Below are 144,179 nucleotides of genomic sequence, written 5' to 3'. Positions count from 1 at the left end.
TCACGGCCCCCTTTCAGCACACTGAACAGCTGTTTATGTGCTATGGAGAGAGAGTGGCCGGAAAAGCCCTTTCTTAGAAGCACCCAGTTGTCTTTGTGAGTGCATCTCCCAAGCTTACAGGCAGGTGGGTAATAACCCCTCCACTGTGGTCCAAGCACATTCCACACATGGTGTGGCAGCATCTACAGCCTTGTTCTGTGGGGTGAGTGTTGAAGACATATGCACAGAAGTGCCTTTTCCATTCCTTAGGTTCTATCTCTTGGACATGACGGGCTCCTTTTTAAGGTCTGTGCTCGTAAATGTGACTCAGGACTTGTGAGAAGTGTGGTGTGAGTGTCAGATGTGGTACACCTGACCCCCCTGGGCAATTATATGCCTGCATTCTCCCATGAGCCTGGGTGAGATAGGACAAAAGTTACAATATTGTAACCCTAGCTCTATAAGCACAGGCTGAGCACTCTACCTATGGACCCTGCAGCTCGTATGCTGTCTGCTGACATGGTTTCGGATAGTGAGCAGCAGTGAGATGCTGCTTTAATAGTGTGTGAGACACACATAATCGGTAGGCGCGTCCTGACTGGCGGGCTATGTACATGCAAATTCCAATGGGCGATTGTGTGCGTGTGGTTGGAGGAAAGTATTACCCATAGAGCCCAGTATAAGGCAGAGCCTGTCTGAGATAGAACTATGGTTACAATATCGTAACCTTTGTTTTTTTACTTCAGTGATTTGACAGCGTTACCTTATTAGCACGTTGGCATAGTGATGATGCCATATTTTCATTATTCTTGCTGGGTTTCTCCTAAATTATCTGGTGATCTACAGGCTGGCCTCAAAGCTCATTGTCACATAATTCATAACAACACCAGGAATTATGATTCCAAGTGTATGTCTCTCTAATATCATGCACTGGGGAAATTATGAATTTTTATTACAACCATAGTCATATATTTGATTAGGTCATAAACATTACTTCTTTGTGCTTCTAGGTCTAAAAATGATGAACTTCCATTGGAGGGGTATTAATCACACTATTAAAAAACTGTTATAAATATTACAGAACAACAATCTAGACTAATGACATAGAGTAATGTATATATTCTGTAATGAATCTTAATGTTTTCAGTGTTCTTTTAAATCTAAATGTTAGTCTAAGGATATTTGTCAGAATACAAATCCTAGCAATATTTCAGAGTTATATCAAACAGAACAAAGCTAGGTCTGAATTATTCACTTTCTTGTCAAAGAAAAGGAAAATGGTCAACTGATTAACACCTTAACAAACCAAGAAAAGTTAAAAATGTACACACTGCTGTTTTGGGGGAAGCTAAATTATATCAAATCTCAAAAGACAATATATGTAAATTCTACTGTATTTATTATCGCCACACACTACATTCACTCTTTCCCATAATTCACCTAAACACATGGAATGACTAATACACTTCCACGTGAGAGAGTCTGGAATATGAATTAAAGATTTCCACCAAATCACTCCATAGAGATCTATTCAATCTCTCATTACATTTGATTCAAAGAGGCCAGATAATACCTCAATATGCATGGGTTTCCTATACTTAAAGATAGCCATCCATGTGAATCCTGCCCATACTTGACAAGCCCCAGAGATATAAGAAAATGGAAGGTGGTCTGAGGGGGACACTGAGAGAGAGAGAGAGAGACAGAGAGGGAGAGAGAGAGATGAATAGCATAGAAAAACACAGCAAAAGCACAAAAAAGCAAGAGCAGATGAGGAAAAACAGAAAAACAGCACATGAGAGGGAGAGATCTACAGATAAGTAGCAGACAGGGAGAAAAAGAGAAAGAGGGAAAGAGAGAGCACCACACACATGACAGATATACTTGGATGAAGAGCTTCTAGCCAAATCTATCATGATGAATCTCTCCTTTGCACCAGGAGGCCTCCACTTCTTTAAGGTCTACAGACTTGGATGGCTATCATTTTAAAGGTCTAAATATCTTACTCGCAAAACGTGTGTAAAAATGGGAATAGGATTTTTCCAGGTTTTGATGATGAGGATGGTATATCAGAGAATTTGATACATTGCCGGACTTTATTGAATTTGCAGGGTGTGGGGTGATTTTGAAAGTCTACTGTCAGAATTTATTACATCCATGGTTAATACTCCATTTGTATGTGTAATGTTATATCTTCAGATTTTGACTGAATATTTGTTTGGAAAAATTATGAATGGTTTCCATGTTGCTTATTCCCCTAAATGTCTTCATATAAATCTCTCGGTAGGAAATGGTTACTTCAGCTATGACCAATGACTTTCTAGTTTTCCAAATAATAATAATGACTCTTGTTTGGTGCTCTGCAAACACAGTCCTGATACAGAATAATTGAGAGAGGGGATGGAACTAGATGATAAAAATAAGATGTGCTCTAATGATGAAATTCCAATCTATGTCTAACACTATCCTCCCAAGAAAAAACATCACAATCAGATGTATCAGCAAGTGCCCCAAAAATGACATGTTATATGGCTTAGGAGGTAGAGCGGGTTGTCCACTAATCAGAAGATCGGCGGTTCAATTCCCGGCTCCTCCAGTCCGCATGTCAATGTGTCCTTGGGCAAGATGCTTAACCCCAAATTGCTCCTGATGGCTGTGCCATCAGTGTGTGAATGTGTGTGAATAATTAGATTGCCTCTGATGGGCAGGTTGGGACCTTGTATGTTAGCCCCTGTACCCATTCAGCATGTGAATGGGTAAATGTGATTTGTAGTGTAAAAAGGGCTTTGAGTGGTCAGAAGACTAGAAAGGTGTTATACAAGTACAGTCCATTTACCATATGGGGCACTATGTTTGTGTTCAAGTGACAAAACCTACAGGGAAAGCAAAGGAGGAAATCAGGTGACGTTACTATAGAGCGACTACATAGGGACGATGTTGAAGTGGATGGACGGTCAACAAAATGTTGGACTTCAATATGTCAGACCGCTGTTTGTTTCCTGTTTCCAACTGTGAGTCATTATTGACCAGAATCATCCCTTAATCATGTGGTTATTATCATAACCATGACAACAACGGTCCTGTAAACTCAAGGAACTATTCATTTTAACCCAAACCACAATATTTCCCTAGCCTTAAAAAAGTATCCATTTTAATCTAGACTGTGATCTTCCCCTAAACCTAACCATGTGGCTTTTGTGTAAACCTAACCAAATCGTACAACCTTTGGAAGGGACAGACAAAGGATGTTGTCCTGCCCATAGGGGCGTCAAATAAGAAAACGCTTTCATATGTTGTTCTGTATTACATGGACAAACAACATATTTTGTTGTTTAAGTTGGAAGACTTGTTGCTAGTTGTTCAGTTAGTTGTAACCATGCCATGGATAAGCAAGTTACCCTGAGTGTGTTCTGAGTGTGTGCAAATATGTAAATCTCAAAAGATTTGCATTACAATAGACAACATGAATTAGAGGAACACACTGGAGATTGCGCAATGCATGCTATTATTGCCCAACAGGACTTTGTTACCATTTATAATTGATTAAAAAAACAATATCCCCATGAATGTAGATGCATTTTAGATAATTATATGTAATGTTTTTTGTTTGTTTGCAGTAACATGACAGAAATAGAAACAGGAATACAGTGCTGCCTTGACAGTTTTTGAACCCTTTAGAATTTTCTCTATTTCTGCATAAATATGACCTAAAACGTGATCAGAGTCCTAAAACTAAATAAAGGGAACCCAGTTAAACAAATGAGACAAAAACATTACTCATCCATTCATTTAGTGAAGAAATTTATCCAATCTTACATATTTGTGTGAGGCAAAAGTATGTGAACCTTGCCTTCAGTAACAGGTGTGACCCCCTTTTCTCAGCAATAACTTCAACCAAATGTTTCCAGTAACTGTTTATCAGCCCTGCGCATTGGCTTGGAGGAATTTTAGCCCATTCCTCTTTACAGAACAGTCTCAACTCAGGGGTCTTAGTGGGCTTCTTTGCATGAACTGCCCACTTCAGGTCCTTCCACAGCATTTCTATAGGATTAAGGTCAGGACATTTACTCGGCCATTCCAAAACTTTCCTCTGCTCAAACCATTCTTTGGTAGAGCGACCTTGTGTTTAAGGTTGTTGTCTTACTGCATGACCTACTGTTGAGCTTGAGTTCACAGACAGATACCTTGACATTTTCCTGTAGAATTTGCTGGTACAACTCAGAAGTCATAGCTCCATCAATGATTGCAAACCGTCCTCATCCAGAGGCAGCAAAGCAAGCCCAAACCATGCCACCGCCATGTTTCATAGATGGGATAAGGTTCTTATGCTGGAATGCAGTGTTTGCTCATCGCCAAACATAATGCTTCTCATTCAAGCCGAAGTTTGATTTTGGTCTCTCCATCCACAGAACATTTTTCCAATCGCCTTGTGGCTTATCCACGTGGTCTGGAGCAAACTGTAGACAGACAGACTGTTCTTTTCGGAGAGAAGTAGCTTTCTTCTTGCAACTCAGCTGTGCACACCATTGATGTTCAATGTTCTCCTAATGGTGAACTGATGAACATTGACTGTAACCACTGCAAGAGAGTCCTTTAGTTTCCTAGACGTTACCCCGGGGTCCCTAGTGACCTCCCAGACTATTACATGCTTTGCTCTTGGTGTGATCTTTGTCGTTCAACCACTCCTGGGGAGGGTAACAATGGTGTTGGATGTCTTCAATTTGTACACGATCTGCCTTACAGTTGACTAGTGGAGTCCAAGCTCTTTAGAAATGGTTTTGTATCCCTTTCCAGCCTGGCAATATCAGCAACTCTTCTTCTAAGGTCCTCAGAAATCTCCTTCGTTCAAGTCATGACACACTTACACAAACCTGTGTTGTGAAGCTCAGACTTGGATAGTGAAGACCCAGATTTCTTTTCTTTAAATGAGGCAGACCCTCCTAGACTCACACTTGATTGTCATCCCATTGATTGAAACACCTGACTCTAATTTCCCCTTCAAATGTAACACTGGATCATTTTCCTCAATAAATAAAAGAAAAAGTATAAAGTTTTTGTCTCATTTGTTTAATTGATGTCTCTTTATCTAATTTTAGGACTTGCATGGAAATCTGATCATGTTTAGGTCATATTAATGAAGAAATAGAGTAAATTCTAAAGTGTTCACAAACCTTCAAGCAGCACTGTAGGTCAAAACCCAGTATATGGCTGGACCCTTTATGGTCAATGTGTGAAATTGTGGCCAGTTACAGGGATAGTCAGTGGTAGTGTCTATAATGTGAATTTCTGGCTATTATATGTTCATCTACAAGTTTCTGTAGTGGTTCCAGTAATATTGCCTGGTAAAATGCACTGAAGTAGCATATCACATATGGATAAGGTACATTTGAGTAAAAAAAGAAAAGGTTATAAATGCAGTTGCAAGAACAATATTTTCCACTCATATCTTGGGATGTTTGAAAGAGAACTTATTTTAATTATAATTATAACTATTCTAATTACCTATCTGTTAACTCCCCACTCTGCAAATGTCTTTCATTTTTCACTCTGTATTGAATGTTTTGTCGGAGTGATAGTTATTTTGGGTGCTTTAACTGTGTGCTCTCCCTCATGCCTCTATGCGCCTTTTTTCTGCCTCTTTCCCAGTCAATGATCATGGAGGCTGCAGTGGAAACTGAAAATGAAAGTTTTGACAGCATTTTGGGTGACAATTCAGGAGGCTCATCCCTGCCCAGTTACCGCAGTTAGAGTCAAATCAAGCGCACCTTCAGAGCAGCTGCCCCACACTAAACTGATATAACAGCCTACATGAGTCAAATATTTTACCTGCAAGACTCACGTTTTAATGCTGTTGTTCATCGTTTGTGATGTAAAAACAGAAAAGAGAAATAAGAGAAATAAAAAGCTTGCATCCTGGTAGTAATTCAGTTATAAATATCCAAACACACTGCAGAGTGTCTCTTCTGCCGCCTGCTCACAGCGCTGTCAGCCAAAGAGTTGATCACACTGGACGGTAGAGGAGATGATAGAGACCCTTGTACCTGTCTGTTTAAATAGGAGTTTAGTTGACTTTGCACTGAAGCTGAGAGCGTCAGAGCTTGGAGCAGGAAACACAGTCACTCTGTGCTGCTGCTGTCCTACACTTCCATCATCTCACGCCAATTAATTTTGAAAGAGCAACGGCCAATGAGAAAACTCCAACACTCGGCTGGCTGACCAATGGTGTAACTTCATCACTCACTAAGGGACTCACTCACTCACTCATGGACAACCACGGTTATAGGGCTGGTCTGTGGCGGGTCCAGCCAAAAAAAGCTGATAGAGAAGCTTACCTAATGAAATATATAAAGATATAAAACTGTGATCTACAGTTCTGGGAAGTTCAAGTATCAGGTCGTAAGTTTTTCTTATATATTCATTTCATTTCATTTTCACATTTTATCTTTCATATTATGTCCCCATTTATGGGGATTATATCAGAAGTCATTCTTCAAACAGAATCAAGTTCAAACTATCCTAAAGTTTTGGCTTTTAGTAAGACATTGTATCCCTGACCTCTGACTTTTATGTAGAGGGGGATTTTGGGGCATAGGTATGTAAAAATAACAACAACAATCAATAAAAGATCATATTACAAACATGCTGACATTTATGTATCTGCAGTTACGTGTATACAGGTGTGTATATAAAATTTTGTATGTGCATGTGTGTGTGTGTGTGTGATTGAGGGAGAGTTAGAGAGAAACAGGGAGACTGTGTGACTCGGTAAAAGCCTGGGAATTGTGGTATTTGTCAAGTTATTTTGGGCTATCACAGTATTAGGTACTTTGCAATCAGGTTCTTACATATACTTACATGCACACACACACACACGCACACACACATCTGTTATGGTGTTGAGGCCAAATGCCATTATTTCAAGATTCAAGCAGTTCTGGACCACAAGAGGCAAGTGTTGGATAGCCATACACTTTAAGCCAGTGACTCTCTCTCTTCCTCTGTCACACACACACACACACACATACACACACACACACACATGCACACATGCATATATACCCCCTCTCTTCATCTCCTCACCTTGCCCCCAAAACACCCTGAAACAAAATTTATTCATTCATTTATTCATTCATCCAATCATTTTGGCCTCTTCACTATTTGAGAGGAGGTGAATAGGCCCATTGTGCTGCAACCTGTGTACCTCAACCCCTCAAGCACTCTGGCCAATTTTTGCTCCCATGCTGTCCCCTTAAGAGGAGAGAGCTGAAATGAAAAGCCTTGTCCTTCTTTCTCCCTCCTACTCTCCTTCCCCCCCTGCCATCATCCTCCTATCCTCTTCTCCTCTCCAAAAACCCATAATGGGGAACTGGAGGCTGTCTATCTATTTTTCTGCCAAAAGAGGAGAGAGAGAAAGAGAGAGTAAGTGAGAGAGAGAGAGACCAACAGTGAGCTCATCATCCTTGATTAGGCCTGTCACCACCAGGTAGGAGGCAGCAATTAGCCTTGGCCAGGCCTGTTCCACTGAGACACACACATGCACACATGCCCACACATGCTCCTTCGCACACACATGCATAATTACGCAGACACAACAGACACTCATTCAGACACACACCCATACACTTGGGAGACTGACTGAATGAGTGCGGCATCTGTTAGAGAGTGATTTGGCTGGTGAAGTGAAAGAAAGGATGGATGAATGTGTGGCGAGGAAGAGAGGAGCAGTGGCACATTGGCAGGGACGGATGAAGAGCAGGAAGAGAAGTCATGGTGAAGGACGGAAGAGGGAAAAGGGAGGGAGGAAAAGTTTTTTTTAAAAAAGGTAGGAGACAGGGGAGAGGACAGGTGCGAGAGGGCTGGAGAAGAGGAAGGAGAAAAGAAAGTAAGGATGCAAGGATGTGTGATAAGTGCTCAAACAGGTAGAGGAATGGAGTTAAAGGAGGAGGAAGAGGTCATGGAAGCAATGGGGAAAGGAAGGGCGAGGAGGAATCAAGAAGTGAGTGGGATTAAAAAGATGAGCATGGCTGCTTGAACTGATAGTTCAAGAGGGAAGTGAGGGATGAGGAGGTGGAGAAGGAATATGCTGGCAGTAATGCTGGTAAAAGAAGAAAGGGGAGATGTAGTGCAGGGGTGCCGGATTCATTTCAGAAGTACAGAGGCCAAAAAATGTGCATTTGTATGTGTAGCGGTAGATAGACCACAGACCCTCACTAAACTTTTGTGGAGTAACTATAGCTTGCTTGAACCACAGGCTAGCAGTACAATTTCAAACACAAAGCAGCCAACTAGTCCTTGTGGGATTAGGTACAAGCTTTTTTGTTCAATTACCCAAAACTATGAGTTTACAGGACAGTAACACTTCTGCAGCTGACTAACAGCAAGCAGGCAATAGGAATGTTAATGTTGTCCTTGTGTTGTTAGCAGTCATGCCCATAATCAATATTTAACAAAGAAACAGTAAATTAAAAAAAAAATACTTTCCTACTGCTTCACCTTCGGAAATGATCAACATGTCATGCTGTTGTGAAAATGTCATTCATAGCCTACAATAGCGTAAATAAACTTTGGGAGCACCTTGATTGCCTTAACTCAAAAAGAAAATGCTTTGGACCTATCAGTTAAATGCAATATCATGAATTAACCAATTCACGTGAACTTTCAAAACATGTTTTGACTGGCTGGCTTCCTGCGCGTGCTGAATAGGTTTCGCCTATGAGCGTAAGCATCTTTTTACCGTAAGTGTTGCAATATAGGGGCATTTGTGGGGATACAGTGAATTGTGACTTAAAAAGAATGTGGGAGGAGGGTAAAGGGGGGGCCAGTGGCCCAGTGGACCCCCTACTTCCGGCGTCCTTGATGTAGGGGAGGACAGATGGAGTGAGGAAAGGGAAAGGAAAGCAGGCATGGAGAAAAAGACAGGAGGAGATGAGAGGTGGGGAGAGAGGAGAAGGAAGAGAGGGTGCTGAGATGGACGGGGGAGAGGAGATTGGCTGTTTGGTTTTGATAGCATGTGCCAAATCGATTGTGGCTGACTAATCCAGTTAGTTATGGCAGAGGCATGCAGAAGAGGCGCTTATGGGGGTGTTAGGTTATGGTGTGTGTGTGTGTGTGTGTGTGTGAGATGGTTGGTCTGTCTTGTGATTGTGTCTGGTGTGTGTTTCTTGCCCTGTGTTTCTGCATGTGTTTGCATGTGTGTCTGTGTGAAGCATGTCCAAAGCTGACATGAGGCATAGCTACTGCCATGCTGTGAGACTTCACTCTTGGAGAAAAAAAAAAAAAAACAACACAGCACAAACACACACTAGTCAATACTCAATCATTCATGCACAGGACTCAAACATTAAGCTAAATTAAAACCGCATTCACTACTGTACAACTAAGAAAAGATTATTATGATATCAGCCAGAAAGACTAACTCTAATATGCTGTCTAGAATCTTTTGGCTCGCTATTGTATTAATTAGATTCTTTTAAGTACAAATTTTGAAGCACACACAGATGAGGACAGATGGAATCTGCTGGCAAATATAGCCAGTAGCAAAGGGTTTTCTTCATTCTTCAGCTGAAACTGGAGCTGTTCATATTTTCAGTTTCTTTACCAGCCAACTCCATAGTCTACATCCAAGAAATATAGCACAGAATAAAAATGTCCTTTTGTCATATTCCATTTAAAGACATTGTCAAAAAATTATGGCTATAGCCACAGTCATAACAGCAGCAGTGCTATAGGGTGCTTAGCATCCTCTGGCCCCTTAGCCTGCTCTTTACAATGAGCCACTTATGTAGAAAAGGAACGCTGGCATGTTAAATCACTTCATCTATAATTGCCTGCATTTACTTCTCCTTAGAGGGCCAAACATAAGAAATTCTCCCAGGCCCAATAAATGCTGCTGCTGACCGTATTTCTGATTAGGGGCTGGGGGCGGAGGAGAGGGTTTGACGCTCATTTTTCACAAACAATTTTTCCATTTTTCTTCACAGGCAGACAGTTGGCATTAGATTAGGGCAGGCCTAACAGAAGCAGGGCCGCTAGCAAATTGTGCGGCTTGAAGGGCAAATGCCCCTCTGAATTTATCAACTTATGGCTCCAGTGAGCTGCGAGGGATAGTGATGACCTTAAGATACCCTCCTAAGGATGCCTTTTACCGTCACTCCATGCTACACGCAGAGGCTCTTTACAAGGCCATAGGCTAGTAGTCTGAATGAGCACAGTGGGTTTTTTTCAAAGTTTAATTTTTAATAAATCTGTAAGTAAATTGGCTATACATACTACACAAAGCTGTGGTTGTTTTACGTGTTTTTCTCATGACTGTACCACTAAACTGTACAGAGCAGAATCTATTTGCTCAGCTAGCTATGGATGTTTTAGGCTTTCTATGAATATATAATTCATTTACCATTACATACAACAGGGCCATATGGTTTGTTGCATACTGCACTAGAACTTCAACTTACTATGGTCAATATGTACGTTACATTTATAATATAAGTACAGCTAAGATGACTCCAAGTATGCCATAATGTAGCTGTGATGGTATTAATGTAAATATTGAAGAGTTATTCAAATCTGTTCTCAGTTATGGCAATATTGGCAACAAATACACTCTGGCTGGAAAAAAATCAACTGTTTGGCTCAGTCATCATTAGCCCCTTTATATTAAGTAATGATGCTCTTTATAAGAAGGTCTATAAGAGATTGAATCTGATAAAGTTGGGATGCAAGTATGCCAGAGTCTAGCGTGTGTACTTACTACATGCACAGTTGTGTAAGTGTACGTGTGTAAAGCAGAAGTGTATTTTCCCCAAACTCTATCACTCACCTTCTGTGACAACTTCATACAAAGAACTGTTCTTTCTTCGGGGTTATAATTCAACTGGATGGACAGATACGGTGGAAACACACGCATGTCAAAGCTGTTCCAAAATATACTTTACTGTATTCCTGTCTTCTCTACTCTAAGGACTTATTGTATGGTTGAATGAATGCAGTTAAATGAATACATTTTGCTTTAAAAACACTCAGTATATTATACATCTGACATGTGGTCATGAAAATGGACAGAAACCCACATATACACACACAAATATGCAGGCAGAGGATCATTAAGGTAAGTGGGGAAAATGTTTCCTGTAATTCTGTGTAGCTTAAATACAGGTTGAGCTAAATGCACCTGAATGCTTAACATACTGCAACTGACACACTCCAGTTCATACTCACACAGTAAAGGAAATCTTTAGTACTGTCTGATTATGTGTCCTATTTACCTCATGTTGGTCTTTGGTGGCTAAAGAAATAAATGCTTCTGCATTAATGGTGGAAATTTAGAGAAGATTTTGTGTCATGTTATCTACTTTGCTGACTAGCTTGCTGGCACATTTGGAACAAATCCCCCCTGCATGACCTCAACATCACAGTCCGCACATTAACATCTAAAGAACACTGTGACTGATAATGGCATTATGAGAATAATACATGAATTACCATGGACATATTACATGGGTATGATTTAATACTCTTGCAGAGTCATTTATTCTTACTGTAATTATCATGCAATCTAGATAATCAAAACGCCCGTTAGTAGTTTGGAGTGAAAGGTCACCCTTACTAATGCTTACTAAATGAAAAATGAGGTGCTGCAATGTATGCTAATGTCGTAAACAGCATCAGCCAGCCACCAGTGCGAGACACTGACCATGGCCTAGTTCATATGATTTACTCATATTTTACCTGTAGAACAAGGCTGTAGAGTGAAAGCTGACTCTTAAACACAATGAAAATGTTCTCAGACAATGTTACATATGACTGAAAAAAGATATGGGAGCCATCTGGTTGACATTATGAATAATATTCTATATGGTCTGAATGCAATCCAGGCACAACATCTTGGCAAACAGTGTAAAGGGATGGGCAGGAAGCATGGAAAGTAATGAAGATTTAAGGCCATATGGTTTACCTCAACATAACATACTTAATTTTAATAGTGTACTGGCTAGGGAGAAAATACACCATTACTGAGGAAACTGTCTCAGTCTTTCTGTTTTGTTCATGTGTTTATACTATTTAGTTTATACTACTAAATGACTATTTGACAATTACTTTACTTCTCATTGAGAATGATGTAAATTGCTTGCTCCCACATTATGGTTTTCTCAGAGGTGTACATTTGTGTAAATGTTTACAGCCTGATATTAGCATTCTAGTGCAACTTTATTAAATTCTAAAAAAAAAAAAAAAGTGTTGCACATATTAAATAGCAGGTGTTGTTGATTAACGTGCAATGTTTTATCATTTATTCCTAAAATCTGATACTTTGTGTCAATAAAAAACTAAATTAAACCAATAAACTGTAGTCACAAGTTAATATACCAACAAAAAGATATGAGTCAGAAATAGCCTTATACTTTGATTTACTGATTTCAACTATTACTTTGAAACTTGTGCAGTAATTTTCATTTCTAATCAGTCTTTTTCAGTCACTTTAATTTATATTACATTGGATGCTGCAGTCAGGTGCTAGAACTTAAGTGGCAATCCTTTGCACCAACATGTAATGGAATCTGAATTTTGATAGTAATGATATTCTTACGAATCAACTTAACCATTCATGTATGCAAACAATTCATAAAACACACCACAAACTCGTTCTTTAAAGGTGTGTTCAGTTTGATCCATGAGATCTTTTGTTGCCTGTGGCAGGTGGTATTATTTTAGTATTTGATAAATGGAAAGCTGCCACACATTTGAAAGTGCAAAATGCAGTCATGCATGGTGGGACTCTCACTTCATATAGGACATAGAGACTAATGGAATTTGCCTCAAACACTTTCTGAGCCAAATCAATAGAATCCCTACTTTCAATATAGAGTTTGCATGATGCCTTTTAAATTGAAACAGCTTTACTTAAGTCAGAGCCATCAATCACAGGGTTTGGACATTTTATAATCTGGAGATATTTTGATATGACTATATAGCTTTGGTTTGTATGTGATTGTCTGTGTGCATGTGTGTGAATAAAGATATTCCCAAGCATATAATAGTTCCATGCCTTTCATAGTTTTATCTTTCATGATCTGCACAGAGAGATCCCAATGTTGCTGGATTTAAGGCTATTATAACTGCCTTTCCCAAATGTTGACATCATAGGATCAGTCCTTCAGTCAAATGTTTAAATATTGGAATTTATATGGTCAGAAAATTTGAGCCTTTAATTTTGTTTGTTGTCAAATGTATATGACATGATTAAAGATTTTAAGGCATTTATCCTTTATTGGATGGTTAATAGTAGATAGTATTATGAAATATTGGGAGAGAGAGATAGAGAGTTGACACACTCTGGTCAAATGTCAGCTTGTCTCTTTCAATGAGAAGAAGCTGTGGCTCTACTCTGAGCTCCCCCTGAATATAAGAGCTCCTTACCATATCCTGAAAAGATGAGCGTACTCAGGTGGCTTAGTTTTGGCTGCTTTGTAATTGGCAATGAGAGCACTGACTGTAGAATTACTGTTTAGAGTCCAGAGGTGGAGTGTTTCCTAGGACCCCGCAACACGCATTAGCATTGGAGTGACCTTCTCACATTGGACAAACTCCAAAAGTGAGTGCTCAGCCGGGGCCTTGAGAGTATGCTCACCACCTGCTTATTGCTTCTCACCCTGAACAACTTCAGAAAGAGAGTGAGTCCAACCTCTACTAAGGAGCCCTACTACAGTGTACTTTAAAGTCAGTACCATTCAACCTTTCTCAAAGGTCTCGGCTCATTACTCCATAGATGTTACCGGAAGCTTTTAAACCTCTGATCTTGAGCCACTGCCCATTTGAAAAGCATGTAAGCATCTGAACATAGGGATGATTTGCTTCTCCCCCCCTCTCTCTCTCTCTCTATTTTTACAAAAGACACAAAGTGGATAAACATATAAAGAACATTACACATATAAAAAAGAAAACAGCACCCAACAGAGATAAATTTAACTGCATAATGTGAGTTGATGTAGATACATGCGAATGCTAGCAGAAGTCATCAGAATCATTTAGTATTATTTTTTGTGCCACATGCCTTAACCTAACCAAAGACAATACACAGAAAACAGTTGGTTAAACATCATGCTGAGCTGTCGCAATTCATAACACAGTTGTATGCATTTCATGGGACAACAAATGTTGATAAGTTTTGACTGGAAAATAATGAATAATACAAATTAAATAAAGTAATGTAGCGGGGATAATCTGAAGGTTTTTTAAATTAATTAATATACATGGTTAGGGGGATAAAAAAGAAAAACAGAAGCTGAGCAATTGTAGTCTAAATCACAGATCACAGAGTGTTTGTGTAATAATGACACATGTCTGGTCCAATTTTTGTTCTTAAATGTATTAAGTCACATCAGAGCCACCTCGATGTAATAAAGAAAACTATGATCTTTCAGAAATCAATGCAATTACTGTAATCAACAAAATCAAGCTATGGCCATGGACCTCTGGGAACTGAGTGAGCCAAATATATGAGTTCCAACTACATGATTACCTTTGCTTTTGCTGTTCAAGCTGTTATGGCTGCATTAAATTATGAACTCTCTTTCATAACCTCAGGTATTGCAGAGCTTAGCAAAGCCACGGCTGATTCAATTCACCACATATAAAAACCTGAGACAGGGGCCTGTAATCAATGGATAATTTCCACGTTACATGTCCTGTGGACTTCGGTGGTGTCAAATGCAATCAAAAGTGTCAAAACCTGTAAAACTTCCTCCCAGCTCATGTGTATGTGTGAGCATATGTGTGTACAGAGGGTGAGTGTGTGCACACTTTATCTTGCCACTCAATATTCGCACTATCGCTCACTGCTCTTTGAACAACAAATGGAACCAACCACTGTGGTGTGAATCCAATTTTCAACACCCGGTAGGTGTCATTGTGTGCCTTATGTCAATCACTGCTTTGCATATCCCATTTGCATCATTATAATTAAAACGTAATTTTCACTTATACTAATCATACTTAATGTCAGAAATCAGAATGTTTCGTCAGTGCAAGATATTGTCACCTTTCGCAAGCATACTACAACTGAACCAGATCCTTTTCCAACATCATCAGACCTCTATATGAGCTTAATAGTATATACCAAGGATTTGATTGATGAGTTTGTATCTTTAACATTAGCTTATACCAACTATACACATTTAATTCACCCAACACATCAGTCAGTCTAAACAGTTTCCTGTAATGCAATGACCAATCCTGATACTAGACATAGGGAATGCCATATCACAGCTAGTTACAAAGTGTATCTAAACCACTAAGAGAAATGATTAAATTTCTCTTCTTTCTGTTTTTTTTCTTTCTTTTTTTTTCTTTTTTGTGCTTGCTAATGGCATTACATCTCTTTGTTATGCCTCGCTGGTGCAGACAGCAGTCCCTCAGTAATTAAGTACAAATGCTAGAGAGAGAAAGAGAGCGAGAGAGGGAGAGAAAGAGAAAGAGGCAGGCTCAGCTGGTTCCCTGAACATGAAAACAGGTCTAATTAACAGCGTTGACTTCACACATGAGATTGACTCAAAGGGGAGTGAATTGCAGGCAATTACTCATACAGCAGAATATCATTTATAGACAATTCATTTAGAAACTTCTGCCAATTTATTTCTTTTAAGTGCCAAACTGATTCTAGACAAAGCAAAGTATAAATGTCTTACATTTTATAAAATGTTGCAGGTATAATATTTACATTTATATTAGTGATATTTCTTCTCAACACATGTCGAGATCAGGACATATCTTGACATGATTAGCTCTCAGACCTGAGTAATTTCTCAAATGATGTTCGATTTAGAGTGCAGATTATGTAAAATGTGTTAAAAATTTAACGTGTTTTATGAATGGACACTGGTGAAAAAAGGACAGGACATAATCCACATTCTCCCCTCATTTACCCTCTCTCATACATGTGCCTGATGTTGTTAGGACAAAGGAACACATCTATTCACCTAAAATATAGGCCAATCATCGTCCCTTATTTCAGCTTTGTATAAAGTTGTTCCAATTTCACAAAGGGGAAGTTACCTAGTATGTGGATAGTGCTTTGTCATCAGGTTTGTCTGACAAGAGATGGAAAAAAACCCTCCACCGTCCTTTCCCCTGCTTCTTTTCTTTTCACAGTGAGGCGTGATAAATGGCTAGTCAGCGTCCCACCAGAGAATAATATAACTCCAGCCTTTGCTGTCTGTCCATGCCTCCTGCCTCTCCCTCTGCCAGTATTTTCCATTTTTCTTTCTTTTTTTTTTTTTTTTTACTCACCGTCCCTCTCAAATACTCCCCACATCAACACACACACACACACACATGCACACACCTCCCACCTTTTCCCACCCATCTTAACCCTATCTCTCTCTTCTGTCTGGAACACTCCCCTCTCTCTCATACATCCCCTTTCCTCTCTCTCTCCATCATCTCTCCTCACCCTGCACCGCCCCACACACCCTCCTCCCCCACAGAATAGAGAGAGAAGCCAACATTATTCTAGCAGAGGAGCAGGTGAGGGTTAAAAGGCGACCGCGGCCTAGTCTTCCAGGAATTAAAGGGAAAGAGCTCGGGGAAGCAGGGGATAAAGACGGGGCCTGTTTAAAATTCTGACACCTCTCCGCTATAAAGTAGGATTTCTGAGCCACTTGGGGCACAGGGAGGAGGAAAAGAGACTTAAGCAGATGCGGAGGGTAAATGCAGGGCTTTGTTATTTCTGACAAGCCCACAGAATGGAAATGTCATTAACTGACTGTAAATATTCAAACTCCATCTCTCTCGCTCTCACTTTCTGATGGAGGTTTTTACAATGTTGTTTTGTCTTCAGGCATATGCATAGATGATCCGCGTTGTGCACAGAGAGGAAATTCTCTGAGACTTATATCAATAATTCAGGCGTATAGGTAGAAAAAAAAAGAAACACGTACATTAAGCCTCCCCACATAGAATTATTCATTTCCATGCATTTTGCAAGTTTGAGCCTTTAAGAATTACAAAACTTTGAAATGGGAACAATGTCTTGCATAGTATAGAAGGTGCCATTTATGAAAATGGTAGGTTTTATGTGTGTAGGCAGCTGCATTGAATTATGCTGAAACTATTTCACAAGAATTTCATTTAATCTGAGTGCATATGCAGCCCTCTTTAACTTAAAGACTAGTAAGAGTTAAACTTTTTTCTCCCTAAATTTATAGTGTGGCCTTTGACTGACTATATTTCAATGTGATTTACCAGATTAAATAAGTGCAGCACACACAGGTAGATCTAAACCCTGACTGTAGTCACAAGGTATTTTCACAGAATTAAAACAATCTGGGGACTATATAGTCTCATGTAGAAATGTATTTTTGCTCATCTATCTTTTCATAATCATGTACTATACAGAGAAATATGGCAGAGAAACTAGATAACCTCAAAGATAGATGTAAAGAAAGACAGGGAGACAGGGAGGAGTAAAGATAGAATGAAAGAAAGACGGTCTCATAGGGAGTTAAAGTAGTGAGACTCACAAATCCAACACTGAGAGAGAGATTTAGAGTACAGTGTATGGACAAACTAGGCACAAAAGAGACAACCCAAGCAGATGACAACATTTTCAGCCAACATCTTCAAGGACAAATGGAATAGTGCTGGCAGCCACAGAGCACCTGAGGGCAGCCAGCAGAATCGGTTGCTCTACCACCAACAACATATATTTGTCATTTAGCCCCTGGCAATTCAGTTCCCCCGAGACATTTGGAATGCCTCATCAAATGATGCCGATGTTCCCTTTCGCTGGTTTTGTGTTGTGTGCCCAAAAGCTGCAAGGCACATTCATCTTTGGAATAACCCAATCCCTTTCTTTCTTCCACCCCTTGTGGGTATGTTGAGAGGCCTGCTGATGTGGGTTATTTGTCCCCTCATGCTGAACACATGGAGTAAGTGTGTTTGGGTTGTTGCAGTATCCATTTGTGTGTTGCCTGCTAATGTTTTTAAGATTTACACAACTTTGCAACCATAGACTCACACATTATATTACTGTATCAAATGGATAATAGGTAATAACATTATGGTGAAACACTAATATGTTATTATGAAGAAATAAAGGTGAAAATAAGATACTACCTGTAACAAATGTGCACAATAAACAACAATTTGCACAGTGCAAATTGGGATATAGGGTAGCTTTCCTGTGCTATTTTGGTGCAGCAATATTTTGTCAAGCCAAGTTAGGACTAATCAGAAAAAAACAAGGGTTAATATAATTCTCTATCTATAACAGACAGACACGCAATTGTAATGGAATAGACACACTCATTATCCATGCGTTTAAAGTCAGAGATATCCATTCTACACTCCGCAGTTCTGTGCAGGCAGCTCGTTATGAAGAATGGAAAGGTACTGAACATCAATAGCATGCATGACTTCTTTTATGAGCCTTGCACACAGTTAAATTGGTGACATTTGGCCTTTAATGGGCTGGCTGAAAACTCATATCCCTTCTAACTACTGAATGAGGACTTCTAATGAACACCCAACCAGCTAAGAGAGTTAGTGGCCAGTACTCACTGAACTGAGAAACCAGGAAAGGCAATTATCAAGGTTCCCAAACAGCACTGATTGTGTATTGCTACTCAGAGCAATGTTTTTAACATTGGCTTTAGAACCCCAGTTTTACTGCAGCAGCAGTGCAGCAGTTTTCATTACTAAACAAATGCTATTACACTCTTTCACTCTTTCTGTTGTAAACCGGTAAAGTAAAAGGGAAACTTACACACACACAGTGAATTCCCAATTTAGGTGTATCATGCAGGCAGTTTTGAGTCCTTAAGAAACCAGACCTCTTGAACAGCTCGTTCATGATGATCTGAAAGGCCACACAGCATCAACTCACTGACCCAGGCAGCAGTAAACTTGCTAAGGGAGAACATATACCACATACTTTATACTTCAGCATCACTTTTCATGCCTTCATTTTTAGCACGGGACCGTGCTATTGATCTACGAGCAAGGTGATTGGACGTTGCGATTAATAACCTCAGATGAAAGAAGTATTCCTCTGAGGTCCATTCCCTGAAATGCTACTAGATTACCTTCCACCTTCCACCAGAGCTTTATCATCAGTGTGAGTGATACAGGGGCAGGAGGACCGAACGAATGACAGTCCCAGAGTCACCAGAGAGCTGTGTAAGTGTAGAGGTAAGGTACTTTTTGTAAAGAGTGGGGTCTCCATCTCTCTCTTTCTGTCATTTATTCATTCTCTCATTCTCCCTCTTCCTCCTCTCCCTGTCCCGCATCCTCTCTTTACTCACCCCTCCCATTTCTCCAGCTCAAGTCCTCAATTATTTTCAGACTGCCAGGCATGGCACTGTGGGGGCACAGGGGACCATTTGGACTTAGTACATTAAAGAATTCATGATTTGAAACCACCACAGCCCACCCTGACGACTCTATGATATGACTTTTCAGTGCCTGAAGCTCCTTCCTCCGTTCCCCTTTTTCCAGCAGACTGGCTTTCATTCCCCCTGACGACTGACATTGATCTATCCTTGAGTCTTTTAGCTCCAGGACTTCCATACCTTAAACTTCTGACTCCTGACCATTAAAAGAAACAGAGCAGCCGATATTTATGAATCTGTCTGTAATGATTTCCTTGTCCGTTTCTTGTGTTGCCATCTGTAAATTGGCCTGTTGGTATCAGGCACATATAGCGACAGACATGACAGCAGACTGCTGAAAAAGAGACAAAATGTCTCAGTGTAACACATGAAATCAATCTACAAAGAAAGTGAGGGTGTTGTTAAAGAGGAAAAAAACGACACAACACCAAGTAGTTTTGGACTATATATATATATATATGTATATATAAAATTAATACAAAATGTGTCAAAAGTCACCTTTTTTTTAAAAAAAAAAAATTCTTTTTCTTTTTATTCCCATTGGATTTTGACATGATGTAAATGTCTAAATGTTTGAATGGCCCAATATCATATATGTTGTTTCAATGGGCTTTACAGACCCAAACAGCAACAGATCCCCAAAGCAAGCTTTCTGAGAAGATGAGGAAAAATATATCAAAAACCCCTAAACACTTAAGGAAAAATGTGAGTAAAATGGGACCTTATCAGACCTCCAGAATTGGAACAAGAACCACCAGCATGAGAGTAGTTACAAAAAAATCCTATACTGATATAATGAATCCAGAGCAATTCACTGTGTTGATGTGGTTCTTGGGTCATTAAGAAAACACAAAATAAACAAACAAAAATGCAAAAAAAAAAAAAAAAAAAAAATGCAGATTAAGAGATGAGATGATCCTCCAAGCTATTAAGCAGGTGACAAATTAAAGAAAAAAACAACATAAAGTGTCTCAGTAAGGTATTTGGCCACCATGTGCCACCAGAACAGCTTCAGTGCACCTTGGCATTGATTCTACAAGTCTCTGAACTCTTCTGGAGGGATGAACACCATTCTTCCAAAAGTTATTCCCTCATTTGGTGTTTTGATGATGGTTGTGGAGAGCGCTGTCTAACACGTCAGTCCAAAATATCCCATAAGTGTTCAGTGACTGCGAAGGCCATAGCATATGATTCACATCATTTTCATATTCATCAAACCATTCAGTGGACCCTTGTACCCTATGAATTGGGGCATTGTCATCCTGGAAGAGACCCCTCCCATCAAGATAGAAATATTTCATCATAGGATGAAGGTGATCACTCAGAACAACTTTGTATTGATTTGCAGTGAGCCTTCCCTCTAAGGGGACAAGTGGACCCAAACCATGCCAGCAAAATGCCCCCCACAGCATCATACAGCCACCAGATCCCCTCACTGTAGGGGGTCAAGCATTCAGACCTGTACCGGTTTTTCCTTTAATTTGTCACCCATCTGTATATCTATTAGCAAAATTATGGCTGATTACTGCCTTCACACATAAAGACACTTTGGAATCTGACAGACTTTATCTGATAGAACTGTTAAACACACAGATGTGTTTAACACTTCAGTGTGTTAAATGCAACACGATATGCCGAGACACCACATCCTTTCCTGGCTGCACCTGTTTCCTCTTCACAGGAGAGGATGACATCACCAGTTTTCTACATCACAAGTGCAGAGTTTCCTTTCATGGGAGAATGAAGACATTGCAGACATGTACTGTTACTACTCCACTGACTTCATTCATAAATTTCCATCAGCCACAAGGGCAAGTCTCCCCCCACCCCTCCACCACCCCAAAAAACAAAAACATTAAACCAATACCAATGAACTACTTATGTTTGTAATTTAATTGGTCTATGCCATGGAAAGCAAAGCATAAAATCACACATGCATCCTGATGTGTGTTTTCAGCTTTTCAAATGACATTTTCAATTGTTGATTTATTGCTCAATCAGTAAATAAAAGTTTGACAGAAAGAACTATACTAACAGTCTATGAGTCTATAATGTAACATAATTACCTTAAATCAAAAATTCTGTTTTCCAGATTTAGTTAATTGCTTAGGCATTTCAAGATGTTTTCATGATCATACTGCCAACAGCACATAAATGCCAGAACAGAAAAAGCATAAGCTTTTAGGCAGTCAGTTATTCAGCCTCTACCTTTTCATTCAAGCCCTATTGTGCATCTAATCTTGAATGCTTTTTTTGTCTGAGGCATTCTGTATTTCTGTACAGTGCTTGCTGTTTGGAATATAATGGGAGCATACTGCCATCTTCTGGCCAAAGCGGGTACTTTCTTTTTCATGGATAGAAATTGGCCTGTGTCTTGTGTGTTGGCCTGTGAGACATCTGGTTGTAGACACATAATGTTGCCCAATCCCTGGAGACTCAGTCTTTCCTTTGCTCTTCTAATGTCCAACCTGGTGTTACTATTTACTTCTGTGACTGTCTGGAAGAGTGAGAAAGAAACAGAGCTTGAGAGGAGCCAAGAGAAAGAGACCATCTCTACAGTGCCATGCTGTAGTCAAGATACTGAATACCCTAACATGTGTTTCCAGAATGCAGGGACATTCTTCCACTCCTTGGCTACAACCCGTGATGCAAAACAAGCCCTCCTCACTGTGGGCGGCGTGCTACTCTCAGTGTGAGTTCCCTAATGGCCATAATGGAGGACAAGACCATTTATTATTACTGGGGGGTGAGGTATGTATACGGCTACAATTAAGGAGAAAAACATCCTGGTGCTTGTAAAGGGCAGTAATGTGACTCTGGGAGTGATGGATGCTAAGGGAATGAGTCTCGCAGGCCAGGGGGAGTATCTTATTATCTGAGGCAGGTGGGGGATCCGTCATTGAGGTAAATTAGAGAAGGTAAAGAGAAGGAATGAGAGTGTGAGAAGGAAAGGAGGAAATGGAGTGAGATGTGAGAAAGAGGAAAGATGGGTATCTTAAAATTGGAGAGAAGGAAGACAAGAAGAAGGAATTGAAGAGATGTGAGGATAAGACAAGACAAGGCAAGACACATCTTGTCAATTGCATACAGACAGTAAATAAGGTGGGTGGAGGGAAACTTATTTTTACTTATAAAATAGTAGTTATTAAATATAATGGTAAATCCACGACAATTTGTCATTAACGCACTGCTTTCCAAATTGCATTTACTTTACTCCACTGGGAATTACATCATTGGGTAAAATTACTGTAGATCATTTCACGCTGCCACCAACGACTTCCCTTTGTTGCCATGGAAGTTGTCATGTTTATATGTGTGTATGTGATGGTGAGTTAGAGTGTTATTTATGCATTTACATACACGCCCATGTATATTTGTGCCACTGCACAGCTATCCAACCGAATTATTAAATTATTACAGTCATTATTGTTTGCGTGTGTGCACAGGTGTGTGCATGTAGACATGTACAGTTTTGTTATTGTAATCATGTTTGTATATGCATGCATATTTTACTCTGCAGCTATCCGGTGAAATTATTGTATCATTGCAGGATCCACAGTCATTAATGTGTGCCTTGAAACACATTCCTGTATGCATGTACGTAACAGGCCTGTATACCCTTTTTAATAAGTAGCTATCTGTTTGAATTACTAGCATCCAGCAGCATCTATAGTCACTATTTTACCCCCGAGACTCAGTCAGACAGACAGTATGGGTGGTCAGTAGCAAGCAAATCTCAATTACAGTGACATGTGACAGTGAACTGAATAAATTATCATTATGCCTGAAGGAGTACTGCCAAATGTACTACTGACTGTTTGTATGTGTGTCTATGTAAAGGTTTGTGTACGTGTGTGTGTGTGTGTGTCGATACACGTGTGTCCCCCTTTTGGGATGAACAACCATATGTGTGAATTCATTCTGTGAGGGCAGCAAATGCCAATGAGCTGCCTAATAGCACCATTAGGCTCTGACAAATGAAAACACTAATTTACTCCAAAATGGAGATTCATAAGTTTCAGTGCAGTTGCTTTCTTAACCATCACTCCTGGGTCAATCTTATGATTATGTATGGCTGTGAAATTTTGAACTGCTATTGATTCAAACGGGACATTCATGTCCATGGATCGCTGTTATTCAGATTGTACAAAAGGTGAAATTGTGGAATGTAATGTGGGCTGATTTCATTATCATTGGTGATTGGTAATGTCCAGCTCTGATACAGAATAAAGTCTGCTCAGATCAGGCAATCAGGGAAGGTTAACTTCACACTGACTTAGACTTTCAAATACCAATATTTTATTAAGCCATGATGGAGGTGATCTAATTGACCTAAAGTCTTAGTGACATAAAGGCTAACATTATGAAGATGGGCACAGTGATTCAGAAGACTTACCCTTTGTACCAACAAGTGCTAATTTATCATGCATCCACCAGTGAGTTACTCCTAAATTCATTAAATAATGTCTTTAAAAGATGAAGGACTGATTACTATGATCTAAATGTGTCATCTAAATGTGTAATAATGTGTTATTTCATTGCAAACAGTCATATATTTTGTAAATAATGTAACTGTACATTACTGAAATAAGTAGTGCATAGAGTAAACCATATAACATTAAAAAAGAAGCAAAAGAAGCAAAAGTAACTGGTATTTTACACATGCATGAAAGCTAGGGGAGTAAGAAATATCCCATTTAAACCATAACCATACTGATATGCTGTGTAGACACCATGCAACATTTTTCCATCTCATCCTTATCTGGATAATCCAAAATTCCAAAAATTGGAATAAAATGTCACGGTCCTCTATCTCATGTACATACCCGTGACATTTCTTGAGCATGGAGTACTTTGTTTATCCCTGTGTCTATGTGTGTTGTACATGTGACTATGGATATACATGTGTGTCTTTAAGTGTCTTATTATATCTTATCTACTATACGTTTGTTGTATACATGTTTTTGGGCCTATATATATATATATATATATATATGTGTGTGTGTGTGTGTGTGTGTGTGTGTGTGTGTGTGTGTGTGCTGGTGGACTTCATAAATTCACTTATTGCCAGATGTCCTTGATTTGCAGTGTCAGTAGTGTGTGTTGACAGACAAACCAGTTAAATGCACAAATAGATAATGCCCAGCCTCATGGTGGATGCAATATGATAAGAAATTTATTGTCATACGAATGTGCTTTCATTGATATCACCATCTGCCAAAAGCAGAGAGGAAGAGCACAAGAGAAAGTAAGATACAACAGCACAAGAAATATAAAGACAGACACAAAGACAATTAGTCATATAATGAGACAGAATGAGCATGGGTGAGAATAAAAACCCATTGAGCTATACAGGAAGAAAGAATGACAAAGACAGTCAGACGGCAGGAGCAAGAGATAGAAAGAGGCAGATGGGGGACAGTAAGTCAAAGTTAAGTAACCATCGTCTGCTTCTTTATCTCACCCAGATATGCTAATCCAGTGAGACTCTGCTGATATGAGTTTAACAGCCTGGATGGTGTGTGTGTGTGTGTGTGTGTGTGTGTGTGTGTGTGTGTGTGCTTGAAAGTGAGAAAAAGACCCAGTTCTCCATTTTCATCATGTTTCCAGTTATACCAGCTCTGCTTACCCAGTACCAAATGATACAGTTATAATCTCATTGCATTGGAAACGTGTATAAATTACCTCTAAGGCACTTGGCGATGGAACATGTGTTTGTGTGTGAGGAAGGGCATAAAAGTGTGTTCAATATACTATGTAGTGTAAGGAATTAATTTGTGTGTTCTTGCGTGAATATTCATCTCACATCATCTCATAATCAGATGCAAGGCGACAATTGGTAAATATTAAAATTTAACACTAAATGCAAGGTTATTTTGAGTTTCTTTTTTTCTTTTTTTAATGTAATCAAGAGAAAGATGTTGTTTCCATAGGAATTAGCTTGTCCCCTAGGAAAAAAAATGACTACAGGTGCAAAGCTTTGTTCTTAAGGTTGGCAATGACGTCAGCACTCTCTACATGTATTTGTGGATTAAAATGCAAAACAGTATAGGCCTACTTAACCAATCAAGGAATCAATTTTACTATTCTTACTAACAGGAAGTAATGTCAGTTTCAAAATCCAAATTTCAAAGTCCAAATCTCTTTTACCATCACATCATAACTGCCTTAAGGTCCAGAGAGTTCTTTGGAAAACAGGATGAGAAGCAGGTAAAAAGATGACTAAAATCAACATTTTGAGTATGAAGTTTGTCTTATAGGCAAGTTTTCTATGTCAATGAACAACATACTGACATTTCTACCTTTTTTGGCCTTAGACATCCCTCAGTGATTTGAAGCCAGAGACTCAAATTGTTCACTTTATTAACATTAAACATTAATTAACCAAAATCAGAATCTTCCCCTAACCTTAACCAAAGTGCTTTTGCTCCCTAAACACACATGAAGGACTCAGGATGTGAACCCTGAGCTTTGAATGCCCATGATCCAACAACCACCACTGTATGACTTCTGTGTGGTAGCCTGTGTGGTACATTTCCCTGAAAATGTATTTGAGAAAACAAATGCCTAGTATATAAACATAATTTCTAAGAGACAGGGTGGCTATAGAGAATGGGCTGTGGGCTCACTGAAAACTTGACAGGTTTATCCTCCTGGGAGCATGAATGCTCTCAGAAAATTAGCAGTCTTCTCAATTGTGCAGTGCACTGTGTGAAAAGTAAACCTCCAGGGCCCATGAATATGATCTATAGATTACATGACAATATTTTTCATAGGTACCAATAGAACAATATAATTATACAGAATTATATGACATAGTTACCTAAAAAACTGTTAGATCACAATACTCTTGCAGCCCTCACCCTCTTATATTATCTATCTGTGTCTCTTTCTGTCATTCTTTTTTAGACTAGTTGACTCAGTTAATGTTGCCCAAGTGTGGAAAACATATACTGTAAGCTTGTTCAGCATATTGTTTGCCATTGTCTATGTACAGTATGACAATACTGTTTTTTGAATGTGCCTTAAAAAAGGTTTTCTGAATATTATATAAAACAGGTTTTAAGCCAAATGTTACATACGGTATAATATTTGGAAAAATTGCCTTAAAGGATTCCAGAGTTTTGTGTGACAACCCGTAAAGACTGTAATTTTGTATCACATGGCCGTGAGTTTATCTTTCATTCTTGTGGCAAATCAATTGGACATGCATCGCGCTATCTCTGAGACTTGACCTAGTAACACATTCAGATTAAAATCTAACTGGTAGTTTCCATGTAAGGACATGTCTAGACCATGGAACACTGTCAATGCTGTGTTCATGTATGTGTAGTGTGACCGATCAGTGACTGCCACATTGGCAAGTCTGATTCAAATAAACCTTGTTTCATTTTCAGCGACACATATTCAATGGGTCTCTGGCACGCCACGGTTAGATGTATCCAATCACTGCGCTCCCCTAACGACTGGAGTAATATATAACAAAGTATAAACCCATGTATATGCCCACATGCTGTGAAATCCATGATACATCTGCAAGCACAGACATGCATCCAGACCTATGCATGTTCACTCACATGCACAGGTGGAGACAGACAGACACACACACACACACACACACACACACACACACACAGCCCTTTGCTGGTAAAATGACTATTTCAGGCCCCGATGGCTAAAGTGAATAAAGCTCCATTAACTCTATCTCTCTCTCCTTCTCTCAACATTTTTCTCCATTTTTTCTCTCTCCTTCCATGTTTATACCCTTTCTCAGCTCTTTCTTTTCTCCTCTCCCTCTTTTCTTCCTTGCCCCCGCCTTCAATCCATCTAACCCTCCTTCTCAGCCCTCTCTCTAATATCTCCCCTGCAGCCATTTTTGGGACTCTACAGGGAGGGAAGCAATCTTAGATTTATTTTACCTCCAATTTCCAATTTGAGAGACCCCTGCTGCTGGAGGCGAATCTTCAGAAGGCCTGATGTGAGTCGTCCTGTTAAATTAAAGTCTGTAAAAAATGGCAAATATGGCTCACCATGTTTCTAAATGGAGTAACAAGACCAGAACAGCATCCATGCTCTGTACACAGAGTAGTATTCATCACTTACCATCATGGTTTCTAGGGATACAATTTAGGGTCCGTTACTGTTGAGTTCCCATATGACATGAGTGGTAGCGTGACTCAAAGTGGCTCAAATCCAAGGTGAGAGTGAAATGGGCCCAGAGCTAAAAAGTCATGAACAACCCTGACTGGAATTGCCACCATAGTAACTGAATGACCCTCATGTGACAAGTAAATCCCTTAAAGAATTAGGAATGTTAAGAGAGACTATGAGATTTGTAGTCTACTCTTTGTGCAATGTTAGATGTTTGCTTAATGCCTCTTTCTTTTATTTTTGTAACATTATGTGTTCAGGACATAAACTGTATATCTTCTGTCACTGCCAAAAACACAGACATTCAACAGTTACAGTGGGTGTTATTCACAATACGATGAAAGCTCTCTTGTTCTTTGTGTCATTGCTAATCTGACCCCCTGCAAAATAAAACCCCATCTATTCCCAAAATGTCCTTTGATACTCCATTACCAGTGAAAAGAATACAGTCCGCCTTGTAGTCTCCATATGTCCATTCTCAAATCCTCACACAAAAGAGTCACACACTTTCTTTTTTGCTCTTGATCTCGCAGAAACACAAACTGTCTCCCCCTCTCAAAAACACACATTCTCTCCTCCACTCAGTCCCATATACACACTGTACCCTTGCATTCACACTCACACAGCACACAGTCCTCTATTCCCAGTATAAAGCCTGGAGACAGGTGTTGGATTAGCTTTCTGGAAGAAAAGAGCTCAGCTCCTTTGATAGGAGTTGAGCTGGCCTGGAGAGCAGGGAGGCAGGTGCACCACGAGAAGAGAGGAGGGGAATGAGGCATGTGTGTGTGTGTGTGTGTGTATGTGTGTGTGTCAGAGGATGCAGCCCAGTCATCCCGTCTATTGAGAGGAAAAGAGGGGCTCTTGGCAGCGCTGGCTTCTGTAATTGGAGAGCTTGGCGCGGCCAGAAGTGAAGCGTGGTTGGCTGTTGCCACGTGGTGACAGTTGCTTGCCAGTCGGCCTGTCTATCCACATGTATACACACACTTTTATGCACACAGACACACACAAATACATACTCAAATACATGTTTAAACTTTTGAGTGTCGTCCATTGATTAACATTTGTTCTAATCCATTCCTAATTCTCATCACAGCAATTTTATTATAACCTAAACTGTGAATCTCAGTCTCATCTTGGAACTTAAAAATATGTATTTTAATCATGAATGCTAAAAACACAAAATTGTTTCTGGATATTTCAGCAGCACAAGAAAGTAAATACTTACATTACAGACTCTCATGCTACACAAAAACACACAAGCTGCCAGCCTGTAACCACGGTAACAGAGAGTGAGCAAAGGAGGCCTCTTCCAGATGCTTTTGTTCTTAAGGACATCCCTTGGAGACTGTCTGCCATATCATCATGGGACTCTCTCTCTCTTTCTCTCTCTCTCTCTCTCTCTCTCTCTCACACACACACACACAGACACATAGAGAGGGAGAAAGAGAGACAGGGAGAGAAAGAGAGGGAGAGACATGCACTCCTAATCCTCCAATTTGATGCTTTTTCATTTAAATGACCAATTACAGAGACACAGGGAGAAAGAGAAGGGATGGGAACCAAAGTAGAGGGGGTTGAGGAGGAGTGTAAACTGAACGGCAGATGGAACTACAGAATACAAAAAGAGCAGTAGATTTGAGAGGTACTACAGTGTGTATCATGTTAAAATCCAGCTGATCCCAACTTTGTCCAACCAACTGTGAGGCAGGTGTAATGTTGCAAGTACAATAGTTTGTCCCATTCAGGTTCAAGTTACGTGAGGAACTAGCTCAATAAAAACTTTATTTTTTGTACATGGGTGTGGGAACTGGATGTTAACATGGAAATGCACTTATATACTGTAAATATGCCAATGTGAAGCTTACTGTATCTGAATGTGCAGCACATGTGCAGCCACAAACTGCCAGAATCACTGCCCTACCTATTTTCAAGATTACAGTAATTTGGCAAACATTTATTTTTTTGGCAATGCTCACCTACAGTAAATGGCTTGTAAAACACAATAGGAAGTGGTGTGTGTCTGAGTCTGTGGGGTGTGATCCAGCATGATTAATTGCTGTTAAGTGTGTCTCTCATAAGCGATGTTGTGCCTGGAGAGCAAAGCAGAGACTATTACAGCTCAGAACCATACATCAACCCCGATAGACCAGTGACTGATGACCACTCAGCGCAAATGTTTGAAATTATACAATTAAAATATGGGGGTAGCTGAGGATCACTGTAGGAACACCAGGCTATAGCCTCAGTGTGTGTGTATGTGTGGTGCCTGTAGATAGAAAGTTGTCACAAAGCTTAAACAAATTACTTGCCATTATTTATGTACATATGTGATTATGTTTAATACAAGTGCACTGACATATATTTCAAACAGGAAGTTTTACTTTCTTCCGGGCTTCCCATTAAAGGAAATCACAAGTAAGTAGTTTACTAGGGCCTTCCATAATATAACATTATGTCACAGAAGTATATTTAACATAACCTGTATTTCCCTTACACCCACACGTGTGTTATGTCTGCACAGTCTTTTACATTTTGGTTATGTGTCCTGAAATGATCCCAAAATATTCTAAGAGGATTCATGTATTGTTCCTTTCTGCCTAGGTTTTCTTAACCTGGTTATTTAATTATATTTTCCACTTGAGCTCCTGTTTTCATAAAAGAAAATCTATACTAATATAAAACTGGCCCTTGACAATTTTATAGCACACAGATTAAAGTTTAATTTGTATTGGAAACCCAAGTGCTGTCTAATGCTGTTATACATTAATAATAAAGAAAAACATTATAAAATTAAATTATATCAGCATTTCCCTACCCCTACCCCAGAATATTTACATGACTCATCTGTCTAGAAATCCCAAATTGTGGCTTTACGATTTTAACTTGATTTTCTGTATCCCCCCTGAAGCTTCTCAGTTTGTTAATAAATAATTTAAGGAAACATAAGCACTATGTTCTCATAACTAGATTTGATGAAGGCCAAGTAAAACAGATAGCCTTTGGTCACAGTCTTATTATATGGGTATCATTAGTGATGGGGGAGCATACAGTATGCTAGGATTACGATAGAATTTGCATAACAGTTATCTGTATGGTTTTTTCATGTAACTTAGAAGAGAATTGAGCTCTCATTTACTTAAAAGACTGAATTAATTATTGAGAAATTAGAGCACTGGTCCCAGATTCTTCAAGTATGACTGGAAGATGTTGAATAATTTCGCTCTCTGGTATGATGTCTCCATTATTCTAATACAAGGTACATGAGAATGATAAAGATTAATATACACTGTTTAATTTCACTAAAGCTGACCTCTTATGTCATTTTTCTAAATTACACAATAAAGGTTTTATTCAGATGCTTCTTCACATATACAAATACTCTTTCAGACTGTACAATTTTTGCCACAGTTTAATGTCTGCACAGCTATAACTTTGACAGCTTTGTCCCAAAGAGAAAGATCACTTCCATTGGATCGACACATTTCTGCCCCCTCAAGTCAATGGTTTATGAAATACAGCATGGCCCAAGTGGAAAGTCTGAGCTTCCAGCTCTGGTATGGCAGGATGACAGAGGAATCAATAAGATGAAGAATGGACAACAACACCAAGGCTAGGCTTCTTGAGATGGATAGATCGGGTGTCCCTCCCTCTCATCTATCATAAAATACAAGAGAGGGCTATTGCAAGACAGCCAAAATCATGTGTACTTGATTGGGAGTACAGATTCTGATAAACCCTTTGGATGCAGTTAAGCCACAACAAACCATTACCATTTACTGAGAAATCTTGAAGTTGTAGTATACATTCAGTCTAAGATGCCCAGTTTGTAATTACAGTATTACCCTCCTGCCTTTATTCTCGATATTATGTAAAGAGAATAAATAAATCACTTACATTTTTCAGCTTCAGTATTTTCTAATTTAGATTTTATACCATACACCTCTTGCACAGAATGTGTTCTATTTCTGCACTCAGTTGATTGTTATGAAAGCTGCACCGACATAAGATACAATACACAGTACAATAAGCCACATTTCCTAGATCAAACATTTGTGACAAATATGGGGTAACACATAATTAAAACGGCATGCTCATGTGGCTAAACTAATTCCTTGCAGCATTTATTCACTGTTGATGCAGAACTCGTGGTGTCCAGTAGATGTCAGCCTTGTTAGCAGGAAGTTATTCTGTAACTCCAGTGCTGGTGTTTACAATGGCACATGAACAGCAATTTATGTGCTGGGCTGAGTTTCTTCAGTGATTTATCAGTTAATCTCATTTATTGCAACATCACTGCCACCATAATATTGTGCCTACTGGATCCATTATCAGAGAACATATAATCAAATTTGTCCAATATTCTGTAGTCTTCATGACACAAAGATCCCACTCATCGCCCATTGTCTCCTGGCTAATGGCTATCTTTTGTAATTTTGTGGATGATTTTTTTCATTTTTTTCAAAATATGCATTTATGTTACCAGTGCTAAGTACTTGACTAGGCTTGTCTATTTGTTGCTAAACTTTCTCTCCATAAAATTACTCAAGAGTGGTTGTAAATATACCAGATAATTATATGGACAATTAAGATGCACACATAAGTAAATTAACCTTTCTCAAACATGACAATAGGTCACTCAGATTGTGTTAAAAAATAATAATTGTTCAATGTGAATATCTATAAACCTGCACAGACACACAGAGACTCTAAACTCTAGCGAACACATGCATACTGTTCTGTTCTTTTATGAATATTTGAAACAACTTGAAGGTGGCAAAAAATACGATGGTTTCAATACTATACACATGTTATTTCATACCACAATCTACCCCCAGTTACTTGAGTCTGTGTAGTATTGTTAGATCATGGGTTGAAATACAAGGGAATCAACATCCAATCTATAATGCTTACAAATGTCAAACATTGTTTACTGTTTGATTGTTTCCATCCACATTTAAGTCTCATGACTACATCTCATAAAGTGTACTATGGTGGAAGATGCTGTATGGGTGCACAGGATGTCAGGAACAGATTCAGCCCTCATTCTCAGTGGGTGTTTGATGTATTTTTGTGTTTTTGATGGACAGAATCTCAGGGAGAGGGGCTTGGGAATATTGTTTGACTTACTTTTATTGACTTGATGTCAATAAAATCAAGGATATTGTTTTCAGTCAGTCATGAGTCACAGGTCTGACTGAAAGCATAAGCATGAGGTAAAACAAATTACACGCTTAAAGGAAACATACACATACTTAATCCAAAAAGTAGACTGCAGACTAAATAAAAAAAGAAACTTAATGATTGTTTGACAGAATAATGATGACAAATATATGTGCTGTGCTTTCTGTAATGATTTCTAATGCTGTACTTTTGGATTAAAACAAGGCATACTCTCATGGTCTAGTAAAAGAACCATGGACAAGAGATCTTAAACCAGGCATTTTTAAAATAAATAAATAAGTTTGGTCATAGTAAAACTTGTGTTCGTTATACTCATGTTTATTCCAATTAGTAATGCCTTTCTTATCAGCTCTTGGCATACAACTGTACAGAAGAGATGTCTCATGTCGCAATGTAGCAGCAGTGTTGCTGTTTATGTAGGTCACAATGTCCTGCCAGGCAGTCAGGTAACATTGCCCTACATGGCAGTTAAGTCCTCTAGTCTCTGTCCAAATGTCCTGCCAACCAGGCAAATAAGTCCTACATGACACAAATATTAGCAGATAACTTTTTGAGATAATAGATTTTACCAAGTTAGCTAGATGCCTACTGTGGTTGAATTTTACCACTTTATGTATGAATGATTTGAATGTACTAAACTGCATTTCGCATTAATTGTGTTGCATGTGGGATTAGCATCTTAACAGCCTGTGAGCCCAACACATTCGCATAGCAGAGATACACACGTTGTGTAAGTGTAGCATGCCATTAGTATAAATGTCCTATTGTTTCTTTGCTCTATGACTAATAATCTCTCCCGATCCCCCCCATCCCATCTCTCTTTTTCTCTCTAATGAGCTGTGGTCTGTTATCACTCATTACAGGAAGCCTGATTATCCGACTGGCATTCTGCACACGCTCACAGAGAACTTCCTGAAGGTGACCTTTTCACGTCGCCATAGAAACCGCCTCGCTCTGCTCTGAGATGTTCAGCTTGTCCACAGAGTGAGAGAGTAGGAGAGAGAGAGAGAAAAAGAGAGAGCGATAACAACATTTTCCTCCAAACAAAAGTGTATTAGTATACTGCAATGTGATAATGCACAAGTCATTTTTGGAGGTGGCAATACAGATTATTTTGTTAACCAATAACACATAGATTTGAACTCCTCTGATATAAAACATAGGGCATTCTAGCTTCCATGTCTTATACTTTATTGCATCTAATTCATCTTAAAAATAGGACTGTAAAGATCCATTAGTTTCTCTGGCCAGAAGGCACGCCTCACAAACACTGTCACTACTGTTCGAGCTAATTTAAACACATGTCCGTAATCTAAAGTATATATGCTTCTAGGAGTACCGTACAACTTAGATTTAAGTGTGACCAGTGGTTCAATAATACAAAAGAAATATTTCTTCTAATTAGACCTGTCTAGAACATTCATTTCACTATGAAGTATCTTCTTCTTCTTCTTCTTCTTCTTTAAATACTCTCAAGTCCTTTGTGAAACCTGTTTTTTACAGTACGAGTGTATGTGGTGTGTGTGCACTGTTTTGTGTGATTGAACACAAGAATGCATGTGTCTGCAATTGTTAGTTAAGTGAATGCCGTGAAAAGTCTTCTAAGGTGTCTAAAAATACACCACAAAACCACTCAAGAAACAATAACACACAAGAGCTTTGAAAGATGCAAAAAGGCCCTTGTGTCAGAGGCTCACAGTGACTTAACAGTGCAGAATGAAAGAATGATTGGAAAACATGTCATATTATCACTGATGTGACTTCAGCCAAACAATATACTGTTTGTTTGTTTATAGTTGTTTTGTACCTATTCCTATTCATGATTATATGGATCTATGCATAATGACAACATACTTCAGGTAAAAGGCAGGGACACACTTTGAATGGGTCCCCAGTCCTTCGCATATCATCATCTGTATGTGGTTCATAGACAGTAAAATATACAAAAACACATAAACACATACCACTCCGGTAAATGAAAGTAAGATGCGTGGTCATTGCTGAAACACTCACCAATGGTATTAGTCTAACTCTATTATAACACAATGGTCTTGACATACTCAGTGCCATGCAAAGGCCAGAGCTACCAATTGTTATACAGAATACAGTAAAATATAGTTATCCAACAGTAAATTCAATGTCCCACATAACATCATTTGTTGTTTACAAATCTTTTTCATTCAATCTGGAGTGTATGATAAACAATTTTACAGAGCAACACAACCTGGTGATCTAACACAGCTAAATAAAGTTGGATATAATTTCTTAATTTTGATCAAGTAAATGACACCTGTCCTCATGCAGGCAGAATGAAATACTCAGTTGAAGCATAAAGCAACACAACTCCTCCTTTGAGACATAACAGCGTCTCGTCTTCTTAGAAATATCCTCAAGATTATCTTCAAGGCGACAGCTGCTCCGACTTTCTCTGCCCTCTACTGCCTCTAGTTCAGCTAATACTTTGTGCATACCAACCTCTTCTGATATCCCTACTAACACAGATATGCCACTCCACACCTGTTGTCACTCTTGAGTTTCTCACCTCAGCTCTTCATCTGACCTAGTCACTTGTCAGCCCAGTTGCTCCTTCTTTGCAATCAGCCTCAGTATATTTGTAGGACTGTTATCAGTGAGTTTCTGCCAAAATTTCCACATTGCCACAGTGGTCCTGCCTATATTCGGTTCTGCCAGACTTTGGTTTGCCAAGAGTGACAAACTGTTGACTGAAATACTGCCTTTTGATCAAGTGAAGACTGTTTTTGCTGGACCTGCTCAGCCCCCTGTGTCTGTGATAAAGTGTTACAAATATTTTTCTGTCTCTAAAAAGCCACTGTAGATTAATAAATGTTGACTGATGTTGTCCAAAGGTGCGAGTGGGAATGCCTCATTTTAGAGAGGCAATCCCAGCTAGAAATGTTTTGTTCTAAAAACGTTCTGAGAATGTTACATGTAATGTTCTAATAATGTTTTCATCCTAAAAAAGCATTCTAAAAATGTATATGAAAACACTGTTAGAACATTATGCCCAAATGTTCTTTGAAAACATTTTCTGAATGTTGCAGTGAGAATGTTCTTCCTTTGTTATCATGTAAAATCGTGGGAATGTTTTATAAAAGACCATTCTATAATATGTTACCTTAACAACGTCCTCAAAACATCCTCAGAAGGGCAGTTAAAATGTTAAATCATTTAGCCTTATAGGAACATTATTTGAAATGATAAACATCCTTAAAACGCTCTTTGAACATTACATTAAAACATTTTCTTTAAAACATTATTAGAACTTGTAGGTAGTGTTAGCCAATGTTGTGTGAACATTCCCTTCTAGCTGGGATAATGTTGCAAATAATAATTAATCATTGCCTTTTTTATTTAACTGAAATTAAATTGCAAAAACCAGATACAAAATAAGCCAACATTTCCCAAAAGATAATGTCAAACAATTGTGGAACTGATCTGCTTACAGTGAATTCATGTGTGGCCCTCTATTGCACAGTATAGTGAAGTTAGTTCCAGTCTTTAGATCTAGCTTGTCCTTAAATGGGTTTTTGTTCAGAGGGACCCTTTTCTGATAATCTGAAATAATACCGGGGTTCACAATATACCACTTCACAATTTCAAACTAATCAAATCTTAGAAGAACTAACTTTGTTAACATGTGGTGATGAAATTGTTAAAAAAAAAAATTCTACTCTTTATTTCACTACAGTAGAGCACACAAGGATGTTACCTGGAAGCTATGAAGGTCAGACAGCTGACAGTGCTTAAAAGTGAAAAAGTAAAAGGTTTCTCTCATTTAGAGGTACTGACTCAGAATGAAAGAATGACGAAGGCAACTTTGAGCAGCAGTCTCATTCTCATTATTTATTGAATGGGGATTTCGTATTTGAGTCGTGATGTTGCTCTTCTCATTAGGTCATACCTTCCTCAGGAGAAGCACTGAGGCGGCGTCTAACACTTCCTTCAACGTTGTACGTCACTGACAATGCTAAAAATAGACTGTACTGGAATGTGACTGGAATTCTGTGTGTGTGTGGTCGCATTAGTGTGTACCTGTTGTGGATTTGGATGAATGACTCAGATGCCTTCCCTCCACCCTCACTTTGTTTCTCCTCTGGCTTTGTTCACTGTAGGTCTTCATTTGTGAATCTGTTGCTGCATTACATCCCACTGAGCCAGGCTTTATGTGCAATTTATTTTGAGCTACTAACTGCGTCATTTAAGGTTTAAGTTCTACGCATGTCTGGTATTTGCATCAGTGAGTTAAAATGGTACAATCAGAGTCAACACTGATACTTGATGTAATAGCTCTAAAAGTGTCACAATGTGACATAACAACATAAAATATCACTTCAAAGAGGTAACGACATTCAGGGGACTATGGTGATATTCACAGGGACCTCTATAGGGGCAACATCCAAGAAGTGTAAGCACATTTCAGCATAAAGAATCTGTAAATAATGTGATCGAGTCTTACACATTATGTAGGCTTGTACCTGTCCATGGACTTATTTCCATTGACACTGTCATTGTCAGGTCCCATGAGAAACAATAAATGTTTTTGCTCTCTGTTACTATGGAAACATGTCAACATATCTATTTATCTATGTGTTCATTCAGTCAGGCATTAATTCATTCATCCATTATCCATCTATGTCGTCATGACTGTTTAATCTTGAATGAACGTCTTTCTGTTCAGCTAGTGCTTCCAACCATTCTGTCTGGTTATTTATATTCGTCATTGAATCATATATTATCATGGATGTGACGCCTGCGCAGTAGACAGCGTGCGAATCTGAATCATCGATAGAAAAAAAGAGAAAGTGAGGCAGAGATGGGGTGGGGGTGGGGGTGGGGACACGACAGAGAGAGAGGGGGGGGGGGGGGGGGGGGGGGGCAGAGAGAGAGAGAGAGCGAGAGAAGGGTGACTGTAGAGTGATGGGACCCGGCTGAGGGAACAGCAGCGAGTGATCACTCTCCGAGCTGGTAATGACAGGTAAATTGCGATTTTAATGCTTTTCAAGAATATTTGTGACGTTACGGCAGCTGCCTTTCATTGTTGCCATTGCAAATAATTACCGGGAATCCATATTTCCTGCATAGATTCTTTCAGCGGCATCATCTGTGCGCACAATTTCATCTTGCACATCTGGAAGTCGCTTCCATGTGGGAAAAATGGTCGAACAAAACGTTTGCACTAAACTTTGTGTTGTACCTTTATCTAATTACCTAATTGTCGTTGATTTCAATATTTATGTATAATTGTTTCGGCGTTGGTATCCAAATCAAATGTAATGAAACTTCCATATGCTTGTGGTCTACCTGCTAATTACATTTCCACAAAGATTACATTTTTTTTTCACGTCAGTCGCCCGGATTTAGTCAAAACGCTTTTATGCAAAGTCCATCATTCTAAGTTTAATTGAAAAGCGTGTTGTGTGTCTATTTACGTCTCATGGGGGGTTGGGAGGACGAATGGATGAGGTCTGTTCTCAGACTGGCGTCACATCTTACGTCTGTGTGTTTTCCTGCTGTGCTGAGAGCTGGATGGTAATAATGGCGTTCAGCACCATGGCCAGCTCCCGGTTAAACGGTTGATAGGATGTATTGTTTAGCAGGGTTGATAAACAGTTTGGGCATTTTTATCTTGATTTTGATGATTTTATTTATTTATTTATTTATTTTCAAAACCTAGGTCGATTTAAGATGTAGGTCGAGATGTTTTCTTTTAGTTTGTTTGATTTGGATGGTTTGGTGTTATTGTAGCTACAGCTGCTTTTATGTGATGTGGATGAGGAAAAACGTCACAATACGACAGGATACACCTGGTTAAGAAAGGATATACGTTACAAGAGTTATACTGTATATCCGTGAACTGTTAACCTAATCTGGACTTAACATTTGTAATACCACAGTTCGTTTGGGAAGTATTGCTTTAAGTAAGTCACAGTTTATACACTCCAATTCAAGTTATTCCAGGAATTGTCGAAAATGACTTGCAGTGAAATGTTTATGTTTAGTTGAATATCTGTTTCTTTATGATTGGATGTTGTCCTGGTCAACATAAGGTCAAGCGCACTAATTAGCCTAATTATTTGAGCATGACACCACTTTGATGTTGTTTCAAACGTATTATAATGTAAAATATGACAATAAAAAATACACAGCATTTAGAAATTTCATGTATCATTATATATGTTTCCAACTCAAGATTAGAGTTTGGGTGGAAAGAAATCAGATCTGCTCTTTAGACTCTCGTTATCTGCCAAGTTATAGAGACAGTTAATAATAAACAAACTCTCATATATCCATATTTTATTATTTGGCTGGATGATGAATATTTAAACTTTCTTGAATATATGCATATATGGGTACAGAGAGGCTTTCACAGCATCTGAGCAGTGCCAGATGTTCATGAGAGTCTTTAGCAAGTACAAATTAAGCAGTAATGTGATTAATATGAGGTAGCAGGGAACAGTGTGCCTCATGTTAATGGATCATTTCACTCATCATATCCGTATTATGTAATCTGGTTGAGACCCTGGCATATCCCATAGTACACCTTGTGAATCCATGTTTAGTAATTTACAGAAACGAGGCAGATAATATAATTTTCATCCCCTATATACACATTTTCATTTTCCACACATTTACAAGGATTTGCATTTCCAACCACATCTCAGGAGGAGGACTGTGAGATGAGGTTGAAAGCTCCAGAAATAGCTAGAAAGCTGACCTCATGTTAGGATTTGTTTTTGTCAGACTAATGTTTTGAAGGTCAAACATGAAATATGTTGCTCAAACTATAAGGAAGTTCAGATAATAAGGAGACAAGTGCGGTGGGACAGAATAACAACATGTTAGCTGGGTACCCCACCCACTTTTCTGAAACTTCTACATTTGACTAAAAAACTGATAACATTTGATCAAACTAATGAAAACAGGAAAATCCTTTATAGGATCGTTAGATATTTTTACATATAAATTTGTCAGCTGCCAGCAACAAGCAAAAATAAGGCAATTGCCAGTGATTTTCTTTGTACAACTTAATTAATATTAGAGCCTAAAAAGTCATGCCTTCCTGATTAGATCAACCAAATGTGCTACAAGATTGAAGCCTAGAAGATAGAAATCAATATTTTAAAGTATATTATTTGGTTTTGGCTTTTAGAAATAAAGGATATAATGATGTACTTAAAATTGTCCTATATATGTGTTTTCTCTCTTACTATGACCTACTAGAGGGGTTTAACCAGCACTACTTTTGTAGATCTAGCTGATTTACTTACTTGTCCTGATAAAACAGAAAGATCATTAAGCTGCTGGTTATTTCAAATTTTAATCTATTGAAGTCACTTCAATTACACCTATTGCCTATTAGGTTAAGACAGTTTTGGCTTCTATTTTCCATGTGTATCGTCAGAGCATGATCTTTTGACAATTGGTTTCATTACAATGCTGCACTTGAACAATAACATGTTGTAAATGAAGGTGTTACTGTTCCCACTTGTGTTCCTCAGTCTAATTCAGTTGCAGTGCAACAGAAACCAGAGACAGCAGTTGAGATGTATTGCTAGCTGACAAGAACTTGAAACATTGTTATGTGTTTGTATAGAGGCACTGAGCTATGAAATGATTCGCAAACAGATTCTGGAGGAATTACAAGTGTGAGTAACATAATATTTCTCAGAGCAGATGTTCTTTTCTTTTCATGATCATTTTTTCAGGATGCAAGAGTTACTGCTATAGCAAAAAATGAAGAAAGGTTGGAAGGTATAATACACAGTACTGTACATGATGAAAATGATGTATATTATGATAATGAGCTTTATGTGAAACATTTTAGTTCTGTAAAAACACATGGGTTTGTGTAAATGAGTTTCTACTGCACATAACTGATCCATTAAGAAACACTTTATTTTTTACAGAAACTAACACATTAAAACTAGATGTCACATAGAATATCATGAACATTATGAGATATATTTCTTTATTTGTAAAAAAAAATATAATACAAATAATTGTTATTTTTGTTGGTCAGTGAGGTTCAAGCTTCCTAAATCCTATATCCTATATTAATTTATATCTTCCATGAAAGCTTACATACAACATAATGCAAAATATATTACTTTACTTGCTCAAATAAGTTGCAAAAAAAAAAAAGGTTGTTGATGTTGTGACTTTTGTATGAAAAACAATATAAAGAGAAAAGCACACTAATTCTGTGCATGTCAGCACTCTGTATTCAGCTGACACAATATTAAATCTAAAGAGGACGGCTGATATAATATTTCATGGCTTATTTCATAACAGCAGAGCAGGAGAATGCATCATTAATCTCAATGTACTGAGGCACCCATGCCTTCAGTACATTGTTACATAACTTTCTGGCTGTGTGTGTGAGGGTACAGTACATGTTTGTGTGTATGAATGTTTAAATGTATGTATGTATGTGTATGTACATGTATATGCATGGGTACAAGCTGGAGAGAGTTTGTCTGCAAACTCTGTGGGTGGTTTCTTAATGCAAGTGTGCAGTCAGGCGTTCATGCGTGTATGTGTGTGTGTGTGTGTGTGTCCTCAAGCAGGTAGATAGATGTGAAGGATGACTTCTTGCTCAGAGATTTGTGGGTCGGAGTATGGTGAGCAAGCCAGCAGGAACTACCAGCAGTATGGAGTCCGCTCCTACCTACACCAGGTACAGCACAGACACAAACACACATACTGTATTACACCCATACATGAGAGAGAGGTAAGTCGGTGTTCTGGAAATATCAACGATTCTCTCCTATCACAAAGTGATAGGAGATAATTGATTCTGAATTTAAATGATTGAGTCTCATATCACAATCACAACTGTTTCTTTTTGAAAGATCTCTTGTGGGTTTCATTTTCCATGTTTGAATTGTTAAAAATATCTTCTTTATCTGTTATCCAGTTTTATGAGGAGTGCACAGCTTCTATCTGGGAACGTGATGAAGATTTTCAGATTCAGAGATCGCCTAGCAGGTGGAGCTCTTTACTCTGGAAGGTGAGGTTAACCTTCAGCTTGCTCAGACCTGCTGCTATTTGGATAGTCATTCTGCAAGTGCTAGTGAAAAAACTGCAAGCAATATAATCTGCAATTAAAACATGACTTGGGTTTCTTTTTTCACTTCAGGTCTGTCTCGCGTTTGGAACCCTGATTTTGTTTGCGGGCCTCATTGTCGTCATGGTGGGTTATGCCACTCCAGCCAGGATCGAAGCATTTGGCGAAGATGATCTACTTTTTGTTGACAGGTATAGGGACAATACAGTATATGAATGGAAGGGAATTGATGTCATCAACAGCTATATCATGGATTGAAAATTAACTGTTGTAATCTGAACTATATTTGCATTTATGTCAAATCACAACACTGCTTCCAAGACATGCCAATAAGAGAGAGCACAGTGTCTTAGTGGAACACACATGCAGTAGGTTTTTTATGCTGTAGGTGTAGATTGTACATCCTGACCCAATACTCTTATTTGCTATTTAGTTTATACCTTGTACTATTTGAAAATTACATTGTGAAACGTCTTTTGAGTTTTCAGGTTCACACATATTGATTGAGCAAATTATGATCTTACACTTCTAATTAAGGCTATAAAGCAACTGTCCTCTTCTTCGACAGCCACGCTGTCAGTTTCAACCGTGCTCTGGATGTTTGTAAGCTGACTGGTGCTGTGCTGTTCTGTGTGGGAGGCACCTCCATGGCCGTGGGTCTCCTGCTGTCTGCCTTTGCTAAAAGCTACTCCAAAGAGGAACTGTATCTGCAGCAGAAGTTTAAGGAGAGGTTGGCAGATCTGCATGCAACAGTTGGTAAAGTTTCATTCCGTTCCTCCTGATACATTATGGAATGAATGTTGAAAGTAAATTTTGCCAAAGACTGAGGGTTATTTTTGTTACTTTGAATGCTGTTCACTGTTCTGTATGAACTGAAATACTGCTTTTATCACAGGTACCCCCATAATGAGAGCACCAACCCCTGGAGAGGGAAAGGTGCCAGTCACGCTTTCCAAAGTCCAGAATATCCAGCCAGCGACCACAAAGTCGGAGACCTGACATCAGTCCAATTGAAAGGGGATAAAGTGAAGAAGTGTGTGTGTTGATTGGTGGGTGTGCAGAATGTGAGTGAGTGCGCCAATCAATGTGTGCATTTTCTCTTTTGAAAGGTCAGCTTACATGACTGATAGTATTGGTTCCTCATCTTGCTGTGCTTGCTGTGTTTGACATTAAAGCTTGACTTCAGGGTTATATAGATGAAGAGCTTATATAGCTGGACAAAGTTTAAGGCTTTTGTTTGAACATCAGTTGTATGAGATTCATGGTAATCTGACAAAGCACATGCCGGTCTTGAGCCCTACCCAGAAAACAAACCATGGAACAAATCAATAGAACACAGCCGCTGAACAACATCAATGTCGTTTTTTTTGTAAAAATTTTGTAAAAGAGGAGAGTGTTACTGCTGGAGGATGTAGACGTAGCAGCAGATGCACTGTTTTTTGGCGGTATTGGTGATTAGCCCCTATTCCCAGCAATGATCAAAAGAAGCACTGAACACAAACACCATTATCTCTGCCCAGTCTCTAAAAGGACATCAGAGGATGAGTGTTTCTATGAACAGAATACTGTATGTCAATGTGTGCATGTATGCAGCTCAACTGTATGCATCCCAATACTGACAGTGAAAGCTGTCAATCACAACTGCACAATATACAGTATGTACATGTGCTTTAGCTGATGAATGCTTCTTGTAAATATTGTTTACATGCAAAAACAAGCCAAGAGAACTCTCAGCTGATACTCTGCAAGAAGTTTGCACATTATCAGAAAAGATTAGACCAAACACAGATTAGAAGAGACCTTAAGGGTAGATTTCACAGTGACATTTTCTCCTGTCTTATTATGCCTCTCTGACCTTGTCTCCTTCAATAAATATTCAGACAGGATCGATAAATGAAACCAGACAGACTAATGAAAGGCAGAACATGCATAATAGCATAGTCTGTGAGGCATATTACTTTCTAGATACAACAAATAAGGCATTCATCATGCCTTCTATATTTGAAAATTATTATTTTTTGCTTTCCTGAACACTTCATTACCCATGCTCTTCCCCTATTTGTCTCCCTCTCTCCTTGTGACAAATGCAAGCATGTACACATAGGCACACATCTATCTATCAAAGCATGCTTTTTTACCATTCTGAATCAAAATCCTGTCAAGTTGAGCAGGTGCTACTTGTGAAAGGCAAACTAGCACAAAGCTGCATCAAGAGAGACCGACAACATGACAGATATGTTACATAATAGGAGGACGAAGACAACACATTCAGCTCTCCCGTAAAACCACATCAGCGCTCATTGTTTTCACTCATTGTTTCCAGAGATGCTTCAGATACAATAACTGCCTTCCTGCACTCAAGAGTATAAAGTATGTAATACTGTCGAAATTTTTTTTACTGGTTGCATATTCACTTACATTCCATACCTGAAACAGAAGTTACATCAAGATTTTCATTTGATTTATTTTACAGTATATAAGCTTGGCATTCACACTTACCTGTAACTTACAAGCACAATAAGCTGTCAATGGCCATGTTTGGTTCCTTTTCTTAAAACCTTTTTGACTACATGAATATGTCTTTTAAATATAGTGACCATGCTGCTTATAAATTGTTACCATGTTATATTGTTAATCTTTTGAATTCATTGCACATAGAATAACATATTTTTGTGCTGTACTTTGTTAAATCAATGTTACAGTGGTCTCTGTCTAAGTGCCATTAAGCAACATGCCTCCTACTGTGCATCACTGCTGCAGGTCCTTCCAAACAACTTCTCTTCAAATCCATATATCAACAATGCATTATATTTACTGTTTAGAAACGAACTGCTATACTGGCTACTGTACATATGCTTATGCAAGTTGACCTTTTAATACCATCCCCACAACCTCCACTCTCCTCTTTATCTTTTTCATTTACTCTGTGATGTCATTTTAACATATCTGGTCTCAGAAAAAACACAAACACATAGCTATAAATAAGAAGAACAACATACTAATAATAAAGACCATTGTAAGAACTTAACCACTTGGAAGCTGCAAACCTACAGTACCTGGAAGATGTTCAACAAGTTGTTATATACAAACCCTCCAGTGTGGTCAGAACGTTATTCGGTGATCAATAAATGTGACTTGTAGTTCCATGCTGTGAATTGTGAGTTTATTTTTATCTTTTAATTGGCCAAAGTTGAGTTTTTTCTTATGATCTCAAATCTACATTTTTCTGCTCTTACTCTGACCATCAAGAGTGTGTGTGTGTGTGTGTGTATGTGTATATATATATATATATATATATATATATATATATATATATATATATATATATACACACACACACACACACATATATACACACACATATATATACCGGCCACTTCATTAGGTACAGATGTGCAATCTAACGCAATCCAAAACAACAGCTCTGTCATAAATTCCACATTTACAAAGCTTTTCACACTGTTTAATATAATGCACTCCAGCCACCTCCACCCACTATGACCTCAATAATAAACATAAAGTAGAATTATCACCTTTCTGACGATGTCAAGAGAAAGTGAAAATGTATAAACTTTGTAAATGTAGAATTTATGGCAGAGCTGTTGTGTTGGGTTGCATTAGATTGCCCAGGTGTTCCTAATAGAGTGGCTGGTGAGAGTATGTCTATTTTTCAAAAAAACACAATAAAACTGAAATATCTGCAGCTCAAAATGTGTGAAAATTGTATTTGTATTAGTATCTGTGATGGCAGAACAATTACAAATTAACAAAACTTTTTTTTTTTTCTTTCTGTTCAATATATTTTAAATGTAAAGGACATTTTTCTGTTTTTAAACATAAACTGTCTCCCTCTTACTTCATGTATAAAAATAGAGGAAGAGTAATTAGGGTTATATTTTCATTCATAAAAGACACCAAACCGTCAATGGTATTCCAACATAAGCCTTCATTACACTGCGTAGAAGCTCTTACTGTAATCAATCAGGGTAGTCATTTAGGTATGGGAAGCACAGAAGGGTGTCTGTGCTATTCAGGACCTTATTAACACACACCCACATGCACACACCCACACACCCACACAGAACAGGTCCACTGGAGGAGATAAGACAGAATTGATGGTAACTCCAGAAATAGCACCTTGAGGATCATCACCTCAACCAGTCAGGCCGTATGACTCATACACACACTCGGCCCTACCCCCTCTGCCTTTCTCTGTGTCTCCTGCTCTTTGGCTCTCTCTTCCTACTTCACCCTCTCTCTCACCCATGTTCTCCCTCCCTCTTGGGATGGTGACTCACACACACACATTGACTGCATGAATCCCAATTTGAGCAGCTGCAAGGATGAGAGGGCGGTGAGGCCATCATAAACACTGGATTTGATCACAGTTCATGCTACAGTTTCCTGCTTGTGGGTGGCAGTTTATAGTGGCTTTATGCAACCTTGTTTCATGGGAAATGAAGCAAAACTACAAAACAAAAATGAAAAGACTGTTGTTACAAGAGTGTCAGCCACAAAGTTCAAAGACTCTTGCTAATCTTTTAATCTCGGTTCCTTGAATACAGATGGACAACCCAAATATGTTATGGTTAGTAGAATTAATATTGCATGAATTGGTGGTGTACAGTAAGAGCCTAATTTCATGGTGAAGTTGTAAATCTCCCTAGTACATCCATCTTCTGTAGTAGGCTAGTTATTCAGTGGTCTTGAAAAAAGAATTTCAAAAATAGGATTTCATTATCAAATTAAAGCTGCAAGCAGCGTTGGTTGGGACCTCGCACTCTGGCCTGTCGGGATCAGATCATTTTGCTTTTTAAAAATGAGGGATATTTCTTACAAGTGTGGTGTGCTTTTATTTTGAAAGTTTGACTGACAGAATTTTCTGCAGGGTGAGACATGTCTGTCTTGCTCACACCTGTGTCATCAAAGTCATGCAAGTTTTGGGCCCATTCACTTGAATTTCAATTAGTATTAATTCAATTAATTCAATTAGTATAGTTAGTAATTGAAAACTCTTGATGAGTTTGTGTGTAAAACAAATTAATTTCCTAATTTTCATCAAGTCTATTTTTAGAAAAGTAAAGTTTAGTCAAAGTTTGTTTGAAATGTGTACTGTCAGGTGTGCAGAGACAGTAAGTAACTGCAGCTGGACACAGAAAAATACTCATATATTTGAATGAAGAGTGTGAGCAAACCCACACCTTTTTGAACATTTACTGCTTCAACATAGTTTTAGATACAGACTTCATTTGAACTTTAAATGAGTCACAAGACTTTGACCCACAAATCTTGAATTTACATGTTTTTTCTATCTTTTATTGTTTTTGAGATATTAGAGTGTGAGTTATAAAGTCTTTTCTTGCTCCTCCTGTGTATTGGGGAGTGTTTCACAGCACTGAGGGAGTGACATGACGAGGAGCAGATGGAGAGGAGTACTCTTCTTGTGAAATCTCATCATAAATTAGTTACTCAATGTTATCAATTTGTTGTGGTGAGAAACTGAACACTGAATACAAATAGAAGCTTTGTTTACAAAAAAAAATCCACATGGAACCTTTAATTCATTTACTCAGACATCATCGTTTATGTGAGCTGGTTTCTGATTGGTGGCGGCATGGGGTGGGAGGGGTCAGTTGACTTTTTTTACAAGTTTTGTTGCGTTAATAACATTTTAGTGACTATTATTCACATTGTAATTAGCACCAAATTCATATTCATTCATCGGCACTGCTGCTTCACTAGCTGGATACTGTTTCTCTCTGCAATCACAGGCAGTAATGGGGGTGGGAGGGCAAAGCCATCTAAATGAAATCTACACACTACATTATTCATGCTAAACAGTTTACCATATTTTTTAGGCTGACACTAATCTGTCTGACATACATGCAGTTAGGGGTGCAACTAATCACACAACTCACGGTTCGGATCGTATCACGGATCGGATCATTTTATGGATCAGCCAAAAAAACAAAAAAAAAAGGGGGGGAGGGCCAAATAAAACTTAGTTTTCCATATATTCTGTAAAACACTTACAGCAAGGAACTTTTGCCCATGGTCTTAAATGAAAACAACAGTCAAGATGTCTAATGTTTAAATAAAATCTTAAAATATATAAAATACTCAATGCTCAATTGTTAAATTAAATTGCAATATGAGGCATGATGCCTTCCTCTTTTAAACATTGTAGTGAATGAAACAACATTCTGTGTCCACCTCATCAAAACTTGATAACATACAAACATGAACACACGTCTTGTCCTGCAGCTTGTTGAATGAGCCACCAAACAAACATTCACTGGGGAAAAGTGCACCGCTAACGTTGTTAGCAGCTATGTAGCTAATTAGCTGCTCAGCTGTAGCACATTAAACAGCGTGTGAACGTACCTGCTGATGTCACTGCGGACCCTTCAGATGCTGGTTTGGTTGTTGCTCCTCAAAATCTCTGTTGGCGACATGCTGTCTGTCCATGACTTGTACTAACAGCAGTTTGTTTACGTTGTCTTAAATGAGACGTGCCTGCCGAACCGTGGGGGGCGATCCATGTGGATCATGAATCAACTACCATGCGTTACACCATGCAATGCAAATACTGTAGTATATATTGTCAAGCTGATCTAATAATGAGGTCTCGAAGACAGAAATTATTGCACTCACTTTTGCATTATGATGACCACTTACTGAGTTTTTTTGTTTTTAATATCCCTCCAACACTGACAGCAGCCTTTAACTGTCAACTAGGTAAATTATTCAGGGGTCTGTATCACAAAGCAAGTTCAACTTAAAGGTGTTTGATAAATCAGCTGGTTTAATGATCATTAGTCAGTAATTTAAATAATGTCAACATCAATGTAACTTTGCTCCAAAGATTTCAATCTTTTCAAATCTGACATCTGTTTTTTAACCTGATATCTTTTATTTTTTCATCCAACTTGTATTTTTTAATCCATCTTTTATTTTTTAATCCATCTTTCTTTTTTAAATCTGATATCTGCTGTCAGGTCACATGACCTCCTCCAAGGTTGAGCTCATGATGTCATCAGTTCTGGATGTCATCAGACATGTGATCTCATTTCATCTCACATCTGCACACAAGTATCGTGTTACAGATTCACAGTCTGTCAAAGACCAAAGAACGAAGAACGTAGACCATCCTTCACGCACAACCACCGTCTACCACTACAGTCTACGACAGACATCTTACTGTTTACTACCTCTGAACATTGTCTGTTAAAACCATGAACAGAGGAGATAACCCAAGACGTCAGGGCAGATTTGCTGATGCCCCAGTCTTATTTTGAAAGGCTAATTGCGGACTTCCTATTGGATTTAGGTCAGGGGTGTCAGTGTATGATTTGTAGGTCTTGATGAGATGAATAATTGAGTTTTGGTTTGATCTCTCTACAACATTCCCATGGGCCGTGGCGGCCATTTTAGTTACATAGGTGGCACTAGAGAGCACATTTTGGCACTTTAGGAATTAATTTTTACATTTTATCAAATTTTTCACCAGACATTATGTGCATGCCAAATTTGGTGAGTTTTTGAGCATGTTTAAGGGGTCATATTTAGGTGTGATAACCTGTAATAATAATGAAAGAAAGAAACAAACAAATACATGAAAAACAATAGGGTCCTCGCCCTAATTACTCGCCCTTTTGGGCTTGGTCCCTAATTACTATGTACACAACCTCAGGCCAGGCATTAACAAGTACTAGTTTATGGAAAAACTGGTTGAGATGAATAAAGATAATTTCTTCTGACTGACAGAATAATGATGACATGGTCACTGTGCTGTGATGTTGTTTCTAACATTTACTTGCCTTTTACTTCATGGATCAGCTGGCCCAGCAACATGAACACCATCACTGGTGGTGTTTGAGCTCGAATTGAAGCTGTTTGATATGTTTAGTGTTTGTTTGGGCCCTATAGCTACTGGGGTCTTTACCTATCTAGCTTTTAAAGGTCTCATTCATTTTTAGCCAATATTAACAAATGTAGTATTTATATATAGCTGGAAGAATTAAAGAACTGTACTTAATTACTTTTTCCACTTTATGCTACTTTATACTTTTACTCATCTACATTTCAAAGATGAATATTGAGCTTTTTATTCCACTATATGCTGTATATTTGACATGTTTATGTAGTTGTATTACGTAGCTTGCGGATTAAGATGTTATATAAATGATATGTTGTATGAGCAAAAAACAGATTCACTGTTATACACCAAATTTATAATATATAATAAAGTACTTTTAAATTTGATACTTAGGGTACATTATGCTGATATTGCTTTTACAGTGCTGTATTATTATTACTTTTTACAATGGTCTGAATACATCTTTTACCACAGTATAACAACTGTGATGGGTTAGTAATTTTACTTTAAATGCACCATTCTTTTTTTTTCTAAGACTCATCCAAAATGAAAGCAAAAACACTAAATTACAATAACTGAGTTGTAGTGAATGTACAAACTTTTGAAATAAGACAGCCTGGTTGCCAGAATAAAACATTGGCATTGTATGTTTCTGCAAACGCAAACTACAGAAATATTGAATATCTACGTCTCAACCATAGACTGTAAAACATATGGACGTAGTTACCATGATGTCACCCACTGCTTTGCAAATTGCCGTTTTGAAGCCTCGAGTGCATAGATGCATAAAGAGATCATCGATGCTCGAGTGTAGCAATTTGACCATCCTCATCTTGGATTTGGCCGTTGCCATGTTTGATTTTTGGAGCCAGAAGTGATCATATTTTGACGAGAAGGTAGAGCTGACCATAGCACTAGCTGCAGGCTTGGTTAGCACAGTGCATTTACAATCCATAGTCAACAGCGATCATGCTAATGCTAATGCTAATTTTCGCCGGCAAAAAACAGGCCTAAAACCGTTGGCTCACCGGAAAAATTGATCATCCGACTCATTGATGGGTCTTTTATTAAAACCAAACGCTGAACAAGACTTTTTTTAGGTGATCACAAAGTTCAATTAACTTTAGTGAACTGAAAACACACTGTGAAATACCAGCAGCTATGCCTATACCCAATAGTTACGTTACATAAGCAACAACGTCGCCGTGGTAGCGCCTTGTCAATCACAACGTAGCCACGCCCTAAAGCATATGCCGCTTTATCGTCAAATTTAAATTACATGGGACCATAATTTACAAAATGAACATCATGCTGTATTGAAGAAGACTTGAAACTGGCAATTGAGATCATAAACTCATTAGGGAATAGTTTACTGAGGTAATAAATCAAGAGAGAAGTAGGGTCATTTTCTCATAGATTTCCATACAATCGGACTTTTTGCATCCAGTGGAGTCGCCCCCTGATGGCCATTAGATAGAATGCAGGTTTTTTGGCACTTCCGCGTTGGCTTCATTTTTCAGCCCCGGAGATTGCCACTTGGTTTCAACACATGTAATACGTAGCATATTAACATTTCAACAAAACGTGTCATATCAACATTTCTACAAAACATAGCTATTAACATTTCAACAATAAGTGTCATATCAACATGTCAACAAAACATATCATCTCAGCATTTCTACAAAACATAGCATATCAAAATTTCAACAAAACGTATCATCTCAACATTTGTACAAAACATATCAACATTTCCAAAATATGTATCATCTCAATATTTCTAGAGTGACGTAGGTCAGATGCGATCTGTATGAGCTGACTTTCCTATTAGGAGGAAGAGGAGTTGGTGGATGGTTAGTAAGTTTCTTGGTGGCAAGTTGGAAATCAACAGAGCACGGTTGGAGATCACCTTGAAACCAATTCCCACTTCCCGTTTCAACTGACAAAAGCAAATTTTTTAGCGAGACGTCAGGACATTTGCAGCAGTTTTTCTGGTGAGAAAACCGGGTGTTTTTAGTGAGACATCGGCCGTATTTTATTTTTTATTTTATTTTAACCCAAACTATGATCTTTCCCTAACCCTAACCAAGTGGTCTTTGTGCCTAAACCTAACCAGACCTTAACCACAGCGTTGTCACACCATAAAACATCATGAAATGTTAATATGCTACGTTTGTAGAAATGTTGATATGATACGTATTACATGTGTTGAAACGTATACACTAAAGATTTCTGTGGTTTACAGAAATGTTCAATGTCAACGTTTTGTTCTGGTGATTGGATTGAATAAGAAGTACTTACCAAAGAGGCATTCAGCATTTCCCATAGCAGCAGTGACTGCAGCAAACATAGTTACCTTTCATCATTTCACATAGATTGCCCAGTTTGACAAACAGTATCTATAGCCTATTAATTTATTATATGTTTCCACTGCGTCAAAAAGTTATCTCTACCACCTTTTAAGTATCATTTTTATTTGTATTATTTTTGATAAATTTGATTATATTATTTTTATCACAGAGTCACAAGGATAAAGAGAAGAACAAAAAAAGATTGTTTCACACATACATTGAAAATGCCTAACTGTAATTTTCTTTCTTTTGGTGATGGTACACTACAGATATAAATTAACAAGACAAGTCTACAGCCATACTAGCGGCTCTGTGAGGTACATGATCACAATGATGAGAAGGTATAATATTTGTAATGATGACCATGAATAATAATAATTGATAAACAAATATATTGGAAAAATTAAAAGTCTGACCTGATGATGGCGCAAGAAGAAGAGTAAGGGGATCATCAGAGCTAAAAGGATGCACATTCATCTTGTAGATGAATCATTAGGAATCATCCTCCAAATATTGTGGATATCTTCACAAAAATGAATGGAAATCCATCCAGTACTTGATGAGATATTTCACTAAAAGCCCAAAATGTCAACTTGCTTGTGGTGCTAAAGTAAAAGTCAGGGGATCACCAAAGTCATCAGGATTCATCCTCTGGGGAATTTGGATATATGTATACAATATCATGGCAATCAATCTAGTAGTTGTTGAGATATTTCAGTCTGGACCAAAGATGAGGACCAACCAACAGACGAACTGACAGACTGACATTGCCATCCCTAGAGCCATGCTGCAAGCATGGCTAAAAATAGACATAATGACTAAAAAGCTTCACAAAGACTTTCAATCTATATTCATTATCATATGATTTAGTTGAACATGTAGACATATATGCTGAGAGTATTCAAGCTTATTGTACTTAAACAGTTGTGATATCTTATTGTTAATTAGCATCACACTTGCTGTCAGAAATATCCAAAAAAATACCATACATACAAAAAACCATTAAAAACAAATATCTAGCAGAATCATACCCATTTAAAGATAAAGATATATTTTTTTAAACAGTTGATGTTTGATTGAAACTTTGTCATTTTCCCAGCATCACTCATTACAGTCAACATTTCTGAAACACTAGAGCAGCCCATGAAGTTAGAGTATATCTTAATCAAATATTAAAATAAGATTATATTATTATAGCTTTTGTCTGTTTCAGACAGGATTGTCATATGAATAATGTTAAAAATAAATAGCATTTTGAATATATACAATACATACAATATTTCTTCCTTGTTTTGTTTCACATCATTCAGCAGTTGGCCATTCAAAGCTTCAATTACTTGAATTTGAGATTATTTGATGCTATTTTCAGTGCAGAATCTACAAGCCCATCTAGTAAAATAGACCTGCTTGCTTTGCTTTCAATGAATTTGTGTTACCACCTTCATTATTTTTAAATTGCACTGTAAAGTATTGCTTACTATTTTCACCACTGCTCTTTTTTTCCCTAATCCTTCACTTTCCTGCTTTTATCTTGATTCTCACTATCATTATCCTCCCCTTTCTTTCCATTTGCTGTGGCATCTTTGCGACTGGCTGAGTTTTTCTCTTCCACCTCCTGCTCTGCTTCACTTTCCACCTGATCATCTTCACTACTGACCTCTCCATTCACCTGTCTCTCCTCCTCTCCTGACTCTTTGGTAGCATCCTCTTTTGTTTTGCTCACATTAGCTTCCTGGTTACTGTTTCTACTGCTACTTCTGCCATTATTGTTCTCTTTTGTCTCATTATCTGACTGAGTCTTCACTGCATCATTGCTATTTTCCTTCTCTTTCTGTTCCTCTCCTCTGTCTACATCATTAACTGGGTCTTTGCTGCTTTCTCCCTCCTTTCCACTGTCTTCATCTTGTGTCCCTTTTTCTACTGTTTTGTCTTGCTCATCCTTTTCACCTTCAGAAGATGAATGGTTTCCATCCTCTGTCTCTTTTCTGTCCTGAGTCTTATCATTGTTGCTATTGCTGGAGCCCTGCTCCTCCTCCTTCTCCTCAAGTCCTGCTGTTGCCTCTCCCTCTTTTTCATTATTTGTTTCTACATTTTCCTTCTTCTCTTCTCCCTCTTTTTCATTTTTTGTCTCTACATTTTCCTTCTTCTCTTCTCCCTCTTTTTCATTATTTGTCTCTACATTTTCCTTTTTCTCTTCTCCCTCTTTTTCGTTATTTGTCTCTACATTTTCCTTCTTCTCTTCTCCCTCTTTTTCATTATTTGTCTCTACATTTTCCTTCTTTTCTTCTCCATCTATTTGACCACTTGTCTCCTCATTTCCCTTCTTCTCTTCTTCTATTTGACTACTTGTCTCCTCATTTTCCTTTGGCTCTTGTTTGCTAGCTGAAGTCTCCTCTTCAGTGGTATTTTCAGCATAAGTCTCCTCTTTCTCCTCTGCCTTTTCACCATTCTCCTCTGAGGCTTTTGTATCAACGGCTGCAGGTTTCTGTAATGCAATAATACCACAGAAACAATTTGTATCTCTAAATATTTGAACAGGCATACAGTATAATTGGATTGTTTACAATAATCCTCCTTATGACCTCCACTTTCCTGAGTAAGTGACAGCATTGTTTAGTCCTGAGCACTTACAAATCAAGTGGAGTAAAAGCTTTACATATTTTTTTCAAGACCCTTTTATATTGCATGTCAATCAATATTCAACAAGTAGTGGAGAAACAACAGATATTTGAGTGCTCTAACAACTCATAGTATTTCAAACAATAGGTAATTATGGTAATGAGGGTATTCATTGAGTACATAATTTATAGCAGATATGAATCAAACTAATTCACATCCACATGAGTGATATCAACATAAATTCTACATCTGAAAGCAGTAGAAATACAAGTTTTGACTCATTACAGTGATTTGAAAAAAGAGTCTGGGTATATTTTCTGGGTACCATGAGTGAAAGATTTACATGTGACAAAGACCCTCAACATCACACCAAAAACCGTGCCTGTTGTGTGTCCTGATGACCTATCAGAATATATACCTACAGTACATATTTTTACAAAGATGTCTTTGCTTGCAATAGTCTATTGTATGTATGTTCATACCTCTTCAGTTGGCTCGTCTTGAGAGGATTTGCCCTCAGCGTTTCTGTCATCAGCCTTTGATTCCAGTTCATCTGGAAACAGATTAAAAACAGTTTTTTTAAGCACACTGATCATAGAAAATAATTTAAATGAGAGAAATGTGAGGAAATCATTTAAGAGAAAGGTGGCTGTTTCTTTCGGGTAAAAAACTGATTGATTCAAAGCATGTTTCAGTGTGATGATGACATATAGGAATGCTTGTGTTTCATCTTGATGTGTGATATTGTATCCTGAACGGGCTTGTTATATAACATAAAGGTGACTGATAAGTGTCATTCTGGCATAAATGCTTACGTATTGACTGTTTTCTATCTCACACAGGCTTAAGCTGACTTGACTTGTCCTGGGCAAATGACACAAAATTGTGACAGAAAGATAATGAAAGTAGTCACTTGTAGGTTCAAAGACATGAATAATGTGTCACATTGCGTTAGAAGAGGGTCATCTAAACTTACACTGAACAAAGCAGATACAAATACATTGAATATTACAGCACAATGTCAGAAAACTAAAAACAATGCTGGTTAATACAGATTAATATAATGCCCCACCCCCTTTATGTGCTGACTATTTTTTAAGACCCTAAAACCTGAATTCCTCAGTCAAAGCCCATTACATCAGAAATCTATAAACTGTGACAAAATTCCATAAAATCTGTCCCATAAATAAGTGCACTTTTATTTTTCCTCCAGTAAGTGACTTGTTGAAATTATACAGCTTTTATTTAGCAGCTGTTTTCAGGCTTGGACAAACATGGCACAAGAGTGGCACCTGGTGGTAAAGAGGAAAAACACATCCAACAATATTTCATGCAAGTAAACAACTTCTCTAGACAATGGAAATGTGCCAGAGAGCCAGTAAACATTTTACAGGCTCATAGGGAAAAGAGAACAGCAGGGAAGCTGAGGGTTGTGAGCAGATTCAAAATAAAAAATGTCATACAGGAACACTGTCATTGTCATCATTATTGCCACCAATGCCTTAATCATGCTGATCCCCACAGGAATATTCAGGTGGAGACAGTGAGCTTTCTCTGTTTCCGGCTCCTGACTTCCTTGTTCAATTTTCACTGTACAAGTTGAGTAATGGAAAAAGCTGACGCTTTGGCGCATTGAATTGCATTGGATGTCTTAGGACAATAAAATTAGGAAATACCCTGAAAAATGGGATTTTTCATTATCCAGTGTGAACAACTGCAGATGAATCATACTTCATGCAAAGACCGTAATACTTAACCTACCCCACGCACACAACATACAGAAACATTATCCAGTCAAGATTCTTTCAGGTTCCCACCTCCAGTACTGATATTTATCCCTGACACTGGTTTTCAATGTTCAGGTAGTCACTCAAAATTGTCTTAAAGGGAAAAACAAGTGCCAAGTTTTCATTGTAGTTTGGAGAAATTACTGGTTACTTCACCTGAACCTTTTCCATTTCCTAAATTGCAAGCTTTGGTCAAGATTATTTTACCTAATACACAACTGTTTGAGGCAGACTGAAGGCTAGTAGATTGGTAGCAAGGAAAAAAAAAACATCTTGCACCGGCCCCCAAAGCAAACACCTGTCATCATTTCCTGTCTAAACAACTGCATAATGATACTGTGGATCCTGGTGTTTAAATGAAGACATCATACTGCGACTCAATATCAGCCACACACTTATTTCAATTGAAGCAATCAGCTCAGCAAGACAGGTTTGTTTGAGTACAAAATACAGGATTTTTAGTTTTCATGTGAGCACATGCATCAAAGGCCTTGGAGTAATTAACCCTAAACATCATAAGAGGAATACAACTATACGCTCTGATAAACAACATAATTACACACTTGTTTTGAAACACTGGATGAGACTGAAATTTCCAATCAGAAATAAGCAGCAAAAGAGTAGGAAAAAAAGAACAGAACAGTGTAATTAATGTCTTTAATATTAGTTTCCCTTTCTCCACATACCAGTTAAAGAAGAAAAATGACTCGGGTAGAGATTAGAAGAGTTTACAGAGACATTTAATGCATTTCAAATGCAAAACTGATTGAAGTTTAGCTATGGTGGAAGATGAAACGTTATGGTAATAATAACAGACCTCTTTAAGAATATTTTATGGAAATCACCTGCATTCATTAACAGCTAGGGCCAAAACGATTGAGTGTAAGCAGTAAGCAGTGGATGAGCCGCTACGACTCTAAACATCTTAACATGATTTGAGGATGAGGCACAGGCTCATGAAAATGCAAAATCAAATTAAATGTAATATTTAGAATTCTCTTCTCTTCCTGCTCGTCATTAAATCCAGTAGATTTGGGTTCTGGCATTGCAAATAGTTGGACAGTTTTGTGTGTGTGTGTGTGCAAGTGTGTGTACATGTGTCTGTTGCTGTTTTTTTTTCTTTCATAACCAGGCAAAAACACACAAATTCCATCTTTAACTTCTACGCCATTGGCACACAAACACAGACAGAGCACAGCCACCTTCAAAAGTAATGTGACATCTCGTCCATCAGTGTGAGGTAAAACAAGGATGCAACAGTAAATGGGTATAATTGCTCATATAAATGGCTCTTGCTGCCATTCTTATGAAAGGTAAAGTTATAAATGACTGTTATTCCAGAGAAATGTAATAAAACACAACTGAAGATGAAGTGATAGTAGGTAGTAAACTGCAATAATCTCCCACTCCTCAAAAGCAAACTCCACCTCTTGTTTTATACACATGCACACACACCACACACACACACACACACACTGCCTTACTTCTGCAGGATTTTAGTTTTAGGGGACAGACTTGTTAGAAAAAAACCTGGACTTTCATGATCTCCATCTCTATGCTTCATACAGTAACATTGTGCTGCATTGCTTTGATCTATGTTTCCATTTGATATGCTCATTCAGTTCCAACACACTGGGGAAATACAGGGTGCAATTTACATCAGGTAACATGATGTAAATATCATTCCATTAAATATGTAAGGATTATTTAAATCAACTTAATTAATAAAACAATAATACGTATCACAGCAGAAACAACCCCCTGTGGTTCCTGGTGCTCAGTCGAAACATGAACCTGAACTATACTGTCAACAAACTGCCATAGCACTCTTTTTTTCTGCATTGAAGTCCTGGCACAGTATAAGCAAACATGTACATCTCATCTCTGCTACAGGATAACGAATGTTTGTTGTTGTTGTTGTTTTTGTTTTGTTTTGTTTTGTTCTTGTCTTGTCTTGTTTTTGCAGAAGCTGTTTCAATGAGCTTACACTCAGCAGAGAGTTAAAGAATGAATCAACATGTGAATAAAGCTTTCTTTTTGTTAAACATAATAAAACAATTATGCTGTATTTTTTTATCTCTGTCCTTTTGTGAAAAACATTTACCTTTAATGAGAGCATGTTGATGCACATTAAATCAGTATTGTTAGTCATATGTTGCTTTTAAAAGCTGTGATATAACTATGCTGGAGAAACCCACACATGCCAAATCTACTCTCAGCAGATTACCTCGGCAGTGTTAAATAAACACTCAAGTCTTGATGTTCTACTTAATGTACCTCACTCCGCACAACACTCCCTGTACATCACCATACAGTATACAGTATATTACTTATTTACACCCAGCTGATATACCCCACTCAGCAAATGGCTGAGTTATGGTGGTGTGTAAAACAACATGGGTGGTAACTCTGAATGGTAATTATGAAATGTTGCCACTCAGCAAGTGTGCTCCAGTCACTGACCAGGGTCCTGTTAAAAGCATTTAATGACCGTATGGCCAGCATCCATGAGAGAAGCCCAGTTGCTAGTGAGTTTATAGTGATGTGACACATACTGTAGAGGAAAAAAAATCAAACTGCTTCGTAAAAAATGTGACGACTGGAGAATTTTGCTGGTCCATCTGTTTCTCTCTCTCTCTCTCTCTCTCTCTCTATCTCTCTCTCTCTCACACACACACACACACACACACACACACACACACACACACACACACACACATAGACAATATATTTTCATGTATTTCATAGGCTTATAAGACATACAGTGAAGGAGAGAGGGTTAGGGTGTTTTAAATTATCCCATTCCCTGTAAACATACCTCTCATTCTCAGTAGCACTGGTGGAAATTGTAGTAAAAATATCCAAAGCATATGTTTTTGAGTTGTTTTTTTTTTTTTCTGAATGGATTAATAACACATATATAGGTCTTACGTTATGTGGGCAGGACATAATGTATAATAATGTCCACTATGTATTACTGTAATGAATCTTTTACATCAAGATTTGTTTCCGAGTTGAATCTAAATAAGTTAATACATTATCTTTACACTGAACATTTTCAGTAGTGCAGGAGATGTCTCCTCTGTACAGTAGTGTGTAGTCCTGTGCTAGATAGCTTTGACATTAAATCAGAGGGAAGCTCTGCTTAACAATGTTGCAGCCAGACAGGCAGAGTAATATTCAAAAAGGTCATGGCTTCAGTTAAATATTTTAATAATTCATGGAGTTGTTCTCTCTCACTTTTCTCATATCTGCCTGAAACCTGACCACCCAGTGTCTTCATTATATAAAGGTTTATTCAAAATGGCTTCTGTCTAATCAGTTTCATTTGGACAGATATTAAAATATGATTTTTCTAATTTCTCCACACAACAAAGTGTAATTGCATGCTTTAAAAAGCAGCCTTTTGATAAATATTCTTAAGCCTTAATAACCAGTAACTTCAGAGACATTCATTATCATTGACTATTTGATTTTGGAAGGAAACCTATAACACAATAATTCTAATATAGGTCACTAAAACTAAGACAGACTGAAAATAGCACTTATGTCTCATAATTCAAGTTCTATGAACACAAGCAGAGCCCTTTGTTAAATAGTTACTCTTCTCATTGATCATCTAAAATTTGCATTGTAATGATGCTATCTACATCTTTTGCAAAAAGTTATCTTTGCCCCTCTAAAACTGGTAAATGACAGAAATACGCAACATTTGAAAATGTATGAGCCACTGTATTAAAAGTGACATTGATGAACACAAAGTGTTTTGCTCTGGTAACGCATCAACTTCAGATGCCCCCCTGAAGCCCAGCTCTGACACATGATAACTTTAGATCTCCACAAATGCAAGATATTTACTCTTGCCATTTAGGTTGTATGTCAAAGCAGTTTCAGTGTTTCAGGCAGATACAAACCCTGAAGATGCTGATGCTGCTATCACAACTACTGTGAGCTCAACCACAAAAAAGGAATAAAATGTGCAAAGTGGGTTAGATTAGAAGTGACAGACATTAAGAAAATTTGTGTCAGTGAAAGTGTCACACATTACCCTAACCCTATATTTTGTATGTCACAGCCAGCACTGTTGTATGTCACAGCTGAAACACTTGTTAACAGATTAATGTAGCAGATTAGTACAGCTACCCTGCTCTTTAATCCAGTAATCCTGCATCAAAGGGTCATGAAGAAACTTTTTCTGCCATAGTGAAAAGGAACGGAAGAATGAAGGAGGGATAGGGAAGGATGGCCGTGTTGTCTGAAATGTGACATACGGGCACGCACAAAACACACACATGAATACTTTAAACATGGTGCACGCAAACCACACTTTCTAAGAACTCAGCAAGAAAAAAAACAACTTCCTTTAAATGTTGCTATTTCTCATCCTTTGCTGCTGAGCCTCTCTTTTTGACACAGGCACACGATTTAAAACACACAGCCTCTTTGTGTACATGTCTCCTGCCTCCCGACGCTGTTTTGAACCCTATTTCACTCTGACAGGCATTATAGATACATATGCTAACAGGGCTAATTCCCCAAGGCAGCATCACATTTTATGACACCAGAGGCAGAGGGCTGATCTGGCTGGATGTCTTATGCATGTGAGAAGGTGCACACATGAACACACACACGCACACACACAGACATGCTCACACATGCAACAATATTCCTTCTCTTAAATTCAACTTGCCAATAATAATGTTTCCATTTGGATTTTTTTTAAATTACTTTTCTGAAAAAAAAACCTTAACTTAAAACTTCCTTGACTTGGAATAAAATTCCCTTCAAGGAAAATAATAGGGATGGACATAATGTGGATCCATCATGTAGCACAAATTGAATTGGCTCCTGCTGAATTGAAATATGGAGCCCAGTACATGAAAAGGAGGCAGCAGGCTATTCAGAACATGAGGTTCTGTGTAAAGTGGATGCCCTTGAGGTTTCAATGCTAGCACTGAGTTACCTGGATTTATTTGGAACTCAGCACCTCCTGAGTTCCTGGAGATACGAAACAAAAGGCCAGATGAGCAATACTCAAATTTTTTAGAAAAAAAACCAAAAAGAAACTGATCTGTAGGTGTTTGTGTGTGAGAGAGCAAAGGAGAAAAACCTCAGGGTGTGTCCAATGCCTTACTGTTGTAAAATGAACTATTAACCAGTAGTAATGTAGATTTAAAGGGTTTGTCATTAAATCAGTCGATTTTTTACTGAATCACTGGGTTTCGAGCTGCTGAAATTGCAACTAGATATCCACGACCTCCAAAAGATCTGCCATAGCAAAACTACAGTTCATATGTGGAAACTAGATCTGAAAGGAGAAGTCATTAACCATATACACCATTCCATCAGCTACTGGTGTGGAGTTATTATTCTAACCCTGGCTACCATCTACTGCAGGTACTGCAGTGTGCAAATCTACAACCATTAGTACAAAAACATGCATACACAACATCATTTTATATGCTGATTTTATTCTGACTCATTTAGTCTCAGGAGCAATTGTTTAATTCAGTCAGATGATTCCCGCAACATGCTCATCTGTGCCAGTACTAACACTGCACTGCAGCATTTATGTCATACTGTATATAAATATTGTAGTAGTGGCTGAATGCTCACCATTATTTAAAGGAGGACAATATGCTTATTTTGACCAATACCATTCATGTTCAGAATAGACCTGAGAAGCACATACTCACAATCAAAAAGCCTCCTAGGATACAGTAGCATGCCCCTTCATTAATGCGTGCATGGAGGCATGTACGTGGAATCCACGTAATCAGTGAACACATTTCACATTCTGTCAATGGACCCCCCCCCTACCTTTCCCTCCTGTTGTTCTCTCCCTCGGTCGCTGTCTTCCCTCTCTCTCCTCTTGTCCATACCTTTCTGTGTGTCTCTCCTTCTTTGGAGTACCAGGCTCTTTTGTTGATTTCCAGAGCAGCAATTTGGCCCCAGCAAGGGGCAGAGGCAAGTAAAATTCTGCTTTGATGACTCTAAATGGAGAGATTATCCAAATGAAAGGCAATTATCCAAACCCCACCCATCCCTCTACCCTTCAATATTTTTTTTTCTCACCCAACACTCATCCTCCACCATCTCAGGCTATTCTTCATATTCACTATTTGATTGCACCTGTACTCTCCTGTCTTCTCCTTACACATAATATTCTCCTCCCTTCATCATATCAACCTTTTATTCCCTCTTCTTTAACCTTGTCTTTTATCTTCCACTCTATTTACATCCTATCTTCGCTCACCTGCCAAAACACATCCCTTCTCCTATGTTTTATTCTTCTCCCTTTTCCCCTTCCTGTTGCTCTTTTTTCCCTCTTCTTCTTCTTCGTCTTCTTCTTCTTCTTCTTCTTCTTCTTCTTCTTCTTCTTCTTCTTCTTCTTGTCTTCTCAAGGGAGCCATTAGACCAAACTGAATACAAGGGCCCTTTAAGAAAGAGCATACTGATAAACATCCCATTTCTATTTTGAGGTTAGCAACAACTGCTTATTGGTTAAGTCCAAACTGAACATGAATGTGCTTTTGAAAGAAACTTGAAAATCTCCCATTTTAAAAGAGCTAACTTTCAGCACAGGGTGAAGCATACAGCAGGCAATGTGTCTTATTGCTTAGTCTTTTAAGTCAAATGTCTTTGTTACGTAGTAAGTTCAAATTCATTCCATGACCTTTGCTGCATGAGTTGTCGCACTACCTCCCCCTTGTCTTTGCTGTCACTCACCACTGTGTTCACTCTAATGAAGCAGAAAAGTCAGAAGCTTTACAATACACCAGACAGAAACTGCTTGAGTTATCCTCCGCCTGGTTCTCAGCAGCTGATAGACAGTGAATAATGGGGACTGGCGTACCAACACACACAGAGACACGCACAAAAACTGACCTCCCTGTCACAACAGAGTCAGTGCAGAACAGACGGAAAATCTCGAGTTACGGAATCATTTGTCTTTTTTCTCATGTCTCTCTCTCTTTTCTGCTTGTTTGTCACCATACCTTTCTGTCTGTACATCTCTCTGTCTCTTTCTCCCCCTTCCTTTGTCACAAATACATTTATAATGACATGACACCTTTATAATAATCTTTTGTTTTCGTTCCAATGTTCCAGCACACCAGAGATCTGAAGTGTGGGTTTCATGCTGTGTTCTTTCCACAGTCTCTGCCAGTCAGCCAACTTTTTTGGCTGTGTTCCTTCTGGCACTAGAACGGGATGTGTTTACCTCTTACACAGCCAGGGCAGGATTTCCCAAAGGGAAAATAACGGCAAACACATCTCTGTGCTGTTGTGAATCACTAAATAGAGGTGATATGAACATCGTGTTCCTGTTGGGAAGCAAAACTGGACAAACATAACCTCAACACTAAATTTAGTTGCTCTGGGAATGCTAATAGGTACAGAGCTTATTTGTTTTTGATGAGCCAATTGCAAGCTATGATTTCAGCACTTGTTTGCTTTTGAGAAGGCAAATGGAAACCAAATTTAAGCATTGATTTGCTTTCAGAGCGGCAATGAACAAAAAAGGATAAACATGCCTCTGGGAAACCTCAGCCCACTGTATATTACACAAAGTCTGTTCAGCACCATGGACAGGGACACACTCTATCTGCCACACAGATACCGCATCAGTTACACTATGCCAAGATAAAAAAAAAGAAAATTTTATTTCTTGTAAACATGACAGCATTTGGCAGAAGACTTTGTAGGTCAAATAGTGAAGGGTGCATGAGAATGTGATATGCTCTCCAAGCCATTCAAACGATCTTGTCTAATGCCTGATCTTGTTTTCTGAGCTGTCTGTCTGTTAATTTAATCTTTGGTCAATGTCACCCAAGGGGACCAATAATGCAACATGGTTTTCTGTGCCTGTAATATGACATGCCACACAATCTGATGTACAGAGGATTTTGAGGGTGACATTACAGGTTTCAAATAAACAGGCATGCGCACAATTGCACACACAGACACATATAAAGGCACACACACACACACACACACACACACACACACACACACACACACACACACACATTCCTCATTCCTCTCGTTTGATGCAAAATGCCAGCTCCCCTGAACCACAGACACAATTCTCCACGCTCCTTTGGGCTTCTGCTGTCAACTATCCTGCCAGAGGAGAAAACAGGCAACATCTATCATGAGCCACAAGATGACGTGATGTGGTTCATGCCGCAGGAGGAGTTACAATAAGGTCAGCTGCAGTCTGCAGAAAATTAAAATCCCTTTATCTGCAAACTTCTGATCTGAAAAAATGTTTTCAGTTCCCCCTCACATTGTCTGACTATACATCGCACAATGCATTTGCCATATATGTAAAACATCTATTATGGTCCCAGAGCAACAAAACATTACATATTAATATTAAGAAGAATGCCAGCTGCCAGTGAGCCTTAAAGTAAAGTCTAGCTGGACATACTGAGTTTCAGCAGGACATTAGAATATAATGATGATAAAGCCTGAAAGATGACGTAATGTGTTTCTTGTAATAGTGTTTAATGTCATCATGCTAGACCCACTTCCAATATTTGCTGCAGAGCAACAGTGCCACTAAGTGGGCATTTTTGAACGCAGCAGGTTACATAAGATTGCAAGGAGTAGGCATTACATCATATACTTGTGTATCTTAAAATAATAACTGTACTCAGGCCATATTTGTGACATGTGTTGCAGGAAGTGTCTTTATGAAGGACTATGTAATGTGCAAGGCACATTTCTTATGGATTGTGCAAGCAGATACAACCACACGTGTATGATTATATCTGCATGGGTACCACATATTCACTTTATCATGAATTTATAGGCAATAACACACTCCCACTTGCACACACACATATTGTACATATAGACAACTACTAAGAGGACACAGGTAATTTTGAATAAAGTGCTGCTGATCTCCAAAGCCATGGTCATAAAATCTGACTTCATTATTAGACAATGAAAGGCTTGTAATTGTCAGGCCTGCTGGAAATCAACTGGTATAAACACATTCCATACCTATCCATATGGTTCTGTTTGCTTCTGTATTACCATTGTCAGAGGTTGCGAGGGTCATGCTTTGTCCACTCCTCTTCTTCCTGAGGGAGATAAGTCGGGCCTGAGAGATCTCTCTGACGATGGAGGACAGGTGTTCCTTGTTGCTGCCACTGTGGACCGGAGGAGAGCCCTTGGACTCTCCATCTCCACTATCACTGCTCCGGACCATGGACTTACTCTGGGGGAAGTGGAAGTCCAATTCAGTTGATGGGAAAAACTTGTGGAAAACCACCACCAAAATCACCAACAGTAAAGGTATACAGAGTATAGAAATATGTACACGATGTACAAAATATCAGGGTCATCTTCCTATTGAGTTGAAGAAAATTTTGAAGATAATTGTCTCTATTTTTTCTGCTTCTATTTATCTAAAGCTCATGACCTGGAATTGTGACCAGAGTTCTCACAGTTTTGCTTTGAGGGTTAAGACCAGATATTTTAAGACTGGTCAGGGCAAGGAAAACGAGAACTTTGTTAACTAATTGTTTAAAAATAACAATCAAGTATAAAAACAATAGTCCCTTTACCTCAGCATTGGGCATTTGAAGAATGTGTTGAAGAAAGTTTCTTTTTCCAGCCATCCCTAATTAACCCTAACTTGAAACAACTAAATGATGCAGACAACCAAACACTTTCTCTCCCTACTCTGTTTATGTTCAAGAGTTTATAGATAAGGATTTCGATCTAAACTGGTATTGTACTGTTTAAGCTATGTTTATGTTGGATTTCTCTCATTTTATGGTTTGCAAAACATTAAATATACATTTAAATACTTCATGCAAAAGGCACATGAAATTCTTACATTTCCATTTTGCTTTGAGAATCGGTAGATTGGAGGTAGAGAATAAGCTTTCATCCTGTAAACACAAAACAGACAAAATACATTTTATTTACATATATACATTACAATACTGATTCATCAGCATAGTCACCTGAAACAACTACAGAGTACTGTATTTCTGTAAACACCAGTGGTACCAAAATTTATCTGAAAATCAAAAACTGCAAGGTCAAATTATAATTTAGAGGTTTAAACAATGCGCTGTTAAAGATAACTAATGAATCCGCACTGCTCCTTCCCACCTCATAGGTAATGTAATGTGAAAAAGTCTACTTAAAAAGAGTATGTTTAAGATCTTTTTTTTGCTGCATGTATGTGGACATGAAATAGTAAATATTTCCAATTATTTTCATTATTTCATGTAAAAGTCATTTGAACATATATGCAACACTCTTATTCATATGCGGGAAATATCCATCTTTAAAATTAATTTTGGAACTATGGGATGTAGCTTTCAGGAGCTTTGATGGGAGATAATAGCCCTGGAGGAATAATTAGTTGAGTTGCCTCACAGCAACACATACAAACAGAAAGTGAACAATCTCCAAGACCAATTCCTGGTAGCCATGGTTTTGTGTTTGTTAATTTCCACAACTCTTTATACAGCAGCAGGACTCTGCATACTGATAGATACTAATAACATGTATGATTGGTAAATGTCATTTCTGTGAAATGAATAACCAAAGATATCTTACTCAAAACAGATTAACCTTGTACACAAAGACATTAACTCAAGACGTTCCTTTGCTATTTTCAAACATTTTCAAACAGATATGAATGTTTTCTTTTTATTATGGTAAGATGGAAAATATAGGTATATAAATATAAAGACATGGCTCCTTTTGGCATTATTTTGCACCTAGTAGTACAAGGACAAAATAACAGAGCACCCAAACAACCCTGTAAGAAATAAATACTGCCTGGCTTATAACATTCAATGGTATTCTGTAAGTGGGTTTAATGATCTTTTTGTCTTAATTTCTGTGGAGGTAAATAAAAGCACATAGTCAAAAGCTCATTAGTTCGGCATTTTCTATCAAGTTTTCAGTCTTAAAACAACATGTTACACCATTATATTTTTTAGAGAGTGGCACCTACCCATTGACCCTCCGTGTCCCGCGAGGTTTGGTGAAGAGCAGATCACTGTAAGGTAGCTTCTTAAACCTTTCTCTTCCAACAGCCACATAGAGTTGACCGCTCTCCAGCAGATTCCCATCGGTCACCTGGTGGCCCTCATAGGTGTAGAGACTAGAACAGGGACACAGAGTCAAAAGCCCTATGCTTTCCATCATGTGTTTATACCAGTTTGTCAAGACACACTTGTTTTGCCAAAGGTCCTCCCTTTATCACCTTATGATCATTCATTAAGCTAGTTTATCCAATAACACATACTCTTGGGATCAACATATTGTATCACTTACGACAGTGCAGATGTCTGTTACATTAGTGACTTGAAGCTGTTTGATGAAAATGTTCTTTTTCATTAAAATGCAAATTTATGCAGCAAAGTGCTGGGAAATCTAATGAGATTATCTGTAATAATGGGGGAACATGTGGTGTCAGTCTGACGATTCTGTCATGTACTGTTCTTGAGTGACTTTGTCCACACATATAGACAGAAATTATATTATGTGTAAAACATACAGTCCATGTGCAGCGTATATATCTTTTTAAAGTTGTACCTTCGCACACCACCCAGGACTCTCAAACCCATCTTCTCTGTGATCATCTCCAGTATTTTGTCAAACTGGCCCAGTATTCTCTGGTGGATCAGCAACCTCATGGCGGGGTTCAAGACATCCCCATTTGCAACCACACTGAGTAAATAAAATACACATGGTTAAGCAAATACCGTGAAACTGATGCAGACTGGTTTCTCTTTTCAAGTGTGTCCCTATGAGGAGTCAGCTGTTTGTGACATCATCTGCCACTCACACCACACAGTCAATGTTAATATTGACAGTTACATTATATTATTATACTCAACAGATAAATCAATGAACAGAGGAATAAACCAATATATACAGGTACTGAATGTAAATTAAGCTAAAAACATTGGAGGTAAAATTATAGTATAGATTGGGATTGTTTCATAACAGTATAAAATGTTTGGCCGGGAAACTGAACTTACAATATTGGACATGGCTCCTTGATTGGTTTCAAGAATCGAGCTGATACGACGATTCGATGCTGTGGCAGTGGTCTGGCCTAGAAAATATGGACAACAAAGAGTGAAGCATGTCAAAAGTTGCATATGTCAATCATACAGCTGCCCAAAGATCACTGATCACCACAAAGACCCAGTGAGACCTCTGTCTTTGTAGTGTATTACAACAAATGCAACTGGCCGTGTTTGCAAGTGTGATGAGAGTATACAAGGTTGGTCAGGGTGCCTCCACAGAGGCAGATGGAATCTGGGGGTGGGTGGGTGGGGCGTGGTGAGGACGAGCGATGGTTACAATATTGTAACCCTAGTTCTACTAGCACAGGCAGAGCCCTCCACAGTACTCTATGGGTACTACTCTCCTCCAATTACATGCACGTATTCGCCCACTGAACTTTGCATGAACGTAGACAGCCATTTAGGACATGTCTGCTAGAATACTTTAGGAGCCCACAGTATGTAAGGGTGCGTGCCCGCTGTCCAACATCCCGCAACCTCTTCAGTGAGTGGTGTAGGAGTGGCTGGGCCCATAGGTGGAGGGCTCTGCCTGTGCTAATAGAACTAGGGTTACAATATTGTTACCTTTGTTACCTGCCCTACACTGGACTCTGTGGGTACAGTGGGTGTAGCCCAATGAATGAATGCCCTGCCATGACATAACATCTGACCCAGCCCCATTGATCCTTCTATAGCTAGGCTGCCACAGTGGAGAAGTAGGGGGCCAACCCAGATAGTGTACCACTGAAGGGGTGAGGCCATGGCCTAACCTTTCAGGGGTCTACTGTAACGCAATAGACCTTCCGCACACCTCATTCCCCAGGTCATCCATGAGCACAGGAAAAATGCAGGTGTATAATGCCCAGAGGGTGGTCAGGTGAAACACAGCTGACATACACACCCACCATTTTCACCAGTCTTGGGTTGATCCAGCAAGCACAGACTGTGAAAAGGAGCCTAACATGTCCAAGAGATAGTACCCATGAATGGACAGGGCATAGACCACAACGCTGACATGCATATGTCCTCGACACTCATCCCACTAAATGAGGCCACTGACACTGCCACACTGCATGTAGAGTATGCACGGACCAGAGTGGGAGGGTCTCTTCCTGCCTGCCTATAGGCTTGGGAGATGCACTCACAAAGCCACCTAGCAAGACATTTCTTGGATAGAGCTTTTCCAGCCACACCATCCCCATAGTTCACAAACAGCTGCTCTGTGCATCTGATGGGGGCCGTGCATTCAACATAACATGCAAACGTGTGAACTGGGCAGAGCAGATACAATTTCACCTCCCTGTCCTCCACATGGGGTGGAGGACAAAATGCATCCAGCTGAATAACCCTCGACCTGAAAGAACTCTGTATGTTCTTAGGAACAAAGGAGGGATTTGGTCAGAGAGTTGCTCCACTGTGGGCACCATGAAGCAGCATGAAGCTGGGGTGAACTGACAGGGCACTTAGCTCACACCCTCTCTTAGCTGAGGTCAGAGCAAGCAGCAAAGCTGTCTTGAGTGACAACACCTTCAGAGAGGAGCACTCCAGAGGCTTGTAAAGGTCCTTGACCAGAGCCTTAAGCACCAGAGGCAGTTCCCACTGGGGGATAGAGGTATGCATCTCCAGACCCCCGGCAAGAAATGTTTCACAAGAGGGTGGCTAAAGACTGCTCTGTTGCCAAAACCCTTGTGACACTTTAATAGTGGCATGAGCCAGCCCTCTATCAAGCAAACACTGCAAAAAGGAGACACACAGGTTGTCATCACTGTCCATCAGCAAAGCCACTGGGACAGTCTAAGCTGAGGTGTCTGGTGGCAGCGGCGGTGGCGGCAGCAGTGGCAGTGGTGGTGGCAGCGGCGGTGGCAGCGGTGGTGGCAGCAGCAGGGCACTGGACAAAGCAGGAGACTCATCATTGACGCGGAAATCTATCTTGAGCTCCGGGTCACTCTCATCACAGAGGAGTAAGACGTTACAAAGCCAAAAATGGTCCCACCGCTGCCAGTGTTGAAACGGAGGAAGTCCTCAGCAGTAAACGCAGGGCGGCGGCTGCATCATGCCACTCTCTACATGATCCCGACCAAGGAACTTGCAGTGGAAGAAATGTCTGTTGGCAGCGGTGATGAAGCCAGGGCATGGCGGGCAGGAACGAGCTTGCTGGAGCAGTGACTCCATCTGTGGAGAGGTAAGATCAGTGAGCAGATTCGCTGTCACTGAAGTGAGAAGGGTGAGAGCAGCAGCAAAGTGCTGCCTTATACACTGTATGAGACACACATAATCAGTTGGCACATCCTGATTGGCTGGCTACTAGGGATGTGCAGAGAGCCCAGTATTTGTATTTGTGTACAAATGTAGTTGTTGAGGCAGCAAAAATATTTGTATCTGTATTTGTATTTGAATAAAAGTGGAAATAAGGGTAAAAATCCTGTTTTTGTTTTATTACACTTTTAATTTTAGGATATTAAAGTTTTAAAATAAGTGTTCATCAATAAACTATCTTGTGAAGGAGGTCCCCATGCTGGGTCTTAAACTCAAGTCTTCCAGATTGTAGACAACTGTGTTGACTACTGAGCTGAAGCTCAACTCTGCACCACTGCATGGACAGAGCTGTAGCTCTTTATACACCGATAACACAGAGAATGCACAGCATGTAAAGTGTAGGGAAGAACTTCAAAGTCAATTATTTCTTTGCACTTATCATTTATTGCCTATTTTTTACAACCTAACTTTGGGAAAAGAGGAAGGGGAACAACAGGTTATGGAGAGTCCCTTGAGAGCACTTCACATGTGTCTGTAGCTCAGCTTTATTTCTGGAGAACACCCTCAACTCCAGGAGTGATTAGGAAATGTGTGTCATGAAGCAGGTGGATGTGAGCTGTTAATATATGTAACATAGCAGAGCAGAGAAGAGAGATTGAGATAGCTATGTAACACCTATTTGTAAAAACCCACTTTTTGTGCTTTTCCAAATACCAGATTAGTCTTCGGCTCCACCACTATCGGCTATGTACATGAAAATTTCAGTGGACGATTGCATGAGTGTGATTGAAGGAGAGTAGTACCCATAGAGTCCAGTAGAGGGCGGATCCTGTGTGAGATAGAACTCGCTGTGTTAAAAATGTAATTTGTTCTAATAAAAACATTCTGAACAGACAACATCTCAACGTCAACCTCAACATTATAGCTGTGAGCAGCATGAACAGTGGGCAAAGTATTTGTATTCGCTGAAGAGAAAAGGATGTTGGACAGCAGGCACTCTGCCTTATATACTGTGGGCTCCACACGTATTCTGGCAGGTACGTCTTGATTGGCTGGCTACGTTTATGCAAAGTCCAGTGGGTGAATACGTGTGTGTGATTGTGTGAGAGTAGTACCCATAGAGTCAAGTGGAGGGCGCAGCTTGCGTGAGATAGAACTCCCTTGAATCACTATGTGTGAAATGCACTTGACATACACAGTATATATATATTTTTTTTCTGATAACATGGAACCTATTACTACTTTGAGAACTTAATGTGTGTGTGTATTCTTATGGAATGTTTAAAAATCCATCCAGTTTTCTTTTGTTGTTTCATTTTTCCCTTTATGCTGCAAGAAACCAAAAAAAAGAAAACAAGATTGTGTGAAATCAAAAGATTTTACCCCTACAGGCATAGAGAAAGAACTATTTTACTCACTAAAAGAATCTGTGTCATCTCTATGACAGCAAAAGAAAGGGACCTCTATAGTCTTATGAGATTGTGGGGTTGAAAAGAGGGAGCTCTGCAGGTTCACTCCCATGACACCTGGCAACCCACTGTGACTGAGGACTAAGATTTAGATCCTATGACAAACACAGATAAGGGAGGAGGTATATTAAAAGTCTTCTGGGATCTGTGCATGCACCATGGCAACAGAGATGTTAAGGGTAGAAGTAAAAGTCAAAATACCTACTTCTTAAAACAAAAGGTGTGGGACATAATCAGAAGTATACCAGTACCAAGATACATACATTGAGTTTATAAAGACTAGAGACACGCTCTTGAGTTGTAGCCCTGTGTATATAGCTAAAAGCAGTGGAAATAGTACAATCATGAAAAAATATCTAAAATGCAGAGTAATTTACATAATTTCTAACATAATCAAAATCCCCAAAAATGCTTGTTAAAAATGCACTGTGCTTCCTTTAAAGCCATTTGCCTTTTATGCACAGTACAAACCACAGAGACTATCATAAACCACTCCGCTAGTAACCCATCCCAGCTGGGAACAAACAGAGGCAAGCAAGACAAGGTAGCCTATACGTCTGTCACTAGGGAGCCATTAGATGTACTAGATTTGTTTTTCTATTGACATAGAATTTCACCAACAGATGATCTTTAATAACACAGTGGAGAGAGGTCCCCTCAGCTTAGTATCTCTTGGTATCAGCCTAGTATCTCTGTTTCTCTTGGTGTCCTTACTGTTAGTGCAAAACCTATAGATTCCATTCAAACTTGTAGTGGGTAACTTTAACAGAAAACCAAATGCAGACTTTACTACACACAATATACATATTTACTGATGGGGAAAATCGCTATGTCCAATTTTCATTTTGCTTAGATACTCCATCATATTAGACTAACATCATTGTTTTCTCATACCAGCTGGTTGGAGCGCTGCTTGAAGTGGGTCTTCTCAAGTCCATCCAATCAAAACATAGAACAAAAAAAGCAAATTACAAGGCAGAAGGGGAAGTTTAAACACAACAGAGGATCTAGTGTGAGTAAAAAAAGGAAACTTTTGGCAGGGACCAACATCAGAAGGTGGATTCTGAGCTGTAGTCAAAATGAGCCACATACAGAACAGTTCTAAAACTTCATTAGTTCTTCCTATGATTCTCTATTTATTCAAAATCAGTACGGACAAGAAACTAACCTGCCAACTGTCCAGCCAGCAAAGAGTTCTTATCATTAATTGACACAATCAGCCAGGTTAAGTGGGGTACTGAGGGGGGAAGCAGGGTCCTTGTAAACTAGATTGGCTCTTTTAATGCTCACCAGTAATCACAGCAACAACAACAAGTCCTCAAGGATTATCTGTGATGACTAAGCTTCTTGCTAGCGGGTGATAAAACAAAATAAAGAACACAGAGCGCAAATCCTGGTTCTCTTTTTATACGATTAACATGTTATAGTGGAGAGAGGCAGAGCACACAACCAATGCTTCTGAGGATCTGGCCGCAAGGCAAAAGACCAAGATCCTGACAAAGACCTTGTGTGAACGATTGTTTCCTTTGACTATGATTAGCATGTTACAATTTTGCACCCATATTTTTGCCATATTGTTTAAAAGAAACTGATAATATAACAATCTGACACTGTCACTCAAAAATGAAGGGCAAAGTTATAGTTGGTGTTTTAAAATACTATTTTAAAAAAGAAACTAAATTCTAAACATATATTATACATATAATACATTATTATAAAACAATCCTAAGAACTTCAACTTTTTTTTCTTTTTTTAAAAAAAAATTTATATAAACCACTCACTTGGAAAGAAGACCTGCAGTTGACTTTCAAATAGATGAGCTTGTGGGTTACCTGACTTTAAGCCGCTCTCAATTTGGCTGTGACTTCATAGCTAGTGATTAAAGATGCATTGAAAGGAGGGATGATTATGATCCATAAATCAATAATGCATGGCCACTGAGACAACAACAAAGTAATTCTTCACGGGGAACAATAGAGACGAATGCTAAACATTACACCTTGCTTAAATGATCTTTCTAAAACCTTTACACTGTGGGTGGGGGCAGGAGTGCTGAGGTGATCTTCCCAAATCCTCATGTATCTTGCATTTAGTGGTTTCAAATGTTTAGTAGTTTCAAATGTTGAAAAGTTGGATTGAGTAAGGATATGTAAATGAAACCTGCCTTTAAGACATAGTGGTGAAGGGTGTCATTAATCTCTAAAAGTAAATTTAAAGTAATGCAATAACGTTGGAGCAATTTAGCAAATCCACTTAAGGTGCTCAGTCTCATGTGGCTACTAAACTTTTTTGTGGTTGGCAAAAACATAGCACTGTATTTGTGTCATGCAACTATCACTAGCTTACTGTGAAGACATTGTCCAGTCCACAATGAGTTAGAAAGCGAATGAAAGTGTAAGGACACATTCCCATTGAATCAGGTGAGGCTAGTGCCTTTCACTGCAGAACCAAAGGACCAGGAGGTGGGGTAGAACCTGAGGACCTTCTCTGGCAAGTGCATGTGAGGATGCACCACACCCCAGGATTATCTGCATGATTGACAAGACTATGTAAATTATGTAAACGGGTTGCATCTCTGCAGTTTATATTTGCGCAATGCCAAAAATCAAAATGATTTGAAATACCAGGAACAGCTCTTAGCAGATGTACCTTCATGAAGTGCCACAGTTGATTGGATAGATACTGTAAACAGTGACTTGGGAAATTAAAATGCACTTCTAGATTATCAAACAGAATACAATGTCGTTTATAACATTTCTCTTTTTATCGTCACACAGTTGGAGCTCAGACAATTTAAAGGAACTCACTTTTCCTGACTTATTAAACTGCAAAAAGGCTTTCTTACATATATAGCATTTTTGCCTTACCTGCACTGGAAGAGTCTGCAACATCCTCTTCTTTCTAGAGCCAATCTGTAGATAACTACAGACAAAACATAAAGATAAGATAAGAGCCTAAGTTCATACACAGCACTCACATTTTAAACTGAGATGTGCTGTCACTCACAAACTCAGAAATATTACTATAAAATTTTATCAATTAGGGATGCAACTGTGCTGACACTTATTCTGTAATGATAATATACAACCATGAAGTTAAAAGTCATATCAACCTCTTGTATAAGCACTGGTCAATCAAAGTAGAGTACCTAGCATGTAGCTTCTTATTATGCATAATAAGTGTAAACATAAAAGTAAAATGGTTTCTTGATTAATTACACTTGGGCACTTTTAAGTCACCCTCTACTACATCTCCTTCATTGGAACAGATTTTCCACACAATTCCTCATGGAAGGGAAGCAACATGTGGTATGCAGAAAGAGGGACAGCATGACTATGTATGTGCAGTATCTGGCCTATCAGTACTGCAGTGGAGGATATACACAATACCTACATCAACATTAAACACCAGGGGCACAGTGATAGTACACAAACGTCATGGCTCAAGAATAGCTTCCCACTTAACTGCTTCACCACTGACTTCTATGAATAACTTGCTGCACAAATCTCATTATCTGCAGTATAAGTCCACTTATTTTTAGGCTAGGGCACAGCCCACTTCTCTACTGATCTCATCTGCCTCAAGCTGTGATTCAGCACTGCTGTAAAACTGTTGAAACACATAAACTTTAAGACCATGACTCAGTCTGATGCTCATTATCCACATTTCTATTATAAAAGCAAAGTCTGATAACAGTGAGAACAAGTTTTGGAACCTACTTTGAGTGTGCAGCCTACTTCTGTGAAAAATAAAAGTATGTACCATTCAAATTCTTACAAATGAACACCCTTCCAAGTTTTGGTCACCCAGTGTTGCATTTAAACATGTAATTGGTCAGTATAACAACACATATTTGCATGTTCTATCTAATATGAGTAACTATTTGAACGTATTAGGCCCAAAACATTTAGTCTTACTCCAGCTTTTTAAATCTTTCTCTCCCAGCAGCAACGTACTGCTCCCCGCTCTGAAGGCTCTCCATACAGTCCACCTTGTGGCCTCCTCGAGGTGTGTAGATGTTCCTCACCGCTCCAAAGGGTGCCTGTATCCCTCCGGTCACCTCTCTCAGCAAAGTCTCAAAGTTGCACACTCTCTTTTGGTTAATCACTATCCGGCGAGCGTTATAATATGGGTCACCGTTGCGGAACATGAAAACGCTCTTCACAACGGGCTGTGACCTAAAGTTTGGCTTTTCCGAGCTCATCGTTGTGCGTAAAAGCAAGCGGGCGCGCGACGGCTAGCGATCGACCTTAGTTGTAATAATCTCACAGCATGTTGATCCAAAATGCGAAAAAAAGCTTATAGGCCATTATAATGGCATTGCAGCAGGTCCATCCTGGCCAAATATTAAAGGTTGAGTGGAGCTGTCAATAGAGCGCGGCACGCAGTTCTTCAGCTGGGACAGAAAAGCGTCCAGTGCAAAAGGCGACTTACAGGTTAAGGAGAAGGTTACTGAATAAAAACAAGACCACATGCATGGGACAGTTGATATGTACCGGCGATACAAATATCAACTATCCATAAGTTTTTTGCAGAATCTCAATCCGTCATAGAGGAAATCGCCGCTGCGTGTGCACTATGTGCGCTATGCCGCAGGTGATGGTAAAAGCCAAACGGGTCTCTGTAGTTTCCCCACGATGTAGGCTGGGTATCATGGGAGCTCATCTGTTGGGATGTATCTATGGGAACATACCACAGTTTTTTCACAGACTGCCAGGGACCTCACACAGCGGTAATCGACAGGTAGTCAATCATTTAGCTGATGAGCAGCGATACGCTTATTTAACAAAATGCTCAATTTAAATGTGTAACGAACATCACCAAATATGCACGACGAGCTCTGTGAGCAGAGAAAAAAATCTGAACGAAATAGTAAAACTTAAACGGTTTAAAACTCTGCAACAGCGGTGTGATAAAGTTAATTGGGCATCAAGAGACCAATTGCCAGTGACATCCCAAAAGTGGCACAAAAAACATGTTTGTTTTGTGTACTATAATTATGTTACGCAACAACAAGGAGATCTGTACTGCATGTCCTTATGCACGTTATTGTCAAGTGGCACATTTCCTGTTGCAGCAAATAAAAAGCCAGCGAAATTCATAATATGAATATCTCGATTAATTAGTTATTTTTTAAATCCAGATTCCTGAGTGTAAATGCATGTAAATATTTTCCTATCAGATGAGCACATGAAATGCCGTGATTGATTGATTGATTGATTGATTGATTGATTGATTGATTGATTGATTGATTGATTGATTGATTGATTGATTTAGCCTATTTACATCATAAATATGTAATTGTGACATATTTAGCACAGCCTACAGTTTAATTTCTGTGATTATAATTTTATTTATTTATTTGTTTATTTATTTTTGTCAGCTGCTGTATGGTGCCAGTGTAGCTAATAATCACCAAAACCCTCTTCTTATCCTTTTCCTCCTCCTTCACCTTATCTTCGTCATGACCTCTTTCATCAGCAGCAATCAGCAGTAGAATTACTGCTCTATTGGAGTGTGTTGGATGGTGTGCCACAGTAAGGTCAGTCAGAACCAGAAACCCCAAATGAACTTAAATATCATATGATTTTTATAAAATAATAATTGAAAAAAGATCAAGTGCATCGGACTGATGAAGGTCGGACAGACCGAAACGTTGTCAATTAATAAATATTCCAGCAGTAAGCGAGAGGGAGTTTTTCTCATTTCGCAGTCATTGGGCGACTGTCATTTTACAGTCGCCCATACTAGCCAGCTGCATCCTAGGCAGTATAGTTTATTACTGTACTTGTTTAGATGCAATTCTTTCTTGATGCCACCTGATGGTGCTATAGTTATGTGGATCAAGAATTAGAAAATTGTTCAGCAGGGGAACAGCCGCATGACTATTATAAAATATTATAATATTATAAAAAATACAGGACCAAACTAGTAATTAATAAATTGTGGTCACAATTTAAAAGATTTTTATGAATTACTGGATTTAACACAGACCATACTGTTACTGAAGGTAAAAGTATTTTGTATTATTATTATATTATTATGGTGTTTTAATCTTTTGACAGTAGAGAGCGAGAGGAAACATGAGGATGTAGAGGTCAACATGTGACAACCTTAGACTCATAGTTTCAGGAATTATGAGTATCAGTATCAGTTTTACCTTGAAAAACTGTATGAAGAGTCTTAACAGTTGCTTTGAAAAAGCGATTAGCTTCTGCATCCTTTTGAGGAATTATCTATAATTTTATTGTAATATACTGTAAGTTTTCTGTAAGATTTTTGGATGACATTTTTGAACATCTCAGAATAGGAATTATAGGAAGGAATATGTTCTCACTGTGAGCCTGTAGCTTGACAAACACTTTACCCACAGCTCTTCTGGCATAGATAAATCAAATGTCTACATTTCTTGTGACTCAGGAATCTGAGGTGTTGTACAAACATAGAAACAACTTTGTGATAATGTGACTGATGATTTGCATAGACTTCTTTACTCACAGTGTAGCGCCTTTGTTGTGTCAGTGGAGGGCAGTGTGCAACAAATAACAGGTCACACTGTAGCAACACAGAAGTTTTTAAGCAGCTTTCTTATTTTCAGCAGTGAATTTACATGAGGAACAGAGTCTTGTTCTGGCCCTTTGCAAGTTTTTCATGTAAATTCACTGCATTACATTTGCCTCCTCTCCTCTCCTCAGGAAATCATGTAGACAGTGTGAAAAGTCATAGCTGCTTCCTTCATTCACCCTATTTGTCCAAATTGTGCATTAAAATCTGCTGTCTTCCTTATTACTCTCACACAGATAGTATTTCTCACACAGTGAGATACAAGCTTATGTATATTCAGTTCTGGGAAACTAGTGCTAATGGTCATCTATTTGAATGCCTATGTTTTATTCTGGAAAGACCCCCATTGCATCATCACTCAAATGAAAACTCATGATATTTATCTACAAACATAGATCACATAATCACTGTATCAATCACCTACTCTTTCATTTTCAGTATTGTAGAGCCAAAGATATTTCAGTTAATGCCACTGGTTGGTTGCTGATTGTGTGCATCCTCTTTGACACAATGCCAAGACAAAGACAATATCACATATAGTGCACCTCCAAATAAGACAATCCCATTTCCTTCCACCTCTCCTTGTGTATCTTTCAGTCTCAACGTCAGTGGCAAGACATGAAATTATACATAATTGCTGTTGTTCATTGGATGTGATAATGGCACCTGTTAAACCCTATCCTCGCATGGCCAAAATTGTTTTGCAATCGTTCTAGCTTGACAACGTTTGGAAACCACACAAGAAACCTCTGTCATAGCCCTTCACCTGTGCCAAGGGTGTCCTGTGTCAAATGGAGGTAAGGTAATATAAAAAAGCAAAACAAAATAAAAAAAACACCCACATTTAGATTTATTAAGGCATGTTAAGACACGAATGATGACAGATTAAAAAAAAATGTTTTACTACCACAAACATTAGTTGGGTAGTAATGCATTTAATCAGGTTAGGTCAATTCATTCTCTCAGCTTAATGCTAATGTTATATTTTCAGTTCTGGTCTTGTCCATGAAAACTGTTTTGTGTCAACCTTAGAGACTTGTTGAGTGGGTAATCACTCTGGATTAATGTGATTAAGTGATCAATACATTTACATTTAAAAATCATAAAGAGGAAGACAACTTAAAACAAATCTGTTTTTGCTGTTGTAATAATTCCCTCCTCTCAGCTGCAGCTTATTTTAGAACACTGTAAGCATATACAGTATGAGACACATGGTGGGGTGATTTTGTGCTTGGTCAGAGATGAAATAGGGGGAAATAAAGAAGATGACACACACATATTTTAGCCACAAACCCAAAGTATTTCTGTCTTTTCCTCTCTTCAGTGTCCATTCAATAATCTATGATAAGTAATAGTGAACAAGCCTATATTTAGGACACTACGCCTACATGCACAACAAGAGGCTTGACTGCTGTGCTCAAATGACTATGACTGGTTGCTTTTGCAAAGTGAATAAACCTTGGAAAAATACCTCCTTCAAGAGTGATGGTCAGACCACTCACTGACTATACAAGATATCTATGTATCCCTAAATGTTGTCTGCTGCAGTTATTGGGTCCTCTGTGTGGATTGTCCACAAGACAGTGTGTTTTGACTCTTTGGTTACTGTAATGAACACTGTTGATTCAGGGTCATGCTGACCAATCTTGAAAAAGCCCACAACAATGATAGACACTCTTTGTTACGATAGGGCTGTGCTTATGTTTCTCAATTCGTGCTTTTATTTGTTTGTATTGAAGATGTCATTTACATATAGATCTGTTTGGAGACTAGACGACCAATGTGCCATTTTAGATTATTGACTGATAGATCATTAATGTTTATTCATGTTGAGCATTCAGAAGAGTTAAAAAGGAGTTTACGCAGCTGTTGACAGAAACCTACTAATGTGAAATGCACCCCCTGAGAAGGTGTTATAACATACATTTTACAACTATTGTTGATCAGTATTTGAATGAACATAATGCCGTTAATAGCACTGGATTTGACTTATTTGCTGAGTTTAACCTAACAAAAAACATCCCAATGGGGCAAAGGCATGTGTCTGTGCAGACCAGGGGCCATAGTGTACAATGATTCAGCAATATCAATCATGTTGAATGTATATTTTAACTGATATATCTCAGATTTTTTTCCCATTCAGGAATACAACTTCATGTAGTCTGCAAAATGTTAGAATGACAATGAAATGAACTCTCCAGGGGAAAGAGCAAGTGGTAATTTTGTCTTGGCTAAGTGACAAAATAACAAGGAGGCAGTCTTGTTTTATGTGTCTCTATCTGACCTTTTAGAAAGCCACTGCAGTGCAAGGGAAAGAGGGATAGAAAGTGATACAGGGAATTTTAAGAGAAGAGAAGAGAAGAGAAAAAGGCAAAACACATAGGGGCATTTTAAATATAATAATTGAATTAATTATACTTTATTTGACAGTACAAAACAAAGTCATACAGTCGGAAACACCACAAGGCACAGTACAGTAGCACAGGCATACAATTTGGGACATAATTAACCCTTCAGTGTGTTACATGTTCCACAAGGTTAAGATAAGTCATTGTTGACTCATTTGAAAAGGGTTTTACAGTTTCTGATCAAACAGAAGTTCATATGGATTTGTAATGTAATTCTCATCAAGATCCTTAAGGCTAATATGTATCAACTTCACAGTAACAAAGCAATAATCCATATATATATAGTATATATAATCTTGTTGGTCTTGTTATTCAATATCATACAGTACATTACGATACAAGCCCCTCTACATTACATTAACTTACACAGATATACAACTTAATTTACTTCATATTCATAAATAACATTACACACTATTCATTTGCAGTTCAATAAAAAGCAGCTTTTTAAACAGTCTTGAAACACTGAATGATAAATCTGTAAACGGTAAAATTAAAGCTTTATGCTTTCTGGAGGAAATGTGACAGTCTTAGCTTTCAAATCACCACCAGGAACTTTGTGGGCGTACAAAAAAAAAAAGTAAAATTCTCCAATTAAAGAGAAATTAAAAAAGAATGTGGTAGTGCACTGGCACCAATTTGTTGGTGGGAAGAGTGAAAGATTGACATGGTACCTTAAAGTTAACAATCAAGTGGTCTACTGATTCAAAGACAGAAAATCCCTTGGCAAATATTCTCATGTGAGGAAGCAGTATCTGCATTTCTGAGTTCATTTTAGTCTTTGGTTGATTAAATCAGCAGTGAGGTTGATGATGCTGCTTTTGTCAGTGATGGGTATTCCAAAATTGACAAGTTTTAAATGGAGTTTTGTTCACTCATTTGGTTGATATGGATCCTGGGCAGTTGTTCAACACTATTTAAGTCTGATTATGTAGATTTCATGTAAACACTGACATAACAAGGAATTTTACATTTTAACACTGACAATTTGGGTTTAACATATAGATGATAATCAGTGTTAGTTTTTTTGAGACTATATTCACCCATCTGCCTTATGGTAGTGTTTCAATTGTCCCACTCAATTATTCTACCACATTGAAAGCTACCCAACTACATTACTGGTCAGATTTCGTTGTTGTTGTTGGTCAATCCAGTAAAAGCAGAAACGCATAACAGGAGATTATTTTTATTTTCAGACAATCAGTTCAATTGATTTGTGACTGATGAGTCATTTTAGTTTAGAGGAAAAAATAATAACCAGCTCTGTGAGAACACTCAGGTAGTGTTAATTCAGACAGTTTTAGCTTATTTAAATGATGTTATTTTGTCTGTAACAGTTTTTTTTCCTGTTAATTATTTAGATGTAAACAAAAGTAGATTTTTTTTTTTCCAATTTGCAAGGTCTGCAGGAATTGTGTGTATCATAACAGTCATTAAAACAAGAAAGCAGATAAATAATTAAAGATATGGGCTAGGATTCAGTTAAACATGTGGTACTCATTACATGTCTGACTGCTAAACACTTCAATAGTTTTGATCTAAAATAACACTGGAAATAAAAGAATAAATGCCACTGACTGCTTAAACATTATTAACGAAGAAAAAATAAAATCTAATTAACTGAAGAAAAAAAAGTCTATATCTGACATAACAGATACTGCATTTTAGAAATAAACTCCTCCTTATGATGTGTGTAGCACTGCAACATCTTCACCCCTGTACAATAACAAAATGTGTTTTTGTGCGTCAGTCTGCACTCGACACAACATAAAGTATACCTTTATGCACCCTTCCACCCGTGGGTAATGAATGGGTAATGTGAGCAAAATTGTTACAAATGCAAAGTGAAGATAACCAACACGCTAAAAGTTAACATCTCTTCGAGGAGAGTTTTGTAATTATGGAAGTTGCAGGTTGAACACCACATTACCTGTTTGACTGAATCCCATTCACCGGCTTAAAAAAACCAATGGTGAAGAGGGTCCATACACAGCTTCACACATCCACTGTTGAAATTAAAGCACGCTGCAATTTCTATGGGTTTTTGTCGGCACTTTTAAACTGCTCCCACCACCGCCACCACTGTGATCAATTTGAATGACTATGTCTCTCTTCCTCTTCTTAGCTCTTCAGACCTTTGCTGTGCGTGTATTCATCCACCTAAAATCAACACTCTCATTTTCTTTCTCTCTCTCACTCTTTCACTCTCTCTCTCTCTCTGTATCTTTCAGACCACCAACCAGTGATGCAGCTGTGGGAGAAGTGGTATATGGCCATGAAATAAAACACATAGTGCTAGTCGATCAACTGTCGCTATTTCAACTGACAGCTATAAACAATTGTGAGTATGATAATAATAAATCATAATCAAGTCAGCACTTACTGTGAACTGCCGAACCTCCCCATTGTCTACCAGATGATGCTCTGTCTCTGGGGTGATGGCATAAGCCAGTCTCTGTTCCAGTAGAAAGAGAGAGAGGAGCAATTGATATATTCTTTAAAGAATAAAGTCTTAAAAAGTAATGTTTGATCTTTAATCCATGATGATAAAGCAAGAGTTGTTAGATTGTCATTTATACTGCAAATTACAGCAGCTTATATTACCTCACCCTATTTTGCCAAGAAGACATGCTGTAGCTCAGACTTACATCGCAGAACTTTCCAGGCAGTGTGCAGAGTTTGTAGATGGCGTAGAGAGGCACCATGGTCATTGATGAAATGGCCAAACACCAACCCACCATGTTAGCCCATGGAGGAAACATGTAGGAGCCGTAATGTGGAGGGTTGAACATGGCAAAGCTCACCACCACCATGAACTATGAGAGAAAATTGTTACAAATAAATACAAAAGACTTGAGAAACTACCAGTTCAAAAAAATACTGCTAACTTTTATGAACAGAACTGGTATACTAGCCAGATGTATACTGTAATTTCATGTCCTCTTAAAAGCAAATTACTTCAACGGTGTAATGTTATTTTTTGATACAGGATGTTAGCATTGTGATTTCTACTCATGGTAAAAATGGTGGCAATGTTTCTGTTGTTAAGCCACTAAAATTGCCTAAGGAGCAGAGGATGTGTTGGATGCTAAGCCATATATTCTAACTATCAATGAAATCACACCTCTCAGCCTCCAAGGAAGACATTGCAAGGGTGCTAGCATAAACAAGCGCAAATCTCAGTATCAGTCATGTGGGCAGGCTTCTTACCTCAAATCCTCCCCTTCCTTAAAATCAAGGGTTCAAGATCATTTCTTAATGCTGTCTATTATGGACATAATTTTACTTTATGTATCTTGAGGGAGGTGCTTCAAAAGTATGGATGCCAAACCTGTCAGAGCAACATGCAGTTCCAAACTGAGAGACATGCATCAAAGTAGTTCGGGCATCTGAGAGGAATGTTGATTACAACGTGTGTTCTTTTGTATAAAATTCATAACTGTGTAGGAGTACTAGGCACAACCAACTGGGAGGAGACCTCAGGACACAATAGAAGGTTTGTTATCGCTCAGCTGGCCTGGAAGCATCATTGTCACTGTCTATATGTTGCATATAAAACAAAAGCATATGTTGATGATGTTAAATTCATAGTCTCAATACTTTTATGCTACTCATTACATTTTCTTGGTCGTGGTTCCAATGTACAAGTCTTTCCACAGACTCACCAGCAGGAAGCAGGGGCTGACAAACTTCCAGCACAGCCTCCAGTACCGACCTGGTCGCTGACCAGTCATCTCCTCAATGTCGTCACTGAAACGGTCCACTCCTGAAACACACGGAAATATTTGGTATCACTTGGCAGGCCAAGACAGTGGGCTGGCCTACCTGGTTTGCTCGTACTGTAGTTGGTTAATATCATATGTATCAAATAGACAATGTTCTGTAACGGTTGGTGATGACATGTCTGACGCTGCTGTTTTGAGCTAAGGAGTACCTTAAGGGTCTGTTTTTGGCCGTATTTTATTTTCTATTTACAGTACCAGACAAAAGTTTGGACACACTTTCTCATGTGTGTCTGAATTTTTGACTGGTACTGTATATGCTACTGTTGGGCCTTTTAATCCTCATCCTACCAATACATTTAACATACAAGGACTACCGACTGGGGTCCTTGGGGACCCCAAGAATAAACTACTATAAGGAAAAACCATCATAGCAAAGTGTTAACTTATTTCTTCTCAAAACATTATTAGGTATGTAATTAATTTCATCTGGAAAAAACCCAAACAAACAAACAAACAAAAAAAACAGTATACCTCTGGGGTCTGCGCATACCCCAGTTGGTAGGATTAAGGTTAATTCATTGATTTAATATTTATTTCCACTTTTATGCAGTACAGCAGACAAGTGTAGCTGTCAGCAGCAGTTTGCAAATATGATGCAGCAAACTCACTGACCTAAAGGACTGCCTATATGAGAAGTTGGAGGTTTTAAAACTCCTTCAGTACAAATTATGATAAAATAGACGTCCCTATTAGTGGCACCAAGGGTGCTCAAAAGACCCCATGTCAAGCTGATGTCAAGCTGCTAAGAATTTAGGTGTCACTTGACTCTTCTCTGGATTTTTCTGTCATATTAAGAAACTTGTGCAATAATGTTTTTTTTTCTCATTTGCTAGTCAGGTTTAAAATTCAATATAAAATTTGTTGTTCTTCTATCAGGCTCTACATGACGAAGCTCCTAAGTACATTTCTAAATTCTTGTATCCATATAGTAACTTAAAGTAACATAAAGTATAGTAAATTCTGTTTTTACCTGTTTTTAATTGAATTTGTTGTCACTCTATTTATTAATTGTATTTATATGTTTGTTTTATTGATTGTCTCATTTTTTTGCTCAACATCATTGTAAATGAGGGCTTTGCCCTCAATGATTTTCAAGTTTAAATAAAGACAAGTAAAGTCTCTCAGGTCTGCTAACCTAACTCTGCTGGATGTTCCCAGAGGTTTAAGATGAAGGGGGATCAAAAATTTGTTGTCTTTGCCCTGAAACTTTGAAACACATTAACTTGTATCACTGGGTTATCTAATTAAACAGAAAATAAATAAATTAAATAAAATAAACTTAAGACTCACTTAAATTCCCTCTCTTTCCTGAACTGATGTTTTGTTTTCCTTTTCTCTGTAATTCTGCTGCTTTATTTTGCTGTTCTTGAGTTTATTAAAACCCTGTTTGTTTGATATCTAATGCTTTTACTGTGAAACACATTTATTTTGAAAAATGCAATATAAATAAGTCTTTACTTACTTACAATTACAACAGGTTGATTGTGCATTCATTGTCTTTGCAGCTTGGTACAATTCCATTGGAGAATATCAAGTATTGAAAATATAATTAAGGCAGCCAGTGATTTTTTATACGGTCCCGATGCCACTATAGTAAAAATACAATTCACACTTACAGTTACTGAAGTCACTCTTCTGTAGAGCCAATTTCAATAAGCTACTCTACCATATTTACCTCATGACGCTTTCCCATCTGTCATACCCATGGCTGTACAATTTTCTTGTGCTTTCCTGCCTGGAAGGCATCTCTCACTGCAGAGGAATAGATCCAGGGTGACTACCAGGTATTCAGCACAGCTAAATGTACTTATGTAGTGGACAGCGAAACGAAAGACCACAGTGGCCAGGGGTCATGGGTTCCTGTCTGTATTTATGAGGATGGGGAAAAGGCCCACTGAAGCCTTAGGCTTGATTTATCTGGCTTGCCAAGGTCGGGACCCACCAAAGTGGGGCACTATGCTGACCCCACTGCCTGAGGCCTGGTTAGTATTTAGCCCTTTATGGATCTTTCCACAGTCAGGTTCAGCAGACATGACACAAGAAACTCAAAACGGAAGTTCAGGTCAATTGTTTTTCCTGACCTTCGGATTGTTTTTATCATATTTTGTGCCTGCTGGTGTTTCAAAATGGGGGTCAAGTTTTCACACTCTATGAAAGTCACTTTTTCCTGTTCTCAGCTGGTGGTGCAGTGGGGTGAAATACATGTGAAGACAAATATCCATCATCAGCAGTTGGTCATTAGGTATCCATTTACAAAAACACATAGACGTGGAGAAGTTTAAGCCACTAGTGAGGACAACCCAACTATTACTTTGTAATATTTACAGAACCATAAGAGGGCACTAATAAGCTCAGCACAGGGCCCAAACAAACAACTTTTAGTATAAAGAGTTTATTCACTCCTACATTAAACGACCGAAGAATTTCTTAATATAGCGTACACATAGAATTCAAAAACAATGTTGAGGCTGGATGTGAAATATTTTGTTCACTTTCTTGTCTCATGTAGAAATAAAGAATAACTTACAAAGATTCAGTGTGTTGTAAAAATTCAACCTAAACAACATATAATGTTGGGATAATGGCAAACCTATGTAAATGTGAGTGCCAAAGCAAACTGGGACACCTGGAGAGAAATTGACTTTTGAGCTCACCCCCACTTCCCACCCACAACAACAATCTACAATCACGCTATTAGACAGCTGACTCCTACTCATGACAAATAGGAATTGCCTGTTCCGCAGCCTGGGGCGGAATTTCCACCCGTGCAATCCTGTTTGTGCCCCCTTTTTTTAACCGCAAAAATTGTACTTAATAAGCTACTGTTTGGTCAACCTTCAGATTCTGTCTGTGAATGTAAATTGCGCTGCTGATCATAAAGCCCTGATATACTCCAAATATTGCCATGAATGAGTAATGGACACGGACAGACTGCCTACATGGTTCATTAGTACATTTTGGCATCTGTGGATACAGATGTGTTCCATGCATGCACATTTCAAAAATTGCTTACTGAATGAGCAAGCAGCAGTTAAACTAAATGTCGTTCTTTGGAGAGGGGATGAAAAGAAAGAAGGGAAATGTGAGTTGGTTGATAAGAAGGCTATTCAGTAACTTAGCTCAAGATAATCATATTTTCTTTCTAGACCTGTTGATGCACTATTGTAGCAGAATTTAGCATGATGACCAACTTAATTATTTCCCAGATTTTGTATTGGTTACTGTAGTCCTTAAATATATGTGGAAATGCGGGGCAATCACAAATTCAAAATTCACAAAAATCACAATTTTTTTTCTGGGGGATGACCCCCAGACACCCCGTTTCATTGTGTGTCCCCCACTTCTCAAACCAAAGTCATGACCTTGTCCCCAGCTGCCATTATCTTTATGTGGTGGCTCAACATTGCTGAGTGAACACAGAGGTAACACTGGCAGCAGTCAAACCCTGGGCCATTTAACCTCGCTGAGCTCTTATGAGCACCACAGCTACAGCACATCCTAGCACCTTAACAACATGGACATGAAGCTGGCCAGAGACTGAAGAGGCAAAAACCATTAGTGAGAATGGACCTTCTAGTTGCAGTATCCGTATGTCTAATAGAACTATGTTGCATTGAGGCACAGTACACCTATACCAATAGATTTCTCATCAAACCCTTAATATAGCATCCACATTGCTGGCCATGGAAACATGAATCATCTTTTTCTCCTTCCTCCTCTCTCCATCTTTCTCACCATAAAACCACGCGATACCGATGGCTTCAATAAGCACTCCAAAGAGAATTGATGTGCCTGCTGCAAAGTGGTCCAGCAGAGTAAATACATACATCCCACCCTAGAGAGAGGGAGACAGAGAGAGAACACGATGAATTGACAATACAGTATACTGTATGTTATCATGTTAATATTAAGTTTTAGTACACAGGTTACATTAGTAAAAGACACTCAGTTCTCAAATTTAACTCTTTGTATTTGTAGATACTTGCAGGTTATTTGATTAGGACAGTTTCACAAACCAGAGTTTGTGGAAATGATCAAACTATTATGTTCTTGAATATCATAGTGGACCAAAATATAAACAAATGCACAGCCAACAAACAGCCAACAAACTCCACAGTATAATACTTACATTTGTAACGCAGAAGAGAGATATGAGGAAGGTGGAGATGACAATGAAGAGGGTAAACAGTTCTCTGTGCTTGTGGAGGAATTTGAACTCATCAATCAGCCCTGTGATGACTGACTCCATCCCGCCCATCTACAACAGAAGACACAAAAGTTAGAAGAAAACAGTGAGTATTGAGCGACCAAACCACTGTAGAAGTCCTATAATTGCTGTGCTGTAGCTCCGAAGCAAAAAATAAATAGGAAAATGAAAATTTTGTTATTTGAGAAAATTGTGTCAATTATGTATCCAGTAAATGTATGAAAGGCATGCTGTCATTTAATTCAACATTATGGTAAACTAAAGTAAAATACCTACAAACACCTGATCCACCACATGTGACAAATAAGTAAAAAGCACATATGATCTGGCTGAAATAACAGGTGTGTACATTATGTGAGTGCGTGTGTGGGTTGGGGGGGTGGATGCATACTCACAGCACTGTCAATACCCAGTGTCAATAGCATGATGAAGAAAATAACCGCCCACACTGGTGACCCAGGTAATGTTGCAATAGCTTCTGGGTAAATGACAAACACCAACCCAACACCTAAAGAGCAAAAAAAAAGAAAAAATACAAGATGAAAAGGAAGCACATAAAGCAGAAAATAGCATCAATGAAACACTCGGATTTATGATTTGTGTTTAGGGTACATTGTCTTCACAGCATGCAGCATGCAAAAATCAGGGGAGTAACGTATGGTATATTGGAGAAGAGGCGTGATGGACTTTGATAGATGACTGGTGGTTTTTGAATTCAGTCATTGGGTTCACTGTAGTTTTTCTTCATTGATTACAGTCTTGGCAACTAAACATAGCCCATCTTAAATATCTCTGACTCTTGGAATAATTAAAGGATGCACATTCCTGCTTCTACACTTCTGGCATTGCGACTCCATGGGGTGTTAGCAACAGTAGTGCAATTACAAATGGAACTGAATATGTCTTGTCTACAATAAATGTGCTTAAGGAAATCTATTGAAATATCTACAGCATGTATATAAACACTATAGTACATACCGTCTACAGCAACCTTGTCCAGAGCCACGTTGTGCTTGTGGGACATGTACCCAAGGAAGGAGAACACCACAAAGCCAGAGAAGAAACTGGTTAAAGAGTTGATGGAGGTGGTGATGATGGCGTCTCTGTATCAGTAAAATCAAATAAAATAAAAAGAAATGTAACAGTCAGAATGAGAATGTAAAGAATTCTCAGTCATCAGCAATCACATACAATAGTCAATCTTTACATAATTGACCAGTCAGTCATTTAAAGAGCATATGGGGAGTGGGTCAAGACCTGTTTCTTGTTGTTGACTTCTACATGAAAAGCGGAATAATTTTTAGAACCTTGCTTGATTTTATGGATTATTCTGTCAATCAGTAAGTGTCTTTCCTGTTGTGTGACATTCTGCCCAGTTGGCCCAATGCCTTCTATTGGGATAGAGTCTAACCTATATAAATTGTGAAAGTAATTTTAAGCAAATTTGTACTCCCACATCATCTTTAAAATTCACCTAAATACTGTATATTTTCAGTGAATTGGTGTTATGCTCAAGGAGGAATCCTCAGGGTGGACAGTGTCATGTGTCAGTTATCAGAAAAAGCAAAAAAGGCAAATAAGCAGATAAAAGCCTCCTGTGGGATGCTGATGATTTTCAAAGAGTGCGACAGTTTTCATTGGTGTTATGGCTGTCTGTTGCACAGCATGGTGTCAAAGACATAGCGGGTTTCAAGGAGCTTCAAAGGTTATTGTAATTCACCTGCTGATGTTACATGTGTGCATTTGTATGTGTGTGTGTGTAGAAGCAACTCATCATCATAATCTGTCCGTCTCTGTTAAACCCCTCCAGCCTCTCCCTGTGTGTCTTTACCTGTAACAGTTGTTGCTGAATTTGTTGTAGCTGGAAAAGGCAATTAGCACACCAAATCCCACTCCCAGTGAGAAACAGATCTGCGTTGCAGCCTCAATCCAGACCTGGAGAGCGACAGAGCAAGCACACTTGTGTGAAGCGGCAAACAAAAGGCACAGGAGAGGAAAAAAGCCATTATTAGGGATAATTGCAGGAAACTCATTCAACGGCAGTAGATGAAAGACGCTTGTGAATACGGGGGGTAATTTTGCAAATTACTGCTCCATGCATCTATCTAATCTAATTCTCCAATTGCTGCCATGCATCTCTCTATCTCTCTCCTTCTTGCTTTCGCTCTCATTCTCCATAACTGAGTCCTTTAGTCCTGCATGCTTACTTATTGAGCTTCTTAGTGTCTGCTATCAAGGTAAATAAGATGTTGTTATAAGATTTGATAGCAGGTTTCACAGATAAGGAAAATATTAGAAATGGGTAACAAACAATTTTCTCATTTTTTCACTTAATTTTTTCTTGCTTAACATTGGAAACCAAAGTTGTGTTGGACAAAAAGATCTACAGCAGACAATTAACATTACTCAGATGTTATGTTGTTATGTTACAACTGTTGTGTAAATTAAGTTTATGGGAATAATTCCACATTCAGGCTTTTGTCATTCAACCATGTAGATCAAAATGAAAGAGGGTTTCAATTTGCCATCAGAGGTGTGGTATTGTGTATACTGCTTATGTGTGTTCAGGTTGTCTACTTTTTCGGCCCCCTGTCATACTACTTTAAAACCAGTTATTGCCAACTGTAGAGCTGCAGTGATTAATCGTAATCATTTAGTCAATCTGCAGAAAATTCATCAACCAACTATTAAGCCAACTATTTTAATAATCAATTAATTGTTTTGAGTAAGTTTTGAAGAAAACAATGCAATCCCCCACCCACAAAAAACCCCATCTGATTCCAGCTTCTTAAATATGTGTATTTTATGGTTTCTTCAGTCCTCTATGATAGTAAACTGAATACCTTTGGGTCATGGACTGTTGGTTGGGACAAAACAAGAGATGATCTTGGGCTTTGGGAAAGTGTGATCATCATTTTTCAGCATTTTCTGATATTTTAAAGACCAAACAAGAACAATAATAATAATCAACAGATTAACCAATAATGAAAGTAATTGTTAGTTGCAGCCCTTGTTAACCGTTTTTAATGAAGACTAAAATATTGGTTTCAAGAGTGAATGCATAAACTTGACACACATTTTAGCAATCACTTCTGTTGTAGACAAAAATGCTTTGGGTTGATAATGCAAGTCTGTAAAGTTTATGATCATGATTCATACAGGTGTTAGAAATATTGAAATAATGCTTTCTGTTTTTTAAAAGTCTGTAGCTTAGCATATTAACATGATGTTGTCAAATACATATGATACAAACAAGATATGTTTTAGATTAACTTCACTTTTTCAGTTTCTCTTCCGGATTTGTCAATTTCTGATGTTCAGCAAAGAAAATAAAACTAAAACTTAAAATGTCAAAGCACTCCTTTAAAGTTTTTTTCAGCCATTGTTTTGCCACCACATCTCCTATCCTCTTCTTTTTGTGCACCCCCACCACTCTCATTTCTCTCGTGTCCCCCCACCCTCCTGTTGGCACTCACCTTGGCGTCACAGAGTCTCAGGAAGTCCACAGAGAGATAGGCCTTAATGCCATCAATGGCTCCGGGCAGAGTGACTCCTCGGAGAAGCAGCACAGTCAAGACCACATAGGGCATAGTGGCTGTGATCCACACAACCTGAAAGGGTCATGGAAGGCGCACACACACACACACACACACACACACACACACACACACACACACACACACACAGACATACATATACAGAATATCCACACATTTATGCAGAGAATGAAGGTCACACAAACAGATTCACATATATACATGAATGCAAGTTAGAGTGAAAATGCACACACAGATACACACACACACAGTGATCTTAAACTGCTTATTGGATTTAATCTGGACAAAAGGTTCTAGTATTTCCTTGCTACACATACCCTTAAAGTAAATCGATTGTTTTAAAGGTGTTAAGACTCACTTGGAGCACTTCCCTGGTTTTCACATGATCAAACATGACTACCACAGTATGTAATTCCCTACCTTGCCAGAGGTCTTGACTCCCTTCCAGAGACTGAAGTAGAGCAGAACAATCACAACAGCTAGACAGGAAGTCAACTGCCAGCGTGGACGACCCAGGTCATCAATACCATTACTGTCCTGTATGTGTAGCACCCCTCGTCTATGGGAAGAGAATATTCTGGTAAGAACCAAGACTATAATGGTCTACTTCAAAGATCAAGTCTATCACTCCTGAGTAAAAATTTGATAGACCCAAAGTCCTTAGCATACTGCCGAGGCCTTAGAAGCCATCCTACAACTTCCAGAGCTATAGCTACTATCCTCATTGCAGAGTGTCCTGTCTTGTCACAAGGCTCATGCTGTTACACAAACGATGCACAATTGAAGGTGAAGCATCACACCTGGCCTCCACTTTCACTTCCAAATGGGATTATGAGAGGTTTAAACACACTTAGAAACAAAAATTATTGTGACAGATACGCAAATTGTGAACAACTGCACCCATGTTCCAGATGTTGATATAGAAGGCATACTACATGGCACATACAGTAAAGTAAGGAGTTCAGGATCCCCCCCTCTTTTAACACCTAACAGATGTTGGGTATTTTCCTTGAAGCCATGGAGTACCAATCTTCCTCCCACAGACTGTGATACAAAAAATGGAGCATACTGTAGGGCGTTCATGCAAGCAGCCTTAATTCTGAAACATCATGAGAAGTTCTCAGAAATGCTCTTTCATAGAGTGACATAGCCAAGAAATAGAGCACAGTTATGAGTTCTGCTGAGTGCACTTTAAGTCCTCACAAAGGCACATTTATAGGTTACCTTGATTGAACATATTGCTAATGTGCTCCACTAACACCAGGGGCATTCAGGATCCATATGGTTATATTTTAGCAAATGAGGATGTCCATACAGACTTTAGACCTGGACCTGAACCTAGTTCTTGATACCCTGCATTAAAACTGGCTAAAAAAATCAACCCTAAAAAAGTGTTGTCTGGCCTTACAGGAAGCCAAACACCCATGTCCATCATTGTCAAGGGACATGTGAGACCAGAGAGTTGCTGCATGAGGTGCTGGTGCATCTGTTGCAAATGATGCAAAATCTTGCATTGTAGTAAAAGAAAAGGTCTTAAAGATCTTAACAACATAAACCAAGATGGGAAACTTGGAGGTCATACAGAGTTCCAGCAATCCCTGTACATTGTTCACGCCTTGATTCAGATAATTTCAGAGACACACGCTCTCTCACAGATGGGACTGAATAGGATCAGCCGATGTTAAATTGATATGATCAAATTGTCTGCAGGTGGTTCTGTGTAAATAACACGCTGCTATTTCAACTAGCATGAATGACATGTCTCAACTGTCACAACAAAACAGAACTCACTTTGTGGAATAAGAGACACCTGGTCAGCCTCACAGGGAGGGAGGCTACATGAGGTAAATGCAGCCAAACTCTGGATCCATTTTGAGTGAAAAAAAAACCTGACTTTTTTTATTCATAACTTCATATTCTAAGACATTACTCAGTTATTCCATAGAATGAGTGCATTGAGCCAACTCTGCAACACTACATGCTGTTACAGCAATTGAACAAACTTTTCTCTTATGCTCTTCCCGCTGTGAAAATATGTGGGTGATATGGAGGTTTGTAGTTGAGCATATGCGTAAAGTACATTTGCTTTTAACTGTAGTCATTTTGAAGTTCCCATATGTGTATGTAGGTTCAAAGAACTCAACAAAAGATATAGTAGAGAATTAATGGTTTAACTTGAAAACATCAAGATATTGTTTTGTTTTGAAATACCCATATAGTTGTTAAGTCTGCTCCGTTAAAGCAGGGTTTCTCAAGCTTTTCTGGTTTGTCTCTCAACCTTTAGGTCCAGAAATGTACACAAACCCCTGCAATTGACTGTTCAGTTTTAACATAAGTTTGACTATTGCAAACATATAAATAAATAAATGTTAGAACTTAGGTTCAGGCAACTTACTCAAAGTACTCCTGAGCAGGGGTGGCCTTGTGAATGTCACTGACTGTGCTGTTGTCAGCCCAGTCGGAGCAATTAGGACTGTTCCAGCTGTTGTTGCAGTGAACCCAGGGTAGCTCACCGGTGAACGAGGAGAAGAGGTAGAACATCGCCCAAGAGATGATAACATTATAGTAGAAGCCAACGTAGAGGGAAATGAGGATCACTGTAAAGCCTACACCTGTTAGAGGAACAGAAATTATCAATATTTACATACATTACAGACAGAGATACAGAGGCGGGGGAAGGGGCGAGGGGTGCAATCACTGCACACCTGAGATATTTGAAAAAGCTCTGAATTACAGAGCACTTCTTTTTTGTTTCATGGCTCTGGATTTCATAGCAGCAAAAATGTCCAGGTGGACAATCAAGCAAGCAATCAACACATATTAGTATTGTATGCCTTGTTTTGACGAATCTTGGCTGATCAACAAAGAGTTTAGTGTGTTGCTTAAAGGACTTCTCTTGGATGAGTCCCCCTTTCACTCATACTTCCAACACACATAAAGCACCATATACAATGAACCAAATTAGATTCAAACCCCTGACAGTGGAAGTGCTAATCTTATGTTTTGTCTACTGATCTATGTGGGATTACAAAGATAACATCTTCTTATTTTTCTGTTACTTTCAAGAATGTTAAAGGTAATCAAGTTCTAATTTTTAGGTATAAATTACTTGACAAACCTTTGGGAATAAGTAAAAAAGAAACTGTTGCATGTAAGGCTCAAACTTGGGCAAATTTGCTCTGCTGAACAGTGTCTACATTCTGACAGATTCTACTAACAGAGCGCACACCAGAAAGCACAATCTCTCGCTCAGCATGAGTACAGTAGCCTATGATAAATGCCTGCGGTCTCAAAGAAAGCGCCACAACTTCTAAAGATTGCCTCTTCATGCCATAATTATCAACACATCTACCCTTCTATAAATGTGAAACAATGTCCACTCTTCTAAGGCTGGATGTAATTGTTAACCTTAGCTGAGAGGCATGACCACAACTGTGCCTTATTGATTCCTTTGTAATGTGGATGTGATATTTGTCCAGGGAGCGATGCCTCTTATTAGCGCCACATGCGGCCATGCTATCTCTCCATCTCTCCCTGTCTCCCCTCTTCAGTCCTTTTCTTCAAATGCATTGATCCTGAGAGGAAACCAGCTTGTTGATCAGAATAATTACTGTCAATATGGGCATGTGTATGTGTGTATTTGAATAATTACTGTTATCCCCCTGCTGAGAGACAGAGAGCGAGTGAAGCGTGTGATTAGGACGTCAACGTACTCAGTGGGTCCCTGACAGACGGCACATGTTCACACACACAGGAGGTACACACTCAGAGACACACACACACATGCAGAAACAAATGGAGGAAGACGTACACACTATGGGCCACCTTCAGACCAAGGACATGATCTGGCAAAAGACAGTGGTATGGCAGCATACTGTGAAGCAACAGATGGTCCGCTGGTAATAATGGCATTTCTGATGTATCTTTAAATTCAAAGTGAGGTGTTAAATATGGATTTAAGTGAAACGGATTATGGATGCAAGGGAAACTTTTTAAAGTAATCAAAGGAAATGAATATCAGAGCAGGATATGTGGTAAGAAGACAGCAATGGATAAATACCAACAAATAAAAAGGTGAACCAAGTAAAGTCTATTATTATATTTTAAACCAATGACTTTGCTCAGAAACAGGCATTGATTTGAATGTTTGTTTCTCCATTAGTGTGCATTTGGATGGCATTCTCCTAAACTGCGCTTTGCTTATTGATGTGTTGAAAAGTACCCGCAGACAGAGTGTCAGCCACTGTTAACTGTCACTATTTGACAGAAGGATTTGGACAATCAGGACAAGAGTCTAAAAGCCCAATTTTCATTTGCTTTCCATCTGACTGCCAATAGAACCTGATGTTCTGGGAGGATAAACAATGCCTGTCGCTGCTCAACACAGAGACGAGCAGACAAAAGAGACTGGCATGTGGACGGACAGGCATGTGGGCAGACAAGCAGACAGGAAGACATGTAGATATTAAGGGAAGTATGTTATCAGACAGACAGGCATGTAGGTAGACAGACAAATGGATGGAAGGGAGCTCATACCATGACGGACATATTAAGTGGACAAGAAATGCAAAAATATGCATGTATGTGCATTCCTGTGAAAACATGCAGGTGTCAAGAAAATGTATTTGCGCATGTGCACACTCCAGTGTTCACGTGTGTGTGTGTGTGGGCATGTGTCTGTGTATATCTGATGAAAATGTGCCGTATGACATGTCACTTCCTACCTTTAAAAATGGGACATATCTTCCAGACCCCTGCTGCCCCCTCTCTGTTGTACTGTCCCAGAGCCAGCTCCATGTAGAAGAGAGGCATGCCTGCTATCACCATGAAGAACAGGTACGGCACCAGAAATGCACCTGCACATACACACAGAGAGAGAGAGAGAGAGAGAGAGAGAGAGAGAGAGAGAGAGAGAGAGAGAGAGAGAGAGAGAGAGAGAGAGAGAGAGAAACAAGTGAGACTTCATCTCTAAATAAAGTTTCCTGTCCTTTATCACATAATATATATACCACTTTGTGACTGAATAGTAAAATTCAAGTTCAAAGTTTTTTTTAAATAATATTTTATAATGAATTAGTTTAACATGCAATTTAAATCCAGAAAATTGATTTAGATTTTGAGAATAATTACCTAAACCTACATGAACAATTGGTCGACATAGGAAAGAACAATATTTATTTTCCACCAGTTTATGACTCACTCAAATTCTCTTACTCAACACCAAATGCAAATTATTATGTGTAATGGTTGATGCTGAGAGCCCACTGAGGAGAAACTCCACAGCAGAGGGGTGTCAGCTGTGACTGTGCCTTTTATTACATTACTTCTTTATGATAAACAGCCTCTGTTAAACTGAACAGTTCTTTTTTTAGATTAGGGATTGCAGCAATATGCAAGATTTATGGAAATACTATAATCTGTAAGAAATGATGGCTTACATAATACCAGTACAGTCACAAAGCAAGGCACTTTAATGGTTTATGGGTTCAGGTGCTGACCATGAACCACAACATCTCTGGTTTGCGTCTGGCCAGGAAATTGTGTTGCATTTCATTCTCTATTTCTGTCTCCCTTAGCTTCCTGTCATCTCTCTACTGTCAACTATCACATGAAGGCATACAATGTCAAGAAAATAAATCATAGTTTGGTTTAATTGTCCCAAATGAAAGTCCGTAATATTTCTCTTTATACAGGTATGGCAACATGCTCGGTTTGGGGACACACACAGTGTCCCTTAGAACAGGGTGTCAGCCTTGGCTATGGCCACAGTATCATTTACAGCTCTTAAACATAATGAGGGCTCTATGTTAAACAGCCATAATTAGTGACCGTGGTTGTTAGAGCTAATCTATTTGGAGCAGCTGTGGTGGTTTTTCCCCTATTTTGATCTCTGTAAAGGTTTGAAAAAATCTCAAACAGCAACCAGAATACAAGAGGAGCTGAAATACACACACACACCTGCATACATGAGCAAATACTGTGTGCGTACACATGCATGTGTGTATAGTACACACAGGTGAAAACATACAGTCTGTACGCGCGTGTGAATAAATTCCATCTTCATTTCTCCTTCTTCTCTCCATTTCAACACAAACATGCATGTACGCTTTACCATCATCCCTTCAGTTTCTACCCCAACTATTTTTGTAGATGAGAGGAGGATGATCATATTTTTTCACACACTCCACCTCCTTCCTTTCCATCCTTACCCCCTTCTCTAGCCACCCTACACCTCCCTCAGTGTGGAGGACGTAGAGGTAAAGGAGCCTTTACACACGGTCCAACATCAGCTTCCTCATCTCACTCCTTCCATCTCACCTCCTCCATTCTTGTAGCAGAGGTAGGGGAATCTCCAGACATTGGCGAGGTCCACTGCAAATCCGATCACAGACAGGAGGAAGTCAATTTTTTTCCCCCAGGTCTCCCTCTCCTCCTCTCCACCGGGTTTGGTCTGAGATGGAGCTGGAGACACTAGAGTGGTCGACGTAAACTGAACCCCATTCTGCTCCTTCACAAGGATCAGCTCCACCTGAAGGGTTAGAAGTCATGGAGTTCATAACCAGTCAGATACGATGTAGAGTCTGCTTGAAACATGGGATACTCTTTAACTGTGCTCTTGTTCTTCCTTCTGATTTATTATAAAAGCTGATTTTGATTTATTATAAAATGTAAATAAAGATAAAGTACATAGATACAATACACACAGTATATACTATATACTTGTGCAAGCATACATATGTAATTTAATGACTGAGCACAGGGTAAACCAGTCTCTTTTAGTCACAGTTAATTATTCTCTCACCTCGCCCACAACACAGAGAGTCACTATAACCTTCATTTCATCAATGCTTCATGCACCAGCCAAGGTTTGTGGTTAAGCTCTCTATAACATTGAGTAGCAAAGGTAAGTTGTAAATGCTAAAAATCTGCTCTAGAAGTCAATAAGTCACTTTTAGCTTTCAGATCTTAAGCTGTCATGGCCATTATGGTTCTTTTCCCCACCCAGTAGTTTTTATGTCTGCAGTAAACTGAGTCAAATGCACTCAATTAAGAAGTTTGCACCACATGATGATTCAAGGTTTATCAAACTGAATTTCACGCCATGAATCTACTACATGTGCGTCAAATCTGCACTGACCTCTTTGGGGCCCATGGTGTTGGAGGTGGGTTTTTCCGGGGCTACAACTGAGGACATCAGGCCGACAGGGACTCTCTCTGTCAGCATGAAGGGTTGCACAGCCTTCGGGAGTAAAATAACGGTGGCTGTGGAAGAGGAAGGAAGGTAGATGTAGCTGAAGAGTGGAATCAGTTTTAAGCAATTAAATCCCATTTATAAACTGAAGAAATACAACGTGAAAAATTATGTTTTATTAAAATGCTTATGAATTTTGTGAAATACAGAGAGAGCAAGAGGAGAGTGGAGAAAAGCAACGGAGAGTGATGGGATCCACGCTGAGGGTGAAAAGAGGGGTGGGGGAGCATCTCTGCAAGGCCATCACAGCATGCTCATTTCATTTCACACTTGTTGATCGCCATTTTGCACAGAGATTTGACCCAGCGACTACTAACCCTTTATAACCACGTTATGTTGTTCACCAGATGTAGTGCAGATTTTAGTTTAGAACTTTTCATTAAAATGCTCTTTATTAGTAGCAGTAGAATATTTTTGAAACCTGATTTTTTTCTAATTTCCACAACAGAAAATTTACATTTTATGTCATAATGCAGAACATTTTTAGTAAGTCTGACATTTATGCTGAAATTGAATATTCATCTGCTCTCATAAGGATCGTGTGAAGATTTTTAACAAACAATTGTAACACCACCAATCTCTCAAGATAAATCATACAAACCCTGGATATCCTACTGAACTGCTAGAAATGCTGCCAAATCATATATTTTGTATATTCTACCACAAGATAATATACAGTATAACCCCATGGGTTAACAAATAGGTTAATTTTTCAAACAAAATTACTCTTCAAATTTATAACACATTTAAAAACAAGATTTTTTTTGGGGGGGGGGGGGGGGGGGGGTTACAAGACTCACCTTCGAAAAATAATAGGTGAAAGCTCCTCCAGTTGTCAGTTTGGACAATTTAATTCCAGTTGTGCTGATGTTCTTCAGTTTGCTGCAAATTAATGCTGATCATATTTACGCAGACTGTCCTTGATAAGTTAGACTCGGACCCAGATTGGAAAATGTTGAAAGAAATAGAAAAGCAGACAGTGAAGGAGAAATGAAGTTTCAGGAAGACAGAAGATGAGGATAAAGACAGAAAAAAAAAAGATGAGAGGAGCTGGTAATCTGTGATGAGTTGTAGAGAACCCTCCCACCCTCCTTGGCTCCGGTGACAGACACGCAGAGACCAGAGAACCCTGTGGTCTGGTATGGAGATCTGTCTGCGGGACCACTCTTGAAATATGAGAAACAATCAACAACACCCCCCTCCACCCCTGTCTCTCTCCTCCCTCCCTCCCTCCTCACCCAAGCTTCGTCTGTTCCTCCTCCTCCTCTCTCTCCCATCATTGCATATTTTTTCACCTGATTGAAGCATCATCCTGGATGACTTTTCTTTCCTCTTTCTATGTGAATGTACAATAAGTCTGTAAGGTAAAAACAAAATAAAGAAAGATTTTAAAATATATACACAGAGGTTCCTTGCCAGTGTATTCTTCCTATACTGTCACCTCCAGCATCACTATCATCCTCATCATATAATAACTAAATAAACAGTGAATTTAATCTCTAATTATTTTCTTAAAATCCTAATCTTTGTGAATCTCTAATCTCATATCCAGAAATTGCATTATGATAGCAATCAATAAATATATGTCTAAAACCAACGGATTTTGGTTCAAATGTGAAAACATACAGAAATTATTTCTTACAAGATTATACACTCCAGCTTCTAGAAATTTCAACCAAAACTTTCTTACTGATTTGAGTGAAGATCTTAATTCTATACCTCAGTTGTCACTGTGGCTAGTATACTAGTGTGGCAGCTGTGGCTAATAGTGTCCATCTTAGTTTAATTTAAAAATGACTTAGAGTAGTGAAAAGATCACAGAGAAAAACACAAATAAACTTCTGTATTAAAATAACCAAAATTGCTTGAATTTGGCAGATACTTTTGTGTTAATGTAGTACCCATCACTCTTTGTAAGAGACTGATTGAGAAAATGTGTTTTTTTAGGGGCCTCTGAGTCCTGCTAAAATCCATTTGTTCATTTTACTTTGTAAATCATTAAAGAAGTTCCCTGCCCCAGATTCTGCTCTCCATGAGACCAAAGTTGTCCTTTTTTTTTCTATTCCTCTCTTCTTGCTCCACCCCTCAATACACCCCGACACCTCAGCCACCCATCCTGTCAATTGGCAGAAATCTCATTACCTGTAATGTCCAACAGGCCTAAACACAATCAGTCCTGACACCCAGACCTCACCCGTTTCAAACTCAACCCAAACAGGACTGAGGGATCAAATAACACAATCAGCCAGCTCCCCACGGACAGATTTATGACCCTCATGTCCAGAATGACAGCTTGTTGTTTGCAAGCCAATCCAAATGATCAATCGGCCACTAATCCCCAACACCGACACCAGCATCGCCGCCACCAAAACTCTCACACCTTTAAAGTGCAATCATCCATCAAGCCCCGGGCCTCATATCAGAAATCGTTGGGTCGATGTTAGCCGCCGTGGATGTATGAGGTTTCCGATGGAGCTCGGACAACGATGAGGTGAACATTATCGAGTGTCTTGTTTTCATAAATGCAACAGCTGAGGCCCAGAGACAAGGAGGGCAGAGAGGGGGAGGGGAAGAGGGATGGGTGATGGGTAAGGTATGGCAGAAGCAGAAGGGCAAGAAGTGATGACAAAAAGCGGATGGAAAAAAAAGACTGCATTGTAGTTTTTTGTACAAATAATGCAATCTTGAGCCTTAAAGGATCATCTATCCTCCAAAAAAAAACAAAGCTGTGTTAAATATTGTGACTAACAAAAGCTTTTCCTCCTAGTTACTCTTTACAGTACCTCCCCTGCTACTTGCCTTCCCAAGAAGAAATGAGACACACAGCCAGTATGCACTGGCTGACAACATCAGTTTTCCACCTTGCCCGGGAAATTTATTTTTCCATCCTAATGAGTTCTGTTCAAGCTGTTAGATCTGGATCTTAAAAGGCAGAAAAGATACTTTGAGAGGCAGAACCCCAATCTTTCCTTCCACCTGTCTTGCTTTGTCTGAACACAGCCTGCCTACTCCTGCAGAAAGAGGGAAAAAAGAAACACAAAAGGAGGAATGAGGACAAATTCTTGCTCTATTGAGTCATGACCGTAACCACTGATTCCAGACAATTTGAACTTTTCCCCCAAACACAGAATACCATTTTACCTGCTGAGCAAGACAGTGGGGACTCTTGATGAAGTCTCAGCCAGTAATTAATGATGCCATATATAATAAGGTCTGCATAGTTCTTGATGAAAAACATTTAATGTTTAATTGGTGAGTACTCACTTTAAACATTCACTGTATTGTATGTGTATGTGTGTGTGTGTGTGTGTGTGTGTGTGTGTAGTTCATGAGAAAACGCCACAAATATTATGTTCAAATTGCATTAAGTTACGATCATACACCGAGAATAAACACAGGAAATCCTTCAATCACTGTCATAAAAAATCCACCCAGCGCCACCAAACAGCCTCCTGCATGACAGTGAGAGACAGCATATCCATAGGAATCAGCAAGTAATCAATGAAAGCAACAGACAGACCTAGTAAAGAGGAGCTTTGATCATGGTAAACTCAACTCATATATCATTTATCATTTCATTTAAAAGATATTGACGTCCACGTCCACTAATATTGATGACATGGATTCCTGCTGCCGGGGCCTTGCTAACACCACTTTCACCATTCATCTCTTGAAATAGAAATTATCTGCGATAGGTTACAGCTGTTTGAAGAATGTGCAGTTATATCAAAACCTACACCGATCAGCCAAAACATTAAAACCACTGACAGGTGAAGTGAATAACATTGATCATCTCATTAAAATGGCACCTGTTAAGGGGTGGGACATATTAGGCAGCAAGTGACGTGACGTGACGTGACGTGACGTGACGTGACGTGACGTGTTGGAAGCAGGAAAAATGGGCAAGCATAAGGATCTGAGCGACTTTGACAAGGGCCAAATTGTGATGGCTAGATGACTGGGTCAGAGCATCTCTAAAACGGCAGGTCTTGTGGGGTGTTCCTGGTATGCAGTGGTCAGTACCTACCAAAAGTGGTCCAAGGAAAGACAACCATTGAACCTGTGACAGGGTCATGGGCGCCCAAGGCTCACTGATGCATGTGGGAAGCAAAGGCTAGCCCATCTGGTCCGATCCCTTAGAAGAACTACTGTATCACAAACTGCTGAAAAAGTTAATGCTGGCTATGATAGACAGGTGTCAGAACACAGTGCATTGCAGCTTTCTGCGTATGGGGCTGTGTAGCTGCAGACCAGTCAGAGTGCCCATGATGACCTCTGTCCACTGCTGAAAGCGCCTACAATGGGCATGTGAGCGTCAGAACTGAACCATGGAGCAATGGAAGAACATGGCCTGGTCTGATGAATTGCGTTTTCTTTTAGGGGGAGGAGACGACACCATGATGCACTATGGGAAGAGGGCAAGCCAACGGAAGCAATGTGATGCTCTGAGCAATGTTGTGCTGGGAAACCTTGACTCCTGGCTTTCATGTGGATGTTACTTTGACATGTACCACATAGCTAAACATTGTTGCAGAACAAGTACACCCCTTCATGGCAACAGTATTCCCTGATGGCAGTGGCTTCTTTCAGCAGGATAATGCACCCTGCCACACTGCAAAAATTGTTCAGGAATGGTTTGAGTATCATGACAAAGAGTTGAAAGTGTTGCCTTGGCTTCCAAATTCCCCAGATCGCAATCCAATCGAGCATCTGTAAGATGTGCTGCAAAAGCACGTCCAATTCACAGAGGCCCCACCTTGCAACTTGCAGGAATTAAAGGACCTGCTGCTAACATCTTGCCAGATACCAGAGGACACCTTCAGAGGTCTTTTGGAGTCCATGCATCAACGGGTGAAAGCTGTTTTGGTAGCACAAGGGGGACCTACACACTATTAAGCAGGTGGTTTTAATGTTATGGCTGATTGGTGTATACTGCTGTAATTGGACTCAACATTCTGGGGTAACCTATAAGGGACTGCATGTTCACTGTTAACCTCCAGAGGGAGACATTTATGCAATGAGCCAGCAGGTAAGGATGGGACTTTCTTTCCTCTTTGATAAACAAAACTACACTAAGGCATACGGGGTACTCAATGAAAATATAACTGCTAAATTGATATTAACATCAAACTGCTTTTCATTTAAGACCTTCAGCTAAAACTTAAGATGCAGAATAACCTTGGTTATTAAGTATAAAGATAACAGCTGCATTTGTGGACTAGGACACAAGGATATGAAGTCCTTCTGCCATCATTTACTAGCAAATTATCAAGTACTTTAATGACATGTAATGCACCAATAGAATTTCTTTACCTGTTAAAGAACTAGTACTTTATATTGAATACTTGCTTCAACTTGCATAAGCTTTATCACACATAATCAAAGTAATTTCACTAAAGATCTGCTCCAGACATGTTTTAAGACACAGTAACACTCTGCTTGGAAAAATTTGTATCTGGTATGGTTTTTCATTAAAGTAAAATTACACCTACTGCTTGTCTGTGAGATACAAGTGTTGCTCATTTTGAAAGCTTTAACCACTAGACACAGGATGTCACTTACTTCACATTCTCAGTGTTGGTTGCAGAGGTGGCTTCAGGTTTCGCATCACACTTGTGTAAAATGCATACAGAACCACATTTAGGCTTGCAATGGCAGACAATTATGTTGTACATACAGGTCTTATGTTCCCCCTTCAGAGGACAAAAACAGCTTTGTAGTATCAAACTCTGCACAGAAATCATTCTGCAGTGTGAACGCCCAAGTGAAACAACACTAGTTTTTGAGCATACCGGGGCTTTAAGGTCAAAGTTGACTATGCTTTGGACAATTCACATTAACAGAATGGACTTTTTTCAGTGTAGTTGTATAACTATAACAGTCACATCTCATCACCACATCATGCTGCAAAACAAACACACTGCTGCCACATGACCATTGTGACAGTGACACAACTGTGTGTTAACTTTTCTTTTTTTAATTAAATCCAAGAGTCACATGAACAAGTTACATCATAGCAGTCCTAAACAGACAAATTCAAAGTAGCTTGCAGTAATGACTCTTCATCATCAAAATGCATTAACAAAATAAAACCTGTTGAGTATAGAAAAAGACAGAAAGTAAAGCTACAGAGAAAACAGTTTAGTTTCTTAGTCCACATACAATAAGCCATCAGAAAAACAATATCGCTCTGTCAAGAGTACACAAGTCTTTCGTCTTAGGCTCACTGCTGGACAAACTGGTAAGCAGGCAGCAGTAGCATAAATACAAGTTTCTCTCTTACAAGTTGAAATGTTCTCAGATTGGTAGCAAGTAGAAAAATGAAAGATTCACCTCTAATGAGGTATTTGAAATAAAGTGTGTGAAACAAGTGTTAAAGAAATACAGTATTTTCATAAATCCCAAATGCGGAATTGTTCTGAATGTAAATATTGAGTATAAAATGTATTTGACTTGCTGATGAAAGATAATTATATCTTTTAGACTTCCAGAAGGAAATTTTCTCATGTTTAAAATAAATAAACAAAACTGCAGTAAGGGTAACTGTGGCTTAACACATTCCATTCTGGGTCAGGTCTTTAATCATTAGTTCTCTGTTTCAGTTGTAATTCATAGTCAGATTTCCTCACCTATGTACAAAAACAGTATGGTTTCCCTCCTACAGACAGAGTGAATTGTGAACTAGCCACCTGTTCTGAAATCACATCACTACGGGTACATTAAATACTTTTCCATTCCACGGTGCAAACAGTTTTTAGTCATTCAAATCTGTACAATGTTGCCAAGTCCTACAAGTTTACAAAGCCATTCTCGAGCTACAAAAGTTCAACAATCCTGAGACAAAGCAGAAAAGTAGGTCTAAAAAGTGTTTTAGATGTTTCAACTAACCAAACCCTTACAGTACAAAAAAATGTGGGGCAAGGGACAGCTTCCTTTAATTTGTGATCCCTAATTTCCTCTGTGCTCCCAGTATTATAGCAAATATATGACAGCAAAAACTATATTCATATTAACAAAATTGAGCTACAATACTGTAACCTACGAACTTAACATGCTTTACAGCAATGTGATATTTCTTTGAAAAATAAAGAAAATAATCTAAAGTGCAAGCACAAATACATACAATTTTAAAAGGGTAGTAATAAGGGGGCAATACTAAAAGCATTGTGATTAAATATATCAAAGGTTAGTTTATATTTGCGTACAGTCTGGAGTGTTTGTGCGATGCGGCCTGTCATGTGGTGGTAGACATCACCTCAAGGCCTGACACACTTACACACTCACACTTTGCTTAGTTCAACCTGCACGCCTTGAACATAAAAAAGTCAGTGGAGAGGGAGAGAGAGAGAGTTCAAACAGGATAAAAAATGTACATTTGAAAACCATGATTTCTTAGGAAAATGTTCACTGGAGATCAGCGCTTTGAGTAGTTTCTGATTGTGACAAGATTGTCTATACATTCTCTTTTTTAGCATAAAAATTATATAGATTCAAGGCTATCAGTTTCCATATGAAATCTGCATTTTGTTTCTAAGCAGCCAACTCAGCGATAATAGTAATAATATAACAATAAAACTTTACACCGTGTAGGAGGAATACAGCACAAAACAATCGCAGTATTATACAAAGAAAAAAAAAAAAAAAGAATGTGGCTCATTTTTTTCACCATCGATACAATCTGCAGAGGAGAGAAGATCACAGATCTTTGTCATGGCAGTGAAAATAAAAATCATTCATATACGTATATCAAAAATTCACTAAATGTCCTGCATTTGGAATATTCAAAATACATATCAGAACTCTTCAAAAGCATACATCTTGAGAAGGCTTAGACAACGAGATGTGAAATATTGCTTCACCAAAAGCCGTTACGGAGATACATGAAAGTATGGTCATGAATCTGATGGGAATGTGATGCATGATAAAGGGTAAAAAAAAGTTGATATCCATTGTCAAAAAGTGAACAAAATCTAACCATGAATGCACGCATCCCGGGTACAACTGGCAACAAATGGGTTTCGTTTCATCAGCTCAGGAGCGGTGTTGATTTCCCTTTTTACATAACAGTTTTCTTACCAACATGTAAATCACTGTAATTTCTAAAATTTAAAAAAAAAAAAACTTAAACTTTGTTATTTTGTCTGCTTCCAGAGACATTAAGGAAAAAAGATTTAAAAAAAAAAAGCCAATTAATCAATTTTTGGCAAATGATTGAAATTAGCATCATTGTGTTGTCTAGAACGTACACAATACAGTATGATTTTTATCAACATACTAAAGTTGTCAGTTGATTGTAGTTTCAGATTTGTTACTCAAGATTCTCAGATAAAAATCAGACAAAAAAGAACATGGAATGGATGCTTGATAATGTCAGAGGAGAATTGCTTCTTTCCAGTATCAGTGGAGGTAACTGTGTCCAAAATTCAATAATGTAAATTTATCTTCATTAAGGGCAAATAAGACAAATATTTGCCAATTTGAAATTTTGTTATCTTAAATATTCCTTCATTTTAATTCAATTTCAAAGTACATATCCACCCGTGTTTGATTAAAAAATCATTTTAAATTAATTGTGACTGGCCATGGGCTGCATGTCTGTGTACTGAGAAGTAATTCAATCACTTCCATTAACGTTTTTTTAACCAATTATATTAACAAATCTGAAATGAGGCATTATTGTTAACAAAGATTCCAAGTTGGTCATTCAAATATGATTAGGTGCAAAAGTGCTTAGATCTCTTTTAAAACATGCCTCAGTGAATAAAAATGGCACAGTTTCTTTCATGCGCATGAGCTAGCAAACCAGAAGAGCCATTAGCATGAAGGTCAAATTTACAGCTGACTGAATGTTTAATTATTACATCCTTCAACACACTGGAAGAGTGGGAATTTCCAACAGACTGAGGAGTTATATGGAGTGAATCAGGTAGGAATGGTTAAAAAATATATGGCAGTGTAAGGCAGAGAGGGAAGTATGATGACCTTGCCTTTGGAAAATCCAACTTAGCCACCAAACCGGATGTGCTTTCAATGGTCATACATTGTGAACTCCCACCTTAGAGCCATTACACCACTGACTGAAAAGGACAGTACAGACATGACAGGTGACAGTTAATCACCTTATGCATTTTTGGTCCACGTTGTGTAGTTTCAACAATAAAAAAAGACACTTGAATTTGCTAAACCTGACAGAAATGACATGGATGAAGTTTATGTGAATGAAAAACGACTGGGCAGAAGAGTACTGATGTCATAAAAAAAAAAAAAAGACATGCATGTGACCCAGTGAGCGTCAAAAATGATGACATCATACAAGTTATATTTTCCATTTTTGTCACTGAACCCTGAGCTAAATCAAATATATCATTGTATATATGTGTATATAACAGGCTCATAGCAATTATGCCCTTCTACTCGCAGAGACCTGAGTTCACCTCAAACGTGGCTACTGCAGCGAGATGCTTCAAGTGGTCAAACAATTGTCACTGGTACCCTCAGGCCTTCCCTCTGTAGATAAATATTCCTCAATACTGCTAAAAATACCATGAGCCCATTCATTCTGCACTTTCAATTCAAAAGGCAGCTACCATTTAAGAAAAGAAACAGGTAAAAGTTACAAACAAAAGAGAATCGAACACTGATTTCACTAAAAATTAGTTCATTTCACTGTCGGGGCTTTTTTTTCTTCTTGCTTCCCTCTTGTTAAAAACATGCACAGTCAGTACGTTGTTGGAGGGAAAATAAAATAAAATAATAAAAAACAAAACAAAAAAAAAAGAAAAAGAAAAAACAAAACAAAACAAAAAAAAAAACACTTTTGCCCCAGGAATTTTAATAAGTGCTTGCCCTTCAAGTATTTAAGCATTGTATCTGTAACAGCCATTGTTTGGCATTTTGACGATCCTCACTATGAAAAAATTAAAAAAAAGGAATTTATAACAAAATAAACTGTTATCAGGCTGAAAATTACCTCAGAAAATTTTATGGACACAATACTAATAAAAAAGGTAAGGTAAACTTCTTCATTTTTGTAATTGTAGTTACTGAAATGTAGTCCCTTACTGTTCAAACATGTAACTAACTACCCACCACTAACTATGTGAGACATAACAACCTCTCACCAGGAGAGGTGTTTGGTTTTCTCCCACTACGTCTTAAACTATTTCAGTTGTGTTTCTTGAGGAGTCCATCTATTGTGCCATCACGGTTGTTGGGGCTGAAGTCGGGGCAGATACCGTTAGCTGTTTTGATGGTGGCAGTGCCTTGAAGGTTCAGGTTGGGCTTTGTTTGGTGATAGTGGCAGGGACCACTGTGGAGGCCTACGTTTTCTGTGTAGAGGTACTCCTCAGCAAAGTCTGGGTGCTGCTCCACAAAGCTTCTGAACTTCTCTATAAAAGACACCACAAGAGGGCGACAAAGACAAGACAATATTACAAGAGGTGATAAAAAAAATGTCCAGAGACAAACTGTAAAGAAAAAGCTAGAAAAGACCATGAAGTGATGTTTGCATGACAGAGGTGAAACACTTTTCCAACCCTCACCTATTTGAATCAGTACCTGAATCTAGTGTGTACTACTTTAACCCAAATATTGATTAATACAATCCTTATTTTGAACTTAAGTTGGTTATCAATGAATGATAAGGGAATGTTTGTTGGGATTCTTACCAAATGTGATCTTCCCCGTATCTTCAGCGTCAATAGCAGTAAACAGGTGTGACACACTGAGGTGATTCACTCCTAAAGCTGTCTTGAGTATAACTGCCAACTCCATCTCTGTGATGGCACCATCCTCCTCTGCCTCAAACATCTGAAGATAAAATGAAGAAATACAGATGTTACCTCTGACTTTGCCTTTGGCCATGAGACTCTGACAAGGTTGTCAGATTAGGTGCTGTTAACTCAGTTTTTTTCTGAAATGATACATGCTATTATAAATAATAAATCAGTGCTCAATGGATTTCATGAGGCCCAAGGTCACACAGCTTTCTCAACTCTAAGAATTACGTAAAGCAATTCAAGTGAGAACATGAAGGTGACTCAGCTATTTGGTTTTCATTCAACCACAACAGATCATTTGCAATAATAACCCCTAAAAGACCATTTCAATTGATGTGATGAATGCAGCTCTGAGCATGATCACTTGGAAAACATTTTTTTAAAAAAACACTCTGTGTAAACATGCATCACTTTGCTATACACTAATGATGGAAAGAACAGTTTTATTCCACTGCTGTGCGAAACCTATGAAAACCTCCAGTGTATGACATTTTAATGTGGCAAATGTCACGCTGATTCCAAGCAAGCACAGAAAACTCAATTCAGCCTGGCACTTAGATAAGCATAAAGCTTGAGACAGAACATACCTTGAAGGCCAATTTCATCGTTTCCAGAGTTTTGGCAGGTCTGCATACAACAGATAAGGCTATCACATATTCTCTGATATCCATGCAGTTATCTTCATGCTGGAAAAGTGAGAGAAAACAAGGTGTTACAAAAGATGAAGACAGAGGATGTGAGCAAGTATATTTATTTATTTCACCCAAGTAGCTGCAAGTGCTCGCTGTTTAGGCCAAGAACAGATTGCTACAATAAAACCTATTATTTGTATGGGTGCTATATTGCAAATGTATCCCCAAATGAAAAGAAAGGTGATGGGATTGGTTTCAAAGAAGTATTTGGTATTCAATCCAGCCTCCAGTCTTAACAGGGTTTTTTATAGAATAACTTTGTAAACTGACTATTCATCCATGCTCTAAAATGCAGCCCATACTGCTTAATACATACATATCACATATGTTATTATGTATTAATACTATAATATTGTATTCCAGTTCTATATTTCCAGTGAAAACAATAAAACAATGTGAGAGACATCCTGAAGCAAAAGAGACATAAAAACATAAGTCTGTTATTTAGTCTGAGCAAGATGTAGAGTTATCATGGTTGTGACTGAAAAATCTCTTTAGTTCTTACCTCATCAAAAAGAGCAAACATGTCTCGTAGCATGTCTGAAACTGGCACATCCAGGAACTGAGCAAAGTCGTCCAAGCCCAGCTTCTGTCCCTCCAGCTTCCTGGATCTGTTCCCATATTCCTGTAGAACCCTCTCAGTGTTTCTGGGTTTCAGCCTGGGACAGCGAGGGAAAGAAAGTTTGTGTTAATAACTTGGCCATAATGTGCAAGGACGTTTAGAAAACCAACCATCAAATGTAAACAAACAAGAATTAAGTTAAAACCAATGCAGGCAGTAGAGACTGTTTCCATGATCATTTTCTCATAATTGCCAACGTCACTGTTGGACAAGAGAAGGATGTGTCGGCCATATAACTCCTCTGATGCACTTGGCCTTTCTAGCCGCTTCTTTTGCCAGAGAGGAGTTCCACCAAGAAGGCGTAGCATGTGTGGAGATCACACTGTCCCCTCCAGAGACCTTCTTTTGCAGGTGCAGCAAATGACTAACCAGTAGAAGCTACTGGCACAATAACAAGAATATGATCCCTAAATGCCTTCCCACCCAAGCACACTCCATTGCATTTGGTGGAACACAGAACCACACCGAAGGTACAGCCAGAAACTGAATCTGGGTCCCTGCGGTGTTGAGTTAGTGTTTTGCCTCTGTCTCACCCTTGTGCCCCTTACTTAGATCTCTTTGATGCATTGGAAGGTTTGAATGACTCACCCCAGTCTCCTGACGAGCTTGGCAAACTCCAGCAGACAGGTGTCGACTGGCAGTCTCAACTGGCCTTCTGCCATGGCCAGCTGGCAGTCTTCAAATGAATAGTCTGTGATGGGTACCCCCAGGGCTCTGAGCATAGCAAAGAGGAGACAATGATGGGACATGAGTGTGTGAAAATCGATAAAAAATTAGCTTTACGCTTATAAGGCCAATATAGCAGCCGATATGACTACTTTGATGTTGAGAACAATGTGTACGATTTTTTTGTCTATCTGCAGGACTCAAGTTTCCAATCCCACTCTTAAAGTGGTGAAGCACAGACTGTGGTGTATGATAATACAGGTATTAAGTGCAACATGAGCACAGTATAAGACAGATAGTAAAGTTGGGTAATATTGAAACACAATATTATATACTCAGCTATCAGAATTATGAAAAAAGGTATTGAAAAGTTTATGCAAGTGATGAGCCATCCCCAAAGCTTGATATGTCCTTTGGTTGCATAGACCGACAAAACAAAAGCAATGGAAATGACTTGTTGTTCATAAGTAAACAATAAAATTAATTAGGTATTACGCTGTAACTGTCAACAGTCAAACTTTCCTTTTGTACATTCAAAAGGACTCGCTGCCAAAAACCACACAAACAATAAATTTGGACTTACTTAGCCATGACACGTCTAACATTGATAGCAAAGAGAGCAGGATTCTTTTTCTCCTCCTCTGAGGGTGTGTAGATAGGAAGGAACTGCAGAGAAAGCATAAAATCCAAATTATTTACACTATGCAATATACGTATATTCTATTGATTATGGACAAATATTTATTTTATTGCATGAAATTATCCTTAAGACTTTTTATTTCCATATACAAATTCAGGAAGACACAAAGGAGAAAAAAATGTATGTACTGATAAAAAGGAGGCCGAAGGGTCAACATCTTATTACAAGATAAAGATAAAATGGAATCAATGACAGGAGCTTCCTTTCACTTAGCACATATTTAATAATTTGGAATACTACAGTGGTGGGTAAACAGGGCATTATCTAAAGTCACATTGATGCATGCAGTATGGAGATATACCTTCACACTTACCTCAATCTCAAACTCATTGTGCAACTGGCAGAGTGTCAGCCACAAGATTTCAAACCTGGATAATAACAGAAGATCAACAACAAAAATAAATAAACACATACACAAAGAGCCTTAATCAGGGTCCATGCCTGAACTTGACAGTGAGGATATGCAGATGGTTTTAAAATTTCTCATTTTTCACAATTTGTTGTAAAATGCATTCATATTTGTGCCACCAATCCACACACAATATCCCATAGTGACTGAAAAAAATAAATAATTAAAAATGTTTACAAAATTATATTATATGTTTATCTCGCTACTTAAATGACAGATTTGGCATATTCTGGGGTATGCTTCTCACTGCTCTGCATGCCTGGATTGGAGCAGAAATCAGCAGGTGTTTTTTAATGTTTTCAATAAGTCCAGGGTTAAGATTGGCCACTTGATGACAAGATGCACGCAAGTTAAATTTAGAGCATCAGGGTAAAGGGTACATATACACATGTAAGTGTGGTATTAAACCTCACGTCATGCTTGGAAAGAAATGTCATTTATACTCTATACTATATGCCTATTGAGTTTGTATTTGTGTTAAAGAATTGAGTCAAATAGCGTTATAGTATAGTTCTGCTCAACTGAGCTGGAAGACAGCCAACAGCATACAGAGATCCACCATAATGATGGAGGCCAAATCAAAACAGGACATAGAATTCTGAGGACACTACTGAGACCAATAACAAGGACAGTCTTTCTCCTCCAGCCATAACTAATCTGCTTCCACTCTATTTGAGCTCTCATTGTGGAGATTCTGGTTTAGACTGCAATGTCAGACTAGAGGCAGATACCATCACCAAGCCTACATTTTTTTTGTTCCCATTTATTTTGTGTTTCAGTCAGAATTGTCAGGTCAGAATAATTATCTTCTTGTACAGTGTGGTTGCTGTTGTAGACCTGGATGGTGAATGGATGAATGATTTATGACATATATAAACTTTGGTGATAACTGTCTGGAAGAACGCAAAAAAGGGGGTGGGCATATTTTATTTACTATAAGCTTGAAATGTGGAGAGTGTAAATGCCATTTCTGCTCTATCTTTACCAGGAAACAGAAACTGAAGCACACCATACACTACCAGTTTGGACACGCTTTCTCATACAAGTGAATGGGAAGGTGTGTCCAAATTTTTGACTGGTACTGTACATTGGTAACAACTATTCAATTTTTAAAAAAGTACTTACGCTCCAGGCCCTTGCCACGTCCATGTGATTGTGTCCTGTCCAAAGGAAAAATAAATAAAATTTAAATTATTTTTCCGTATACCTTTTCTTGACCAATTATTAACTTTCACTTGCAGCTGTTCATTCTGCATCCAAATAGGAGTAGACACCTTTTATGCTTGTCAGGACACTGAAAACCAGATTACTAGTAAAGGCAAAACATCAGTTCCCATATATTACCTCTTTCTGGCTACTCAAACAAACAAAACAAAAATCCTTGTTCAGTATTGACAAAGGGCAAAGTACTCAGGTTTTCCAAGCAGAAACTACTTGTGTAAACAAAGTTATTCTTAAGGTAACCCTGTGGAATTCAATAGATTAATCACAGTTTAAGAACTGGCACCACTGTTAAGTTTTGCAACCAGGGCTTAAAGGTATAAAAGTTTGGTTTAAAACATTACAAAATTAACTAAAATTATCAACTGAATGTGAAGAAATAACAGTTTTGACATCATGTCAAAGACCTATATATTGTGTTGCAGAGATACCTACTGAAGTTATCATGCTAACCAGCTAGCTAATCGTGGAGGCTGAAAGCTGCTTAAATTTTCGCTTTAGGACTGTTAATATGTGACTTTATTAATTATTAATATTTTTTCAGGCGAGAAAGTAACTATGTAGGTTCAAAATAATCTATTTAGAAAGCTACACTGGTGTTGTTATTGCTGCAGACAGGGGAGACATCAGCTGGTCATGTCAGCTGATCAGACAGACTGCACCAGCCATTTGGCATTGTAGCACATAAGCTGGATCAATATTGAAATATCATATCAATAAATTAGTTTTCTGTTGGATTACTGTGTTATAAAATGGCATGCAATTGATAAAAAAAATGATGCTGTGTGACAGAAAAACTGCTGTTTTACCATTAGTGAGTTCTGTGACATTTTATGATTTACATCTACCCTGGGGGCATGTGTGTAACTATTTAGTTGTTACTCAAAGTTGCAATACATGACATTCAGCCACTAGATGTCGCACTAGAGCACCAACATCTCAGACCAAAACAAACGTGTGTGTCATTTACACGGCCACCAAAACAAAGAACAGAAGCTCGGATAACAACACACACAGAGGTAGTGTGACTTCATTCACTGGTAAGGACGCCAAAGGCTGGAGAACATGTGTGATGCAGTGTATACAGTTTGTGCATGCACCTTCAGAGTGCTGTGTGCTTAACTGAAAAAAAAAAACAACAAAAAACATCACGATTTGACAGTCAAAAAGGTCGATAGGGATTTAAATTTTATACCAAGATAGAAAAAAAGATGAAAAATTAAGGTTGTGGCAAATGACAGTGTTGATTTTGTTGGCCTGAGATGATATGCTTATCTCCCGACTGGATACTATCACGATACTTGGGTGTCTGATTCGATTCAGGATTGATTCTCGATTCAACACCGAGTCTCGATTGAATGAATATGAGGGCCCGCCTTTGAGAGTTAGGCAGGGAAAACTCTGGTTCTAATATTAAACAGATATTGATTTGTTGAGGCATTCAACAAAAATGTGATAGCGATTTCTCTACAAAGCTGCGTTTCTGATATATTCATCAAGAATCTTACCAGTTTATTTGGGTAACGAATCACCACAGGCTGCACTGGTACAGCTGGGATGAAGGCTCCTACAGGACAAAAAAAAGACACAAAAGATAGATTGTACTTTAAATTTCATACTACATATGTATAAACAATGAACTGGATTGAAAAACAAATGCATGCAGATTAGAATAGTAATTGCAGATATAAAAAAGAGAACTAAATGATATATTATGATCAGCCAGTGTAACAACTACAGAAATATAAAGGCAAATAAAGTCCACCAACCATAAAAACAACCTATTGCACAGCCCTACTTCATACCTATTTGATATTTATAGAGATAGGAATTTATGAAATTTAAGAGCCAAATTAGACATTAATTCAAATTGCCATATAATTGAAAGAAGAGAGGAAAAATTATAGTGAAAGAGTTTTACCTGGCTTAAAGGTGATTAGGCAGGATCTATTGGTGCATGTTCCTTCTGGAAAAATCATTATCTATACGAAAGAAAGGAAATGGTTCACAGACTAGAAACAAAAGGATACTACTAAAAATGTTGCAAAAGAGAGTATATATGCATATTCCATTCACTTACCTGAGGCCATTCCCCTCCAGAGTGAGCTCTGCGTTTGATCTCCTCCACGGTCTTCTTTCTGGAGTCCTGGTCTGATCGTGAAACAAACACTGGCCTGATGAATTTAATCAGAGCTGGAAGCAAAAGGCAGAGAGAGAATGGAGGAAATACGATAAATACAGAAGCAGTTAACTTTTTTCTATTTCTTTTGACAGTTAAGAAACTAAAGCTTTATTGGAGTCGGAGGGGGAAAATCGACATCCAGTTAGAGTGGGCGTACAATATAAAACACAAGAACACAGTCAGACCTCTTCACTAAAGTTGGACACATGCCATGTCTGTATTGCCCCAAACAACAAATATTTCTGCAATAAACAGCATTATTATTACTGTAAAACAATCTGTTACATTAAGTAGCACAAACACTTCACTGTACCAGCTGAGATAAGCCGACCAGGGGAGAGAGAGCAAAGCTTCTCTATATCAAACACCACTCAAATAATGTCCTTAACAAAGCACTTAACTCCAAATCACTCCAAAAGAGCTGTACAGTGGTGAAGAGTGGAAAAATGTGGCTACAGTGAAACATTCCTCTGTGTTAATGCCACAATCATATAACTGTAAAGCAATGCTGAATAAAAAGGCCTGTTATCTAGCAATATTCTTTGAATAAAGACTAGAAGTGGGGATAAGCTGCTAACCTGAAAAAAAATGTCTCATTTAGATACTATATCTTCTGCATTTAACACATGGTCATGTGTTCCTGGACTCTGGTTGCATGAGTCAGATGAGTCTCACATGTTGATTACACATGCAAGGTTTGGCTTTCCTCTCTGATTTTTTTCTGTTTAGAGGCCAATAGGGTGACTTAAAAAATCCAAGTGACACAGAAAAACTAACAGTGGCAGAGCAGAGATGTAGTATGGAACATCTGGCTGGGTTGATGATGATAAGTTGTTCAGAATTTGAAACTGAAATTTGTAAATTAAGTACTATAAGTATCAACAAACTAAATCCATATCCTAAGAACTAAAGATAGTAGATAGTAACTTGATCTGTCATTTTTATGGACAAAATAATTAATCCAGAAGACAACCGGAAGAATAATTGATAATGACAATAAGCATTAGAAACACACAACTATCCACTCACCACTCCAACTTCCATTTTTCTTAACAATGCAAAAGTCTGCAAAACTTTTTCTCACTGATGTTACACCACTTCTATCAATGTCACTTCCCTTCTTGAGGGTTGTACTGAATAATGCAAAAAAACACAAAGTTGTTGCATTATGATTTGCACAGTGTATAATCTTCAGGTCAAAGATTAAGGGTGTCTCTAGCATTTGAGACCTGCTAACCAGAGTTGATCTACAAAGGGAAAATGTACAAGGAAATGAAAAAAGGAACAGTGACAAGACAAAGACTGTGTTTAAATATTCTAGATTAGATTTGCAGGGGGTTGTAGATGACAGAATCTCATCCTTGACAAAAATAGAAAAAACAGCTAAGTCCATGTTTCTGGTGGCCCGGAGACATAAATTCAAAAAGAAAGGGAGAGATAAAACAAGTAAAGGAGAATGAGGGAAACATAAGATGACAAAAGAAGAGAGTGAGGCCATGAGAAGAAAAAAATTGATTCCAACTGTGAGCTGTCTGCTGACAGGAAGGGATTAGGACTCGAGCTAGTACCCTGAGAGACACTGCACACGTCACTGTGGCTGATCAGGTCTTAATGCTTATTCTGGATTCCACTTGGCCCGGCATTGGTGCCTGGTTCCTACTGCAAGGCTAACAGGACTAGTCAGACTAAAGTTACAAAGGCACATGGATGATCTTCATTAGCATTTTTAGAACAGCCAAGTGTAGAGGGAGCAGACACACACAGACACACACACACAAAAGAATCTTGAAATTGTAAGATGTTCCCCCTCACTGTCATCCTGATGAAAAGTTAACTCAGGCACTGTGCAATAACCCTGAAACACTATAGTACCCAGCGTACCTACAAATTATATATATTTATTTTAGTCTACAATACATTTCACTCACTGCTGTATATCTGAACAGGCTGTATATACTGTACATAACCACCTACTAAGTGTATAAAGTAAGTTATTTTTACTATTCAATATTTATCTCATCACTTTATCTCACACTCTTCACTTCTTTTTCCACTTTATTTGTATCCTGTTTACAGTTCACAGAAACTGTTTCACCTGTATATAGTCATTCCTTGTGTATATTTCTGAAGATTGTTGTTTTGTTATTCTATGTAAGTACACTGAGAGCCATGAAACTGGAGTCAAATTCCTTGTATGCGTTAACATACATGGCCAATAAAGATGATTCTGATTCTAACTATTCATTGTTTATGTCCCTCAGGTTCCTTAGAAACATCATCTTAGGTGATTGTATGTTGTATCACTCAGGCTGGAGGTAAAGTGGTTGATTACTTAGTAGGCAGAGCAGGAGGAGGCTAAAATAACACTTAATTTTAATGTCCAGTTGCTATGCGTAGCATTTCCTCTACCCTTATTAAATTGATTGGTCAGAAATTCCAGTCCAGGTTCAAAATTTAGGCTGGTCGGCTAGCTGACAAATCTGTCAATAATGTCAAATGAAATCATGGGGCCATGGTTAATACTGGCAATTATGCCTGATAAGCTAACCATTACCGTTTAGTTTCTTTTCTCTCTAGCATTAAGTATTTTCAACATGTTGTGACTTGCTATTGAGTTATTTCCTGCCCCAGTCTGAGTCTGATCATTTATCCGTAAAAGAACATTTGATTTTTGCTTCCTTTTGTCATGGATGATTTAATGACAGAATCAAGAGAAAAAAATTTGAAAAATCAATGACTTATTTTTGGACATAAATTCTGCATTCATCACAGCAAGGCAAGTGTATTTTTTGTGTGTCTATCCATTTCCTGCTATACAGTTACTATGAAAGCTGTACTTGGCTTCAACTCTGTAAAAATTCTCAGTTAAGTAGATTGGGCAATCCCCACTGTTTACTGATACAACAGCAAAATCACTGAAACTGTTAGGACCTGCCCTTTACAAAGTAGCTTTGCCTGCCTCAAAGGCTCAAACAAGGCAAACTGTATATACACAAACACGTGACTGAACAAGTTTGGGAAAAACTCTACCTATGCATAGAGATTCTGCAACATCAGCAACATTGATCTGTACCACTTTCATAAGGAGTGATAAAAGTTTAACTTTTTTTGTTTGTTTGTTTAGGAGTCAGCAGATTACCCATTACACTCATAATGTAGATAATAGTCATAAAGATAACAGTAACAGCAATATGTCCATGTATGTGTTTGTTACTTACTGCCCCAGAGAGGTATGTCCTTGCTCTCGGCCTTCATGACAATAGAGGCCATTGTCATGGTGACTGGGATGGCATCAAAATAAGACGAGTGGGGTGCCAGGGTGAGGATGGGTGCCTCTGCAGGTAATGCCCTTCTCCCTTTTATAGTCATCCAATGGAAACCTCCCGCAAACCACATGACCCGCATGATGATCTTCAGAATTATGTCGACCAGTCTGAAAATAGGATGATTCATGTGTGAGGGTCCCTTTTATTTCAATTGAAAATGGAAAGAAATACATACACTGCATGGTATATTACACTTCAACATCAAACATTCAATGTAACAGTTTCTTAGCATCCACTGACAGCAACAGCGTTTGAATAGAATATTAGGGCTGGATGAGTTTAGGGTTATTTCATCTCCAATATCATTATCAACTATTCATACTGTATAAGAGCTGTGGCAGACAATAAATAGAGCAACATGAGTAAAAACAACACAATGACACTAAAAAATAAGAAGGGACGTCCTGATCAAGTTTTTTTTGGACCCAAACCCTATCTCAGTCCGAATCCTAAATGACACAGCTAACCAGGGCACACTCAAGCTACAACCTGAAAATGAGATGAGATATAACCCAATTCATCCTGAAAGAAACTTCTGTGCCAAAGATGCTCAGTATAAATAGTAAAAATAATTATGTACATAGCAGCAAAAATATGCAATGCTGAAGAATCTGACATATTGTTATAACAAGGAAAGCCAACTGAATTTGGCACACTTTATTTTTACAAGCTATTTGATCGAAATACTCAAGGTCCTGGTCCCTAAGTTGATAAGCTTAAATTGTTGATATGATATAAATGAAATTTTAACTATGAGAATGTGACTCCATAAATTTATATGATGCAATCAGCTACATCTCATTTTACTAAATAAGACTTAATCACTTTGTTGATGTTGTTGGAAGTACAAAAACACTGGCAACTGGTAGTACTCCAGAGGGGACTTCATTTCCTCACGATGTTTGGCTGAGCACAGACACTGGGGCTTGCAGAGAGCACACAAAGCAGACAACAGCCAAGTTTCATTTTAGCCTGTCATCAAGTTACTTACAGAATTAACATTAATTAACAACAGCAGATATGACATGCGACCACTGCCGTTTCTCATTTTAATTGGCAAAAACAATGGTTGGTACTGGCTAAAAATGAGAAGCTGCTAACTGAATGTTTTGTACACTGCTACTCTTTGCTAATAAGAAAGAGAGGAGAGTTATAAAATTTTGATAACAGACGTTTCAGCGTCAGAGCTTAGTGAATCTGTATATTTTGCTAATGTGGATGTCAGAAGGTGATGACATTTTCACATTCATTCATTCAACACTCATTTTCACTCATGTGTGCACTGTAGAGTCTGGCTGTAGTAAAGGAGAGTAGCTTTGCTGACACTAGTAGGTCTAGGTGGACAAAACACAGTAGAATACAGTAAGGAAAGGACTGGAATTCAATCAGGTTTATTTTAAAATATGCCTGGATCAGCCCCAATACAGCTCAGGACATCTATAGGCCACAGTGGAGAAAGTGAACTAGGTGAAGTGAAGGCTAACGTTATACTTGAGATAAAAATCTTCGCAATTAAAAAAATAAGAGTACTTTGTCAAAACACCTGTTCAACACGCATAAATATGTAGAAAAGTGATATTTTCATGTGCTTTGCCTGTAGTCTCCTATCCACTGCAGGTAAGTTTTACACAACTACAGTGAGCTGATTAGGCTGATAGCAAAGTGTTAGGAACAAGCTACAACGAAAGCTGTTCGTATGTAGCCTAACTGTTTAGCTTGTAAATTTTTAACGTTTATTAAAATTTGGCAAATTCTTGTAAACCTTTAGCTACTGGCTGAGACAGCAGCCTCTCCTCCCTCTACCAGTGGTACCTGCAGACCGTGAATCACACCAACTGCAGAGGGAGGAGGACGGAGAACAGGAGGAATGACTGAAGTGACTGATTTCTATATTCTCTATTAGGGTTCAAACCCCGAAGGCACATATATGTATACAGTAGGGCACCCACCTCCTCCAGAGGCACTGGGGTTCGACGGTGGTCTCGGAGCGTCCTACTGAGGCCAAGAAGGCAAAAGGCCAAGCCAGCAGCATCATGAATGCAGCTATGAGAAGACGGAAGGGGAATAGTGTGACTGTCATAAATGCTATCTGTAAGAGAAAGGAAAAGAGAAAAAGGATTAAAGAAAAATAGAGTTAATTCAATAACAGTCATGTTGGTACAGTCTCCATTTGATTTTTGTCTATGCAGTATGTCCACCACGATGAGTCGTGGCTGCCTGCCGCCCTGAAGATAATGCCTTGTGTATAATGTATGTGATCTATCATCTATCTCAGTTTATAGTTGTCACAGGGGAAGCCCCGTGATTTTCTCTTCTGCTTTGTTCATTAGGTGCAGTAAGCAAATTATGCATTACACTACTGCTGACGCTAATTTAACAATTTCAACATAACCCTTTTACAATAATTGATTTTTAACGTTAAGGCAGTGGTAGCTGTTTACTATGAATTCAAAAATCAACATGTTACCAAAAGTTAAAAAACACATTTTGTCATGAAGGCCGTTTCAAGAGCATAATTGTTTATATTATATCTCTAACAAAGCACAGTAAAGAAAAGCACATTAGAAAACAACAATGACTTTATCTTATGAATACCAATGAACTAATTAGTGGTCTTTTCCCTTATGTATCTGTCCTATACAGTACCTCTGGTCACAGTAGCCTAAAGCAGTTCAGCAATACAAAACACCTACAATCCTACCCAAGAAACTGCATGTCTTATATACATTAGACAACTGAGATCATTTCCATCATATAGTGTAAATTAAACTGAAGTGCAAGTTCCACAATGCATATTTACCACCCTAACTCTTAACACCTCACACACCCCACAAACGCCTGAAACATTTCCACTCACAATATAAGTATATTTAAACCTGTGTCTTCAAGGGTACAGTATCTACAGCCACATACACTGACATGGCCATGTACACACCACATATGACCATGTTTTTTATTCTTGAAGGCTCTGACAAAACATAGCACTTCACTGTTTGGGTCCAATGGTGACTGACTGTTTACTTTACAGCTTTTTATGACCTTCTAATAGCAGCGCTTATCTTCTGTCAATATTTGTCTTGATAGCAACCACTACTGGGGAACATGGAGTCTATCTGGATTATCTTATCTGGAGAGAGTTCTTGTCTGACAGTATAGTCAATTGAAATCAATCAGATTACAACTTTCTTGATATCTGACAATGAGAAACACTGCACTACAACAAGCAACAGATACATTTTGCAGACTATTTAACAATTGGAGAATGGTTAATCTTAAAGTTACACTTTTTATGAAAAAGGTTTTTGCCTTTTTATTTTAAAACATACCATGGAATGAGGAGTGTCAAAACGACATTACACATTCATTCTACCACCATCAACACAGTGACACAACCCTCGTTTCCCTTTTCTTTTTCCTCAAAACTGTTTACTTTCCCAACATTCTCTTAAGATACATGAATTAATGATGTTAAATGTCTATGCAGTGTACTTATCTCTTAACAAATAGGCTATATGGTATACAGTTTTGAACAAGAAAGGACAAATCATGCAGAATGTACTTTTTTCTTTAATAAAAAGGGGCCTTTCTTAGAATAAATGAGAAGGATTGTATAATGCATTTGTTAAAAAATTTATTCAGACCCAAAGCATGAGAGTGCATGAATGTCACATGGAATTAAAGTGTTAGCAGTGTTAGCAAAGCAGAGAGATTATTTGTGAGTGAATTCAGGCATTGTACCAAAAGGCATCTTTAAATTCATGTAACAGAGCTTGTCTTTTAGAAGTCATTAGGAAACACAAAACACACATATTTATGTGGTTTGCTATAACTTGGAAATGGTATAATAATTGCCAATGCAGGGCCTACATTATAACACTACTGTAAATATTGTACATTGTATTAAACTGAACTGGGACTTCTTGGTATCAAAAAAAATAAATAAATCACTGTAGTTGTAAAGGAAAACCTTCATTGTGAACCATGTGTGATAATTTTGTTTTTCATTTATCTCCACTCTGATGAAGAAGACCTCTAAAGGTCTAAACGGGTCATGCAACCGAAGGATATGAGAATCATCCCGGTGTCCCTGTCTCTGTGAGTACAAACATCTGTTTCAGTGGCAGTTTCACATCGCCCATCATGTAGCCAAGCCATTTATCATACTTTTTTCTCTGCTTTTTTAAGTGTGTAATCAAATAGGTCTATATGTTCTTCAAATAAAAAAAACAAACAAGAATGGTCACAATCTATGGTTTTTCTTCACCAAATCCACACTAAAATAGGAAGTTGGCCTAAATAAGAAAAAAAAAAACTGATACACAGTATGATATATCAAACGGATAGAAAGCTTGAAGTGTGACCGTTTTAATGGTAGTAGAGGTGTGTATAAGCTTACTGATTTTCAAAAGCAAATGTTTAATGCTTACAAACCTAGACAATTTCTTCAAAATTTCTCAATGTGTTTAAGGCTAGTGAGAAGCTGCAGCAGAGCGGTTAGTTTCTCTAACTAATTGGAAGTTGTAGCAGGGATAGACACAAGTAAGATTACGATAATTATTAGTGCATCATCTCAGTAACCACATGTTCTTATATGTATTTAAGATCTCATGCTGTGACATATTGGGCATGTAGAATAGCATGAGGAACAAAAAACTGTTGAACAATCTGCTCTAGGCACTTAAAGCGTCAGTTCTCTTTGCACAGGATGATCATAATTTGTCAAGAGTTCCATATCAATGTCAGTCACACTAGGGGTGTGCGATATGACAATATTAGATTGTGATCAATTAAAATGTCTCCACGATCTACCTTCAGAGAGATCGTTGGTATTGTGCTACAGTGCAGATTATATCAGTTCAGCTCTGTAACTGAACGCAGTCTGCTAGAGGGGGTAAAAGCACCGACATGGCAAGCACCTCATACCACATTTCTAATCTGCTGAAGAAATTGACCTCCAGTGCCAAGGACCTCAGGTAAAAACAAGCTCACAACAGAGCAAACTATCTGCACGGTTCACATCAGGAGCCCAAACTGTTGGTTTTTAATGGTAAATGCAACGAACACAGCGAGCAGCAGCGTTTGTGTCAGGCCTCACTCTTAGTCTGCCACCTGTCTGAGCATCATCACATCGCCTGCTCACCAGTAAGATCATAGATGTGATGCTAGGTAGTGTGTTTGTGTAATCTACAGCAGTCTTAATGTCCTGTTGAAATGCTCACCTGCTGTACATCATGTTAAACTGACAGCTGGGCTGCAGGTAAACACCAATGTTTAGTGGTTAGCTTGCCTGTTAACAGGTAGCATTAACTTCTGTTATGCCACAAGCTAGCATTATGTCACCTGTGGTGTACTGTGTTGGTGCCTTTTTTTAACATGGTGTACTTCCTCCTAGTTATCCAAAACGACACATTAACACACTAACACAAAATAAACTGTTTGCTTTTTAGCTGTGAAATTAGTTTGGTTGTACTGCAATATCTATTATAAACAAGGCCAAATACACTCACTACTTTTTAATGCATCTTTGCACACCTGCTCTTATTTATTTATGGAACTGTTTGTGTTTTAATGTAATTTTATGTCTTTCATGGGTGTATGTTTTTATGTTGTTTGTGAGCCCCTAACCTGAGTTAAATTTCTATCATTATGTGATAAAAAATAAAGTTTTTTACATGTTGAGTACGGTTCAGTAACTTGCAAAACAGTCTGAAAAACCAACATGAAAAAGAATCATGATACGATTGTAGATCGTGATCTTGCCTGAAGAAAATTGTGATTTGATATTTTTGCCATATCGCCCACCCCTAAGTCACACCACTGTTAGCAGGCACCCAGACCACAAATAGCACTGCACTGGTGTGGGCATATTGTTTCAGGTAGCAGTGAGAAGATGAAAAATAGTAATACAGCTATGAGTTCAAAAGGCTTTTAAGGAGGACTTTATTCATAATGACACACACCCTCAGGTCTCGATGACAGGCAATACCTTATACTGTTAATTATTTTGATGCCAATCCACAGTTTAAAAAAGGAATAGTGATCTAGGCCTATATAGTGTGGGAATGAGCTATTGACTCATTGCCGCTTTGGCAGGCTCAAATCAGATTTAGGTCTTTGTTGGGTTTTCACAATAAATCACACAGGAATGTAAATTAAGCCTGTCAACACTAAGCTGAGAATTAAATTATCCTTACCATTAGCAGCTTGCCCTCTGACATCATACCAACTTTTAGGGTTTAAGGCTAGATTAAGACTGTAATGTTTGCTGATACCTAAATCAGTAACAAAAACATTGCAACATGTTCTCACATTAGGACTATGCCCAACACAGCAGATCACTTAATTATCTCATTGAGAGGCAAAACTGCAAGAGCATCTTTGTGTGGATTAAATGGTTGGGTTACTGAATTACAGTATAGCCTACTAATAAGGACCTGAACAAGCCTACACAGTTTAAGTGATTGAACAAAGATTTGGGGCAAGTGTCAACTGAGGCTATCAGCCAGACATCTCCACCTTATTACCTGTGCCCCCTTTTCTGGACGGCTGTCCCTTATGCCCCAAAATAACTAAAACTCCCAGGTGAGCAAAGAAGTGAAATGTCTCCAGCTCCTGTCAACTGTATGTTCTACTGTACAGACTTTTGCACTGTGAGCAACTATGCCAATTTGGCTTACAAACAAGATAGTTTTTAATTCAGCTACAGCCTATTAGCTCTTGAGCTTTTTGCCTATTCTTACAGGCAGCAGCTTTATTGTCTAAAACCAAGCATACCCTCATGGCCTGCGTTAATCCAACAAAACTCATCTGTTCCTATTATAATCTGCAATCTGTACAATTTGTATGGAGGGTTTTATAAACATAGCAAGAAATTATATACCGACTTACCAAAATACGATTTGGACCCATTCTTATCCATCTGTGATCAACCATTCAAACCCTAAATACTTAAGTTTCATTGCAGTAACTGCCTGGTGAAACAATCCCCAGTCATCTCTGTGCCATTCGCTTACAACCTATCAACCAGCACCATACTTTTATAATAGATGAGGGGCACATACTACATTGGCAATTTCTCTTTGAATCCAAAAGTAATTTGGTTGGTTTATAAAATTTGTAGACAGAATTATTGCTTTTTGCTCTACACTTCAATGTTTCAGTTCATATCGAGTCTTACTTACACTGCCATGGATGTGAAAGCAAGACCAATGCACCATGAAGAAAAAGTTGATTCAAGTTACATCAGAACAACTAGGAAACTAATTTCCATCCTTTCATGACCCATTTGTGGATCAGCACTTAGTGTTTACAAGAAACCAGCTTTAAGGGTCTGATTTCTTTCATTTCTTTGCTAGACCATAACATCTAAATGCCACTGTACAGGAAATAGGGGAGTTCTATGTAACATTATGCTATTCATTTTTGGTCAACATATAATCACAAAGTAAGTTGAGCAAGGTTTTACAGCAGTAAGTTTTGTACAAAACTTATGATATATATCGATACTGTGATATGAGACTAGATATAGTCTTATATTCTGGATATTGTGATATGGCAAAAGTGTTGTCTTTTCCTGGTTTTAAAGGCTGCATTTCAGTAAAGTGATGTAATTTCCTGAACTTACCAGACTGTTCTAGCTTTTATTTGCCTTTACTCGCTTAGTCATTATATCCACATTACTGATGATTATTACTAATACTACCACTTATAGTCATCCCTACAATACAATACAACAATTGTCGCAATATTGATATCAAGGTATTTGGTCAAAAATAGTGATATTTGATTCTGTCCATATCACCCAGCCCTAATTTGTGATATTGGGCTATGTAAATAAAATAAAAATACAAATAGAATTGACTACTTACTCTGAATAATATAATATTTTTTTTTAATTCTTTTTATCAGAGAAACTAGGCAGCCTACCTATTTTTCTGGCTGTTATTCACCTGATATTCTTGTTTTGTGACCAAACTTTAACATTTTTGATCAGTTTTACACCGTTCAGACAGAACAGCACGAGCATATTAATAGCATATTAATAAAACTGTCTTACATAGCCTACAATTTCCCCTCAGTCTTTGTCAATTGAGCCAGGATGAAAGTGATGTGTGTGAACCTCCCTAGGTCACTATTCTTCCTTGTAACAAGATACTCTCATATACCTGCTAAGCTAGAGCAGCGCTATTCATAAAACTGAGGCTTTCCCATTAGACTGAAATTTGTTACAGAAATACCTTAAAGCTGTGTCCCAATTCCGCACCATTTACCAATATATAATACAGTATTCCATAACCTTTATGTTAAAACTTTTAGTCATTAAAATGCGACCAATAAATATAATTTACTATACTGTACCAACAGAAAATAATTTCCTATTGGAAAGTCAAACTGCGACTTTTTGAAAGGTGCTGCCAACTTCATATTTGGAAGCTTCACAATGAGAAAGCAAACTGTTTTTCACAAGATTTATACTTTTTTCCCACCAATAAAACACCCATGTGAAACAATTTTAGAATGCATGCTGTCATTCTTAATGATACTTTATTTTTGTCTTTTTTCTGGTGTGAATGCACTACATACTTAAACATGATAAGGGTTGATAAAAAGCATTTAACAGGGAGACAGTTCAACACTTCTTATCTCTATTGACACAAAACAAAACATGGTTTCCAAACCACATCTAAATCCACGTGTGACTGTACAAATGTATGTTTCACTGAATCAGAAGCTATTCACTCAAGGTACTGATAAATGCTAACTCATGGTTCAGAGTGGAAATACACACACACACACTTTAAGTATTTGAGCTATTCTGAGAGACGATGCAAAGTGAACTGCAAAAGGCCCACATGTCCCTCCAAATTTATAAGCAGCCTAGTTTGAAAGAACAAGGTAATTCAATGCTTACCAGTATACAACAATGAGATGAGGTTTCCTTCATCTGTACACTATGCGACATGTTGCAATGTTTGATCAAAAGGCACAACTGCCATATCTGATATATCAATTAAGACGGTTTATCTGGGGCACATTGTCATTTCTGTAGAGGCTGCACCCAAATAATACATTAGCATAACTTTTGAGTATTTAAGCTAAAAAATATGAAACCAGTGACTGCAAGGTTGAAACAGTCTACAAGTTAACACCATTTACAATAAAGCCTGAAAGCTCTAAATCTGATTATCAACTGCATTGACGGATGGTTGGACTGCATGTCAGCTTTGTGATGCAAAATTGTAACACTGTGTCAAGAGGATGGTGTATTTCAAACAAGAACTACCTGTGAATTTCAACAGATGTGAAATATTATATCCAAGTCGTAGATGGGGAAAAAATGAACATGACTGTCAGTTTTCCATCTCAGTTGTCCACCCCCCACATCCACACGTGTTGGTTGCTGGTTGAGTGGGACGCACCAAAGCTGCGTTAACCAACAAAGCAGGATAAATGAAAAGGAAGCTAGAAAACGGCACCGTGTTTGAAATATGTAGTGAATGCAGCAGAAACATGAAACCTGAATAAAATATACTAACCTGTGTCCTTGTATTTAACAGCTAAGATAACAGTTAAAGAGCAACAAGCTAAGGCCCATCCTGCACGGGCGGCCATGCTCATCTAACTGTATTTCATTTAACTAGATTGTTAGCGGATTCCTGGATGAGGCAGGATGGTTTTCATATTTTCACACAGTCATGTGTGGCATTCATAGCGCCGCTGCAGCTAAATACCCAACCATTTTCTAACAGACCATCCGTCCTTTATCGCAGCGTTGTAGCAAAGCGTTAAGCCAACAAGACAGAAGACAGAAAGCAACATGTATGTAGCTAATGTTAGCTGACTAGCTAGCACTAGCTCAGCTGACTACATGCGAACAGGAAAAAAACTGACAAGTTAAATGATGGTGACAGCCTCTCCACTGTGTTGTTCAACAAACTATTAAAGCAGCACGTCAACGTGTCTATAATACACTTAATGAAAACATAATATTACCTTTGCCTTTTCCAGAGGAGTGAATTTCAAGACGTGTACAAAAGGGTTTCTGAATGGAGGAGCTTGGTCCATCTTCTTTCCGTCTCCCTCCGCAGCACATTGCCTGTTACTCGGCAACCTCATTCTTACAACAAGTAACGTTGGTCGGTGTTGAAACTCAAATCTTAATATTAACAACAGAAAACTGAGTCCGCCTGAGAGGAACAGTATTCACGCACAACGCAGTTTCCCCCTATCTGTCTTGCACGGTAGCTAATTGAGGTGGCAGTGCAGGGTTATTAACGTTATCTTCCTTTCCCGGACAGCATGGAGGGATAATGGTTAGCTCAAGGATTAGCTGGGGATATTTGAAGTAGCCGATATCTTTCTACCGACAGTGCGCAGGACGCCGTCCTCCACACCGCGTTCCCCAACCTCTCCGCTAGCCCTGGATGCTAACGCAACCACGATTCCACTCCCGACATCACGCATGCGCAGGACCATCATTCGAATCAAAATCATTGTGCCGAGCAAGATGTGATGCTGCCTTCGCAACTACGCAAAATGTTGTAAATTTCAAAACTACAGCATACCTATGCAATACTTTTCTACTATTGGCCAAGGGGATGGATACAGTATAGCCAACTCATTTACAAAATAGGCTTATTTTGTTGCCACTGTTATGGCTGTGATGAAAAAAAGAAAATGTTTGACTCAAAACCTCCCCCAGTAACCTGACTGCACTAAGCTTCAAAGAGTTAGGATTTTTTCGCAGGGCTGAGTTGTGTTACTTAACTTTTTTTTTCCTTTATTCTGTGTTTATTCCATCGATTCAGATTCAACAAATTCAATTTTAACCTATGTTATTGCTGGGGTTTTGTTGTTGTTGTTGTTGTTGTTTTTTCATTTTTACAGTATTCACCTTTTCAATTACTGAGTTGTAAATTTGATGTTTAAAGATGTTTAAAGCTTAAAGGGAAATGAAGCATGGGCCTAAAGCTCTCAGATCTACAGTAAAATATACATTTTGTAAGTTTTTTCAAATAATTGGAAATTTGTATCGTTGTGTTGCATCGAATTTTCCCACATTTTTGCATGCATTTACAGGGGAATTAATTTGAGAATAGAATACTGGGGGAAAAAATACTGTTGCTGCCATGAAGTCTGTGTATCTCTGTCATTCATTTCTGAAATGTAACAGTAAACAGGCTGTCATTACAGAATCAATTCCCACCAGAAACTGAAAACAGGAACTAATCAAAAACCACCACTTTAAGTCAGACATTGCCACAACTTAATGCGTGTGTGTTGGTCAATCCTTACATCATGTTGTGAATGTATTTTAATAAAAAGACAGATATTCCCGAGCACACATGTTGCAACTGGTAAATGATCTGTCTGTCTGTCTGCCTGCCTGTCTGCCTTATCTATCTATCTATCTATCTATCTATCTATCTATCTATCTATCTATCTATCTATCTATCTACCTACCTACCTACCTACCTTCCTACCTACCTACCTAATAGCAGGTAGCTGTTAATCAGTGGGCAGTACTATCTTCTTTGCTTAGAAAAATGGAAAGGTTATGCCTATTATTAGTGGACAAGAATTGGTGTCCAGCTCTTCATGTAGCAGAGGAGTGGGAGTGATATGAGCTGGTGTTTATTACTGGATGGCTGGGTGAAACATACTGTAAAGTGGATTGTATGGTCCTCAAGAGTCTGCATATCAGTGTGTCTGTATATCAGTGTGTGTGTGTGTGTGTGTGTGAGTGTGTGCGTGGTGTACGTGTGTATACGCATGTAACTTGTGGGCGTAGTGCTCTGAGTGCAGTCATTGTTTCTGTGAGATGACTCATAACAGCAAGATATATCATCACATCATGAGCATATTTATAGATGTTATATATTTATAGGTGATATATTTGTAATAGTACCCTATGATTTAAACATGATTTGTAGTCACAAATGGTTGTAAAGGACATCAGTAGTCCAAATATTTAGCTTGTTTTTTTTATCAGACTGGATACAAATAAATGTATATAATGGAAATAATGAACAGAAAGGGTAGTATTGATGCACTGCTATTCATTTGACGATGACCCAAAACCACAAACTTATAAGAGAGAAATGTATAATAATGCCACACGAAAATGAGATACCAAACTGGTGGCTTAAACCTAAAATGTGGATGTAAAAGGACACACTCAGTACAGTGGTGTATAACCCAAGGAAACAAATTAATTATTTTATCCTTTTTAAAATGTAGTGCTGGGAGCATTTGACATTTTTGCACCATATTATACAGACGTCAAATGCTTTATTACTTGTCATCATTCAAAAGATCTGGCCACTATACCATAATTAATATATTTACCATTGTCTCTTGTTTTGCAGTTTTTCTCAGCCGCTTTGGTACATTTCTCAGATCAGAATTTAAATTCTCAAAACTAGATGTTCAGCTTCTACATCATCTAGTCACTTGTGCACATCATAAAAGCAATTTCTGATTCTTTTGAACAAATTGCAAATGCTTTGGCACATTCATGCAATTGATAATGTACAATTATCTGCTGTTTCCTACGTTATCATTGCTTACATCATGTCGATCAAAATGCACTATACTGGTTCTCTGTTGAATACTCTTACTCCCCAAAACATCCAGGCATTAGTTCATTGCATGCAAAAGTCATTACATACAAAATAGTTGAACCGGTTGTCATAATCTGTCAGGCATGTCTTCTATAAATTTCTATTAGACTTTATTTTTTGTAAATGTGTCCTGAATTGACAAATTGCTCTCATGTGAATCTTGACATTCATTAATGAAGTAGAATGTGTGAAGTGTTAGATCAACCAATGATCAAGTTCTCTAAAATAGCTCAGAGGTGCATCTCATGAACCTTCAATTTGCAAGCATATACAGACAGAGCACAACACAGTGTTACAATTTCTGACATTGGAAGAACAACAAGGAAATAGCTCAACAGCTGGAAAGAAGAAGAGGAGTAAGGCCGCGTGGAGAAGGGCAGGGAGATAAAAGAGAAATAAGGGCCACAATTATGGACCTTGCTCTCAGTCATGGCTTTACAATGGCTGAGGCTGGTTGAAGGATGCAAATGTTGGGAGAACAACCATGTCCTCAATTATTCAAACGTTTCGTAGACAAAACAGGTGTGTAATCCAACAATGTGCACTGTACTGTAATACTGTATACTTACTGCAATGCTTCACATCACAGTATTTCACTTGCATTTTACAGTATACAGTGAATATACTTTATACAGATACATACTGTACATATACTGTAACACACAAAGACACACACATGCAGTGATATATTTCTTTAAACTGTGCTCAATCTGGTGTTTTACATTACTATATTTTTCCCACATAAGACTGCAGGACTACCTCACGGGGTGGCAGAGTGTCAATCATTGTAATCAAAACCTTAACCACAGTTTACATCAGAAAATACAGAGTACATTATTATATTTACAACATGGCCAAGTATTTTGACTATCTTGTTTGTAAACAATGACACAAGGACTTGTCATTCTGATGGCACCAACAGGTTCATTGAAATAAATATTTGTTTTTGAACAAGGACCTTGAGCAAGTAACAGGCTTTTGCAGGTGATCTATTGTGTGGTGCTGTTTGTACAAATTGTTTTGAGAAATTCACTTACTGTTTTGCAAATGTTAAAGATGATACGAGAAATGTACCAAAGTGACTGAGAAGAACTATGATTTAAAAGTCCTTCATAACCATACTTTCAAAATTAATTATATGCTTCCCTCTAGTGGTGAAAACCTCACAGTACATCCAAAGGCACTGCATTTCAGAATAAAGTATGCTGAAACGTTATGTCTTCTATATCAAATTGTGTGCGCGTGTGTGGGTGCGAACACACACGCATGCATACACACACACACACACACACACACAGGCAAGAGAGAGAGCTCTTATGGACTATACAATCCACTTCAAAGTACATTTTCATCCATTCTTCTGCATGAAGAGTTGAACACAAACTCTAGTCCACTTACAATAGGTATAACCTTTCCTTCTTTCTAAGCAAAACAGTCCCTATAGTTCTCATTAGCAGCTTTAGTCATCAGAGTGTCATACTTTGTTGATAGATTTTATTCAAAAGATGGTCTTTCATTAACAAAGCCAGTATATCATGAACAACTGATTTTAAAGCATATGCCTTGCAAATTTAATGACTGAATTCATGGCACATGATCCAGGGTTTCACATCTCTTGGGGCTCAGGATAGGCATCATTTTTGTTTATTTTCCCTTTTGTCAGATGGAGCTATTCCAGAAGCAAAACTACCACTGTGGGTTTGCACATCCCTCAACAAACTGGTGTGGTGCAGTCATCCACCAGAGATGTCCATAGCTCTTAAAGGAGGAGCCTTCTTATGTGAAGTTTCATTTGTTTCTAGGCTGGGTTGATTCACTCCTCAGCACAAAGGTATCATATGAAGATATTCAACCATTGCATATGCAAATGTGTGACTAGAACAAAATGTCAGAAAATTAGATAAAAAAAACTTGAATGAAATACTAAAATATCATTTAATGTAGTGTTTTCAATTCATGTTTTTTGCATCTATTACAGCGCAAAGTTGTCATTTGGTTGATTTGAAAAGAGCACAATAGCTGCTGAGCATCTCAGGAGCATCTCACCGATATCACAACTTTTGGCAACTGACAGTCCACTACCAGAGTATATGATGAAGTGCTCAGTGTACTGTAGTTCAAGTAAGACAACTTGAAATCCTATCTTATTTTTTTTATTTTTTTTAAGTTAATACAAATGGAATCTAGCTAAAAGCATAATTTATCTATGCCACAGAACTTTACTCTATCACTTATAAGCTGAATTTTTCATACAAGGCACCTTCTAAAGTTCCCCCCCCCCCCCCCTCCCCCCTCCCACCTCCCCTCACCCCAACCCCCATTCACACAAACCTATTGATTGGATTACATGTTCATATAGGTACTCAAGCATGTGGTGTGAACAAAGGCCCTGTATTTTGGAAGTTGTACTTTATTTATCACACTTGATTTCTCCCTGTCCTCACAGCAATCATGTTTTGGCTTATGGTTTTTGTAATTGCAAGTTTGTCAAGATCAGCCGCTCAAACACATGCGTGCACAAACAGACACACACACACACACACACACACACACACACACCCTTAAACATACCCACGTATTCCTTTACCAGTTCCATACACGCTTACACATGCATGCACGTTTTGCAGACACAGACACAGAAATGCACATACACACCATTCAACTTCATATTTTAATTTGGGTGTGGAGCATGTAGTCTAAGTGCCCTGTGGGCTGACCATATCAGGTCGTGACATTTGCATTTGACAGGAATCACATCAGACAGGGTTAATACTGGGGACGATGGAGGGATAGAAAAAAGGGGGAAAAAAATGGAAAAGCATTCCCTCATTCTTCCTACATCCCCTTACCTCTTTCGTTCTCTCCTTCAATCCCATAGCTGAGGTGCTTAAATTAAAAAGGAAGAAATGCAATTTAAAGACATGGGGTAAACAATCACAAAACACTTGTTTCTGGAGGAGACACAATTTCCTGGTGCCTTGTCCAATTTCTTATGGCCTGGAGGGCTGCCGCATGCGTTTTAACACCTGGTTCTACACCGCTGATTAAAATTGTAATGTCGGTGTTGAATCAATCCATATGACATTTTGGAAATACACAAGTATCAGGACATTTTATATATACGGCATTTTTTTTCAAATTGTTTTCATTTGGAAACAGAAAGGTGCAAGGTGGTGACTTGCATTGGGTGTCACTACTATGCCTTCCAACTGTTTGAAGGGGAAAAAGAGTTTCAATATCCTAAACAAGTATAAATATGTCACTATCATTGTTGTACATAGTATTTACGTTAAAGCCACATGTATAGTATGCTGCAAAACCTAAAATGGCACAATTATCAATTGATTTATATGTTTTTTTAATGTTGAGACAGTTATCATTACTACAATTGGCCTAAAAATGATTTCTATTCCTTCCAAATCACAAATGTCAGAGAAGAATTTGGTGTATCTGAATGAAAGCTAGCTGCTCAGGTGCCTGTGATTGATGCCAGTATCTTTAAAATGGGATACAAACCTGAAAAAGCTTCATGCACTTGGCCAGCTGGACCAAAACCGTCTTGCTGAAACACAGAAGACAGGCGGCAGAGACAGAGCATAGGAGATCAGTGCAGACAGACAGAAGAATAGGTTAAGAGTTGAAAGATAATTCAAGGTCAAAAAAACAAATGAGAATGATAGTTTTAGAGCAGAAATGAATGGATGAAAGGGAAAGGGTGGAGAGAGAATGTGAACAAGACAGAGAAAGTCCAGATTTTTGTACCACTATTATACCAATATATCCCCTCAGGCCAAACATCTGAGGTAGAATGACAGACGGACCGTTGTTTGCTTCACACCACAGTAATGTTTTACCAGCCCCTGCGCCCATGTCAATCAATGGCCGGCATGTTCCAAAACATATTCAACACACAAAGCGAACACTTTGGCTTGAGGAAATGGATTGTGTGCAAGATTGGCAGGGGACTCTCTGGATGTGTCAATCACCAAAGGCCCTTTGTTTTACCCCTGTCCCAAGCCTTGAAAACAAAGACCTTTCCTTTTTGTTTCATTTGTTTTTGTATGCGATATAAACACATACATTTCTGTTTTACATTTGGCTCCAAGAGAAAAATGCTTTTTTTTTCAGATAAAAAAGCTAGAACAAAAGTATAATGCTGTACATCTATCTCGGAGGAGGGATTTTGTAGACATCCAACAGGTAAAAGTAGAATTCACAATACTCATCTCTGTGCAGCATGCTTTTGTGAAAGCGTTAATCTACACATTTGATGATACACTGATGATGAGTGCAGGATTATGGGGGAAGAGGTGGGGAGGTATAGTCAGATTGTTAGCGTTTGAAACCACAATTTCACACAATGGTCATTTGAAATTTGAGAGAGCTGCCGGTCCCTTCTCTGGCATCAAATCTAAGCGGCTTCTCTCTGTCTTTTTTTTTTTTGTTGTTTTTTTTTTCTCATCTCTCTCCTCTCGTCTCTTGTCCTTTTTTCCTGTCTGGCCTCTCCAGGTGCCGTGCTATCTCACAGCTAACACAGGAATTCATGAGCCATGTACATCCACGGTCCTTTGAAAGAGGAAGCCACTTTGCCGCTCATCTTGGAAAGCACCTTCCATCGTCCTCTGTGTTCCTCAGGGAGATGAAGGGGGCTCCTGCTAGAAGAACGGGTTTTGTAACCAAAGCCACATGTTGGGCAGGACAGCCAGTTGTAAGACAAGAAAGATCTTTGTGGTGAACACAAGTGCTTGGCTGTCCTCTTGCATGCCTGTCTGTCAGCATTGCTTTGCCGGCTGGACACCTGTACAACTGTAATTTTACACAGGCAAAAACAAAGACATGCTACACAGGGGTGCATGTAAAGAGGGATTATAGAGGCGTGTGTTTGTGTGTGTGACTTTTCTTTGTAAAGAATTCAGGGCTGCTGAGTGCCCTCTTCTGAAGGGTAATGTTTGGTTTGAAAATCATCACCGTCTATCATAAAAAACGTCAGCCTCTCAGGAGGTGAGACTGATATAATGAACAAATGAATGTCAAATATTTTTCAACACTTATGTATGGCCTTTGACCTTCAGACGAATGTTAATCTATGGCCGTTGTGAACTCTAGGGAGGAATTAAAAGATTGACCGGTTGGGTAGGTAGTTGAAATTCTTTAAGAAAACTTTGGATTTTCAGATACTTATTTTCAATAATACTTTTGGTCTTCACTGTCAGTGGTGTTTCTTCCAGTTTATTTAAAAAGACAGAAAAGAAAGACAGAAAGAGAGAAAGTGTTGAATAAACAGAGGAAGGACGATAAATAGAGACACAAGCCTGTTGGGAATGAATGGGCAGGTCATGGCTTTGGAATGTGACTGAATGATAGAGAGCAGGAAGAGGAAACAGATAAACTCTAGCACGACACCCTTGTACACACACACACACACAGTACAGATACACATAACCCTGTCATGCTATCGTCAAGGGTTGAGTGTTAGTTGACAGAAACCACTGCTTTGCCCAAGTGCTAAAACCACAATGAGGCACTTGGACACCGGTGACCCGTGTCTGTATATTTGTGTGTATGACAGTGAGACAAAACAGGTGCTGCAGGCTGTAATCAGTGATATGAGTTCTTTCATCTTATCAATGATTCCTATTCTATTCTGTAACACATAATGTTCAGCAGACTATCATGATACTCTGGTTAGATCTTTGAACAAGCGTCACTCTGGTTTCCAAAGTATACAACAACACTGCCAACATCATACTGTGGCAGGTGTTATGCTTCATAATTTAGTAGGAATAATCCATTATGTATATGATTTGGCTTAAATGCATCTCACTAAAAGGCACACCCATCACTTTGGCACTCTACATCTCTTGTTATATGTGAGTTACTTTCAGATGAAGACCATAAAATAGACTTTGCTTTGAGATTTGTCATTCTAATATGCCCTGTATTTGGTTTATGTTTGCCAAATATAGAGTGAAGTTGAAGGAGTTTAAGATGGAAGGTATGGAAAGAAAAAAAAAATCTTATGTAGCCATGTGATTTCCAGTTATTGTCTAAGAAGTGAATTCTTTCCCTTCCATCTTTAATTCCTGTCTCTGTCAATGGCTTCACTGTCAGAGTAATATATGTACATCTTCACTCGTTCAAAAGCAGCAACACAAACACCATAATCAGCCTAGCAAAAGAAAGCTCAATTATATGACACATTAGACGACCATTATATCAATTGTATCAACAGGCGAATGTCAAGTAGACAAGGCTGGACATAGAGTGAAAGAGAGAAACAGAAGGTTATTTCTTTTCTTGACAAGCAGATTGAAAAGATGTAGCCAAAAACAAAATTATCCCCCTTTGATAGGAACAAGTGGTCAGGGAATGGAAGAAGTGTGGGGGGTGAGAAGGTGAATTTGCAGTCAGATGGTGAAAGGCTGATGTCACATTTCTTGTGTCAAATGTTCCTGGTAAGTTTTTCTGGGGGGGGTGGGGGGAGAATGTCCCTCCATGTCTCCACATCTGTCAACATAGCAACAAATGTGCTTTTTTTTCTTTCTCTTTCTCTTTGACTTTCTTGTCATCATTTCCTCTTCTGTAAGGCAGGAACTGTTTAGTCTAATTGACCATCTATGGTGATGACAAAGGTATCAAAGCAATGGGACTTTGCTCTCTCTTTTTCTGTTTGACTCCTCTGTCTTTTTCCCTCGGTTATTTCCTCATCTTCTCCAGGGCACCTGGTCAAAATTTCTATGGCAGTGGTGAAAACCTTGAGGCTAGAGATTGTGATTGTAGTGTAGCCAGTACTAATCCCCAGACCTGGGAAAATATGGCTATAGAATGTGAACCACTAAGAAACTTTGCTACCTTACTTGTTACTGGCATAGCGCCCATGAGCAAAGCAAACAGCCACCAATTACCTCAGTGAGCCATTTAACAATTTTAGGGTCTACTGTCTGGCACCAGCTGAGAAATGCATCACTTTTTTATGTAAATATAAAGGTGTTAGTGTTGCTTGAAAAGATTTAATGTGCTGAGTCGGTTTTCTTGAAATACACATATACAACAATATGTGTCATTAAAGGGGATACCACCTGTCTTCGTTTGTGAAATTCATGCAACAGCACCGACCTACATCACAAAATACAGTGATTGGCTATCATTTAAAATGTTTGTTTAATGATGAAATAATTGACGTAACTTTTAGTTGATTTCATGTGTTATCTATCTATGTACATATGTAAAACTATACATGTAAAATACAGCGGTACATCTGTACGTAACAAGCCATTTTGCACCATGTACACACAAATCAGTTATAAATTTGCACCTATGTGGCATTATGATCTTTTTTTTTTATGTATGATGGTGGATATATAAAAACACATTACATCACATCTTTGATTTAGGCTTAATTCACTAGTTCATTCTAGTTTGTATGTATACTACAGCTGTTTTGGGTCTGTAGACACCTTTCTAACTTGGCATAGTACAGTGCTATTGCTCATAAAAAAACAATATAACAATGTAATATAATGTAATATAACATATATCTATATTGAAAAAAATATATATTTATTACTAGATACCTATATGTACAGTATGTGTTGTCAACTTCTACAAAGTGGGATCAATCCTTTTTTTTTTTTTATTGCAGTACTAGCTGTGAGCAAATGGAGGAGCTCTAGTGATGTTGTTTTGACCACTTGGAAGACCACTGGGAGGACCACAAGACAAACATTGAGTCTGTATGTGAACATCTACATTAATGCATGTGTGTGTGTGTGTGTGTGTGTGTGTGTGTGTGTGTGTGTGTTACTACTATATCTACAGTATGTGTGTATACCCCTGCACATATATGTACATACACTGGTGCAAATGGTTTTGGTTTTGTGTGTCTCTGCACAAGGGCAAAGTGTGGTTTTATCTGTATATTCTTGCATGTCCGTGTACAGTCTGCTGTGCTTTATTTTGATCATAAATGTTAACAGTTTTGTTACAAACATGTCTCTTGACATTTAGAGCAAGAAAAGATGACCTAAAAGTAGCAACAACACACATACATAGTCAGAAGCAGCAACTGGCAGGGTTAAAAGACCATGCAAACTACCGATTTGTAAAAGTTGCTGTATTATGGGGAAAAAAGAAATACACAAAAACTTAGAAAGACTTTGAAGACAACTATTAAGTATGTTTGAAATTAACATTTGGAATGCTTAAAGGTGCAGTGTGCAGAATTTAGTGGCATCTAGCAGAACAGACTTGAGAGAAATAGAATACAATATTCATAAGTATGTTTTAAATAGTGTATAATCACCTGAAAATAAAAATCATGTTTTCATTACTTCTGAATGAGCCTTTTATATCTACATAGGGAGCAGGTCCTCTTCCATGGAGGCCACCATGTTGCACTGCCATATTTCTACAGTAACCCAGAATGAACAAATCAAACACTGACTCTAGAGAGGGCCTTTCACATTTTTCGTGAGTTTTGCAGCCACCGCTGACTTGAGAGGTCAGCTAAAACAATCAGTTTGTCTGGTGTGAGTCTTTTATTTGAAGGTATCTGGATGACGAAGAAGTTGAAGAAAAACAACAGGGTTACAGAAAAAAATAAAATGCAACAACATTAAAAATGGGGAAAAAAATATACAGAAGCAGAAGCCAAGAATCAGAATGTTGGAGAGACATCAATCCTGCCAAACTCTCCTAACCTGTTTTAGGCTATGCAGCACAATGTTAGATTTTTCACATTTCACTTGTACAACTCAATAGACATTTGGAATGGCTTAGCCTTTTACGTGAATTCAACAGAGTTTCTGCTTTTATTGAACAGATTATTCTCTTTTTCATTTATTTTCTATCTCAGAATTGACTGAAGAGAGCAACATAAGCGCATGAGTCTAAATATTGTATATAATAGTGTTAGAAGTTGAGATTTTGTGAAATATGCACCATGCATTAAGAGAAATGCATTGTCTGTCATAAAATAATTACATGAAGGAGATAAAACTCAACACCCATAGATGTTGAACATTACAAATGTTGCAGGTGAAAGTAAAGATATGAAGGTCAGTCTTTTGACACAGGAAGACATGTTCAACAACTTTGAGAAAAAAGATTATTCTTCTAAAACCTCTCATCTGTTTCGTAAAGGAAAATTAAAAAAGAAAATATGGGAGAAGAGTAAATGTAATTTTCCACTGTGGCTGCATACAATTACATTCACTGATTATCAACCACAAACATTCTTTCTTTACATCTAAAACCCAGCTGCTGTGCAGCCCTTACATGGTGTTAAAACTGTCCCAGCACAATTCTTGACATTGGTCTTGCAGCAAAGAAAACAATGGCCCTACACGCTCCTATCAAACTCTTACTTAAATCCCCCCTTTTACCCTGCTTTCATTCTGTGTCATTCTGCCTTGTATCTGGCCAGGACTTACAAGTCTCCGGCTGTGACATAAGGGATTCCATGTTGTCCACTCCTAACAGATTACACAAGGACGCAAGACAAAAGGACAGCAACACGGCCTGTGCATTTATTTGCCTTTATAAAGAGAGAGGGGCAGGAGAGAAGGTAGGGAGTAGAGAGGGTGATGGGAGAGGGAGAAAATGAGAAAGAGTAAGAGAGAAAAAGAGAGTATATGTATATTTATGGACTCAAGAACAGAAAGAAAAGAAAATACAAAAAGAAAAAAGGAGAGTAAGAGAGGAGAAAAAGGGAAGCATTTCTTTTTCCTCTCTCCGGTTATCACTGGTCCAGGCCGGCATCTTTATTCTACCAGGAGAAAATGCTAATCATCAATCTCAGGCTGCATGCTACGTCTCTGTTTAATAGCTGATAGGGAGTCTCCACAGGCTGCTTTGCTTCTTTGTTTAAAATGACATATAATGGGACTGAGCCTTATCAGTGTCTCAATGCATTCTCTCTCTCCCAGTCTCCCTCTTTCTTTCTCTCTCTCTCTCTGGGATTGTGGTCCAGTGTAAAGGAATAAGGAACGGCAAGCCACGATTGATTTTGAGCCAGGGATAACTTAATCCATCAATTTAACATGAAATGAATATGCAAAAGTGAGAGGGGATGGTGGTGGTAGGGGGTGACTTCAACAATGACAAAAGAGGAGGACAAATAAATGAAAAGGAAGAGAAAGGGGGGGGGGGGGGGGGGGGGGGGGGTGTGAGAGAGAGAGAGAGAGAGAGAGAGAGAGAGAGGCATAACGGATGAGGATAGGTTTGGTATTATTAGTTACTACCTCCAAAAAACATAGTCTCATCTTCAAGGCAAATCCATCACCAGATGTTTTGTTATCACCATATTTCAAAATGACAGATAAGATGTACTGGTGCAAAAATCACAATCACAATTCATTGTTGCACACATAAATAAATCTACTAATGAAAATACATCACTATTGTAGCAGGTATATCATTTAAAATGAGTAAGAACAACAGACCTCTAAGGGCAACACTCACAATGCCTTGTATGTAGGACAACTTCAGTACCAGGTCCAGGTCTGCTGGGGGATATGTTGGAGAAAGATTATAATATTTGTTAAAGGTTGAAAAAGACGTTGTTGACCTGAGGTTCAAAATAGGATGTGTTTACTTTTTTGGTGTCACAGTCTTTCCCTAACCTTAACTTAACATTAAAGTTACCCTGTGGAGTTTCTGACCGGTATTAATACTATGGAGCAATGTTTTCTACATGTGGGTACCTGTTTTGTTTGTTCTGTTGTACAAAGATGCACAAGCACAAGGATGCATATGCATTGGTGACACATTCTTGCTAATGGTTTCATTATTCTACTGCTCTACAGGTGGTGGTGATGCATCAAGAAATACCGCAAAAGGCAAGGAAGAAGAAGCTAGCAAGCATGGATGTAAACGATGCAGGATTCAAACTTATGAAAAAACAGCTTTGCAAATGTTTTATGAGGAAAGAAATGCATTCAACATGTTTGTTAGACCTCAAGAATACACACAGTGGGTTTTAATGAGTGACA

General features: G+C 38.5%; 4 protein-coding genes across 5 annotated transcripts; 1 reads left to right on the top strand and 3 right to left on the bottom strand.

Annotated features, from left to right (window-relative positions):
* Positions 1-37,602: 37,602 nt before the first annotated feature.
* Positions 37,603-44,928, top strand: nrsn1 (neurensin 1). Of its 2 annotated transcripts, none has more exons than XM_044358029.1 (6): positions 37,603-37,692; positions 41,282-41,394; positions 41,635-41,727; positions 41,857-41,975; positions 42,353-42,540; positions 42,680-44,928. In XM_044358029.1, exons 2-6 carry the CDS (start codon positions 41,302-41,304, stop codon positions 42,781-42,783), a joined length of 597 nt encoding a protein of 198 aa, XP_044213964.1. In that variant the 5' UTR covers positions 37,603-37,692; positions 41,282-41,301; the 3' UTR covers positions 42,784-44,928. The 2 variants fall into 2 exon arrangements, with proteins under 2 accessions (XP_044213964.1, XP_044213963.1); XM_044358028.1 differs by having other exon boundaries at positions 37,612-37,692; positions 41,285-41,394.
* Positions 44,929-52,187: 7,259 nt separating this feature from the next.
* LOC122987247 (doublecortin domain-containing protein 2-like) lies at positions 52,188-76,932 on the bottom strand. Its single transcript, XM_044359032.1, has 10 exons — positions 76,114-76,932; positions 75,064-75,118; positions 68,441-68,517; positions 67,992-68,126; positions 67,408-67,557; positions 66,271-66,325; positions 65,463-65,646; positions 55,113-55,183; positions 54,395-54,496; positions 52,188-54,103 (listed from the first exon to the last, which is right to left on the bottom strand). Exons 1-10 carry the CDS (start codon positions 76,398-76,400, stop codon positions 53,516-53,518), a joined length of 1,704 nt encoding a protein of 567 aa, XP_044214967.1. The 5' UTR covers positions 76,401-76,932; the 3' UTR covers positions 52,188-53,515.
* A 4,231-nt stretch (positions 76,933-81,163) lies between these two features.
* Positions 81,164-100,253, bottom strand: slc6a3 (solute carrier family 6 member 3). Its single transcript, XM_044359028.1, has 16 exons — positions 100,240-100,253; positions 99,856-100,009; positions 99,036-99,246; positions 97,442-97,573; positions 95,113-95,329; positions 93,138-93,276; positions 92,637-92,771; positions 90,992-91,095; positions 90,139-90,263; positions 89,556-89,668; positions 89,083-89,211; positions 88,689-88,788; positions 84,834-84,934; positions 83,817-83,984; positions 83,552-83,623; positions 81,164-83,419 (listed from the first exon to the last, which is right to left on the bottom strand). Exons 1-16 carry the CDS (start codon positions 100,251-100,253, stop codon positions 83,396-83,398), a joined length of 1,938 nt encoding a protein of 645 aa, XP_044214963.1. The 3' UTR covers positions 81,164-83,395.
* Positions 100,254-105,924: 5,671 nt separating this feature from the next.
* LOC122987736 (lysophosphatidylcholine acyltransferase 1) lies at positions 105,925-131,019 on the bottom strand. Its single transcript, XM_044359754.1, has 14 exons — positions 130,559-131,019; positions 122,515-122,654; positions 120,458-120,672; positions 117,138-117,250; positions 116,979-117,039; positions 116,566-116,624; positions 114,962-114,996; positions 113,741-113,795; positions 113,311-113,393; positions 112,650-112,775; positions 111,945-112,098; positions 111,335-111,433; positions 110,637-110,778; positions 105,925-110,357 (listed from the first exon to the last, which is right to left on the bottom strand). Exons 1-14 carry the CDS (start codon positions 130,679-130,681, stop codon positions 110,134-110,136), a joined length of 1,629 nt encoding a protein of 542 aa, XP_044215689.1. The 5' UTR covers positions 130,682-131,019; the 3' UTR covers positions 105,925-110,133.
* Positions 131,020-144,179: the final 13,160 nt, after the last annotated feature.

The sequence above is a fragment of the Thunnus albacares genome, chromosome 8 (genome assembly GCF_914725855.1).
Source record: "Thunnus albacares chromosome 8, fThuAlb1.1, whole genome shotgun sequence".
In the NCBI taxonomy this organism is placed as follows: Eukaryota; Metazoa; Chordata; class Actinopteri; order Scombriformes; family Scombridae; genus Thunnus; species Thunnus albacares.
Note: the sequence above shows the minus strand (reverse complement) of the source record. Positions and strands in the feature narration are given on the sequence as shown.

Coding starts and splice junctions, on each gene's coding strand:
- nrsn1 (XM_044358029.1), top strand. CDS start 41,302: ATGACTTCTTGCTCAGAGATTTGTGGGTCGGAGTATGGTGAGCAAGCC. Junction 41,976..42,352: donor GATCTACTTTTTGTTGACAG/GTATAGGGACAA, acceptor CTTCTTCGACAG/CCACGCTGTCAGTTTCAACC. Junction 42,541..42,679: donor AGATCTGCATGCAACAGTTG/GTAAAGTTTCAT, acceptor CTTTTATCACAG/GTACCCCCATAATGAGAGCA.
- LOC122987247 (XM_044359032.1), bottom strand. CDS start 76,400: ATGAGCTCGGAAAAGCCAAACTTTAGGTCACAGCCCGTTGTGAAGAGC. Junction 75,119..76,113: donor GAAAGATTTAAAAAGCTGGA/GTAAGACTAAAT, acceptor TTTTGTCTGTAG/TTATCTACAGATTGGCTCTA. Junction 54,104..54,394: donor CCACTGAAGAGGAGACTTCA/GCTAGCAAACAA, acceptor GAGAAGAAGGAA/AATGTAGAAACAAATAATGA.
- slc6a3 (XM_044359028.1), bottom strand. Junction 99,247..99,855: donor ACACCATGGGCCCCAAAGAG/GTCAGTGCAGAT, acceptor CTAACCCTTCAG/GTGGAGCTGATCCTTGTGAA. Junction 89,212..89,555: donor CACTGGGTATTGACAGTGCT/GTGAGTATGCAT, acceptor CTTCTGTTGTAG/ATGGGCGGGATGGAGTCAGT.
- LOC122987736 (XM_044359754.1), bottom strand. CDS start 130,681: ATGAGGTTGCCGAGTAACAGGCAATGTGCTGCGGAGGGAGACGGAAAG. Junction 113,796..114,961: donor ACGTGGCAAGGGCCTGGAGC/GTAAGTACTTTT, acceptor GTTATTATCCAG/GTTTGAAATCTTGTGGCTGA. Junction 111,434..111,944: donor TGTTTGCTCTTTTTGATGAG/GTAAGAACTAAA, acceptor TCACTTTTCCAG/CATGAAGATAACTGCATGGA.